Below are 144,179 nucleotides of genomic sequence, written 5' to 3'. Positions count from 1 at the left end.
GATATAGAAAGTGAGAATATTGCTCTGAGAACTTTAAAAGTAAACATTCAAGTCTGCTGATAATGGGGCGTTTTAAGTTAGTGGAAATCATACTGAGGGAAACAAACCAGCGCAGTTAGAAAGCCAAATGAGTTTATTAAGTGTCTTGGAAGGGTGTATAAAAGGCATTATTGTAAATGAGCTCAGATGAAAACCTGGCAGATGGGGAGTATATGCCACTGCATGCTATCCCTTTGTTTCTCTACAGGGAGATCACATTATAAATCCCATCTAATGAGCAAATCAGCAAAAGAAAAGATAAAGTCCTTCCCTCAAAATAGAGCTTAAAAATTATATTAAACCATTAAAATAAAGGATATACTAGTGCATTTTAATCAATTATTTGCAATTAGCTTATATCTATCATCATATTGTAAAAACTGATTTCTGGTATTAATAAAGTGGATGCCTATGCATTTTTCCCCCCAGGAAAGTAAAAACAGATGGCCATAATGATAAGTACTATAAAATTACCAAGAGCTTTCTGTATCATCAAGGAGATTATTTTAAATGAGTAGAGGATGTTAAAATGGGTCTCTTCCTTCTTTAAACTGAGGCAACAATATGATAGACATTAGTCCCCAAAATGAGTGTGAAACACCTTGTCATATGCAGACTTTACAAAAGTAATATCCAAGAAGCAATTCTACAATTCTTGAAACTCTTCAGCACCCTAATTTACTTTGGGAAATAATAGGGTAGATAGAGAAGAGATAGGGGAGGGAAGGTTTTATCAGCAGATAAAGCCTGGGAGAGCATTGTTGCTCTTTGTGAGTTCCCATCTGTCTTCCTCACAGGAGAGATGGAAGTTGGAGGAACTATCTCCTAATCCGAGGTCTCAGGAGGGGAGACATCAGAGGGGCATTTGGAGAGTTTGTTGTACGTTGCTTGAGGGGAACGACAGTTAGACTAATGACCCAATGCCTGGCTCAAACTTATAGAAGCTAAGGAGCCCAGTGGCAGATACATAGAGGTGGTGGCTCTATTGCGGCATTTGTCAGGGTGGAGGAGGCATGAAGGTTGCCATGTGTAGGTCAGGCAGAGAGATGAACTGAAACTGTTTTAAGTCGGTGATAAGGCAGCTTTCAAAAATGGCCCTCAACTCCACTCCCTGGAATTCGTGCCCTTATGTAATCTCTTCCCCTTGAGTGTAGGTGAGACCTAGTGAACAGAGTATGACAAAAGTGATTAGATGTCTTTTCTGGCATTAGGTGACAGAAGACTGTGACTTCTGTCATGCTGGACTCCTGTTGCACTCTCAGGTTGTGTGCTTTGATGCAGTAAGCTGCCATGTTGGACAGGCCCACATGGCAAAGCTCTGAGGCAACCTCCAGCCAAAAGCCAGTGAAGAACGAAGGCCCTCTGAGGGAAACAGTCCAAGGAGTAGGTAGAAAGAGGAGAGCTTGTAGACCAGAATTTGCAACCTGCTACTAGATAACTGAAACAAAATATCAAACTGAGAGGTTCTGAAGGAGGACCCCAGAGTGAGCGAAGGGGTCATCAAGGAAGACACTTCCCTTCTTTTCCTTCCTCCATCTCTCACATCAGACTCCAGGCAATGATTTATTATTATTTTTGTTCTGTTTATGTGCCAAGAATATATTAAATTTTTTAAAGTTCAGGATATAATCTCATGAGATCTCTGATTATAATATTTAAAAATTAAAATATTAATAGGAAAAGGAAAGAGGATTTTTTGGGCAGTGAAAATACTCTGTATGATATTATAATGATGGATACATGTCATTACACATTTGTTCAGATCCACAGAATGTGCACCACCAAGAGTGAACCCTGTTGTAAGCTATGGACTCTGCATGACTATGATGTTTCAATGTAGGTTTACTCTCTGGCACAGGGTTTTGATAGTGGGGGAGGTTGTGACATGTAGAGCCAGGGGTGTATGGGAAATCTCTGTACCTTCTCAATTTTATTGTGAATCTAAAACTGCTGTAAAAATAAAGCCTATTTAAAAAATATTTTGTTTATTTGAGAGAGAAAGAGAGGGAGCATGCTCAAGATATATAGAGAAAACATGGGGGAGGGGTGTGGGGGAGAGGCCGAGGGAGAGACAGAAGCAGACTCCCCACTGAGCAGGATGAGGTCAAATGCCAGGACCCTGAGATCATGACCTGAGCCAAATGGAGATGCTTAACCAACTGAGCCACCCAGGTGCCCCAAGCCTATTTTTAAAAAAATTAAAGTAAAATAAAAATCTCTCCCTTCCTGGCCATATATGTGATGAATTGGTAAATATATAATAAGTTTGTAATATCCCCAGTTAACAGAGGGAAGCATTTGCTTATTTATATTTTAATTAGTAAATTGGCTTCTATTATCGAGCTCTTTTGTATTCAACAATGAAAGTAAAGAAAACTGAAGTCTCTTGAGAGAAAGAGAATGCTCAGAAGATAAACAGAACATAACTAGTCTGGCCAAATAGAGAAAAAAGAGAAAACATTTGCATACAAGGTACAGACAGTACTGTTTAATTAGGTGAGATGGTAAGCCAGCCAAATCCATTCTCTGCCCTGCTCTGTGCTCCAAGAGACTGGCCTCAGTGAACTGTATGTCCCAGAATTCCTTGCCTTCTGGTTTGTAGTGGGGTTTGGCCACTGGGGAAAAGTGTTACGAGGTTGAAGATTAGAGGACAGGAAGAGATAGGTTGAGGTATGTTCCTCTTGCCTTGGCACCAGTTCTGACAGTGGCCACTGTCTTCCATGGCCACAGATCTTACTGGGCTGCCTCCTCTTCTCGCTGCAGCTCTCACCACATTCTGGTAACAGTATTGTCCCCATTGTTCAGGTGCAGGGATGGTAACAGGTAACAGCTTCCTGTTATTGCTCATCTCTGGGTTCTCCAACAAACATCATGGTTCCTAAAGAATTCAATCAGTAAAACTGTCTTTCAAAATATCAGCAGAATGTACTGTTTGTTTCCTGCAAGAATCCTGTCCCAGGTAGGAGCGAACTACCTGCCTTAGAGGTCCAGAAACTTCAATGTAATCATTTGAACTTTCATCTGGGTCATTGTCCTTTTGCTTTCTACATTGTAGAATTATACAATCTGCTTAATTTTGCTACAGAATCATTTAACAAGGTAAGTGTCCACCTGACCTTCTTTCAGCACTTTGTGATTAGAGGAGCTTGTTTTCAGGTTTGGTCACCAGAGTGGATTCTGAGCTCTCCTCTTGAGCTGACATTTGCTATGCACAATACACCAAGGCCTTGAACCTGGCCTCTGACCTCCTAGGAATTGTTGGCAGTGGCTCCTTTTAATCTGTATATACCTAATTCTGCTGTGTTCAGGGACTTTTATGCTTTGAAGTCTGGATTCAGCAACCCTAAGCTGGTTGTAGAAATTAATAACAAGGAAAGAAAGTTGAAACCACAAAATCACCCTAGCCCAAATTTGCTAATGAAATTTCCTCAAAACACCAGTGTTAATTCAATCCTCACATGAAGGCCAGGGTGACAAATGAATCCTCTGTGTTGTGGAGTTGACAGGTTCAGACCTTATGGAAAAAGGAACTAGAGCCAGTCTCAAACCTGAGCCCTTTCCAAAAAGAAAGCTGTGTCTCCTGGCACAAAACCAAATTACTCAACCAGGATTTTGTCTTATTCGTTTCTATGGCATTTTGCCTAAGGTGAATGGCATACACACACACACACACACACGCACACACACACACACACACACACACACAATCTGTATTTGGTTAAAGTTTCAGATGAACAAAGGTTTAAATAGATAGAACAAAATCTATACTTATTCTAATCTGATAAATATGTAGCTGTTTGGGGCCCCTAGGTGGCTCAGTTGCTTAGGAGTCTGACTCTTGATTTTGGCTCAAATCATGATCTCAGGGTCCTGGGATTGAGCCTTACATTGGGCTCCCCACTCAGCAGGGAGTCTGCTTGTCCCTCTCCCTCTGCCCTTCCTCCAGCCTGTGCTCCCTCTCTATCAAATAAATAAAATCTTAAAAAAAAAAGAAGAATAAAAGTTTTTTTTAAAAATGAGAGACCCTACTTCCAAAACAATTTTGGTAGGTACTGGGCTTAGTCACCAATATTCTCTCTCCTCTTTAGAATTGCATTTCCTTCCTGTCTCTTTAAGGTTAAGCATTGCCACATGGCTTGTTTTGTCCCGTGAAATATGAAGGAAAGTGGCATGTGTCACTCTTGGGTGGAAGCTCTATGTATATGTGCCACATTCTATTTTCTTCTGCCATGACACCCAGCAAGGTTCTGATAATGGCTCCTCCACTGGCCCCAGTCCTAAGTGAGGAGGCGGGGGGACAGAGCCCCCAGCAGCCCAAGGTGTTATATAGAATGAATGAGCAACGCAACTTTGTTGTTTTAAGCTACTAACTTTCTGGAGTTTTTGTCTACTGTAACTGACCCCACCCTGATAGGGAAGTAGCAAGTTCTGAAAACTTTACTCCAAAGCATAAAAAATACAGTCCCACAGAAATACTAGATGGAGAATAGTATAATTGGAAGTCCCATTTCTAATCAAGGATTAAGCAGCAAATAAATATAACAATAATGCATACAACTTGCAGATGTTGTAGATATAAGCAATTTTATACGAGATATAGATGTAGATGTTTATAAAAATAAAAATGCAATAATTATTAACTTTAATTATAATTTAAAATAGTCCATCTAATGCAATGTGCACTGATTCTGTAAGATACCCACACTCTTATGTCATCAATTTTACCTAGCAGAAATGACTTCATTTTTGAAACCTGATTTCAGTGATGTTTTGCTTGCTTCCTCAAGCTTTGAATGGCTGTTTTGGAGATCAGGGGATGGTGATGGCAGGGAATGGAATTGATTCAGATGGTCCACATCTTTTTAAAAAGTTGATGACTTCTTTATTTGATGATAAATATGTATTCTATGATACATCATATGATAAATATGATGATAAATATGAATTCTAAAATCATTCAACCTTTGGGGCACCTGGGTGGCTCAGCAGTTGAGCATCTGCCTTCGGCTCAGAGCATGATCCCACGGTCCCAGGATGGAGGCGCCACATCAGGCTCCCTGCATGGAGCCTGCTTCTTCCTCTGCCTCTGTCTCTGCTTCTCTCTCTGTGTGTGTGTTTCTCATGAATAGATAAATAAAATCTTTAAAATTAAAAAAAAAATCATTCAACCTTGGAAATATGCTCAAAATTGCTTTGTCTTTTTCAAAAAAAAAAAAAGAAGAAAGAAAGAAAGAAAGAAAGAAGAAGAAGAAAAGAAAGAAAGAAAGAAAGAAAGAAAGAAAGAAAGAAAGAAAGAAAGAAAGAAAGAAAGAAGAAATCATAGCATCCAAATAGTTGCAGGCTTGCTGGAGCACTTTAGTTCTTTAGGCATTTACGGCAGGGGTTCTTGGCGTGAATTTGTCTGGCCCATTTGCTCATCAGGTTTGCTTTCCTCTTCTCTTGTTCCCATTAATGTAACTGGATTATATTTAAGGTGAAGAAATTGGACCAAGGAGTGAAGGCTGCATGGAAGCAGGGAGAGTGATAATTGTACCTCTTAGCTTGAAAGATAGCTGTGGACATTTGCTTCTTGATAAACATTTCTGGATCTTTTTAAAACTGTTTTTTAGAGCAATTTTAAGTTCACAACAGAATTAAGAGAAACATACAAGGATTTCCCACATACCTCTCCCGATGAGCACCCTTCCCACCATCAAAACCCTGCACTGGAGCGGCACGTTTGTTACAAACTGGTGAGCTTGCATTGACACGTCATAATCACGCAGAGACTAGAGTTTACATCAGGGCCCCCCTGGTGCTGTACATTCCGTGGTTTGGGACAAATGTATAAGGACATGTATCTATCACTATAGTGTCACATGGAGTATTTTCCCAGCCAGAAACAGCCTCTGCACTGTACCTACTCATTCTCTTACAAACTCTTGGCAACCACTGATCTTTTACTGTCTCTCTAGTTTTGCCTTTTAAACACTAGGTGACAGAGACTTTGCTCCTACAGCCTTTCAGGGTCCGTTCATTGTTCCAGCACCAGAGAGCTTTCAGAAAGTTACCAGTAACTTCAAAGGAGCCAAAAGGGAGTCCTGAGTGTTTTCCATGAAGTACTGGCTTTAACTTTCTATGGGTGGCCTATTCTAAACCTCTATGGGGACAAAGGTTAACTTTGGATCTTTTCCAAAAGAGCTGCCAAAAATGTTCCTGTCTAATGGAAAAGATAACCCAAGAGGTCTCTAGCCCCATAAGACACTGACTAGCTGTTTGTTTGTTTTTGTTTTTTTACATATAGCTAGCCTGTCAAATGTTTTTTGAACCAGTTCTAATGTCTTTCTGTTTACCTCATTAATTAACTAGTTAAATAAAACAGTTGACAAGTATTCTTTTTACATTTGCCCAAGAGCCATGATTTTACCTTTTTGAAAATTATGTTTTAACAGATCCTATTTCTGTTACAGGCACAAGGAGGGAAAGCATTGATAGGGCTCTGTGAATGGAAAGGTGGCTGAGCACAGACACTCAGCTCTTACTCGTATACTTTATTCTTCTGATGGGACCATGGACTGTTGTGTTATGAAAGCGGACAGCTCTCTCTAAAGGTGGCAGCTTTAATTGAAAAAGATGGGCTTTGGAAAGACACCAATAAATGGATTTTATAATCAGAGAAGGGTTATGGTCAGCAACCTGCTCAGCCCCAGCTCTTGTGGCTCTGTTAGATAGGAGTAACTGTAAATGAGTGAGCCCAAGTCAAATAAGGGGACCATGGCTTTGCACATCTGCTCTGTGTCCCCCCCTCACTGTGCTGGACGTGTATGCATGTTACGTACGTTACCCACATTTATGTGTGCTACTTGATAAAGTTTCCTTGTTCTACCTGGAGGGACCAACGGCTTTAAAGCCCTGAGAAAATAGGTCAAAGGAATATTAACTTGTAGGGTAGAAAGAAGGCAGAAGACAGACCTAAAAGTTCTATAAAGCCGGTAGATGCAAAAGGCCTGTGGTTTAGAGTCAGAAGTCAGCAGGGTCTGAGCATCTGAAGGAGTGGGAGACACATTTCTCTGTACCTGCCTAGCACAGTGTTTGGTACTTTGAAACATAACCATTCTTTTTTGATGAATAATTGGCTAGTTGCCCATGTGAAAGAGAAGGCTAGAAATGAGGACGAGCAGAGGTTTTCAAAGGAAAAATAATAGGAAAAATGTGGCTAAGGAAGTCTTCGGAGGCTGAGCAGAAGACAGGGAAGTGCTGGAAGGGAAGTGCTCAGAAGACTTGTCACCCGACCCAAGCTAAACCCGGTGTCCTTTTCGGGCTCTTGAAAGACCTTGGTGCTGAGAAGCGTCTGAGCTCCCGTCCATGACTCCGTTGATATGAACAGAATCTCGGAACTTCTCCCCAAGATGGAAACTGGAAATAACTCCACCTGCTTTAACTCCATCACAGAGAGGTTGAGGCCTAAGGAAACTGTGTGAAAGCGCTCCATGAGCTCCCAGCACTGCTTAGCTGGCATCACTTAGCTCGGGTCTAAGTATTTGTACACTCAGGCGGGGCAGCAAAGGTGGGGAGCCCGGCACCCCCAGCCCATCTTCATGTTGGACCATGCATGGCAGAAATGGAAAGCCCAAACCCTCGAGTCTCTTAGGACTGGAAGCAGTTTTCAAAGGATCAAATACATTCTAGTAACAGGGAAACTGAATTCCTTAAGAGCAGTTTGGGTGTCCCCCGATGGCAGCAGCTCCCCTAGGTTTCTGACTATTGTTGGATCAAGAAAGGTGTTTGTGAAGGGAATGTCAGCAGGGTTCTCCCCTCACCCAGGGGCTGTATCCACTCTCTGGGATCTGTTTTATTTGGATGGAGTTTGCTGATATTCTGTGACAACCAGTTCCGGATGTTTTATAAACAATTATCCCGACAGTTTGATGGACGAAGGTAACATTTGGGTATCATCTGCACAGGCAATGAAAGACAGATGATTGTTTTTGACAGAAAAAAAAAAAAGCCACTGGCAATGGAAATGGAGAAGCCAGAGCCCTGAGGCTCACACTGCCTTAAGATATGTGGCCAGATCCAAACCCACTGGAGATGGCCCTACAGCCCGGGTGACAGTCCTGGTCTGGACACTGAACGGAGCCTCGGGGCACACAGCTTGTTTTAGAAAAGACTATGTTTATAGTAACTCATCTGAGAAATAAGGAGAAAGGAAAGCAAGTTCAGTTGAGGCAATAGTAGAAATCAACAGGCCAGCCTGGGACCTGGGATTCACTTGGACTCACTTTTTTTTTTTTTTAAGTTTTAAGTCCTATTTAATTCCATAGTCAATGTTTTGTTTTAGTTTTTTGTTTAGTTTCAGAGGTAGAATTTACTGATTCATCAATTGCATGTAAGACCCAGTTCTCATTACATCAAGTGCCCTCCTTAAATACCCATCATGCAGTTACCCTGTCCCCCCCACCTCCCCTCCAGCAACCCTCAGTTTATTTCCTAGGTATCAGCATCTCTTATGGTTTGCCTCCCTCTCAATTTTCATCTTATTTTATTTTTCCTTCCCCTTCCTGATGTTCATCTGTTTTGTGTTTTAAATTCCACATATGAGTGAGATCATATGGTATTTGTCTTCCTCTGATTGATTTATTTCACTTCGTGTAATACCCTCTAGTTCTATCCACGACATTGCAAATGGCAAGATTTCATTCTTTTTGATGGTTGAGTAATATTCTATTGTGTATATAATTCGATAGTCAATTTAAAAATTCATATGTTATTCACATAACATAAACCTCACCTATCAAAAATGTACAATTCAGTGGTTTTTAGTATATTCACAGAATTGTGCAACCATCACTACTATCAAGCTCTGGAACACCTTTTTCATTCCCAAAGAAAACCTTGTACACATGAACAGTCATTCCCTATTCCTCCTTCTGCTCCAGCTTTTGGCATCCATGAATCTATTTGTTCTCTATGGATTTGCCTATTTTGGACATCTCATATTAACATAATCATGTAATATGTGGGCTTTTGTGTCTAGATTATTTTACTTAGTATCATATTTTTGAGGTTCATCCATGCTGTAGCATGTATCAATACTTCTTTGTTTTATGGCCAAATAATATTTTGTCATACGGATATACTGCATGTCAGTTATCCAAAGCAACATTATGACATTTGGGTTGTTTTTACTTTTTGGCTGTTATGAATAATGCCACTGTGAATTATCCATGTGCAGTTTTTTTGTGTAGATGTATGTGTTCAATTCTCTGAGGTATATACCTGGGAGGGACTTGTTGTATATGTGGTGACTCTATGTGTAACTTTTGGAGGAATCATACCTTATATTTTTAAATGAACCATGTAAATGTCTGTGTGTCTCCTCATCCTCTGTAAACTCTGAATTCTCTGGGAAGAGGGTAGTGCTAGTAGAGAAACATGTAAGTCAGGTGATTTGAGGAATGACATGAATGGGAGCTGCCCATTCAGAGGTCTGAGTCTCTGAAGGCAGCAGAAATGCTGGTTTCTCTTTAGAAGAAAAGCATATCCATGCTGTGGTTGAGGAGCAGGCACTCCTGATATTAGCCAGGACTGCCAGTGGGGATGGAGCTGATGATTTGACAGCTGGAGTGACTGGTTTCCCTATTTTCTTGTTCATATCAGGCCATCCAGTAAAATAAATTCACACCTACAGTGTACCCAGTACATTGTGAGATTGCTCTGAAGGGCACACATGGCCTTGGCTTGCTAGGACTTAATAGGTTAAACCAAGGGCCATGTCAAGTAAAAGCTTTTGAACAAATACCATATTATGTGGTATAGATTATAACTTACCAGGGAACAGAGCATTCAGTGTGGGCTGTGAATATATGTGGGGGCCCAAATTCATAGACTCCCCAGGGAAACTGACAAGAGAGTAAGTTGACTCCAGTTGTACATATGTAATTTATCTTGGGATGGAAGAGGCACCTACTTTGCTCCCTTTTCTGTCCCTAGACGTGGTCTGCCACAAAAGTTGTTAAGATCATGAACTCCGCTGCAGTAATGATAGTATTTGTTTTGATCACATGATAATCCTGAGCAAAAGGGCCTGGAAGACATATGGGCCTTGTTCTAATGTTCTACAAAGAGCAATGAGTCACCTGGGCAAGTCACCCAACTTTCTAGATTCTGGTCATAGTAAAGAGTGAGTCTTTCTGGACACCAGATGCCTTCATGATGTGATTTCTTTCTGGTATATGACTCAAGTGGAATGATTTTTAAAATTGCTGTGGACTGAACAGTCTTTCTGTTCTTGTCTGTAGCTAAATCTGGGTATATGGAACTGAAGCTGAATCAGTATTTTTTTCCACACTTAATGCAATTCAGCACAGCAGGATCTGGATGAAGTAAGAAATCAGGAAGCAAAGGAACCCAGGCTGAAAGTGAGAAAGGAAAGTTCTGGCTCAGTTTAAAGTTAAAGCAACACCAGGGGTAGACAAGGCAGTATGCTAATCAACATTTTGTTTGTGAATCAGAAACATAGATGTTTGGAGTAACAGCAATAGGAGGCATTTGAGCTGCTTCCGGGAGTTTGTTCCAAAGGTCAAATTTGAATTTCCTAGAAATCGCTGTTCCTATCATTTCCCTAAAGAACAAAGACAGTGAGGGTTTGACCTTCTAGTAACCAGTGATCAATTTAATCGTAGGTTAACAGGAGGGCAGCAGTTTTGTAAGAGGTGAAGAAAAAATACCAGAGTCTTTTGGATTTAATAACATAGTAACTTAGAGCAGATACAGTCTATATCAGTATTCAAGGGCAGATACATATGGTATAGAATATATTTTGGGGGTCAGTCAAATCCCACACACTTGAAAAATAAGTGAATTTGGCATAAATTTTTGAGAGGTGCAGAGTCATAGGGATGAGACTGCAGCATGGTGGAGATTGTGCTTGGGGCAGCTAGCAATCACTAGAATTTCAGATGCCTGTAAAATGAACCCACAGGTCTAGAAAGGCCTTTATTTATTTTTTAAAAAGATTTTATTTAAATATGGGGCTTCACATCAATCAGGCAGAAGAAGAGAGAGAAGCAAACTCACCACTGAGCAGAGAGCTTGACATGGGGCTCGATCCCAGGACCCTGAGATCATGATCCGAGCTGGAGGCAGCTGCTTAACTGACTGAGCCACATAGGCACCTCTAGAAAGGCCTTTAAAAATCAAACATAAGAGTTAGTATTTGATGAGAGTATATTATGTTATACCAGGCACTATTTTGAGTATTTCATATGTATGAATTCCTGTAATCCTCAGAAACAATCCCGTGGGCAAGATGGCAGCAAGTTACTCTCAGATATTTCAGAAAAAAAAAAAATAAATAAAGCAGAGGGTAAGAAAGAGAATGGAAGAGAAAATGGGGGAAATCCTCCAAGGGATAATCTGAATAAAAAATAATATGGGAGTGCCTGGGTGGCTCAGTCCATTAAGCCTCCAACTCTTGGTTTCTACTCCAGTCATGATCTCAGGGTCATGAGATTGAGGCCCTGTCAGGCTCTGTGCTCAGTGTGGAGTGTGCTTGTTTTTCTTTTCCTATCTCACTTCCTCCTTCTTCCTCCCCCCTCAACCCCCTTAAGTAAGTAAATGAATGAATGAATGAATGAATGAATGAATGAATAAAATCTTAAAAAAAAGAGAGTAATAGGATTTTTTTTGTTTGATTCCAGCAACTTTTCTGTAGGCTTTAAATGATCACAAAATACACATGTAGCAAGAACACCCCTCTGAAGAAAAGATATTATTATTATGAGATGAGAAAACAGAGGCACACAGAGGTTAAGTAATTTGCTCCTGGTCACCTGATACTACATAATGAAAAAACCAGGATTCCAGATTGTTAGGGAGACTGACAAAGTGAGGGACATAGAGAGATAGAAACATTGTTAGTTGTTCAAGTGCTTGTTTGGGTCTTTGTTACTCCAGAAGCATAATAATGTTGACCTGGCAACCAAGCTCAGCATTGGGCGCTGGGGCCACCCAAGCAGAGATGAAGGCAGGAGTTGAGAGGAAACTTCCATATTTTCAAGTCCAATCCCCCCCAAAGTGTGGAGGAGCTCCTTTGGTTAGGGTACTGTTACCTGAGCAAGAGGAGATAAATATGGCAAGTGAGGGTAGGTATGGAGAAACATTTATAGCAACTTGACATTGCTGCTGTATCCAAACATTATCATTTTTCTGTAAATTCTTTGTTTTTTTTTCTCATTAATTCAAACATTTATTAAGTGCCTACTGCAGGCTCAATATTGAATGAGACTTAGGTTTGTTAAAGACTAATTTAGGGCAGCAATGATATAATGTCCTGTGTCAAATATGATAGCAATTTCAAATATATGAAGGTTTTTCTTTTCTACATTTTCTAATGTGTGTTTTTTTCACCAAGATATGCTTGAAATATAACATTATATTAGGTGTACAGCAGATTGATTCAATATATGTATATATTGCAAAATGATAGTTAACATCCATCACCATCAATAGTTACAGGTTTTGTTTTGTTTTTTTCCTTGTGATGAGAACTCTTTAGATCTACTCTCATTATCAGGCTTTGTTGAATTCAGGCTCTAGGCTTAGGGAGAGAGATCTTTCTAGAAGCATTGCTTTGAAACCTCCCTGCCTTCTCTGCTCACTCGCTTGTTGTAGCTTAGAACAGACTGATCACTGGTGAGAGTAAATAGGGATCCAAGTTATTAGGATTGTTTCCCAAGGATATAACACCTTTTTAATTCCAAAGTAGGTCATAAATTGTCCAGCTGTGCCTGAGGCACGTGGTTGCAAAGGGTGGAAGCCAACTGGCATTCTAAGTGGAACAAACGGAAAATTTTGGCTGTGGAAGCCAAAGGGAATTCTTCACCTTAATTAAGGGAAAAAAACCTCTGCAATACTGAAAGTCTAGATGGAGAAGGCAAGACCTGGCTTCTGACTTCATTAAAACGAACCCTGCTTAATTAGAACCTAGCTAACACAAATTGGAAAGAACCAAGGCCTGAAGCCCATTGAAGTTGGTCCAGTTTGGGAATTAAAACCCCATAGTTCCAATCCTGCCCTTGAATATAGTCCTCCACTTTCTTGGGTTATAGGTAACAAATCTGAACCCCTTCCTAAAGGAGCAGGAGTAAGTTACCTGCTTCCTTCTGAGAATGAACTCTGGTGCCTTTGAAATATTACAGATAAAGGACAATTTTTATGGCAACTTCTCTAATTCAATAAATATAAGGCTTCACATCAACCACGAGCTTATTGAGAACGATTTTTGCTGTCTGCCTGCTTGCAAAAGTCAAATTAGTAAACTATGCAGGACAAAATGTTACTCAGGTCGGGTAACTTCATATTAATGAAATGTAAATAAATCCAGAGAAAGGGAGATTTTAGAAATGCAAATAAACATCCTTCATGTGATTTGTCTTCCCAAACAGTTTCTCAGATTCTCTTTTCTCTGTGGTCATGTCTCAAGTGCCTTTTAGTGATAACCCTGGACGCTCCACATTTCAGCACAATACAAATATCTCTCTTGTGTTCTTGTTTGCTATTTCTGTCAGAAACATGAAAGCCACATCAGCTAGATGGAAATCCTGGAGGGATTTAGGAAGAAAAGATCAATTGTTTGACAATAAACATGGCAAATCCCATGTGATTAAATAAATGCTTATAAACGAAAAGCAAGAAGATTGTACTTTGAGTTGTTAACCGTGAAGCGAGGACCAGAAATGACTGGGCAGGCGACCTGCCGGTGGGGGGACTCGTATTCCAACACAGAATCCAAAAAATCTGGACAAAGCAGAGATCAAGAGACATGTGAGAGCTGACTTTCTATTACCGAAGTTGTTTTGTTCTTGGCTTAAGAAAATATATCTGGGATAATCTAGTTTTTATAAACTCCCACAAATGAAGTGGCTTTGGTTGTGTTGCCATTGTTGAAAGGGAATGACCCTTCTGTGTAACTTTGATGTGCAGTGCGAATTTGGGAAATGGAACTTAGATTTGTCTTTCAGCGCTGACAGGCTGGAGATGCCACTGGCCGGGCCCAGGTATCTGTCAGAAAAATCAGTTCTCTCTTGGTAGAGCACTCTCTGTCTCAGGATCATGTGAAATTCACCATATGAAGCTCAGAAAACATGAGATCATCTTTACACAGTGAGAGGAGAGCTGGGACCTGATTTCATAGGTTTTCCCACAGATTTTGTTTTCCACTCCTGTCAGTCATATCTGAAAGGCTGACAGTTACCAGGGGCTGTGGCCAAGCATGAGGGAGAGCGTGTCATTGCTGGCTGTGCTGGCCATGGCAACGTGTCTGCCTCAGGGAAGATCCCGTGTGGACAAACAGAAAAATGTGTCAGAGGGTATGCAACTGAAGTAACCAAAGGCGAACGCTGGGGCCATCCATCAGAAGCTTCCAATGACCAATGATAGAGTATTTTCCCCGTCAACTTCCTCTTCGATAAGTTATTAAGTTGGCCAAGAAATAATTGATGGTGGCTTATCACTAGTTGCAATTTCTCAAAGTGTCTATGAAAAAGAACCCCCATTTCTGTGCTGAATTATATCTGGAAGTATGTCAATAACCAAGAGGAGTGTGCTAGTGGCAGCAGAGGCATCAAATACAAATGAGACATGTTTCTTATTTGCAAGAGAAGCTCAGCTAGTGGGAAAGATACGTAAACAAGTTCTTCCAATGCAGTAAGATGAGAGCTATAGTGAGCATATGGAGAAGGCGCCACAGGAACACAGAGTGTCAAATTGATTGTGTTTGGGAAAGTCTGAGGAAGTATCACAACAGAAGAGAATTTAGTTTCCTGGAAGGAGGAATAGAATTTACCAAAAAAGAAGGATCTAAGTAAAGAAATATATGAAGTGTGAAGCAGGAAGTCAAGGGTGTGCTGAGCATTTTCAGTGTATAAGTGCAGAGCAGTTTCATTACCATGATTTCTGTGTGTCAAGTGGTCTATTCTTCCAATAAATTCAAGTTTAAAGACCACTGTCTCACTTTGGACTCAAAAATCTTTTTCTTAAAAAAGATGTTTATTTATTTATTCATTAGAGAGACAAAGGCAGAGGGAGAAGCAGGCTCTCCACAGGGAACCTGAAGCAATACTCAATCCCAGGACCCCAGGATCACAACCTGAGCCAAAGGCAGACACTCAACCACTGAGCCACCAGGCGCCCCTGGACTCAAAAATCTAACTTGAAATGCAGTGGCCTCTTTGTTCTGTCTCAGACTGCCCCTTGGAAATGATGGACCCATTGTCCCACAAGTGGCATTATTGCTGGGGAGATGTCAAACCTCACAGAGGAGCCCCCAGAGCACTGTGCCCAGTCTTGAATAGGAGCAGAGAGAAGTGCCTCCTCCAGTGTAGCATCACATACAGGGAAAGATGGAGAGTGGCGGGGTGGTTGGTCAGCCAGGCCCAGGTCAACACAGAGAGGTAGGGTCTTGCGAGAAGCCAGATCCATGGTCATCAGCATCAGGGGCCAGCACACGAGACCAGGGCGGACTTCACTCCGGTAGATATCAGAGGAAGAGTCCCTCTGTGGGCCTCAGATTCCTCTTTTTGTAAAATGAGCTAGATTGACTAAATCAGTCATTGGCAAACTTTGTTTCTTCATGCGCTAGGATTCCATAAAGGTACCTCAGTGGCTGAAGATGAGAAAGAGCAAAGCCAAGTCAGAATGTCTGACCCTCCGCACCCTTACTCCAATGGGAGTATTTTGATTCCATTTGATTTCATATTGGCAATCCACAGAGGACATAATTTGAAAAGAGTATATATTACTGTGCAAAAAAATATTCAGTATCTTGGACTAGAGAGTCAAGTTCTGACTCTATAGCTCTAAGTCTCCCTTATTTCCTCTGCAATCCCATAAAACTTGATTTATGTCCCTCTGTAACACTTACCCAATTTTATTTTGAATTATTCTTTGAGTTCCAAAGAGGTGCACTTCTTTTTCTCTTATGAATTTTTTTGCTCCATAAAAACAAGTTCAGGGCTACTGGACTCTCCCTAGCCATACAGGCCTCCTTCCTGTGCCTCAAATTTGCCAAACTCATACCTTAGGGCTTTTGCACTTCTGGTTCCTTCTATGTGGAGTTGTTTCCCCGAATTCTCCCTAAAACTTGCTCTTTTGCTTCCTTTGGGTCCCTTCTCAAATGTGACCTTATCTGATGGCCTTTTCTGAACCCTTAATATTTAAAACAGAACCATATTCCCACACATACACACACACATGCACACACACATGCATTCCAGGGGTTCTGTATTCTGTTTAATTTTTCTCCATAGCACTTTCCATCGCTTGCATATTATGTATTTCATGAGCTGTTTCAATTCTGTCTCATCCCACTAGAATGTAAATTCCAGGGGGTGGGGACTTTTTTCTGTTTTGGTCATTGCTCTGTCCCTGGAAGAGAGCCTGGCATGGAGTAACCACCCATTCACTGGAGGCATTTAACAGTTCCTGTGCAGCCAAGACCTCCTGTTTTATGAAGATAAGATCCCACCTGTAGTGATTTACAGTTTAGCTGGGTTTCTTTTTGCCACCTAACAAGACCCATCTAACAGTAACTAAGCAGAATGGGCAAAAAAAAAAAAAAAAAAAAAAAGAGAGAGAGAGAGAGAGAGAGAGAGCGCATGGGGTATGGAGCTGAAAGTTGGATTTGGATCTGAACTGTGACACATGCTAGTGGGTTGCCTTTGGGTAACTGTTCAGAGGTTCAGTTTCCCTATTTGTAAAAAGAGGTAGTCATTTACCTGTCCTATGAGGTTGCTATGAGGATCACATCAAGTCCGATGTGTGAAAAGTGCTTTGTCATCTGTAAAGGACCATGTTAGGTGTGGCTTCAGAGGAGACAGTAGGCGACCTGAGCCCTGCATGGCCCTTGAGCCAAAACGAACACTGTGATTGCTGGTGCTCACATACGTTCTCTGGAAATGGAGTGAAGAGTATCTCTTTCTGTTTGAAGGTAATTAAAATTATCTATTTGAAACACCTTTTGACTTTATCACCCACCCTATAATTTTGGTGAAATGAATAAGAAAATACTCAGCAAAGAAAGTGTTTTTATTGACACTATATGGTTTTCAAATTAATAGTTTCTGCAAACAATCCCATTCAACCAGGAGAGTCTGTTAGTTTTTGGAAAGTCCCCTTTATTTTGGAATGTATGCTAATTTCTGCCTCTCCACATTTATACCATGTGCCTCAGCCTCTCAGATTCAAAGAAAAAAAAAAAGAATTCCATGTATTTGTGGAATGTATCTGACACTTAGCTTGAATTGCCTCCCCCAAGAAAGTATATTTATTACCATTGATACAAAATGCTTGAACATGAGGGAGGCAGTGTGTTAGGAGGTATGGGACACTGAAGAGAGAGTTAAGAACTGGAGATCCTGTCCAGTTCTATCACTGACTGGTTAAGTGGCCTTAGGCAGATTGCCATTTCCGTGGGTCTCAGTCTGTGTGTGTGCGTGTGTGCGTGTGCGTGTGTGTGTGTGTGTGTGTGTGTAACAGGGATGGGAGAATCACATGAAGCAACTACAGACTCTCAGGAAAGAGCTGTCCCTGCTTAGGAACAACCTTCCATGGGTGGGTTTGATTATGAGAAGGAGACCCACTGGGCACAGCTTCCCGGGACTAGGACTGCAGCACATAGGATTCCACTTCTCAACGTTAAAGAAGAGGGAGACATTGGTGAGGTGACCTGGAAGATAGAGATGCTAGAAGAGGAGTGGTGAGCAGTAGGAGGGAGCAGGAGAGAAGGCCCAGCAGAGTGGCCAGAGGCAGGGACTGAAAGAGAGGAGCACCCCTCAGAGGCTCTGAGTGTCAGGAAACACTAATGGACACTTAGCAGAGACACCGGGTAGATGCCCAGTGAGGAGACATTTTCTGGAAGGAGGGGAGCAGAACTACTGGCTTCCAGACACATGGGTCCTCGGAGCTCTCCGCTTTACACATGCACAGCCTCCCTTTTCTCCGCCCTGTGTCTGCTGGGTCTCTTCTTTCCTTAGCCTTCCTATGGCCCTCTCCTTACCACGGCCTTTTTATGAACACTTTTCAAGGGGAGGAGTGAATAATATTGGTCCTCCTGCCCAGATACCCCAGCTTCCTTTTGGTTTTCCTTGACCATCTTTTTTTAAAAATTTGTTTTTAAATATTTTATTTATTTATTCATGAGACACACACACACACACACACACACACACAGAGGCAGAGACATAGGCAGAGGGAGAAGCAGGCTCCCCACAAGGAGCCCGATGCCGGACTTAATCCTAGATTCTGGGTTCAGGACCTGAGCCTAGGGCAGACGCTCTACCGCTGAGCCACTCAGGTGTCCCGCTTGACCATTTTCATGCACATTCCCTCCTTGTTTTGTTATGCCTTTGATTCTACTTGACAGCATTTGAAGCTCTTTGGAAATCTACCCTTGGTTCCACCAGAGCCAGTGCAGAGAGCCCTCAGCCCAAAGTGCCTGGAAATTTCTTCCCCACAGCCCTGCCCATGGCCCTTGAGCAAAGTGAGCAGGTGTGAAAGCCCAGCTCCCTTACCTCGGCTGGTCCTACTCAGAAGTGTAACTCACCCCCCAGAGGTCTCCTGGGGGATGGAAGCCCCCTCTGCAGAGCTTTCCCTGATACTGCAGCCTTGCTTGGCTTCCTCTCCTCCCTTCTCTGCCTCTCACTTTCTTGTCAGTCTCCTCTGGAAGCACTTTCTTAATAAGTCACTTGCTCACAAACCGTGAATCCTCATCTCAGGGAGCCCAGCCTAAAAACCCTGCCTATCTCCTAAAGTTAAGGTTTCTTTGAAAATTGGAGGAAAGTTTTGGGCACTTTTCCTAAAAGAAGGTGTACATATGCATGTAATCGGCTTGTCTTTGCTCCGTGATCTTGGAAGTGTAAGAAATGCCTCATCCTTAATTTTTCCAAATCCCATCTGACTCAGCCTTCCACCCACCAGGTGGTTGAGAAATCCAAGTTCAATTATTTGTGGGAGGGCGTTCTCATTCTTCCTCACTATTCACTTGAGACCATACAGGAAACCTGGACCAGAATATTGGGGGGAGCCTCAACATTTCAGCCCAATATTCTTGGGGTTTTTGCCCTCCACTCAGAGGTGCAGGTGATATTGTCTGGTTCTCCTCAGGGACCTGTGCTGAGCTCCTAGTCTGCAGCACTCATGTCCAGACTTTCTGGGTGCTTCTCCAGGAAACATGTTTCCAACCATTCTCATGTGAGATCCTGATGCCTCTGGTCTGCTCTTGTGAGCTTTGTCAGAAGAGCTTATATTGACAGCTGCTCCCCCAGTTCTATTCCCAGGTACTATCTCTTACTATCACTACTGATCCATCCCACCCCCATCCACCTACCAGACTCTCCTTGCTTTTTCTCTTCCAGGTAATTCCCAGCTCTGTCTTCGGCCCTCAGCCAAGAAGTGGGTGGAAGTGATCTTTAGAGCAAAACTAGGTCCTAGGAATACTGAAAAAGGAAACTGGTCTATCTCTTTAGGAGAGGCAAGGGAGAAATCATCCTTTTATTCATTTCCATCAGACCAAAACTGATTAAGGCAGACTTTAATGACTCAGTTAAATATCCCCATTCACACACAATATTGCATACAACTTTAGGAGGTTCATAGTTCCCAGGACTCAGGGGTATAGACACCTGACCTAAAGGAAGCGTTGTATGAAAGCAAACTGTCCTCTGACAGTTTGACAGATCTGACAAATCTGACCTCTACCAGTCAGTGATGAGGATACTCTTGAATGAAACTCTTTCTCTTTGATCTAGAATCTCTATCTTATGGCGGTGACTTCTTGAACATCAAATGCCAAAGCTGCTTTAGCTGAAAGACAAAGTGAGGCAAGAATATCAGCAAATAGAATCTTTGGTTTCACCAAAGGACCCAATTAAGAAGCAAACACGGGAATGTTGAAATCAGGGTGTAGATGCTGGATTGGGGAGATTTGAGGGTCAATGCTCCCCCAAATCACTGGGCTCAGTGTCTAGAACATGATGTTGTGACTTTTTCTTTCTTTTTTTTTTTTTAAGATTTTATTTGATTATTTGACAGAGAGAAAGAGAGCAAGCATAAGCAGGGGGAGCAGGAGAGGAAGAAGCAAGTTCACCTCTGGGCAGGGAGCCCAAAGCAGGGCTCAGTGCCAGGACCCCTGAATCATGACCTGAGCTGAAGGCAGATGCTTACCCGACTGAGCCACCCAGGTGCCCTTGGTGCCATTTTCTTACCATAGTTGGCATCATATTGCTATTGTCAAATCTATGTCAAAATGGTTGTCATTCAGAATTTTGGCTTATGAGACAATGACAAGCCTTGGGCAAAATATTTTGGCCAGGTGATGCCAATGGCAAAGGTTCCCAGTGGTCAGATAGAGGTTCAGGGACCATTACCTTCTCATGGATAGGGATCATATATATTTAGTCTTTATATACCTAGCAAATAGCATAAGTGGCACATTATTAATAAATAAATGTTAAGTTGATTTAGTTCATCCTGTATAAACTCTGTTCATTGGTTGCCATGAAGGATTACATTGATAAATTCTATACCTATCTCCCTTTGGAATGGGGGTATATCTTTACATTTGCACTTGATATGCACCATCTTGAGGAAAATATATAAGGTCACATCTTCTTAAATATTCAAACTAAAATGACTTGAGTGCCTGTCCCATTATTACACAAATGTTTTTCATTACTTGAGTCCTTCCTGTATAAGATCTCCTCAGCTTACTTAATCCAGCCACAAGGCAGCTCCTCCCACCTTGTGCTGCTGCTGGAGGGGGAAGCAGAAACGAATGTCTCTGAGGGGATAGAAGACTCAGTCTGGGGGACCAGATACTCCAGAAAGAGCCACTGTTGCTGCTACTAGATTTTGTTTTTGTTTTTCAAAGATTTTATTTATTTCTTCATGAAAGACAGAGAGAGAGAGAGGCAGAGACATAAGCAGAGGGAGAAACAGGCTTCCCATGGGGACCCCGATGCAGAACTCAATCCCAGGACCTTGGGATCAAGCCCTGAGCCGAAGGCAGATGCTCAACCACTGAGCCACCCAGGCATCCTGCTGCTACCAGATTTGGAGACTTGTTATGTTGGAGGCTGAAATTGGGCAGTGTGCTGGGTTGCCTCCAGCCCCCTGGCTGCAGAGTACAATGTGAACATATCCCTCTCATGCTGTTGGTCCATCCAGAGTCTTACTCTTACTGTTCTTGAGTCCTTCCCAGGGTAAGAACTCAGATGTGCCCCTTGGGGCTGGACGACTTCATAACCACTCCTTGACCTTTAAAGTAAAGCAGCCATGGCATTAAAGGAGGAAGGGAAATATACGTCTATCTGGGAGTATGTGTTTATGACTCCTTTCATAGTGTGAAAACAGCCCATACCAGGCAGGTGAACCAAGCTTGCACGTGTTCTTTGTTGTCCTTCTTCTTTTGTGAGGCTGGGGTTTTTATTAGAAGCTACTCTTCCACAAGTGGGAGCAGAACTTGCTATAGAACAGCTTTTTTTCATTCAATCAACCAGAAAGGAAGAATAGCATATTAATATTCTTGTAGAAACCCTTACAAAATAAAATAATAGTAGTGATTGCTGCAAAAAGATGTCCTATTAGTCTTGGCATCAGGGGAACAGTTACAGGGGATTTTTTAGGTTTTGATAGAAAACAAAGTTATTTGAACTGAAATATATTTTTAAAATCTGACTCCAATTTTGATGAAATAGAAATGTATTTGCCACTCATGCTCTTCATATATCTGGGGCATGTAAAGAAATGATTGCAATCTGTTCAAGCATTGGTCATTGACTAATGTGAGGCCAAAGGTTATGCCTGAGTTCCTCCACCACAGGGAGGGTGCTTTGTAAATAACTATGTTGTACAAAACTTCTCCATTTAATTGTGATGTAACATCCACTTAAATAGGCACAGTGGTTGGGAAACTTTTAATATCATGCAAGCGAAATGTTGCTTTAAAAGAGATTTCCAAACATTTATTACATTTTGTTTGCTAGTGTCATTTCTCTTGAAGGATTTACTTGTTTATAGAAAACCTTTGCCAAAATAGACCAAGTGGTTCAAACAATAAAAAACAACAAACTGTTAAGAAAGACAGAAAACCAAACCAATGTAAGGAAATCAGTGGCATATATGCTAACCAAGAGGGCTAAGCCAATTATTGTGATTAAACATTAATTCTGACCCAAGGTTTCTGGTACATAGGGCAAAAAGGGTGGCATGATAAATTACATAATTTTTATCTGCTTAGATAATGTGTGCCAGTTCATGAAAGAGAACCTTTTTCTAGTAATACATTTAAAAAGGAATCTATGGTATGGAGGAAACTCAGACTGAAATTAGCTCTCTTAACACAATTTAAAAATTCTTCTTAAGGAAATTAAATATATTTTAGAGTCCATATCTTCTGTATCTTCTCACTCTGGTAACAAACCTTCAAATCTCAGTGGCCTAACCCATGAACGTATTTCTTGCTCACACTATGCTGTGATGCTACCAACATAGGTTTCCTGAGTCAGTCTCATATAGAAAAGAAACTCAAGGGCTAGACAGAAACTACTTCTATTTCGTAGCTACCAACTAGCTGTCCATCCTTTCCAGTGTACAGACAAGAGAGATAGAGGAGGAGAGCATAGAAGAGTGCATGAGAACTTTTAGAAACAAGGCCTAAAAGAGATACATCTTATTTTCAATTATATTCCATTGACCAGAACTCAGTCACATGATCCTAAGTTATTTGCAAGGGCAGCTGGAATATGTGCTACTCCCCTGTTCCCAGGAGGAGGGAATGGGATAGATGAGCATCTGGCCGATATCTGCCAAATTCATCTTAGGGCTTTTCTTCCTTTCATCTCTAAGTGTTTTGAAACACTTTAGTCCCTAGGGTTCCCAGGGACAAGGAAGTCTACCAATTACACAAATGTAAAGTAAGATTATTTATTAACATAATTTATAATGAAAAATGTATTTATCTGTTTCAATTAAATAAATACTATACATTAGGGCAATTTTTAAACACCATTCCTATAAATGATGTGGTTTTTATATACATGAAATAAACACAAACTTGACCTTTGAACAACATGTGTTTGAACTGTAAGGGTCCACTTACACATGAACTTTTTTTGATAAATACAGTAAGTATTATAAATGTATTTTCTCTTCCTTATGATTTTCTGAATAACATTTTGTTTTTTCTAGCTCACTTTATTGTAAGAACATTGTATACAGTACATATAACATACAAAATAAGTGTTAATAGACTGTTTATGTCATTGGTAAGTGTTCTAGTCAACAGTAGTTAAGTTTCGAGGAGCCAAAAGTTATATGCAAATTTTCAGCTGCATAGGATGGGGAGAGTAGGTACCTCCACCGTATACATAATATAATCATTAAATGAGGTGGCTCTGTGTCCTCTCCTCCTTCTCATCCGGAGTAGCTCTGATTTTAATTGATTATATATTAGGGTTCCAGATAAGACTGTTTCATACAAGAATTTCCCTTCTGAAAAAGAGGTTTGAAAAGTACTAAATTTGGACAGTTATTCCCATGGCTCAGAACACTTAAAGATCAGAACCTTCTTCCATTAGGATACAGAAGCCAGAAAGGATCTTCTCACAAAGAAGGAATGACCTGAGGCCAATAGATACAAGAGTTTTTCATAATATCCATATTACTCCTGCTGTGAGCCTGGAGTCAATAGCAGTTTGTGCTTCAGCTGATCTGAAACAACATGCTCAATGGAGCTTTGGAAAATTAATCAGCTTCCATTCGTGAACACTTGCATTTCCATGCTTCCATTTTATGAAGTTTCACACCCATACGTTTGGCTTTGAGGTTGACTTCATTCAGATCCATATTGAAAAGGCCTGACTTCCTACCACTGCCAGGATTTTCTTCAGCTCCAGGGATTTGTTTGGTTCTGTGCCATTTTATCCCAAGTTTTATTCCTTCCATCTGATTCAAATGTTTCATTACCAACTCATGGTTGTTCTTAACAAGAAGTAAAAGAAAAAAAAAAGATAAAAAAGAAGAAGCAAAAATGGCACCTCAAAACAGGAAACATTCTGGTTTGAATTTCCTGTCAGATTTTGGGCAGGTTAGTTGGCAACTGGTGTTTGGACATATTTAAGATTTCAGACTAAATTTTACAGCTTTATTGCCTCCCTCTGGACCCCTGTTTGAGAACAATAAGAGGTTAGGTTTAGTTTGCTAACCCCACTTTCATTAGTCAGCTGCTTTTCTGGTGCACATGGAACATGCTTTACCTTCCTCATCTTGGGGCTCTGTAGTGGGACTGTGGCTGGGAAAGGACTCTGAATCTGCAGTAGCATTCTACTGTGGGGGCCAGATAGGGCTTGAGAAGAGAGAGCCTGATGTTCCAGCACACCGCCCCCATCCCCACCCACCTGGCAACCACTGCTTTTCTGTTGTCGGTGTTGTCTTCCTAAGCTTTTTATTTTAGAAGAGTTGCCAAGGGAGTGCAGAAACTCCTATATGCTCCACACACAGTTGCCCCCAGTGTTAGCAGCTTACATTATTATGGTACATTTTTCACCCTAATGAGCTGATAACAGATACATTATTATTATCTGAAGTTCAGACTTTATTTGAATTTCCTTCACTGTGACCTAATGTCCTTTTTCTGTTCCAGGATATGTCCTTCTGAATCCCATATGTTTTGTTGTCATGTCTTCTGTCTTCAGGATCCTCTTCGGTTTTGTGCCTGTGTGTGTGTGTGTGTGTGTGTGTGTGTGTGTGTGTGTGTTGGTGTTCTAGGTACACTAGATGTAATATGTAGGTCATAGTCCCCCAAATCAAAAACCACTGGTATAGAGCAAATTCTAGTTAGTGACTCCTGGAAACTCCTAACAATAATTGAAAGGACAATGTTAAAAAAATGACAAATACTAGAAGTATTTCTGATGCTGTTATGGTGAAATAAACAAAAAAAGACAAGAGATTGTTATATTTATAGAAAATGGAATAGTAAATAGAAGCTATCCTAGAGAGAGAGAGAATTCAAGTCTAATACTGTTCTGGTCTGTAGGGACCTATAGAGTTTTCAAAGCAAGCATTAATACGTTTCTGCTAGTGATGTTGATTCCTTTCAGGAATGCTGTTTGTCCTTAGTGACTCATAGCAGCCACTTTTACAGATTTTTTTTGAAGTGTCAGATGTGGTGAGTTGCCTGGGTCGAGAAAGAGTTTGGTACGTATATTTGGGCTTCACTGGCTGTTTCCCATGGGAAAGTGAGTTGATTAGATGAAAGATGAAAACCGTCCCGGTCAGCTGTTTTAGGCCATACACAAATGAAAGGAAGCCAGGGAGGCTGGGTGTGTACATTTGTTTTAATACTGAGTCCAGAGAATTTCATATGGATTTCCCGCCTTATCATCAGTGGAAGGCAAGGAGTGGGAAGAGTGAAGGTGATGAGAAATCTTAAAGTATTTCTTAGTGCTGATCATGTCATCCCAACAAATTTACTGCACTGAGGCTGTCCTTACAGGCTTTGGAAAAGTGGCAGAAGAAATAGAAGCAGAGACGGAGATGGGACGGATTCAGTGTTTCTGGTTACCTGGGAATGAAATCTCTATGGAGAAATCTCTCTGGAGAAATAGGACTTGACCAGGTGACTTGTCTTTTATGTTTTAAGCCAAAATGAACAGAATCCATACACTCACTTATTGCATGCAAATAAATAGGATTTCAGGGAGTGTTTTAGTTTTTAAAAATTAATTTCCTGCCTTTAGAATCATTGTTGGAAGGAATTTTCAGAGACTTTTAATCATTTTTTAAAAAGATTTATTTATTTATTTAAGAGAGAGAGAGAGAAAGAGTGTGAGCAGGGAGAGGAGCAAAGGGAGAGAGAATCTCAAGCAGGCTCCCAGCTGAGCACAGAGCCCTAGGTCAGATTCAATCCCACAATCCCCCCCACCCTAGATCATGACCTGAGCCAAAACCAAGAGTCAGAATCTTGACCGGCTGAGCAACCCAGGCACCCTAATCTTTCTTTCTACCTCCAGGTAGGTAACTCGGTGACAACCAGCTGTAGTGAGAAGTGATTTTTTACTTTGATTTCCTGGGTCTTTTTCCTAGGTCTTTTTAGTAACTAAAGTGAAGTCATACACATTACTTGGAAAAATTAAAACAGGGTAGCAATCACACCAAATTGTAGCAATTGCTTGACTAAATATTGATTGAAGAGTCTGTGGTTCCTTCAACTCATTTGTATTTATTTTCCCTGGCTTTTTCTCCACCTCACCCCTCATCTTTTGACTATTTCCATGAGTTATGAAAATTGAGAAAAATACAGTAAAATAGAAGGAAATTCACTCTACTACTTGCCAAGTGATCTGGTAGTTTGGTGGTCAGCAAGGGAAGGTGAAGGAATGCATCTATATTTGTTGGTTCTCTCTTGTTAAAATTATGAGGAGAAAGTTATTTCTGAGTTTGAGATATTTACCACCTCCTCCTATGAGTAAGAATGAACACACACACACACACACACACACACACACACATCTCCAGTGGGGACGGACTTTGCCCTAACATCTCAGCATCTTAGCACCTCCTTGGCTTTTCATACTTTCCACTCATTAGAGATACTTTGCTAGTTCCAATCTGCTTAGGCTTGGTGTTTCTGTAGGGAAAGTAAATGGCAAAAGACCACATGACTGCCACGGGCAAGCACTGCTGATGGCCACAGCTGCTGCTTAAGGGGGAAAGCATGGGCTGGCTGGAAAGACAAGGCAGTGTGTGGGAGGAGAAGCTGGAGATGGGGAAAGGGAGAAAAAGCTCTGTCCTTTCCCCATAGCCTCTGTTTAGATCCTCCAGGAAGCAGAGGCCAAGAGGGGATTAGAAATATAATTTGCTTCTTGGAGAAAAATGCTTGCAAAGGAGAAAGGGGACAGGGAGCAGGAGGTGTTGGGGAAAGGTTAGGATCATGATGCAAGTCTGACATCCATGAAGGGAGAGCAGGAAGAAGAATTGGGGAAGTAGAGGAGCTCTGAGAAAGTCTTGGCGAGGCAGATGGGAAGCCCCAGTGTAGCAATTCCCACTACAGAAATTTCTCCACTGGGCAGGAATGCCTGCCACCCTGCCCTACCCCATGCTCAGTCATTGGCTAGGAGCCGCTCTGGAAAAGCATGGCTTTGGGTCCCTGCAGCGGGTTCCTCTCAGAGCTTCAGGAGCTGCAGGTGAGCAGATAAACACACTTGTTACTGAGGAGTCTCTCTCTCTCTCTCTTTTTAAAGATTTTTATTTATTTATTCATAAGAGATAGAGAGAGATAGAGGCAGAGACTTAGGCAGAGGGAGAAGAAGGCTTCCTGTGGGGAGTCTGATGTGGGACTCAATCCCAGGACCCTGGGATCACGACCGGAACCAAAGGCAGATGCTCAACCACTGAGCCACCCAGGTGCCCCTGAGGAATCTGTCTAAAAGGGAGATCTGAGCAGGATCGTTCCGTAGCTACCACCTCATAGATCACATCAATATTGGAACTCAAATCAGGGAAGAATGGGTGAATTCCATCTGAAATATCTAGTCACCCTGCTATGTTGTGTGTTTGTGTGTGTGTGTGTGTGAGTGTGTTTTATTTTGTTTTGTTTTTGCTCCCAAGCATAGATGATTACAAGAATCATAAAACTGAGTTACAATGCCAAGAGTCTTCCTTTATCTGCTAAAATCCTCAGGCACTTTGCAAAAGTGAGCCTGACCCAATGCAGTTCCTCTCAGCTACCAGATGTGGTCCAAAAACCACCTCGAACAATTTGCAGCATGCTGACTCAACTTATGAGAGCCGGAAGCCTCTTGGCAGAATCGAGAACTATCTCACCTCTCAGATCTATACGGAAAGGGAAATCGATCCACGGATGTTTTCATTCTTTTTTTTTTTTTTTCTTTCTTTTTGCGGTATTGCTTCTAAGTGCTGGAGGGTGTTGGCTTTTCTATGACTCAGAAGCATAAATGCTTTTCGAAAGTGAAGGATTGATTTTCAGTGTGGAAGAGAGTTAGTCTCTTTTTGCTTTACATTTTGAGAATTGCTTATGTGGAAGGAGTTGATCCAAAATATTACAGTGGGGGAACGAGGACAGGAACATATCTGAGCTGTAAGCCAGAGGGCAGTTCTGAACACCACTCTGTAGGTCAATTCAACTCTGCAAGGAGCTTTCCCAAGTCATTGGGCCTCTGAAGTGGCCCTATCACACAATCATCTGCTCATTCACTTTGACCAACATGTTCACAGCTCCTCTTCATGCTCTGGATCTCTGAATCCAGGTAATAAAATTATCTTCATGTGAGAGATACACTGGAGCCTGACAAGTCAAAGGGTCTAGGTGACATGAAATACCACCTTTGGATTAACAACAATTGGTCTCTCCAAGTTTCGATATATCCAGATACAAACTCCAGACATATTCCACAGTCGACCTCTCTGGGTGCAGCCCATGCAGGCACCCAAGGGATGTACGTGATGCCATGCTTAAGTGGAGAAGGGATGGTGCATGTGGGTTTGGTGAAGGCTAGAAATCTCTGTGGAGAACCTATTCTATATGTTAGGCCTCCTGATACCCCTCTAAATTGAGCTTCCTGGGAAAATCATACCCAGCAGAAAAGAAAGAAGAGCCAAGATCTACTTAATTTACTTCAAACCCACTCCTTGACTTTTCATATGCTGTTCTTATTTCCTTAGGATCAAGGTATATGGTCCTGTCCTTTGCTTGCTCCTGATTTAATGACAGTATGGTGGAATTCAATGGTTTACAATGGTTTTCAAAGTTACTTTTAGTAGTGGTGCTCTTGCTTCAAACAAAATATAAAATGAAAGTCAGGATCAAAGCTGAGAACTCTGAGACAGCCTGGCTTCTCCTTTAGGCATTTCCTCAAACCCTGAGTCTCTTTGGGAACATAGTTTGAAAGTCACTGTTAAAGTGGGAAGAGGTTTTGAGTAAGAGTTTTAGGTTTGGAGCAGAGATGATTCTAGTTTAAGTCCAGTGACTATCTCGTTTCCGTGACTTTGAGTAAATAGCAACAATAAGCAGTAATGGTAGGAAGGTAGCACTCTGTGAATGTCTATTAGTAGAATTAGAAAAGTTTGTTATTATAATGATGAATAATAATTATAAAGATCATTTATGTGCCAAGCATTGAGCTAAATTACTTAGCATGCATTATTTTCTTTCAATACAACAAACCTGAAAGGTTTAGGTAAAGCTACTAGAATGGAGAGGTTAAGTTGTTTGCCCAAAGCTAGATAGCGAGTGACAGGTAGAGAGTGGCCACAAACCCAGATATGTTTGATTTCAGAAGCAGGGCTCCAAGCCCCAGATATGTGCAGCTTCACAGACTCAAGAGTCCTAATCCGTAAAATATAAAGATTAGATTAAGTGATAATTAAGAGTTAAAAAAAAAACCCCACAAAAATGTCATCTCCATTACAGCTGTGAGCTGAGCTTTAAAAACAATAGAATTATAACCTCTACTGATTATAAAAATCTACTAGACTCCACCCTTACTCCTTTGTTTTTTTTAAAAAAGATTTTATTTATTCATGAGAGACACAGGAGAGAGAGAGAGAGAGAGAGAGAGAGAGAGGCAGACACAGGCAGAGGGAGAAGCAGGCTCCATGCAGGGAGCCTAACGTGAGACTTGATCCCAGGATCCTGGGATCACAACCTGAGTCAAAGGCAGACACTCAACCACTGAGTCAGTAAGGTAGGGGGTAAGGTGCCCCCCTACCTTACTACTTATCCTTCTTTATAGGATGATGGCATACTTCATCTTCCGTTATAAAGCCCCCTGGTGTGAAACCCACTACAATTCAGTTTACAAATTTTAACTGGCATCTCTGGGTACTTTACTCTCTCATCAGCACTCCTCCTGTTTTTCTTTATTTGCTTTGGCAGAGAATTTGGCATTTTCAGGACCTAACTGAAAGTCATGAGGTCATTATTCACATAATATTAGCTCAACGCAAGGGGTATATGGTGTTGTGGTTACTTTCCCAGCTTTGTCAACCGTAAGTCTCTAGAACTCATGGCATCCTTCTAGCAATGAATGAAGCCTAGGGCTAGATCTTGGTTTCTAGAGACCATGCTCCACCAAATGAGTACGTGGATGTAGTTATGACTTTGATATGTGCCGTCCAGTCCTGAGTATGTGGGGAAGGCATTGTGGCTAGTGGACAGAGCACACTGGGCATGGAGTTTAGCAGAATGATTTCATGTCTCATTAGCTCAGTGGACCTGGACTAGTCAGATCATTTATGGGTGTGGGAGGGTGGTCAGTATTTTTTATTGTGAAATGAGAGGGTTGAGCTTGCTTTTTGCGATCCATTCTTCATTCTGTAGCCAGAGAGATCTTACTGGAAGATGCATTTGAACCCTATCACTTCTTTGCTTCCCCCTGTTCACTAGCTTCCCATCGTTCCCAGAATAAAGCCCACCCTCTGTGACATGATAGAAAATGGTCCTTGGCCAACATTTTAGAGCAGTTTTTCTTCTGCTCTTGTGCTGTCTTCACTATGCATACCCTCTCCATTGGCCCCATGATACAAACTTCTTGACTAGTTGGGAGACCTTCTATGTGTTTTGCTCTCATATCTCTACATTTTGCTCAAACCATTCCTTATAATATGTACAATTGTTCCCCCTTCTCTTCTGAGCTAGATGTCATTTCCTCCACAATCCTTTCCTTGAGCAATCAAACTGAATTAAATGCTTCGCTCTGTGTCTCTCTAGCCTGGGTTCTGTGTTGTAATTTCTTGGGCTGTCCTGGTCTGCCCCACTAGTCCCTAAGCAACTAGAAACCATGCCTTTGTCATTGCTATATCCATAGGGCCCAACACAAGCCTAGCACCTCATAATAGACTCAGTATTTGTTTACTGAATGACTGATCACACTTATCTTCTCTGAACCTCATGTATCTCACAGATTGCAGTGAGGACTGTCCGAGGCAGGGGATAAGGAAGCGCTTTGTTGGCGGAATGGCTACTTCATGTGGGATGCCGTGGGAAGACCTGTCTTCTCTTTGGCAGGCAGCTCCCTCTATACCTAGCTTGGCAAACGGACCCACAGGCCAATCTAGCCCACCTCCTATTTTTGTGTCACTCGGGAGTTCAGAATGACTTTTAAATTTTTAAGTGGTTAGATGGAATCAAAAGAAGGATATTAGTCATGACACGTGGAAATTGTAGGAAATACAGATGTCAGGTCCATGAATAGTTTTATTGAGACACGGCCATGCTCCTTTGCTGAATACCATGGCCACGTTTGTGCTACAGCAGCAGAGCTGGTTAGCCAGGACACAGGCCTCGTGGCCACAAAGCCTAAAAGGTTTACCCTCCAGACTTTCATAGAAAAGGTGGGCCAGTCTTTACTCTGAACCTCAAACTTCTTCTGTCCCCTCATGACCCCACCCCTGCATTTCCCTTTGATGCCTTACCCTTAGAGACATTTGATATTTCCTCATGGATGTAGAGAGAAAGAGTTATTTCTTTATTTTTTAATAGTAAATTTATTTTTCATTGGTGTTCAATTTGCCAACATACAGAATAACACCCAGTGCGCATCCCATCAAGTGCCTCAGTGCCCGTCACCCATTCACCCCCACCCCCCGCCCTCCTCCCCTTCCACCACCCCTAGTTCGTTTTCCAGAGTTAGGAATCTTTATGTTCTGTCTACCTTTCTGATATTTCCCACACATTTCTTCTCCCTTCCCTTCTATTCCCTTTCACTATTATTTATATTCCCCAAATGAATGAGAACATATAATGTTTGTCCTTCTCCGATTGACTTACTTCACTCAGCATAATACCCTCCAGTTCCATCCACGTTGAAGCAAATGGTGGGTATTTGTCATTTCTAATAGCTGAGTAATATTCCATTGTGTACATAAACCACATCTTCTTTATCCATTCATCTTTCAATGGACACCGAGGCTCCTTCCACAGTTTGGCTATTGTGGCCATTGCTGCTATAAACATCGGGGTGCAGGTGTCCCTGCGTTTCATTGCATCTGTATCTTTGGGGTAAATCCCCAACAGTGCAATTGCTGGGTCGTAGGGCAGGTCTATTTTTAACTCTTTGAGGAACCTCCACACAGTTTTCCAGAGTGGCTGCACCAGTTCACATTCCCACCAACAGTGTAAGAGGGTTCCCTTTTCTCCGCATCCTCTCCAACATTTGTGGTTTCCTGCCTTGTTAATTTTCCCCATTCTCACTGGTGTGAGGTGGTATCTCATTGTGGTTTTGATTTGTATTTCCCTGATGGCAAGTGATGCAGAGCATTTTCTCATGTGTGTGTTGGCCATGTCTATGTCTTCCTCTGTGAGTTTTCTGTTCATGTCTTTCGCCCATTTCATGATTGGATTGTTTGTTTCTTTGGTGTTGAGTTTAATAAGTTCTTTATAGATCTTGGAAACTAGCCCTTTATCTGATATGTCATTTGCAAATATCTTCTCCCATTCTGTAGGTTGTCTTTGAGTTTTGTTGACTGTATCCTTTGCTGTGCAAAAGCTTCTTATCTTGATGAAGTCCCAATAGTTCATTTTTGCTTTTGTTTCTTTTGCCTTCGTGGAAGAATCTTGCAAGAAGTTACTGTGGCCGAGTTCAAAAAGGGTGTTGCCTGTGTTCTCCTCTAGGATTTTGATAGAATCTTGTCTCACATTTAGATCTTTCATCCATTTCAGTTTATCTTTGTGTATGGTGAAAGAGAGTGGTCTAGTTTCATTCTTCTGCATGTGGATGTCCAATTTTCCCAGCACCATTTATTGAAGAGATGGTCTTTGTTCCAGTGGATAGTCTTTCCTCCTTTATCGAATATTAGTTGACCATAAAGTTGAGGGTCCACTTCTGGATTCTCTATTCTGTTCCATTGATCTATGTGTCTGTTTTTGTGCCAGTAGCACACTGTCTTGATGACCACAGCTTTGTAGTACAACCTGAAATCTGGCATTGTGATGCCCCCAGCTATGGTTTTCTTTTTTAAAATTCCCCTGGCTATTCGGGGTCTTTTCTGATTCCACACAAATCTTAAAATAATTTGTTCTAACTCTCTGAAGAAAGTCCATAGAAAGAGTTATTTCTTACTTATCCCCCAAAAAACCCTAAGAATATCTACACAAAACATGGCAGATCATTTCCCCAAAGATATTTTATACTTGGGCATGTACAATGTGCCAAATTTAGGAGTAAAAATCACTGGGTCCCCCTGCAAACTATTTCATTACTCAGGTTATTTGTTAAAGGAAGGGCTACTTCTATTTTGCTCAGATTAAGATCGGAGTTTGAAATTTGTTCAATGTATATGTTTTTTTTTTTTTCCCCCTGCATGGGGCTTCCTTTTTATTTCACTTTGTAAGAGAAATCAATGGACAGAAAATATAAGCCAGAAGAATTCCCACTTGAAAAATGAGGGGCTGGGGGACTGCAGGGAGTGAGCTCTTAGATTCAGTTACATGGTTGGAAGTAAAAGGAGAGAGAAACGGAGACAGGGAAAGCAGCTAAGCAGTGCACTGGTCATCTAATGAGAAGTCAGGCAAGCTAGAAATCCTGTTTAGGAAACTGGGAGCTCAGGGAGATGAAAGGAGAATACCTCAGGAGTCAGTCGGGCTCTGTGAGGACATTTTTGTGGTAGTTAAATTGCTTCCTGCAGAATCTCCGAAACTGTTTGGCATCTGAGTCTCTCCTGTTCTGTCTCCCATCTGTGTGGTATAGCTGTGGTTGTACGTGAAAGAGAAAACTTAAAACACCCTGTTACTCAGAGGAACGTGGTGTACCACCTTCCAGAAAAGAATCCAGTGACTGCCTGGACTCCAAGCTGCATTCCTGAGCTCCTCTGAGGATGTAGTAAACAAGTTGCTGGGATCCAAAGATTCATGAAGAGAAGCTTCAACATTGTGAAATACTTTTGACATCTTGGTTGCTCCATTTGGCACCATACCATGTTTTGTGAGAAAACAAGTATTTTGACAATGTTAGGGACTGATCTAACCACTAAATCCACCACCTCCTCCTCTGTCTTTTAAACTACTCCAACAAAATAAGAAACCCCAACTAACACAATATTCTAGGATGGAAAACCAACTACTAAGGGTTAGAGGGGATGATATAAAGTGCTTATGTGAGCTTTTGGGTTCAGTGAATTCATAACATACCCCATGTGTGTAAATTCACAATTTGAACCTATAAACTGGACTTCTGACATTCTGAGTTGGTTTTGGGAAATAACTTCCACGAACCAATGTCTGCTACCAAGTATTTTTTTTAACTCTTCAATTTTGAGGGTTTTTACTTAATTTTGAGGATTAGCTTAACTTGCTTTGGATAATTCTATTATTATTATTCCTCCATTTTTGGGGTAATGCTTTTAAAGAAAAGTTTAAGTTATATCAACAAGAAACATGTGCTTCAATTTTGATCTGATATTGGTATTTCTCTTTATACTGACATGGTAACTTTTTGGTGCCCATAAACATTTTCCTTTTTGTGGGGAAGGGACTGGATTTATGGTGCAGAATTCCATTAACCCATTTTGGCACAAAGTATCTGGGAGATGCTTATTACATAGTACGCCTGTTCACTGGAAGAATTTCCTTGTGTTTATGTGCCCAGTTACAATGTAGTTTAATAAAATGGTCTTCCTCACATCAACTTTCCAGAACCTACTTTCTTCTTCCTGAAAATTTAAGTGAAGCAGCATGCATTTGGCTGATTATTAACTTGAAGTTTGTAGGCATTGCTTCTTTTTCCTCCTAAACTAGGGAAGGGCAAGCTTTTTTTTTTTTTTTTTTTTTTTTAATCAAGAACCACAAAACCATGGAGGAAATATCAAATAAGACCTCAAAAAAGTAATAATGAAAAAAAAGTAAAAAGTAGCTTATCAATGTAATTTTTCTAATTTAAAAAATATAAAATGTACAAAAAATAACAGTCACTTATATTTTCACTTCCCTGTGATAAATATTTATCATCTTGGTGCATTTGAATGCTTTCTTTAAAATGCTATTATATTAATTTCTTTTTAAAAAGAAACTCATTATAAAGAAGTTGACATTTGAGAAAAGTATAAAGATGAAAATATTCACTCTAAATCCTACCAGCCCCACAAAATCATTATTAACATTGGACAAACATTATTTTAGAGTCTGTCTTTTTATGCATATATCTAGACAGACCAACTAGAAATTTTTATTATGATGAAGTCTTATTATAGGGGATACTTTAATGAAAAAAGTATATTACTTGAATTTAGTAGGAGAAAAACTGAAGGGATGGTTGAATTCAAATAAATGTTTCTATAGACAAGATACATTATTCCCTGAAAGTTCCCTCTCAGATTAAAACAAAGAAATTTAGTAAAACAATCAATTTAGTAAAACAATCATCAGAACAATGTTAAAGCATTTTTTCAAATTTAGCATTCTTGAACTATCTCCCATTGTTTCCCAAATGTTGTATTTTTATATTTTCTAGCAATACATTTACTTTTTTTCTGTAACCAGAGTTCTCTTAATTAAATTAGTTCCATATTTAGCTCAATATTTAAATGGACTTAATGCCTATCAGATTCTTTTAAAATATGGATTTATTATTTCTATGCTCTCTCTTTATTTTGATTTGTGTGGGATATCCCCCCACACACTCCTGGAAGTGCTTATGAATGCTGTATTCCCTGAATTCAGTAATGTTTGAGGAAGTGTGCTCACTGCTCTTTAGTCAAATAATGTCTCGGCTAGGTACTGTGTTCTTGAATCACACCTTCTTTTCTTCAAAACATTGTGAATATTATTCCATTGTCTTTGGCATTTACTGTTGTTACGGAGAAGTCTGATTTTTTTCCCCCAGTGTACATGATTTACTTTCCTGGCTGGTCACTTCAAGGGTTATTTCTTTGTATTTTAATTTTAATGATGCAATTGGGCTATATTCAGTGTATGGTGTTCTATATCAAAATTTTCTGGAAAATAGAGGATCCTCTCAAGCTACAGATTTAGGGTTTTTTCCCTCTTGGATTCAAGGAAGTTTTCTTGCATCATATATTTGAGTTCACTTTCTGTTTATTTGTTGGTTTTGCTACTCCAGGGACACCACTTATCCTTATGTTGGTTCATATTTGTCTGTCTTACATACATATTGTTAATTTCCAATTTTTTAAAAGATTTTATTTATTTATTCATGAGAGACACAGAGAGAGAGAGAGAGAGAGGCAGAGACATAGGCAGAGGGAGAGGCAGGCTTCCTGCAGGAAGCCTGATGTAGGACTCCATTCCAGGACCTTAGGATCATGCCCTGAGCCAAAGGCAGATGCTCAACTACTAAGCCACCTAGGCATTCCAATTTCCGAATATTTTGATCTCTTTTTTAAAACTTCATCATGAGTTGCTCATCTTTCTTCTCTGTCAGTATTTGATCTATAGTGTGAACTACTGTGCTTCTTCTTGTTTCTAAATTATTTGTCAATTCCTTAATGCTGTTGTTGGAAGACTAGTTATTTCCTTGGGCCTGTAGTCACTCTTTTCATCTTGGTAGGGTTATTGTTATTATCAAGACTTTGAGTCCCTCTTTTATCCAGACCACATACTTATCAAGTTATTCTATAGTGTAAGACAATTTTCCTTCTGATCCTTTATGTTCTTATTTGTCTTTATTTTGCTTTCTTTTTTCCATACCATATAATACTGAAATAATTGCCATGCCATTTCTTTTTACCATGTTCATATTTGGTATGGTATTGTATCATCTAGTCACTGAAGATGCCTTCCTGATTTTTTTCACATTATTTATAACTAATTTGTTTGTTCTTCCCAGCAGTAGCTTGATGGATGAGTTTTCTTGTGTTCTACACAGTCTTTTATAACTCAAGAGAATAACAACAGGAGAGAGCCCAGCTGGGATATTTACAGTCTTTGTTAGATAACCTAGCCCCTGCTCATTGTGTTGGGATTTTGTTAATGGTCCTGTGTCGAGGTCTACTTGATGGGTGTGCTACTTTCCAGTGGGAATGTAGCCTTGGCCCTTAGACTGGACAGCCAGTACCTATTCCACTTCCTTTTCCCCTAATAGCCTCCCTATGCCCAGAACTCAGATTGAAAAGGGAAAAGATAATGACTGAGTTGGATTCTTTCCATGTTTGATTTGATCAATTCAGCAGTACAAGTTGTGGGAATTTGGGCCAGGGTAAAAGCAGAGCTGTGCTACCTCTCTGTCTCACTTTGTAATCATCTGTCTTTCCTTATTTACCAGTTTTTAAAATTAATAATATCAACTTAACCCCTTTTTCTTGCTTTGTGGCTGTTAGTAATTTTCCCCTTAGTTTTTAATATTTTGTTTTTGTTTTTTCTTTCTCTCATTTTGTTAGATACTGGAAGGGAAATACTATGATTTAATTGTAATCTATATCCTTAAAGCTAAAATAGGATATAGAAAAATTATATTCTAGAAATAGAACAGATGATTCAATGTAAATTGCATATCATACGCAGTTAAAATGGAGGAAGTTGGGAAGAGATATATGATGAGAATTAAGAACTATAGTGGAGGGAACCCAAAAGAATAGAAGAATAATAGAAAAGAGGGGTGAGGGAATAAAGGAAGAGAGAAATTGAGTTGGTTCTGATGATGGTAAAGCAGTGATATACTGCATTGGTGGGTGATATTGTCTTTTTGGACTGAGGGCATTGGGAAGGTATTATTACTCTGCTTTGAAATTTTGGTATACTTTTCAACTTCTGAAAAATGGTCCTCTCTGTTCTGGGAAACAGCTTCGCTGTTTTTATTCTCAAACTCTAAAGTTTGTGTTTAAAATAAAGTCTCATTTTCCTAAGTAACTTTGAAATCTTAACAGATAAAAAAAAAGAAATCTTAACAGATGTTTGAAGCAATAACTGGGGTTTTTTAATTTATGTAATCTGACCACTGTTGACCAATGTGCAAACTATCCCGAGAGCCCCAGTCATCCTGTGTCACAGACCGTAGCATAGTACCGTATGGTACTAAGAAAGCAGAGAAATCTGAACAATGGGATGGAGAAAAGAGTTATAGGGATAAAAATCAGAATCAGGGACAGAATAGCCTGGGTCCAGACACTGGATGAAGGCAAGGTTGAGGATGGAAACACAAAGTCTTCACAAACATCTACTAAGGGATGTTGTAGAAACTGCATAAAGTAGGAAGTCAAGTGTCCAGGTAAAAGTCAGCAATCAGGAGAGCCACAGAGAGGAGGAGCAAAGTAGACAGGAAGTTAGGGTTCATTAACCAGTATTGGAAGCTGAGGTGATTGTTATTCTGTCTTGACTGTGGGAGGAGCTCATTGTGAGACTAGAAACCTGCAATGCTAAGAAGTGATAATTCTGGCTCAGGAGACAGAAACAGAGAGGGAGAGAGAGAGAGAGAGAGAGAGAGAGAGAGAGAGAGAGAGAGAACATGCATATCTTGTCCCTTTGACAACACCAAACTGTCTAGTTGACATATTTCTCTTTTGACATTGTAGGTCTGCCTCAAGATTGCATTAATTTTGAGTCAGCAATTGCTACTATTTGATTTTTTTAATTTGTCTTTTTCAAATTTAACTTTTGAATTGATTTTAAAATTTGATTGAAGTAAAAATAACATAAATAATTCTTTTTAAAATATGCAATTTGATGGATCTCAATAGATGTATACCTATGAAACCACCAACATGATCAAGATACTGTACTTTCTGTCAAGATAAGCAACACATTTCCACTTCCTTGGCAATCCCTCTCTCTGCATCCTTCTTAACTCATTTTATTCAGCTTTACTGAGGTACAATTGACAAATAACATTTTAAGATATTTAAAGTGTGCAACATGGTGATTTGATAATACTACGGTATGTCTTGTGGAAGGAATTCCACCAACGAATTAACACTTTAATCACTCCACATATTTACCACTTTTCTTGGTCAATTTTTTCTGTCAGTGGACTCTCAGGTTGTTTCCATACCTTAGGTATTATACATAGTGTTATGATGAATGTAGAAGAAATACAGACATCTCTGACACTTCATCGTTTTTGAGAGAGAAGCTGGCTGAGGGGGAGCAAAAAAGAAAAAGAACAAGAACAAGAAAAAAAAAAAAAGCATAAGCCCTCCAGTCTTAGATCTTCAGAAAGGATGCAGAGCTAGGGTTGCCAGATAAAATATATGCAATATTTGGGATATACTTATTCTAAAAATGTGTTAATTGCATACCTGAAATTCAAAAATAACTGGGTATCCTGTATTTTACTTGCCAAATCTGTCAACTCAATGCTAGGTTGAAAGGATTAAGGAACTAGAGTATGGAATATGTAAAGACAGAGTATCTTTATAGATTTAGATGCAGTTATAAATATAGATATAGATAGAGAAGAGTTTGTTTTTCAGGAACTGCACTTATAGACCAAGGTTGTGCATAGAGATGACTCAAACTGAGTCTTCGGGGGCTATCTTGTAAATTTTGAATTTGTGTGGGCATCTTGCCATCCCTTTTTTATGAAGTTATGCTGTTATCTATTAAAAATTTCCCCACATCATCTGTAGCAGATTTATGCTAGAAAAGAACATTAGCGTGAGTTTGGAAAACAAGCTAGAGGACTGATCTCCACTGCCACAGGCTGATGAGTGCAAATCGTTTTACCAGCTCAGGACTCTTTCGTGAAGACTAATGATTGAGTAACTTGGAGTAGACTTTCCCCATCAAAATTCACTATCACCTGAGTTCTTCTGTTGTGTCCATATCTGTTTTGGTAACAGAAGGCTGGGAAAACAGCTCCAGGATTTCTGAAGCTCTTATCACTCGCCACAACTTTCTGCAAGCAGATGTAACCAAGGAACCCAATGGGGTGTTCCGAGCAGAACTTACAGTGGGAGCAAACGGATGTTTTGAAAGGCACTTCTGCCTTTATCAGGGACTGTAGAAGCCACCAGCCCTGCAAAGGTCCAGATCTTAATTTAAGTGTTACTGCAAATCAGATAATATTTTTAAGTGCACTTTTAAGAAAACGTTCCAGGAATTCTTTTGTGAAGCAGAGAATCCTTTTGTAAGGATTCTTATTGCTCCAAATTTGGGAGAATACAAAGAGATAGAATTTCAATGGTCTGCCAAAATCAAGTTAGTGTCTGAATCAGGAATAAATAGTGTAATTGGCCCATTAGTGAGGGAACTGACTTGATTAGGAAAAAAAATTGGTGCCCTGAGTAGAAACATTTACTAGAAGGCAGTTTCTAATATCAGCAGATTATCTCCAGCCTGGGCTAACTTTATCATCATATTTCACTGAGGACCAGTGAAGACCTTTGAGGACCCAGAGAATTGGGCATCAGCAAATTGATGGCTTCTGTAAGCGACAAGAATTTAGAGCAGTGATTTTCGACCTGTTGCTGCACATTGGAATCACTTGTAGAGTCTTTAAAAACTCGATGCCCTGGGGCTTTTATTTTTTTTAAGATTTATTCATTTATCAGAGAGAGAGAGAGAGAATGCAGATGATTGAGCAGGGTGGATGATTGAGCAGGGGAGGGGCGGAGAGGGAGAGAGAGTCTTATGCAGACTCCATGCTTAGTGCAGAGCCCGATCAGGGCTTGATCTCTCAACCCACAAGATGCTCTTTCATGGGGAAAAATATTAAATATTTAGGTAGGTAATTTCACAGTCTGTAGGGCATGTTTCCTATTTATAAGTGATTTTTAAATGAGAACTCAGGGTAGGGATGGGAAGGTACTAATTCAGGTCATAGGTAGAGGCAGGTTGGCTCTTGCTGACTTTCTGAGAAGGTGGCAGGAGCTGCTTTTCTCAGCGGTAGCTGGATCTCATGGAATTAGTAGATGGAGCAGCTTCTCATGCAAGTATATTCCCCAGAATTCCCTGGATTGGATAAGAGACCAGCTGGACTGACATTGGACTGTGTCGGGTCCTGATGGAAATGTAAAATCTAGCAGCTATTCTGGAATTGATGCTTCTAAAGAAAGAGTGCATTTGGCTGTGATGCTACCTTTGTACTCCTAAAGAACACTCCTTGAAAAGATCAAAATTGATCCTGAGCATTCAACAAACTGTTTTCCAGAAGGCTCCTGAGGATGGACACTTCCTGGAGGCACTCCACTAATCTGTTGAAAGAAGGACTCATCATAATCCTCCCTCCCTCACTTCATAAACTGGATTTTCCCCAAAGCCTGTTTGAAATATTTTTCATGAATTTCAAATGAGACTTCAAGGCTATCTCTTTCTGTATCCATGCAGTACCATTGAAACTTCCATTTATAGCATGGAACAGGAGCCCCATCACAGACCCCTGCCCTTGCCTTTAGCCTCTGAAGGTCTTTTTTTTCTTCCTTAAGGAGAAGGACCATGTTTTACGTATCCTCTGTATCCTCCGCGGGTCTTAGAAAACCAAACACCTAGTTCTCCATAATCGGTTGCTTTTCTTGATGTTTCTCTGTTTATCTTAGCTGCCAGGAAGCTCAGACTTAAATATGAGTTTAATTATAGTAACAATCTGTTTGCTGATATAATTAATTCTGCAGATCTTATATATGGTTTCCTTTATTTTTATTATTTGCATTTCAATTTTTAAAGAATATAGGATATAAATTTCTTAAAAATAATAGGTTTTGTTTATTCAATTGAGATTTCTCTTTTGTACCAAACTACATTTGATGTTCTATATATTTCTAAAACTCTGTATGGTTGAAAGTAGGGGTTCTTATTCTGGGATATATAAATATAAATATAAACATGCTTCCAAGGAGTCTATATACTTTACATATATACAATATAATTCTTCATATATATAACACATAAATATATAATACCTTATATATAATACTATATATACACATATACATATACATCATATGTATGTGCACATTTTTGGATGAAGAGTGTCTCTAAGCTTTTGATAATTTATCCAAAGGATTTGTGACTCTTCTTGCCCACTCTTCCACTTTCAAATTAAAAATTATGGATTTTAAGTGACCTGGAAATAAATATCCAGTAATAAAAATCCACACAGCTCTACCCTCAAGTCTTTCTTCCCAGTCCATAAACACCATCATTCATTCTTGGCTTCTCCCAGGAACTGTTCTTCTGAACAAGCAAATAAATGAATATTATAGATCCAGTTCAAAGAAAGATACAACCAGCTGCTTTTAGACCCCAAAGGAAGCCTACAGTTGGATTTTTACCAGAGAGGGGTCAGGGAAGGCAGGAGAACCCTATTGAGTGAGGCCATGCAGAGAGTGGATTTGCCTCACTCCTCCTTCCCTTCTAGGCTTCCCTGGGCACAGAGGTGCCTTCTGACTGTGCCAGATTGCACACAGGGGCAGATGGGCAGCAATAGGCCAGTGGTGGCAAAGGGCTCCTAAGGCTCAAGAAGCTGAGCATCCAGTTTCAGGAATCAAATCTACCAAAGAATCAAGGAGCCACAGTAGCAGTGTTTTTTCCATCCTGGCTAGGAGGCTGTTCAAGGGCCCAGATGGCATTTTCCATACCAAGTCTCCTTGCTTCTCCAGCTCCCCCATGGGGATAGAAGGGAGCGTGGGTTCCTCTTCCACCAGAGAAGCCTGGCTCTGCTCTAATAGTAGGACTTAGGTAGGGCAGCAGGTACACACTGACTCCTGTTCACTGTAGGAGGAACTGGGCTCTTCTACCACTTTTGCTCCCTCCATTTCTCCTGCCAAGGAGGAAGGGTAATTTGTCTGGTTAGGGAACTTGAGAGCAACCCCTGAGAATTAGGGGCTCAACCCTCTCCTTTCCCCACTAGCTTAGAGACCACCTACCCTAGAGGTTACCACGGCAGATTCCTTCATGGGAGCCTTGGGGGTAGTCCAGAGCTGCTGTGGATGGCTTAAGTTGGAGGTGTGATACTGGCACAGTTATTTGGTCCCCACCTCTAAGCCACGGTCTCCAACAGCTTTATGAGGAAGAAAAGTGATATTTTGAACTCCATCTGCCTGCCTTTAATGTTTATCTCTCTCTACTGGTTCTATATGAGCAGTTAAGAGAGGGATGCTTTGTAGTAATTCTCTAAAGTTCCAATAGTAACTTTTAAAACAATTCTTTATTTATTCATGAGAGACACAAAAGCAGAGACATAGGCAGAGGGAGAAGCAGACTCTGCGAGGAGCCTGATGTGGGACTCAATCCCAAGACCCCGGAATCCCAACCTAAGCCCAAGGCAGATGCTCAACCACTGAGCCACCTAGGTGCCCCTATAGCTACTTTTGAAGGAAGGCTTTAGAAAAGCTTGAAACTTTCTGATCTCAGGTGGTTAGCAGTCCAGGGGGGTCAACCAGATGGCCTTATGGTCAGTAAGCAAGAGAACCTGGAGAAATGAGGGAATAGAGGTGAAGCAGGTAAAGCACTGGTCACCCTACTCTGCAACCATGCCATGGGACCTTGCCAACTTGGTCTTCTCATTGAGGTGCCTCTCCATTCCACTCTCCCAAGCTAGACTGATTCTGAGAGATGCTAACCAAAGGCTGGCTGTATCAATGAACACAGAATTGATGCATCAAACACATGGAATTTGATCTGGTGTGATCACATATTTTTTCATGGCTGCTCTAGCAAACTTGTTGGGTCCTTTCTCCTGACTCCCACCTTTGGGTGAAATGTCACATAGATGTATCATCTGTTTTGGTTATTATTAGATAGTAATTAAAAACTTAAAACATATCTTATTAGTAATATAAATGTGTCCAGGACATAGAACACTCACAACTAGGGCAGAAGCTCTACCATCCTCTGCACGGGTTGCTTTAGCCTGGAAACATGCATGAGATGGGGGAGGGAGGCATGCCTGCCTTCTTCTGTGTTTCCTGCAGAGCATGTCTATGATTCCCCTCCAAGTCACTGTGCTGCCTCGGATTTAGGGACGAGGAAGAGGAGAAATGGAGGAAAGTTTTGGTTTGGTGACCCATGTGTGATCTGACCCCAGTCTCCTGTGCTCTCCTCCAGCCAATGCTCCTCAAGAGATTTTCCTGTGGGTTCCCTCGAACTACAGCTTCTTGCCTTTTTCCACTGTGGTCACCCTGCCCTCTCCTGAAAGTACTCCTGGGTTGGATCATTTCTTAAATGATCCAAATTGACATTCCCACCACGAATTCTACATCTGGGAACCGTATACCTGCAGCTTGGCATTTTATCTGCGAGAGCTTCAGCTAACATTCTCTTCCAGGTGGTAGCAGAGGCTCAGTGGCCCAGGTGCAGATGCAGGGAGTGGGGCTTAGAGGAGGTTGGAGGTATGGGGGTGCACAGAAACCTTGCTCCCTTTCAGCCTGTGGCAGCCTCTCCTTCCTACTTCTGTTGCCTGGTCATCGGCTGGCCGCTTATCACTTGCTTCCCTTAGGCCTTTGCCCTGTCACATTGTCTGTTCCCTTTCCATAGAATCTTGGCTTCTTGGTGGCACCAGCCTTTCTGGCTTGTTTCCTCCCCCACCCTCCCCCCACCCCCGTTCCAACTCCACCTCCTGTCTTTCCCTTGCTATGTTGAAAGCATCTGGAGCACCTCGTAATATGAATTAAGCTGAGGTTCTCTGGACAATCTGCATCTGAGGACATTGACTTGAGCTTCAGGAAGTTCCCCTGAGCTAATCTGCAGACAGGAGAAGGGGTCTGTTTGGAGGAGTGAGCAAGGCCAGGAGAACAGATGGTACCAGGCTGATAGGAGGAGGGGGAGCTGCCCTGGAGAAATGCAATGGGCCTGCCAGGAACCCACAGGAACCAGCAAAGTGCCCGATTGCCTTAAGGTGGGACAGAATGACAGAGTGGGGGAAACTGGCCCCGATCTACTTCAAAAGCAGTAAAAGATTCAGAACCAAATGACACTGCTGTGCATATGAGCTCAATAGTCCCTCCCAGTCCTGGGACCCGTTTCCAGCAACCACCTCTGAAGTTTCTAAATTGCTCAGAAAATAGTACTCACCTGAAACACATTCCATCTTTGCTTATCAGCAGACCTGTGCTGCCAGCAAAAGTAACACTATGTTCTCCTCTAAAACTGTGCAGGGTGATGGGCCGTGGCACAGATGTTTGAGGTTTATGGCTGCTCCTGGTCAAGCCCGATTTCCTTTAAAATAACATCTTTTAGGCGCCTTCTGATACGCATTTGCTAGAGGCCTTTCTCCTTTAACACAGACTCAGGCCCCCTTCCTGTTGGTGAGGTGGTTCTAGGAAATCTTGGATTTTTGTAAAGTCCCGGCTTTTGGTTGAGGCTGAAACTAGGCCGACTGCTGTCGTGGTACAAGGAGTGGTGAAGCCCCCCTGAACCTGGTGTTGCTGTGTTTCCTCTGATGAACTCCTCACTCCTGGTAAAAAGGCAATGCCTGTGCTTTCTCCCATGGCTTGGATTCCTGGAGCCAAATCAGGTTTGCTGGGCTTAGCATTATCTCTTCTACCCCGAGTAAAAGAAAAACAAGGACAGGTGGTTGCATAAAGGCCCCGGTGAGTAAATCTAAAGCACCTGTGAAAACTCAGCATCAATATTTTCTTTAAAGGAAAAGAGTGTACACAAGAGCAGGTCATTTGACTCAGTTGCCATAGCAGGGATGCCCCAGATAGCAATGGCTGGCTTCTGCAGCCACACTGTGTCCTTAGGGTCCCCAAGCTGGGCAGTGCCCTTTGCCAACTCGTTATTACCAAGACATCTCAGTATTTCAAACAAAATTGCTATGTTTCTGTTTGCACCTCAAGGAAAACAACGATGATATCACTAACATATTTTTAAATGCTTGCTGTGCTGCTCGCACCAAACTAAATATTTTACATAGATGATTTTGTTCAATCCTTGCAACAGCCGTAAGGAATAACCCCTATTATTTTCATGCAGAGATAAGGAAACAGGCTTAGAGAGAATTAATTTGCCCACAGTCAGAGTTTGTAATTGATTCAACCTCTGGCTGTTGATTCAACCTCATGACACCACAATCCATGTCATGCCATCTTCGTGAGTTGAGTAAAACTCAACTCCTAAATTTGTTTTCTTTTTACTTCCTGGGTGTTTCAGTTATTTGTCAATAATGATTTATTCTCTCTCACAATGCTAGGGACAGTTCTGCTCTCAATGGCAGTGGGTGCTCAGTGGGGGCACCTCCATTCCACTCTATATGGTGTCTGCAGGTGGTGTCTCTGCCTCCAGGGCATGTCCGTGTGGTGTCTCTCCATCAGGACAGCCTAGGCTTCTCATGATTCGGCTAGTGGGATCCCAGGGAGCTTTCCAAGAAAACACACCTCATCCCCTAAAAGTTTATCAGACCTCTGCTCTACCATACTTGTTAAGGCCTCATTGGCCCAATCAAGTCACATGATCAAGCTAAGTTTTTTATGTAGGAGGAGACTCTACAAGGGGATGAATACCACTGGGTGTCCTTTCTTGAGGATGCCACAATGTGACATCCTACCACACCAGGAATAATAGTAATAGTAGCTCTGTGTTATTTACTGAGCACTTATCACGTGCCAGTCAATGTGATATCTTTCATCATCGTGGTAGCACAACCTTATCAACCTGGTACATTTATTGTCAGGTGACAGGAAAGGAAACTGAGGCTCAGAGACTCTAAGTGACCTGACCAATGACAAGAGTGAATTTAAACACTGGCCATTCTATTTATAAGGTCCTAACACAAGAGAGAGGAGGGTGGTGTATAGAAAATGAAAAAAGAAAAAAAGGGAAGGGAGTATATTGAATATAACAATAGGCCTTGGAATTTGGAAAGAAAAAATAAAAGTGCTGGGTGCTCTCGTGTGTATGGGGCTTCTTGTCCCCAGGCAGCCATTCTACCATTGGCAATCATTCTTTCTAATTCTGGCATTTGGGATGGAGAAGTCAGCTTGAGTGGGTATAATTAGGCTAACCAAAATGTGAAAGAATATAATGCAACTTTTCTTTTCATCAGCCTCTTGTTTTAGTCCTTGGCAAAAAGAGTCCGTCTTTCCTCTGGCTGTGTTTTCCAAAAGTTCTCCCCCGAACAATTTGGGAAGCAGAGGGCTGGAGAAAGAATGGGGAGTGGAGGGAGCTATACCCTGTAATAATGCAGATTTCAAAACATAGCTTAGATTTTTGGAAAATCCCTTCATGAGCATGAAAAGTGCAACGACTCATGTTCGGTTGCTTCTGCCAGCTGAAAACCACCATGACACTTGAGTGTGGTTGCAAATGTTCTCTCCTTCCCCACCAGCGTCCAGGGCTGTGTTCCAGGCGATGAACACAGTGTTTGGCCTGTCTCAGGGCTGAGGGTGTATGAAGCATGGGTATTGTTGGGTGAGCCTGGTTGGAAGGGCCATACTTAAAAGCAAGAGAATCATGTGGAAAGATTAATGGAAACTTATATTAAAATATGATACCTCCAAAAATAATTTCTTGCAAGCAGCAAGAATTAATACATTATGAAACAAACAGAACTTTCACTATTAACCTCAGGGAAGAAAAAAAGAGAGAGAGTGGCTGGCTCAGTGGAAAATACCGCCTGTGATTTTTTTTTTTTTTTTTTTTTTGGCCTTTTCCATGCTAGATGGCACTAATTGATTGAAGGGCTTGGTTGTTTGGAGGGAGGTGGGGTGCCCTAAAGGGAAAGAATAAAATTAGACCGTGTGATTTTTGATCTATTGTTGGGGGGCGTGTCTTTATTTCATTTTCAACCCTAAGTCTCATTACTTAGCTATTGTTTTGATCTTAGAGGTAATTTTTAATTTTAGGTCGATTGCTTGGTTTTTCTGCCTGTTGGCACTTGGAGGAAAAGCTGACTAATGGTCTGCCAAATCCCTGGGATGGGTGTTGACAGATCTGAGTGACATTTGCATGGCATTTCCTTATGTCCTCTCCCCCCACCCTGCGCCCTAGTGGCAGTAGTTTACTGGTACAAAAATCCTAGAAAATAGCATCTCTTAACCAATTTCTTTCAAAGGGAAGCCCATAGAGAAAGGACTCATTTTATCTGAGCAAATAACAAATTCCTACAGAAGCTTGTAATCGCTATCAACTCTCCCCCTCCAGTCCCCAAAAATAGACCTTGTGGTGTGACATGAGGACAGCAAATGATTCATACGTGAGTTTGTAATTCATTTTAGAAATAAAGCTAAGCCCATAAAGTACAGTCCAGGAAAAATAGGAAGACTGAATAGCTTTAAGGACACATCAGATACTTGGGCCAAAATTAAAATATTTGGTATAACTTAAAATAGATCTATATTTATTTTTTGAAACATAATGTGCAATTAAAGTTTCCTCTGTCTATTGAATAATTGCTTAAAAATAGTTTTGTGGTATTGATGGAGCGACTTCTAATTTATGTCAGGGCTGGATGCTCTGATCTCATCAGTGGTTCTGTGAAGAAAGTTTTTCACATAATACTGTTGACAGATGTCAAAACAGAGGCTGGGAGGTTTTGTCATTTTCCTTAGGTTACATGGGTCGTAAGTGATAGAGCTAGGACTTGAACTTGGGTATTATGGCTGTAAAGCTTATTCTCTTCCCATTAAATTGCTCTGAGTTTTGCTCTACAAGGCTTTGTAGCAACAGTAAGCATGGACCCGCTCACCTGCTATCTGGATGGTGGAAAGAGTTTTGGGGCCCAGAATTAAGAGCTAGATTAGATGGATGCCTGGATGGCTCAGTAGTTTACCGTCTGCCTTCAGTTCAAGGCATGATTCCTGGGTCCTGGGATTGATTCCCACATCCCACATCCGGCTCCTCGCAGGGAGCCTGCTTCTCTCTCTGCCTATGTCTCTGCCTCTCTCTGTGTGTCTCTCATGAATAAAAAAATAAACAAACAAACAAAATCTTTTTAAAAATAAATAAAATCTTTTTTAAAAAAGAGCTAGATTGGAGTCTCACCAGATAGGACTTAGCTGAGGGACTTGAAGCACATCACTAAACCTCTCCCAAACCTCAGTTTGATCATCTGTAAATTGAGGGGAGATCTTCATCTACAGGGCTGTTGTGAGAACAAGGATCATGAATGTAAAAATTCTTGGTAGATGGTAAAGTGTTGTATAAAAGCACACCATTGTTATTTATTTATTAAGCACAGACTATATCTGGTAAGGCCAGAGCTATGAGAAATTCAGAAGACTTTTTTTATGGTCCATCCTGACATCTGCTCCTTACTTACTTCTTTCCCATCTGTTCTAGAAGCTCCATGCCCTAGTCACATTGAACTTTAGTTTTTCATACATAACTTCCTCTCTCTGTGCTTTTATATATTTTAATCTTCCTGCCTACAATGCCCTTCCTCTAGGAGCTCTTACACATCCTGCAGAGGCCCTTTCTAACTCTTCTGGGTAGAGTTCATTTTTACTCTTCTGGGTTCCCATAAACTGTGTTCACATCTCTATTAGAATACTTCCTGCAGCATATTGTAAGTCATCTGGTGGTATATCTGCTTCTGTCCCTTCCTAAGCCATAAGCTCCTCAAGGGCAGGTGCTGCCATGTGGATTAGGTGTGCTTGGCACATAGGACACACCCAAAGGCTTGCTTGCTGAATGAATGGTTAGAGATGTAAGAATTACTGCCCTCACCCGCACAAACATCGCAGTCTCACTGAGGGACAAATACACAAGAAAATTGAGTGAAGCATGCTGGACAATGGATTATATGATACAGTATGTACAACCCTTAGCAGTGCTTAAATTCTGATGAACAGGAGATTATTTAAACCTAAGGTAACTAGGGAAAGTTTCAACAGCGTGTGGAATTAGTTAATGATATGAAATGAGTGGAGAAACATTAAATCCACCAGAATTTCTGTAGGGAGGAATTGGTTTGGAAGCCAAGCTGTCATAGACACTAAGTACTGCTGGGTATCTAAGGGATCTGCTTGGGGGCAGGACTGTCCTGCAAGAGAAAGGGGGTTTACCTGAAGTCCCAGGGAGATTAGGGATGACAAAGGGGAGGGGAGGATGGAGGTGAAATGAGGACTACAGCTGAAGACCACATGCCAACAAATCTCCATAAGATTGCCTAAATCCTAAAGAGCTCAAACAGAATAGATGATTCTTTTATCATGGAAACGATGGATAGATTTGAACCAGAGACTTTCCATCTGAATATTGGGACAGGGAGGCAAAGAGAAAAGCAAAGCATAGGCACTTCTAGAAGCATGACAAGGACTTCTGAGGGTCCAAGGAAATAGATTTGGGATTTGGGCCAGGTTCAACCAAATCTCTAAGAAATAGAGCCAGGGAGGTGCAGAGGGAGGGGAAAGTTGACATCCAGATGATCATATAAAATGAATTGTTCCTCCAAAGCAAAGAATGGGCCATAAAGTGTTGCAAGGAATCATGCATGTTAAAGCAAAATGATACTTCAATCTTCTTTATAGACATTGCTGTAGCCACTGGTCCTTAGACCCGTAGTGCATAAGTGTCAGTCCTCCAACCATGCTGATGATAGAGGAAGAATTTTCATCTGTCTGGCTAAGTGAGGAAAAATGGCAATGGGAGTCAGTCACTTGTAACATAAATTCATTTAATTTCAAGATGTCCTTACATGGCAAAATTAAAATGTGTCAACTTTATGCCCATCTCCTACATTTCTTTTTTATTTTTTAAAGATTTTACCTATTTCTGTGAGAGAGAATGAGCATGAGTCAGGAGAAGGACAGACAGAGAAGCAGACTCCCCACTTAGAAGGGAGCCTGATGCAGGACTCAATACCAGGACCCTGAGATCATGACCTGAGCCAAAGGCAGATGCTTAACCAGTTGAGCCACCCAGGTGCCCCATCTCTTACATTTCTGGGAAAATTAACTGGTGTAGAAAATCCAAAAGTGTAGGTACCACTTCTCTTAATGTGACTGACTCTTAGTGTAATTTTAATTAACTAGTGTGTCCTGAATAAAATGGTAGGAAGGAGACTGATTTTCATCTCCAAAATCCACTACTCCTGATCTTGATTGATGCTGTTTAAGATGATGCTTTTTTTTGAGTCACAACATCCAGAAACTCTTCAAAGTAAAACGTGTGAGCAGAGGAATGGCCATGAGGTGAAGGCTGTCTGCATATTAACAGGGTTTAATTCTCCAAAAGTAAATCCTGCACCTAGTAAAAACAATACCTGGCATTGTATTATTCCAAGGCAGTGTTTATGTAATGATTACATATTTTTACTTACATAATTATGAAATGCACCGTTATTATGCTGCACAGTAATTGACCACAAATGGCACACATTTCATGTATATGGTTATAATTCCTGTAACTTTCATAACAGGTCCACCTTCACAGGCATACAGGTTGTGCAGTCCCACAGGACCCCATTCTTAGGAGGGCCTGCACTTGATTTAATGATCTGAGGGCGCTGTCTCAAAATTGCTAATAATTTCTGAACAAGAGGCCCCACATTTTCCCTTTACACTGACTGCAAATTATGGAGCCCTCTGGCACTGGCCTCTGCCTTATTCTCGAGGCTAAGCTCAGATGGCTTTAAGTCTTATTAAGGCTATATGTACTAGAGGGATGGGCACAACAATCTGGGTTATCTGATCTTTTGCAGAAAGATTGTCATTGCAGAAAGATATTATGCCCTAAATATCTCCCCATGGTCTAAAATCCCATATGATAGAGACTATTGAGGTTAATACAGACCAATTCCCCTAGAAGGGTTCAGGGGTAGGATGGGGAACCCCTCTTCTATGCCTGCTCTGGTGTTACCCTTGTGCGGGAGGTGGGCTCTGCTGGGAGAAAAACAGAGAGGGTAATTCACAGTAGTCTAGTGGCCAACAAAGGGCATTTGGCAGATCAAAAATAATTGGTGGGCGTCAATTGTTGCTGTGAGATATGTACTGTAACCCATCTGGCTCCCTCCAACTCTTCTATAACACCTTTAGTAGAGGGGTCATTGCTCCTTATAGTTTTGTGTTAGTGGCTTTCTTTGGAGAACTCAGAAAAAGGTAAGTTCTGAATCCAAGTTGATTCAACATAAAAATAAGGATTGTTCATGTGGGCTCAGGTACCAGAAGACAGAGACAGTGGGCAACTAGCTTCTGGGTGGGTGGCCTTAGTGAGAATTTTAGTTCTGCCATAACCTTCCCCATGAGGTCAGGAGAATAAGTGTCCTGAATAAGGTGTCCTGAATAAGTGTCCTGAATAAGTGTCCTGAATAAGGAGAATAAGGTCCTGAATTTGTGGGGAGGGGAACAGAGGGCATTCTTTGCACTTACGAGCAGAGTGAAGCCCAGGTGAATCTGTCAGCTTTGGGGATTGTCTTTGCCCAGGCTCTTTATAAGATTTTTGTGTTTAAAGGTAAAATGTTTTGTTTAATTCATATGGTAGATGTCAGACATCATCGGAAATAGTACTTTTGTCATTCATTATGTTATCACTTTAATTATTTTTTCAAAATTCCTTCTTTTTTTTTTTTCTCTCTCTCTCTGTCTTTATTCCTCTACACTACCCAAAAGTACACTCACAGCTTGACCATTGCTATGAAGTTAACTTAAGACAGAAGGTACATTGCCAGCCACAGGCCAGAACACTGGGCAGGCATGAAGGAAAGAAATATTTTGGCAGCAATAGAGCTTGAGAAGCCAATATTTTTTACCATAACTTACAGTAAATATTTACAAATTCAGGCTCATGTGGGTGTTCAGGGTTTTAGTGAAAAGCGATCTCATGCACTGATATTTACTTTGAATGTGTTCTCCTCTTTTCAGTAACCATGACTAATTCCCCTTTTCACAGACAGTAGAGAGTAAGTTGGCTCTCATTCTAGCAAAACACACACATGCATCCCAAACAATTTATTATGCATATTCTGGTAGCCGGTACATAGAATGCAGGCGTAAGAAAACAAAGGCAACCCCTAAGATCCTAGTACCAATCAGTAAAGGAACTGAGGAAGCACTGTTGCTACAGGGCCTGAATCACTGTTCCACTGATTTTTACTTGGATTTTGCTAGGAAAGAAAAGAATCTGTAAATTCTGAGTGTGATGCAGCCAAAGAACTAAGTCCAGTAAAGATCCTTACTGCATATTATTGTTGAAGCTGTGAGAGAGGTGAGGGTAATATGACAAGATCCTTGCCTTCAAGAAAATTATGTTTGTAAAGAAAACACACCAACAATGCAAAGTTACGTGACTGTAAAAGACATGAATGACACCTGAAGATAACCACACAAGACAGGGGTGATTACTTTATAAGTGGTATTCATGGAGTTGTTTCTGAGGGGAAGAGATTATTTGGGATTGGCAAGAAAGGAAAGCCTCTCAGGAGGAGGTAGATTTGAGGTGAGTATTGAAAAGGGACATTCCAGCATGAGGCCTGAGTAGAACAACAGAGGTGGCCAAAGATCCGGGCCTAGGAAAGAAGGACAAATAAGCCAATCTGGCTGAGAGACTTTCAGCTGGTGAATAATCTGAGAGAGCACTGGAAATAGCCTGTGTGTTGGGCTATTGAGGGCCTTGACCTTTGGGGTAGGAGACTCACGATGCACCACGAAAACCTTGCTCTGAAATGGTAACCATCTCTGGAATCCACATTTCCCTCAGGTCTTCAGGGCCTTCTTTCCCTTTTTGCTTTTCCCTTGAAGCCAAGAGTCCATTCCCATGGGCTAGGCCTATCCCTCCTGACCCCACTGGTCCGAGTCTGATGCAAGTCTAGGCATGGCAGGTGAGTGTGCTAGGCCATGTGAGAGCTCCTTAAAACTCATTGCTATTGCAACCAGGGAGGTCACTTTAGAAAATGGAGCGAATATTGTTGAAGCCCCAGAGGAAACGTCCTCTGTGTGCACAGTAGACACGGAGAGGGCTTCTCCTCCTCATGACCCCTAGAACCCACTCACCTGGGCCCTGATCCAAGAGCCTGAGAAGTAGGTGTACAATTGGGAATTTACTCAAAGGACAGGTAATGCATAAAGTTCCAGCACAGTCCCTGAAAAAGGCTTATGAATGCAGACCTGATAATGCATTGTTATAAGACAAGGAAAAGCATAGACTTTGTGGCGATGTCTTCAGACCTAAGTGATTCTGGCGAGTAATTATGAAGCAGGAGAATGACTGTATAAACTGCAGACTAAACATTTAAGCCCTGTGTGTGGGGCCAACTGACAAGCGGAGGTAATTAATAGGCAGTTACAATGTGGAAGATTCCAGAAAATAGTTTTGTCATTTGAAATTCATGGTCTCTGACAGAGGAATATTAGTAAGAAGAATGTTGTTGGATCAAGTAATCTTGAGAGGAGGGGCATTCTCTGATCACTTTTGGAAAGAATCCCTGGTGGTGTTTGGTTTCGTCTGTCCCTTGGTGAAAGACTGTTCTCCTGGAGCATTCCGGTTGGTGAGCGCGCGGCTCAAGGAGATGTCACAAGCAACAGGTACAGCTGTACAAGCAAGCCGCTGGGAGGATTAGACACTTGTTAGTTTTTATGAAGTTAGGTGTCTGGTCTCTGTTTCTTTGCCTTCCAGAGGCGCTTCCTGGCAGAGAGTTACAATGATGCCTCACAGCAAAGCGCAGGCCGGCAGCATCTGCTCTGGAGCTCTGCAGACTACAGCTGGCCCTGAGCGCGGCTGGCTTATTCTCTGGCTCAGGAGCTGCTGTGGTGATGGTGGGTGGGCCTCAGCCAAACGGGACCCTCCAACCTCTATTCCCCTCTTCTGCTTCAGATGCGCTGATTGTTAGGCGTGACAGGGATTCCTGCCTGCATTTGTGTCACAGGGGAAGGGAAGGGAGCTTTTTGGAGAGCGGGGAACTCAGTCTCCAGAACTGAGTTTTGCAAAACCATGAAGCTGACTACTTCTTTTTCTCCTGTATCCTTTTGGGACCCTTTCCTGCTGACCAGCCTAACCTCACTGCTCACGGATACTTTGTCCTAGTCTCTAGATATCCAATTTAATCTTCTTTTGCAATACCATCAAAGTTTTCTTTTACTGTTATGTACCCCACCTTCCAGAAGGACCCCCAGCCCCATCTCTTCAGGGCTAATCCTAGAAGAAGCAAACGGATTGATTAATTCACACTAATGACTGATGCCTTGGAGGGTTGAAAAATTAAGGTGATTATTCACCATAGATCTTTTAAAGCCAGGTGGTTAAGAATATTTCGTAACTATCCTTTCACATGTATTATCCTGTTTATCCATGTAAAGCAGATATTTACTATCTCACTTTTACAGAAGGGGAAACTGAGGCTCAAAATAGTCAAGTAACCTAATTAAATATAGAGTCTAGGCAAAGCTTGAACTGAGATTTCTGGCTCTAAGAGAACTGTTCATTCCCTCACACTTCCCTGGCTGAACAACAGATGAAAATATATTTTGATAGTTAATTCTTTTGAACTCTTAGGATGACTAATAGGTTAATCTCTAAAAACCAGCAATCTAAGGGGGCACAATGAGTTGAATCATGTCTCCATCAGATTCATATGTTAAAGCCCCTAACTTCCAATCTGTTAGTACTTAGATATGGGAGCTTTGGGAGGTGGCCAGTTTTAGATGAGGTCATGAAGGTGGGGTGCTTAGGACAGGATTAGTGCCCTTTTAGGAAGAGCCATCAGGAAGCTTACTCTTTTTTTCTCTCTCAGTCTCATGATAGTCTCATGAGAACCCAGTGCTGCTGGCACCCTGATCTCAGACTTCTAGCCCCCAGAACTATGATAAAATAAATTCCTGTTGTTCAAGTCACACATTCAATGGTATCTTGTTAAGGCAGCCCAAACTGACACTGGGATTGTCATGCCAACACGTAGCCATGTGCCCATATCTGCTGTTTGTTTAGCAAATGTCTACGTGATGAACCCAAGAAACCAGAGAAGAATGAGGAGGAAAACAAAAAAGCAAGAAACTAAAAAAGCCTGAGAAATTGGTTTCTTTTTTACTAGGTTTTCCTAAAATTGTGTTTTGCTACAAAGCCCTGAGTACAGACCACTTACTATAAAATAATCCATAATTTCTCTCAGCCCAGTGATATCAGCTTGGACGTTTCCTTTAGAAAAGCTTTCCCTGATTGGGCTTAATATTCCCAATTGTATTAGTTATAAAAAATAATTGCAAAGACCAAGCCCAGTCATTTAAAGTAATTATCCAAAAAAAAAAAAAAAATAATAAATAAATAAATAAATAAATAAAGTAATTATCCCTCTCTCTCTGTCCCATTGCTCATGCTCTCTCTCTCTCTCAAATTAAATAAATAAATAAATAAATAATAGATAAATAAATAAATAAATAAATAAATAAATAAATAAATAAAGTCATTCTCTTCTTGACCTAGTTGATTCCATTTGGCCCTCTAGATGAAAGAAGTGCCCTCAAATGAGCTTTATTCTTTGGAAGTTACTTTCAATGATGCCAAAGCCACACATCTGGTGAATGGCAGATGGGAAAGTTTCCCTTGGTATGAGTCAAATGGGGATGATTCACATCACCCAAGGGTGATGTCATCACAGTTCAAGATCAGCTGAAACTTGCTTGGGCAAAGGGATATTCATTGTCTCTCTTAACCAAACCAGGAGAGGACAGGTTTGTGGCTTGACTTTGGAGGTGACTGGGTGAAGACTCCATCATAGGAAGCCTCTGTCCTTCGAACCCTGGCTCCTGCTATTTGCTACTCAGTGATTCCATTCTTTCTGACAAATGTCCTCCTGGCAGCTGGAAATAAGACCAGCAGAAGCAGTTCACTGCTTGGATCCAGAGCTCACCTCCAAACTCAGCTGGCATTGATGGTAGCTATTTTAAAACATATGACTAGAATAGAGGAAGGGATCATTTCCCAAAGTTAAGAAATGCTGTTTACAAAAAAAAGTACAGGAAGGGGGCTGTGTAGATTCCAAATAGATGATCCTATAAATGGTGATAAAGCTGATTATGCATTACATGTGTCCCTCCTTCCGTCTCTTTCTCTCTCCCTTCCTTCCTTCCTTCCTTCCTTCCTTCCTTCCTTCCTTCCTTCCTTCTTTCCTTCCTTCCTTCCACCCTCCACCTTCCTTCCTTCCTCCCTTCCTTTCTTCCTCTCTTCCTCCCTTACTAGCTCTTCCTTCCTTTTGTCATTGACCATTAACGATTGAACTGAATCTCCTGTCCAGCCCCAGTCCTCTCCCTGGAGGTCTGGTTGGGACTGAAAATTCCAATCCTCTAATTACTCAGTTGTTTCTCCTGACTACCAGACTCCATCCTTAGGTGTGGTCCCAATGTCATTTCATTAACATAACAAAAGACATATTTATTGCTCTCACTACTTAAGAAATTCCAAGGGGTTTAGGAGCTGGGAGCCAGGAACTACGGACAAAGATCAAATATATAAGAAATACATATTTCATTTTATTATTTGAGAATAATTGACATACAGTGTTACATTAGTTTCAGGTGTACAACATAGTGATTCAGCAAGTTTATACATTGTACTGTGCTCATCATCTGTCACCATATAGCATTACTACAGTATCATTGACTATATTCCCTATGCTGTATCTCTTATTCCTGTGACTTATTCATTCAATAACTGGAAGCCTATATCTCCCTCCCCTTCACCCATTTTGCTCAAAACCTACCCCCTCCCATCTGGCAATTATCAGTTTGTTCTCTGTATTTGTATGTCTGATTGTGCTTTCTGTTTGTTTATTCATTTGTTGTTGTTGTTTTAGATTCCACTTGTGAGTGAAATCATATGGTATTTGTCTTTCTCTAACTTATTTTACCTAGCAAGATAGCCTCTAGGTCTATTCATCTTGTCTCAATGCATGATCTCATTCCTTTTGATGGCTGCATAATATTCCATTGTATGTATGTGCCATATCTTCCTTATCCATTTGTTTATCAATGGAAACTTAGTTTGCTTCCATATCCTGTCTACTGTAAATAATGCTGTTATGAACATAGGAGTGCCTATATCTTTTTGAATTCGGATTTTTGTTGTCTTTGAGTAAATATCCAATAATGGAATAACTGGATCATATGGTATTTCTATTTTTAATTTCCCAAGAAACTTCCATACTATTTTCTACAGTGGCTATACCAATTTATATTCCCAATGGTGCACAAGAGTTCCTTTCTCTCCACATCCTCACCAACACTTGTAATGTCTTGTCTTTTTGAGTTTAGCCATTCTAATAGGCATAATGTGATGTTTCATTGTGGTTTGATATGCATTTCTCTGATTATTATTGGCTGAGCATCTTTTCATATGTCTGTTGGCCAACTGTAGGTAGGTCTTTGAAAAAATGTCTACTTGAATCCTCTGCCAATTTTTAAATAGGATTCTTTCTTTATTTTTTTGGTGTTCAATTATAGAAGTTCTTTATATATTTTGGGTATTAATTAATCCCTTATCAGATATATCATTTGCAAACATCTCCCATTCAGTAAGTTGTCTTTTCATTTTGTTGATGCATTCCATGTGTTTTTAAATTGTAGGTTTCAAGGAAAAATTTGATTTGTAGTATCTAAAATTCCCAGTTTTATGTTACTGAAGAAAAATGGATGAAAAAAATTTATTTTAAATACATAATAAATCCACACTTAAGAGATATCAACTCATTTTTGTAATTATTGCAGCATAGTTAGGATACAATGTTATATTGGTTTCAAGTGTGTGCAACATAGTGATTAGATAACTATATACATTAGTCAGTGCTCACATGATAAGTATACTCACCATCTGTCACCATACAATGTTATTACAATATCATTGACTATATTCCCTGTGCTGTACTTTTCATCTCTGTGACTTATTTATTTTGTAACTGGAAATTTGCACCTCTTTAATCTCTTTCACCTATATTACCCAACGCACCCCTCCCAATCTCTTCTTGGGCAACCACCAGTTTGTTCTCTGTATTTAAGAGTCTGGTTTTTTGTTTGTTTGTTTGTTTGGATTCCATATATAAGTGAAATCATATGGTACCAGCTCATTTTGACTCACACATTTCAAAGACAATGTCAGTTTTCAGATGGCAAATAACTCTAGAAAGTTTTTAAAAATAATAGTAATGAAGAGGAATTAAAAAAATTAATTATATACTCACCTATTATTTTCCCCAAGTATATACAATATAACTGTAAAATAATGAGACAAAAAAAAGTGACAGGCATACTAAAACCTTACACTAACAAGTTTAGAATGTAGTCATTCTGTTGGTATAATAATAACAGTTAATATTTATTGATTGTTTTTTAAGTGTGGGCAACTTTTATAAAACTTTTATTGGCATTATCTGAATTAATACTCAGAGCAAGTAGTTGGCAAAGTAAGCCCTATGTGGGCCAAAGCCAGACTACCGTCTGTGTTTGTATAGTCTTATTGAGACCCTGTAATGTCCATTCACTTATGCATTGTCTACAACTACTTTCACACTAGAAAACAAATAATTTCAACAGAGACTGTATGAACTGCCTAAGGAATTATAATCTGTTCCTTTATAGAACAAGTCAGCTGATCCTTGGAAAACAACCCTGTGAAGTAAATACTATTATCCCCATTTTTTTTTTTTTTTTTTTTTTTTTTTTTTTTTTTTTTTTTTTTAATTTATGATAGTCACAGAGAGAGAAAGAGAGAAAGGCAGAGACACAGGCAGAGGGAGAAGCAGGCTCCATGCACCGGGAGCCCGACGTGGGATTCGATCCCGGGTCTCCAGGATCGCGCCCTGGGCCAAAGGCAGGCGCCAAACCGCTGCGCCACCCAGGGATCCCCCCATTTTTTTTTTTTAAATTTATGATAGTCACAGAGAGAGAGAGAGAGAGGCAGAGACATAGGCAGAGGGAGAAGCAGGCTCCATGCACTGGGAGCCCAACGTGGGATTTGATCCCGGGTCTCCAGGATCGTGCCCTGGGCCAAAGGCAGGCGCCAAACTGCTGCGCCATGCAGGGATTCCCCTATTATCCCCATTTGACTCCAAGGTCACATACTGGTATTTTCAGGGTGGTGAGTCAAACCCAAATCTGTCTGAATATTACGTTATAATCTTTTTAGATATTTCTACAGCAGAGAACACAGGCCCTAGAGCCAGACTATTTGGATTCAAATGAGACTCCACCACTTAGAAGCTGCAAATTGGTCATTTTGTTTAACTGCCCTGTGTTTTAGATTTCTCCACAACTCTTCAGGTTGTTAATAGATGTTGCCGGTCATCATTGACATCAGCACAGCCCTTGGACCCCAGCATGCGTGTTCCAGGCCCTGTACTTCAGGGCCTCCCATGCTTTGGAGTGACTTTCTCAACATTTTCAAAGTTTTCCTCAGGTATCTGGGAAAAACTGGGATGGCTATATTATCTGGTCAGGATCCTAGGATCAATATCCTTATGGATTCTTGTTCCCATTTCTCCCTCTTGGGGGGTTCTTTGATCTTTACTCCCTATACACCATGTGGAATCAACCAGATGCCCCAAAGAGCTCCAGGACTCTTATCTATGGGATCATTCTGGGAGGGTGGCCTGACAAGCAATTGCTACCAGCATAGCCCAGTCTGTCTTTGTTGAGACTTCACGAGATTGAACCACCATACAAGGGCAGACACACTGATTTTGATAACTTTCAAGTAGGAGACACCAGTTCAGGGCTCCAGAGTACCCATGGCATACTGCCAACTCTTGGGCTGCCACATGTTGCGTGTATGTGTCAGCTCTCACTCCCCATGTTCCAATATATAGCAGCCTCTGGTCTGTAGCACCCCAGGATAGTAAACATGGCAGCATACATCCTTAATTTTGCTCACCTCTCATCATAGGCACCAGAATGGTCAAATCTCCTCCCTGAGTGGTCCTCCAGAGGTGGCTATGTCATTCTCTTCTGACAGCTTTTAAGCCATTGCTCTGTAATGGCAGCAGACTCTTCTGATGGATGCCCTCTCTAGGTGCCAATCAATGTGTTGACAATGAAATCTTGTTTTAGCCGTTTTGGTGAGAGACAGATATTCCTTGCACAAATGGGACTACTCTTCTTTGTCTACTCACAACTCCTTCTCCCCCCCTCCCCTCCCACTGGTGGTGGAAAGCAGAGGTGGTGTCAGCATTAAAAGAAATCACATTCTAGGAATTCAGTGATTACCCAAAGGAGTTCAGGAGAAGATAAGGTTAGAAAAATGTGCTGTTCTATGTCTATTGTATACAGTTTTAAATAGTGAATTTCACATGATGAGAAAGTAAATTAACATTTGATATTTCCCTTCATACTCCGGGTGAGACTGCCAGAGTACAGTCATTATTCTCAAAGCCAGTTGAGAGTCACTGGGAACTGAGATTCATGTGTGGCAAGATAGATGGGGCATCATGAGTGATGATAGATCAGCATTAAATAAAGGGTCCTAGGGAAATGCAAAGGCAAGAAGATCTATGTTGTTTCAATACAAACATATTCTGAAGAACCATGGTGTGAGTGATAACGATGCTGTTACCCTTTCCTCCCAGTGGGAAAAGTGAAATTAGCACATCTAATGCTAAAGAACAGAAATAGATGGTTCTGGCATCTGCACAGGAAACACTGGTACTTAGGCACTATAAATAATCCTCACACACGCTGACTGGACAAGAAACAAATATGAATAATAATCTGTTATTCTAAATCTCCATTGATAAACCTTATGTGTCACATAGGTCCACCATTTTGTATACATTTTAAAAATCAAATTGTTTGTATACACAGGAGCCCCACAAAAATATATTTATCCAGGGACCCATAGTCTAGGGACAGTCCTGCCTACGATCACCTTATTTTCTTTCCAATTAAGTCACTCTTGATTCCATTTGTAGTTTCTCTTACATCTTTTCAGGTTTGTGCTTTCCTGTATATATTCTGCTCATTTAAGCTGCTCTTTCTTGTCTCCCTTGGAAAAATCAACTTAGGCTTTGTAGTATTGTGTACTCCTTGCTTTCTTTTCAAGCAATTTGCCACCCTGTCCCTCTGTCTCTTTGATCATCTGCCTTCGCCTGTCAGCCGTTCTCTGTCTCTCTTTGTCACACACACTCGCACGCACGCTCTACCCGTACACACCACATCATGCAGGCATGCACACAACTAATGAACATAATGCTTTGATGTGTAGGCAGTGCCATGAACTTACAGTGGTTAGTACTCTGCATTGTGATGTGCAGGCAGCATATTTTTATGGGATTTGTTCTTGCTTTAGGAACTGTGAAACTCATGAAATAAAGGGCTTCTATTTGATACAGGAGAGTCCAGGGTTACTTACCCTCATCCTCAGCTCTAGCGTTGGGACAATGAGGTCATCCATAGCATGCTAAGAATGCCAAGATGTCAGGATGGCACAAATGGGAATTCTTTTAGATGCCCTGTTGTGTGCTTCAGTCTGTGGTTAGAAGTTGGCTCTGTAAATCTTTACTGGCCTGTGGATCAAGTGTCCTGTGACTTGTGACAGCTGCAGTGTTGGGGGAGATAAGGGATGCTATGTGTAATTCATGGCTGTGTCTACATTTTCACTATAGAAAGCTAGTGAACTAAAATCACATTTCGTGGCATTTAAAGATATTTGGATAGTCCAAGATCCAAATTTTGCTTCTTACCAGGAGACAATACAATCAATTTTACACATTGTTTCTCTTTGTTATTATGGATAATTTATATGTCTTTATTCCTAGCACTCTCTGGCTGTCCTAGAAACAGCCAATGCCACCAATTAGGACATAAAATCAGTTGCTGCTGACTCCCTGTCCTATTATGTGTTCATGCATCAGCAGGGAAGGGCACTTGAAATGCATTTGCTTCAGCACATTTAGATAATGTATGGTAAAGGTGACAGCTTTTTTTTTTTCTTTTTTGCCAACTTGCACATTAGTGTCTCTTAAGTGGCAGATTAAAATTTTCATAAAGCACTAACGCTGATTAAAAATGTTTGTTTAGGCTTGTTCCGGACTGTAAGTGCCCACAGGCTCCAAATCACATTCTTGTCCTTCTTTAAACCAACAACATTTTAAAACCTTGCTATAATGGTTCTGTCTTATTGTAGCAAACAATAATACGTTTTTATAGGGCTATATCCCTTTATACGATAGATAACAAAAATGTGTAAATATGAAAAAACAATCCATTTTTCCACTTGCGGAAACATTTGCAAGTATATATATTCTTTTAAAAGTCTTAGTTCTGCTAATCTATAGCTCATTTTAATACAATAGAGACATGCATCATACCTTGTTTTCTTTTTCTCAGAAACTCTTTTTTTTTTTTTTTTTTTTTTTTTTCTCAGAAACTCTTTTTCAGAATTTATGGCATGGCTCTCATCTAGTTAAGGTTCCTGATAAGTCTTAACTTTCTGTGGAATAATAATAAAAAAATTCTTTGTCAAGCATTGATTTTAGTTGTCTACTTCTTATCCATTTATTCATTCTTTCATCTTTTCCTTCATTGAACAATAGCTCCTGCACCTGGCCAGGGGTCAAGTGTGAGGATGGTATCATCTCTTCACAAAGATGGACTCAGCTAGAATATTGTGGAAGTCCTGCAGAAAGAGGCCTGTCCAAAGTGCGATGGGTCAAGAAGGAGAGAGTGGCTGACCAGCAGGGTTTCTCACTCAGGCATCACAGAAAAGGTGCCAGTGGGTTTGGAATAGAGGAGGAGCTCCTGCCAAGGCACAGAGGCTGAGAGTTTTGGTATTTGGGGAGGTCTGTGGTAGTTGATATGACAGAAGCCAGGAGTATAAGTGAGGTTGGTTCATCACATCTTCAAAGAGAAGATAGGTGGGTGCCTAAGACCTCAAATCCTGTGCTAGACCCTGTTACCAGTCCCCAGCAAAGGGATATGCTGTTACCTACCATCCAGGGCTTTAGCCCTCACACCAATCTGGCCCCCCATACCTGTGGGATGAGCCTTGTGGGACATGTAAGGACCCCCTGCCTCCTCTAATCTCAAGACCAGTAGCCGGTGAGAGATGTCCCTGGCTTCTTTCTACTGGACTCGACCTGGTTCCTGATTGACTCTCTAGGACAGGGAAGAAAGATGATGCTTCTCTACAATCATGAGACCCCAGACACGTTTATCCCACCAGCATCTAGGAAGGAAAGAGAAGTGATCTAAATTTTAAGAAAGTTGAACTTCAAAGATATTTATTTATTTACTTATTTATTTATTTATTTATTTATTTGAAAGAGAAAGAGTACATGAGCAGGGGGGAGGGGCAAAGGGGGAGGAGACAGAAGAAATTGCAAGCAGATTCTGCGCTGAGTGCAGAGCCCACCAAGGAGCTCGATCTCATTACTCCTAGATCTTGACCTGAGCTAAAACCAAAAGTTGGAGGCTTAACTTACTGAACCACCCAGGTGCTGTAAGGAAGTTGAGCTTTAAAGGAAGAACTTCTGAATGAAGAACTACCCCTCACCCTCAGAAGCCAGGATGTTTGTCTTCTAAACTTAACCCTTAGCAGCATAGATCCAATTTTTACCTCCTTGAATATGGCTTAGGGTGTTGTGGAGGGGGGTAAGCATTAGACTTTGATTTGTGAAATTTGGGTTTTTATGTACAGGTTCGGCTACTCACACAGTGAGTTCACGGAGAGCCTTACATGCCTGCTTAGGAGTTTGGACTTTATATGGTAAGAGGGAGTCTCTGAAGGTTGTTAACTTGCAACTTTATGGGTTTAGATTTTCATTTGAAGAAGTCTAAAAGATTTTTTTTAATATTAAAAAACACTTTGAAAACTTGCCACCAGCAAAATAACATGAAACCATTGACAAGGGTCAATATGAAAACAGGGAAATCGTTAGGAGCTGTTGCTATAACAGAAGCAAGGGAAGATGAGGAACCGAACAAAGTTAGTGGCTATAAGAATGGAGAAAAGAGGTTGGATGTGAGAATTATTAAAAGGGTGGAAGGAGAGGATTGTAGGAAGGAGTCAACTCCCATATTTTTGTCTTGAGCAGCTAGATGGCTGGTGGTATCATTCACTAGGGTGGGAGAAGGGGAGGAAAGCATATTGTTAGTGATGGTGAGCTCCGTGTGTTTGCAGGACAAACAAGTGGAGGTGTGCAGTGCTCAGGTGGGTATTCAGGTATGAAGCCCAACTGGGCAGGAGATATAAACCTGGGAGTCATCAGTAAGTAGCTGGTAGTTGAAGCTATTCCATAAACAGAGGGACAAAGAGAAGGACAGGATGACCCCCAGGGGAACAGTAGCGACAGTGTGACTGATCGATCTAGCACAGCCACTAACTCAGGAAAGGAATGGTGAGCCCTGGCCCTGCTGGGGCGACCTGCTCCTCCTAGGGAATCCCAAGGAGGCTGGACAAATTGAAAGCATAGCTCCTGGCTGGACTCACTAATGCTACTGCCAAACAAACTCAGATAAACTCACTGCAAGAGAAGCCAATAACTCAAGAGGTGAGGGTTTGGAAAGGAGAAAGGGAGAAATTTATTTCAGGTGTCAGCAGCCCGGGGAGGTGGCAGGAGCAAGTTTTAACCACAAATCTCTGCCTGCAAGATGGACACTTCTCTAGAGTTTTATAGGAGAGGTTCAGGGGGGTAATTGCAAAAGAACAGGCAGAGAGTGCTCTAGAGGGCAGTAGGTGTTCAACTCATGATCTTGAGCAGAGAAGCAGACGTGTGGTGTGTGGGCTTCTAGGCATTGTGTTGCTTTCAGAACTTTACTGGTCTGGTGGTCAGAATGTTCTGGTCATTGCAAAACATTAATTGTCTCAAGAAAACTCAATGAGAAATAAGCACAGTGACTTTTAGGGCACAAGTGAAGCGGTCTTGTCTATTTCTGGTTTTGGCTGTTGAGCTCTATAGTGCTCACTGAAGACTCACTGAAGAAGGCTCACTGAAGACAGGGCAGGTCACGGAAGAGGGACCAGAAAGGACCCAGAGTGGAATGGAGGGAGTAGGGAGGAGGACAATCAGGGGTCCAGTTGAGTCAAACGCTGCAGAAAAGGAAGGGAGGTGGAAACAGGAAACACCTGTGACTTTAGGAACAGAGTTCATTGGTGACTGGGTTGAAGCCGCTTGGGTGGAGTGTGGTGGTGGAAGCCACAGGAGAGGGCTTCAGTGACCATGAAGTGAGGAATGGAGACAAGAGTGCAAACTACCCTCTTGAGGCTGTGAGAATGAATCACAGGTTTGAGGTGGGGCTGATTGGTTTTCAGAGTGAGAATTTAGCATACTCTCCAACCCACTTTCTCCAGTGGTCAATAACATCGATGAGCTGTTTCGGCCATGGGCAGTCACAGGCAGACTCCGTTCTGCTTCTCCTGTCATCAGATGGAAGGCTTTTTGCTCTTTTCTTCAACTCACTGTGCTCAACTCCTGGGCTCCCTTTCCTGATATGGCTCCCTGAACCCTGTTACAGGTGAAGGGTTTGTGTGTCCCTACTGCCCCTACCACCACATAGCAATCAGGCCTCCCTTGGTGTGGCATTCAGTTATCTCTCTAGAGCTACCTTTCTCTTTCATCTGCTTGTGCCATACATGGGTCTCAGGTCTTAGAGTCCTATGAAGAGCTCAGGGTGGTCGTATAGTCAGAGGAGCCAGTGGGATGACAAATTCTCTGGGGTGGGACTTCCCATAGTGCCACTCTTGGGTGTTCACAGGTTACCAGGGTGTGAGGCATTGAACCCATGGCACCTGTGGTAGGTGGGGCCTGCTCAGCTGTATAGTCCTTTCATTTCCCCAGGATGTCCTTTAAATGCCTCCATCTCCTTTGTGTGCCATGATGTGGGGAGCACTGCGTCGAAGGGCTCCACCTCCAGCACACCGGCTGTCTCTTTGCCAGTGGAGGGTAGTTACCATTCCCTCACGTCACCCCTCAGTTTCAGTGAGCTCTCTGGCCTCTTCCTAGATTTGGTCTCTGCAGAGAAGCAAAGGGAGGTCTATTTAAGTTTGCCTGCATCTGGGTGGGGAGGAAGGAGGAACAAGGAACACGTCTTTGGCAAAGAGCTACTGAAGAGTATGTCCCTATCAACAACTGAGTGCCCCTCTGAGGTCTTCTCTGCTTTCCTTTTGTTGTTGTCTGGATGACAGGGATAATCTGGCCCCTGCCCACATCAAATACTGCCTAGGCTGGAAACAAGCCTCAAAACATGTTTTAAATCCTTCATTTCTCTCCATCTCTCCCAGATCTGCCCACCAAGCATACACTTGACTTACATTACATAGCAACAATCAATTGTGAGTGACAGTGACCCTCCTGAAGGTAGCAGACTTGGCCCCCATGGGCCCAGGAATCACACCTGTGTCTGATTAGACACTGTGTTACCCATCTAAACATGTGGCACATGAAAGCAGCTTTCTCTCGTGCACTTGTAGGGGGATGCTTCCTGGAAATGGTAATGCAGGACCAGACTTTGTTCCTACTGATCTCCTGCCTGGAATGTTCTCTCCTCACCCTTGCTCACTGCCAGCCAGAGCACCACTAAATCAGTATAAAATCCTAGTCTTACGGTGGAGACTGAGGTCCAGGGAGGTGGGGTTATCTTGGCCTTATCCCCTTAAAGAAGCAGTCTTAAAGGCTGTCTTCTTTGTTAACTCTCTATTGGTCTGCTTGGACCACCATAACAAAATGCCATATACTGGGTGGCTTAAACAACAGGAAATAATGTTCTCACTGTTCTGGAGGCTTAAAAGTCCAAGATCAGGGTGCTGGTGGGGTTGTTTTCTCTGAAGGCCTCTCTTCTTGCCTTGCAGATGGTATCTTCTTGTTGTGTCTTCACATGGCCTTTGCCCTGTGTATGGGGTGGGGGGAGAGGTGGTGGGGGAAGAGATCTTTCTCTCATCCTCTTCTTGTAAATCTTCCAGCCCCAGCAGGCTAGTATCCATCCTTATGGCCTCATTTAACCTTAATTATCTAGCCAAGACCCTATTTTTCAAATAGTCACACGGGGATTAAGACTTCAACATATGAATTTAAGGGGAAACACAACTCAGTCCATAGCATTCTCTGTCCTTAACATACTCCATTTTTCTGTCTTCTGTCCAGTGCTTCAGTATTACATTCATTTCCTACGCTGCTTTAACAAATTACTACCAACTTGGTGGCCTAAACAACAGAAATGTTTTCTCTTACAGTTCTAGAGGCTAGGAATGAAAGTATCCCTGGGCTGAAATCAAACAGTCAGCAGGATCACACTCCTTCTGGATGCTCTAAGGTCTAAGGGAGACTCTGTTCCATGACTCTTCCAGCTTGTGCTGCCAACTAGCATTTCTTGACTTGTGGTCATACCACCCCAATCTCTGTCTCTGTAGTCACATTGTTTCTTCTTCTTCTGTATGTCAAATTTTCATCTCTTTCTTATAAGGACAATTTTGATTGCATTTAGGGACCACCTGGATAATCCAGGCTAACTCCCCATCTCAAGACCCTTAACTTAATCATATCTGTAAAGATCCCTTTTCCAAATAAGGTAACATTTTCAGTGATTAGGGTTCCAGGGATTAGGACTGGATATCTTTGTGGTAATTATTCAGCCTACCTCAGATATAGGAACATTTGGTGTTTTCATAGGGGAGTCCATCTAGAGATGAGCCCTTGTTGGAAGGGCAAGAGACCCAATCATGTCTTTCTTGAGCATGTCCAGGCGAGGTCACACCCTACAAAGCATCCTCCAGACAGCTGGCTCTGTCGTCTCCCACGGCATTCTCATAGGATCGAAGGGAGGGCTGGGAACTGGGATCCGGGGGCTGGGGAGTCTCCCTGGAGAGGAAACACTCAGATGATCAGGTGTAGGAAGGAGGGTGTCTTCTCTGAAACCTCATTTCACAACTGCTTAGAAGGGTGGGCTATTTCACTTGTTGCACTTTGTTTACCTCTGGTTCAAGTAATCTCTGAGAGTGAGGTCTCCATCAGGAAGACCCTGCTTCCTCTCCTCTTACACAATAGAGTCTGCCCCCCAACCCCCCCCCCCGCCCCGCCTCAGTTCTCCTTTCAGGACACAATTTTCCCTCTCAATTACCTAAAACACCTGATCAGTTTTCAATGTGCTTATGAAGTCCAGAGAGCCAACTGTGTTGAAAATTAGCAATTTTAATAACAGTGAAGCCACCACTTTATTATTATTTTAAAGAAGGGGATTACTGCAGAGTGAATCTTCACAAACAGTGCTTTATTTGGTCACAGGACCAAATGGTCCGCTATGAGGGTGGGAGAACTTTATTGGTTGCTAATCTAATACCTCAGCTTGTGTTTGTCTGCTTTTCCTCCTGGCCATTTATGGAAAAAAAAATCTGAGACCAGAACACTATAAATGTTTTCCTTCTTGTTTCTAGTCCCATCCCAATTTCATTTTCATGCAATGAGAGTAGGGGTTAGAAGATAATTAGCAATTTTCTTATCCTACTTTTAACAACGCCTCTGCTTACTTTACAAAGAGATGTTTGAACGTTACTGCTTACTCTGAAAAATTCAATATGTAATTTTAATGTTTCAGGCTTTTCAAAATTTCATTGTGTTTCTGGAGCATTGCTAATGGTTTACCTCAGAATGCAGAAAAACTATTATGAAGGAGAGTTTACGAGAAAATCATAATCTCCTTAAGGAAGCCATGCTAAAATGCCAGTGTTTAGGGCAAGAGGGGAAAGGCAGAGGGAAGATCAGACAGTGATTCAGAAATATCAACTCTTGGCATCAAGACATTAATGTCTTGTATCCTGTAGGGTGAATGGAAACATGTAACTCACTGAGAGCTTTACTTTAATCTCTTCCTGTACTATCTAATTTTGTGTTGATTCAAAATTAGATTTAATTGCAGTGGTTGCATTTACTCCTCTGGCACCAGGGAGACCAGCCAACTATAACCTTTATTATCTCTTCTGGTGAAGGCCACATTTGGTGAAAGGTAAGTATCTTGGAAAAGCTTATCTCCCCAACCCCCTTTTATTAGATTTCAGGCAAAATTCTGCATTAAGTGAACTCATTCTTCATGCTTTACCAGGTTTCTCTTAACTCTTTGTCTCCCTTGCCCCAGCCCATTTGCTAGAGGCTTGTGTTCCTGGGGTAGATGTCTGATAAGCAAGTTCACATCCCATTGTTAAAGGGTTTAAGCTGCTGATTCTCCAGGGAATATTCTAAGGGGACCCCATGCCTAGCATAATGTCTTATCCAAAAGAACCCATCTCCATTGGTGGATTTTCTGGCGTGGGGTAGCTACATAAAGGAGAAATTGTTTTGATCAGGATTATCTTTCTGGGGCCACTCAAGTTCTTCCTACTTGACTTACAAACAACTCTGGTCATGGGTACAGAGACAACACATCCTTTGGGGATTTGAATTCACATTTCTTGTGACTCAAATTAAAGACAGAATTTTCCATGGAAACACTACCTCAAGGGTGTCTTTGTTCAAGACCCAAATGTAATGGAAAGATCTTCCCACTTCCCACTGGTGGTTATTTGTGGTGTAAATGTTGGGGACTTGATGCTGTGCTTAGATGACGCTTTTCTTGATGTGCCTTGTAGGATAAGGGCTAATCCAATGAGTGGATGCCATCATTCCTGAGGGGGGAGTGGCCCAGAAGTCACCACTGGGAAGAGACACATACTCAGGCAGGAAGGCGGAGTCTGGAAGTCCAGGACTCCTGCCTGTTTCTGAACCTCATTTTGTGAATGTGGACTTCAAGGAATTTGTGAGAACGTCAAGGGCTATTTGCTTCTGCTCCATTGAGCTTGTTTTCCTTTCAGCTGAGACTCTTCAATGGCATTTAGACTTTTCTTTCTATTTTCCAAGGACCTTTATCCCTTAATCTTGGGGATGTTCAATCAGAAATTGCAACCCAGCTGGGAAAAGATGGTTGAGGGGGGGCTTGAAGAAGCAACCCGGAGGTTCTGCTGGTGGGAGAGCTGCCTAAGTTGGTTCAGTCCAGGGAGTGTCCTTGCTTCATCTGGTGCTGTTTCAGGAGATTCTTTGCGCCTCTTGCTTTTTCTATCATCATGAGTGACTTTAACTGAATACTCATTGGCTTCACAATTGAAGTGTCCCCAGGCTGGCCTTTGGGTTAACTGGACATGAACTTTCATCTTTCATAAGATGGTGGCTTATTGTAGATAAATTTTTAACCTTAGGAGCCAACTGTTCAGTAATCTCAAAGTCTTCTTACTGCACTGGGAGACCATTCTCAGGCATGGATGCAATTCTTTCAGGCACACGAGCATTTTCTACTTCAATCCCTGTTCCTGGACTGTTTTGAGTAGAAAACTTCCTAGGATGTTAATGTATTCTTCCTCCTGAGTATTCTTCACCTCCTGAAAAACAAATCTCACTATTTGGGGCCTTTTCTTCCATGAAGCCATCCAGGTCTTTCCCTCCCCAGAACTCAGAGGTCTTTTTTTCCCAATGATCTTTTGGCAGTGAATCACATATGCCTTATTGACTTACTCCAGTAATTGTTTTATGGCAAGCATAATACTCACTTTACTTATTTTGATGTATGGCAGGCATCTCTGTCTGTGCAAGGAGACTCTGGAATATTAACTGTATTCAGCAAAGTGGCTTCAATTTGGGCAGATGTTTTCATGTATCTATCACCAGTATTTATCTACTTTCTATAAAAGAAATTTGGCTGAACTTCAAAGTATAATTATTGATCTCTCTTGGAAGCCAATGGAAGTGAATTCACTATCAGATTTTTTTTTAAATACAAATGGAGGACAATTAAATGCAGTACATTACAGTTGTCCCACTTTATCCACAGGGGATACATTTCAAGAACCCCTGCGGATGCCTAAAACCACAGATAGTACCAAACTCTATGTATACTGTTTTCCTGTACATCCATACTTTAGTTTGTAAATTAAGCAGAGTACAATTAACAACAACAATAATAAAAGAGAGCAATTATAACAATATACTGTAATAAAAGTTATGTGAATGTGGTCTCTCTCAAAATACCTTGTGTTATAGTTACTCTTCTTGGGATGTTTGGTGATAAAATGCCTACATAATGAGATGAAGTAAGGTGAGTAGGCATTGTGACACATGGCATTAGGCTACTATTGACCTTCTGGCAATTGGTCAGGAGGATCATCTGCTTCCAGTCCGGATGGCTGTGAGTAACTGAAACCACAGATAACGGGGACTATTGTAGTGAAACAGACTTCCCTGTGTTATACATCTCTTCAGAGAACAAGCATGGTTCCCATTCTTCCACGTGACTTTCTTTGCAGCATTTTACCACAAAATGATGACTCTCTTACAACTCAAGTAAGAAATGTTTAGGCCTATTTCTTAATAATCACTTGCTCCAAGAATAAGAATTCCACATTCTCAGATGAAAGACTGGATGGATGAAATCGTGTGCTATCCCAACAAAGCATGCAGCTTTCCAGGTATCATCAGATGAAACAAATATGTCAATCAAGCAACCAATGAGGGAGATCATCTTCTTCCCTAGAAAATAATTATATTGCTTAGCCATATGTAAGTTAATGTCTGAATATCATTCTGGGTATTGTGACATTTTCAAGTCCCATACAGCCAAATAAACCAGAAGGCTACCTATCTGAGTCAATGCTGGCGTATCATTTAGCATATGGAAACTTATTTTGCTGGATCTGGCCCTAAAGTATGGGTGGAGACACAGGGCGACGGCCAATAACCTAATTATGTATATGGTTTATTGACTTGTCCAAAAGAAAATAAGTCAATCATTCATATTAGTCCGGTAAACTAATTCTGAAGTCTGAGGATTTTATTAGAACTGATAAATTAGGTACTAGGTTGGCAATGGTTTCCCAAAGAGAAACTCTTATTGGGGAGAAACCATCACGTCAACTTGTTTTATTGTTTGTATGTTTCACGGCAAAATGATTCAGTCTCACTAGGTTTCACATTAAGAGGAGTGGAGCCATCCCAGAATGTATATTTAGTTGTCTGTTTAAGAACACTTATCAAGTTAATGGATTCATGACTTCCTCCATTCCATGACTTCAAGTATTTCGTGGGTCAGGAGACTTGAAAAATTTAACTTTGAATAATATAAAAAAGACTGTGATTCTGGAGATCTGAGTTTCTGTTTTACCGGTTTAGTCTACTGTGTTTGTTGACAGTGAGCTAACTCACTAAAATGTGCTAAGTAATGACTTTATATCCATGAAGAGCTAAGTTACCCTGATGTTTTGATTTTTTTAACCAAATAATTTGAGGCAAAAATAATATATTGTGTCCTTTGTTAGGTCTCATTGCCCAAGGAAAAGATTACCTTCAAGAATCTTGCCTACAACATAAAGGGTCTTACTTTGACTAACTGCAAGATCTCCTTTCTGGTTGTTGGATCACAGATGGCTCCCCATTCTGAGTTTGCAAATAAAGTGCATCTTGATAAGTTAGGTTAAAAGTGGTAGAATGTTCGTAGATGAGAACATCAATTCAGCTCTCAGCAGGTGCAAGTTCAAAGTGCCTTTTTGCCGAAAGCCACCACCAGCTCTGCACCTGCTCCTTGGAGAAGGAACCAAGTATTAGGAGGGTTGCCATGGGAGAAATGACTTAACAAAATCATAAGCCGGATATGGCTGTTTCCTCTCTAGTAGGCGCATGTGTGCCCTCTCTGTTACACCCAACCCAGGAGACTGCATGTGAAAGTTGTCACAGAAAGAATAAAGGCTAAATATCTGCGAGGATGCACTGTTACTTTGAGTCTATCAGACAAACCCAAGCAGAGGAAATGTGCACAAATTCTGCTTCACCTAATAATCTTTTCCTTGAGGTCATGCTGCAGGTGAAGAGTAAACAGAATAAATCTGACTGATAATGAAATGAGGAAAGTGTTGAAAGGGTCTGGCTGACAGAAAATGAGCACTGGAAAATCACAGGATAGAATTGCAGCTGGGAAGTCAAGGCAGGTACTCTGGTGCTCCAGGGAAACTGGTTTCCTCTTCTACTTGGTCCTGTGTTTCTCTCCAAGTTCAGAGGTTGTTCCAGATGATTGGATGATACAATTGTCCCAAATCAGGTGGGACAATCACTGACGTGTTTGGGTGAGGAAGTAACTTCAGGGATACAGAATTCTAGGAGAAGCGAAAGTTATTATGTCCAAGTGTTTGACTTTGAAGGGGGCAGGGGTTGTTGACAGCAGGACAGGAAGTGCTGTGTACATTTCCTGTTCTTGTTTCCTTAGCCGACATCCTTGGGCATCTCTCCTCCTTGGCGAGGCGGTGGGGGAGGGGGAAGTGTTCTCTACTGCCCTGTTTTTAGTTTTCTTAATCTTGTTTAGGACACCCGCAGCAAGGAAACATCTGTCCAACAGGGATGGGTCTAGGGTTGCAAGAGTGCTATACAGTGTGTTAAAGTAAGGTTAAGAGATTCACAGAAATGAGTTTTGAGAGGCTGGCATCAGTGTTGACTTCAAACAGAAATCTGACCTCACATGTCATGTTTATTCTTCCTAACACTGAAGGGCTTCAGGAATCTCACACCTTTGGGAAATAATCAAAATTACAGAGTGGATGGCAATCACCTCTTATTATAAAGGCTCACGTACACTTTAGAAAAGCAATTTTTCTAGTCGTGGACTTAAGGAAAATATTACTATTCTCTTATGTTTTTATTACTATAAACAAGCAATTTCATTTCAACATTTACTCTTTATTGTGTTGCATGAAGTACCTATGTAATGCAAGTATGTACTGTACTAAAATACCTATATTTCCAAATAACATTATATGGTGTAGCCCACAGTCTCTGCAGAAGCATCATGAGTAGCCTGTGCCTTTATACTTTACAATCCATTGCTGGGTGCTGTGAAAAGTATGCTGACAGATGAAGAAAAAGAAATAAAGCTAAGTATGAATACACTTTTCCAAACATATACATACACAGCTTACAATGGAGCCCCAATGGTAACAAGTCATATGACAACATTGGATGTAATATCTATAAAATGTAGACTCTGCAATAAAAAGCCAAAGGCACATAAAAATATATTTTAACTTTAAAAATAACTTAGTTACAGTAATACTTTGCTTGTGTCTTACCAACATGTAGCTGACAGTCAAAATTTCGCGATATAGATATAATATATAGGGATATATAAGAGCTACAAGAAAATCCCCCAAACCCATAAGGTTGTTCAAATGTGAAAACAGAGAACAGTTTTAACACGGAAGAATTTGCTACTGTGAGCCCAAATAATGTAATATAGAAAAGAGTCTAGAAAAAAAGGCCTAGGCGTTAAATAAATGGACTTCTTCTTGCTCAGAAAATGCTGGAGTACTGCCAAGTTCTTTAATGTGATTTGTGCAGCCCTTCATAGCTAGTGCCAAATCCTGGCCAAGCCAGAGTTCTCACATGTCTGGAAACAAACAACAAAAGAAGTGAGCTGAACATATGCAAAACCTGCCGAAAGTGGGTTCTGACCCACTCCCTTCCTTTCTGCCAGGATAGTTTGTTTTTGCAAACAGGGCATTAACAGGTACAAAAAATACTTCATTGGAACATTATTTTAGAAAACCCATCACACACAACTGCAAACATAGCCGGGGAAGCTCTTGTCTTCGACTGCGGTTAGTTTTGTTTTTATTTTTTGATACCTTTTTACCCCACAGGCCAAGAGTTGGCGCTGTTACTTATTTTTATCCATGACATTCAGCACCTCATCCAAAAACGAGGGCCCCAGGTCGAGCTGCAGGGAGAGGAGGGAACCTGTGAGATCAGAGAGGGACTCCTCTGACTTGGTCTTCTTGACGAGCTCGCACGCGGCCGAATGCTCAAACATGTCCTCGGCCGACCAGTCGGGGTACTGTTCCGAGAGGCTGGAGGAGTGGCTGTCCCTGCCCTGGCTGGACTGTGACGCCGACCCGCTGGAACCCCACGAGACGTCGCCCTGGTGGCCCGTCCCATTCTCCAACAGGCTGCTTTTCTCCGGAGCCTTTTCCTCCACGACGGGCTCACAGCTAAGCCGGGGCAGCTTTGCTGGCCCAAAGGACTCCTGTTTGGAATTAAATGTCACTGGCGACAGCAGGGGCAACATGAGTGCTTGGGACCCCCCAATGGTAGGTAGGGAGATGGCGTTTTTGAGCACTGGGGAGGGCGTTTCCGTGAACATGGAGTCGGACGTGCTGTTGGCCCGGAAGAACTCGCTGTGCCCCGGAAACTGACCTGCGCGCGCTTTCTCCTGGTTTCCGGGCAACAGCTCGTAGTTCCCTTGCAGGAAGGAGATGTCACCAAAGACGTCGTGCTGGCCCTCTTTGCCGATGTGGATGGTGTGGCGGAAGTCTCCAAGCGGGGGGCTAATCATATCGGGGGACAAAATGTCCCTCAGTTTAAATTTCTTGCCTTTTTTGTTATTGGCAGCTTTTAGGTAAATTGGGGTCTTGGCTGGCATTTTGAAATTTGAGGACGTCTACTGTGCCAAAGGGAGAAGGGCCACTTTCTTCACGAATGCTGCGTTTCCAGAATTCCTTTTTTGATAAAATCTGTCACATCATTTTTCTCAAGTAGCTTCCAGAAGTGGCTCTGCAAGGACACTGGGGTTTAAGACGCCTTCCTGACGCTATAGCCAAGTGGGGCGTCCTGGAGAGCCAGGTACATCATCCAACCCCTTCCACGTTGGGGAGAAATCTGGAAAGGAAACCAAAGTGGGTTATAGTTAGCTGGCCAGTCAGGGTTTACCGGGGCCACCTTCTTCACAAGAGCGTGCAAAAATGGCATGACCAGTTCTATCTAGAGCCAAGCTTTATTATTATCTTTTCCCTCTATTGAGTAGGATAAAAACTTTCATTGTAGGGTCTTTTTTTTTTTTTTTTTCATTGTAGGGTCTTTTATGAAGGGTCCACTAATCTTAGTCTTATTTAGGGGGAGAAAAGAAAAAAAAGGAAAGAAAGAGATTTAAAAACCTCCTACCTATGACGTCAGCACTGTCTAAACATGGCCATGGACACAATTTCCTGCACGTGTCTGAGACTTTTGATTTTTCCTCTATTAGAAGAACTGCTGTCAGCACGTGACCAGATTGATTTCAGCTCCTTACATGCAAGTGGATTTGCTTTAAAAATGTGTTTTCGCTTTCGTTTGGCGTTCACACCAGCAAAACTGATAATATTTTGTTGTTGAGTTCCGTGTCTAAGTAAAATTAATGCAACAGAGTAAACAGTCCTATGGAAAGGGGCTGGAAATATTTACTAAGTGACAGGGGTCAACAAAGTCTTAGCGAACTGCATTCTTACAAATGAGAAAAGAGGGATTCGTGATTCAGAAAATCACCCTTTCTCAATCACCTGTGGCCAGTAAATAGAAGGGCTGCAGCTGGAATCAAGTTGTGGCACAGAGAACTGGGCTGTAAAGGGTTTCAGGACTTGAGGCATTCTGAGATGGAAAGAAAGGAACAAAACGGTTTCTTTGCAAAGAAAACAAAACAAAACAAAACAGTGTGATCATCTGTAACAGGTTGGGCTTCACTTGGGAACTTTGGAACTTTTACTGATAAAGCTTGTATCCTCTCCCTGGTCGTATGCCTCTCCCCTGGGGGAGGCAGAAGCTCAAGGTAACCTCCATGATGTAGCTCCTGAAGTTAACGCCTTTGGAAGCACAACCTGGGACCCGCTTCTAAGGTACAGAATATGGCAAAGGATGGGATACCCCCCACCCCTGCCCCGACTCCTGCCATGGTCAGGTTACATTACAAAAGAAGCCATCTTAGCAGACTGGAGAAAGACTCCTTTTACTGGCCTTGAAAAGGTAAGCTGCCATGCTGAGGGAGGGCCAACAGAGAGGATTCTGCCAACAACCTGAGGGACCCGGAAGTGGATTTTCCCCCCAGCTGAGCCTCTGATGAGACTGCAGCCCTGACAGCTGGCTCACAGCCCAATGAGATCCTGGTGCTAAGCCCTGCCTGGACTCCCACCCCACAGAAACTGGAGGACAGTAACTAGGTGGTTTTATAAGCCACGAAGTTTGTGGTAATGTGTTACCAGCATGGAAAACTTGCACGTGCTACTTATACCATCAGAAGTGCTAAGCTAGGCAGCGTGGGGCTCCAGGTTCTCATCTTACAGATGAGAAACTCTTCTCTTAAAAATAAGCTTCTAGGGGATCCCTGGGTGGCTCAGCGGTTTGGCGCCTGCCCTTGGCCCAGGGTGCAATCCTGGAGTCCCGGGATCGGGTCCCACGTCGGGCTCCCGGCATGGAGCCTGCTTCTCCCTCCTCCTGTGTGTCTCTCTCTCTCTATCACAAATAAATAAATAAATTAAAAAAAAAAAAAAAAAGCTTCTAACGCTTCAGTCACATCAGCTGACGTGGGGAAGTTAAAACCTTTCCCGCTGCGGGAATTCCTGAGGTGGCTTGACGGAGACCTCTCCCATCGGGCTCTCTCCCACTGGCAGCCGAGCAAATAAATAAATAAATGCTCTGAGGGCTGAGTCGGGTGGCGGCTTGAAGAGAGTCAACCACGTTGGCTCTGTAGCAGCTGGAGGCTGTATGTATTTGTTCCATACTTCTCTCCTTCTGGCGAGAGTTTTAAATTCATCTCCCCATGGCAGGTGGGAAGAACTGTGCCCCGGCACCCACCAACCAGGTACCAACTAGCTCTGTTTGAGAAGTGGCTTGCACCCAGGCCCGACAAGGAAGAGAACAATGAGCCGGAGGAGAGCTAGAGCTTCGTGTGTGGGGAGGAGGCCCAGGCCGCCTGAGGGAGTTTGCACCCAGAGGGAGCTAACTTTGAAGCTGCCACCCAGGACCACACACTTGCCATCTCTCTTTCTCTTTGGTCCCAGCTAAGGCCCTGGCTCAAACAGGCTCCTTGAGGTGCTGCTGCTGTGGCCGCATAAAGGTGCCCTGAAGTTTTGCTTCCTATGTGAAGTTAGGATCCCATGGCGACATTGTGTTACTAACAGAGATGCTTGATAACGAAGAAGGGGAAATCCTGGTGTAAAGAGCCAGGCCAGTAGGTCCGGATGTTCTCTCAATTTTAACTCAAATTTGGGTCTGGTGGCAGTCACAAGTGTTACAAATCCAAAACCTAGGAGCCCAACATCAGAACTTCCTGTTAAGTGTATAACAGCCAGTTACACCCTTAACCAGCTACTCAGGGTGGCAGGTGCCGCCTTCCTGCGCCTCTGGGCACAGCACAGTGGAGGACAGCCTGCAGGAGACATCAAGACACGGAGCCCACATAAGGAGGGACAGCTGCCTTCTGGACTGGTGTCCACAGCACACTCAGCCAGGAGGACAGCTGCCATGGAAAGATACAGTGTGCCCACAGCAGCTCAGGGGCAGGGGAGGGCTGCTCGTGCTCAGCTGGTGGAGCCAGGGTTAGAGGAGGCCAGAAACTGAGGCAGGACACTTCAAACTATGCAGAAAAAGAAAAATGTCATGAAGATGCAGCCAGAGGCCGGTTCTCTGCCCTGCTGGCTGGATCACTCACACACATAGCCCTTCACTTGAACACTGGGTGAGCTGGAGAGAAGGGAGAGGAAGCACTTGCACCCGGAAGGCTCAGGGGAGGAACACCCAGCCCCTCCTCCCTGCCTGCCTGGCCACGGCCACTGCAGGCCCTTCGCCAGAGGCTGGCTTGGCCTGGTCACCTGGTCAAAGCTGGGTTTTAGGTCAGTGGCATGGACACAAAGGTGGAAAGGAAGTGTCAAAAAGGAATGAAAAGGGCTAGTGAGTGAAAGCTCCATAAGCTGCAGGCAGGGAGTCTGGAGTGCAAGAAGGGAGAAGATACCGTAAAAGGCATTTTTCTTTCTCTAAATATTTACATAGTGTTTACTGCCTGACAGGGATGTAGGCTTCTAGGACTTTGCAAATAATAATTTGTATTGAATTTCTACTATGTGCCAGTGCTATGAGCTCCCAAATACTCTAGAAATTTGTTTTTTTAAAAGGAATTTTGGACAAAAATGTCAGTTTTACAACTTTAGATGAATTGCTATTTGCGATGTAATGCTGGGGAGTGGAGCTCTGACCCCAGGCCTCTATCCTATCTATCCTCTTCCAGCTCAGGGGCAACTGTGCTTGATCCCACAAATAATCTAATAGGGAGGATTTCTTACATTGGCTGCTTCCTCCCCTCCTTTTTAGATATTTTGGGCTCCTGGGCTCATGAGCTGATGTACATCAGTGCCCCTTTCCCTTTCTGGCCTATTTTTTCCACATCTTCTCTCCCATTGTCAGTGCAGAGACCTAATGGGCAGTTTCTCCACTGGTGACGATGTGGTGTGTCCTGGGGAGGGGACATGCATGCTCCTGGGAACCACCAACACTGAATATTACTGAGAGCATCTCTGCCTTCTGGGCCCTGTTCCCACCTTGGATGCACACTAGCTCATGCATGAGAACCCACGAGGCTGCTACTATTAAAATCTCCATTTTACAAATGAGTCACTGAGGTACACAAGATGAGCCCTGAGTCACTTTGCCAAGGCTACATGGCTATAAAACACTAAGCTAAGTGGCCGGTCTCCAGAGTCTAAGGTCCCAACACTTAATGAGCACACTGGCTGGAAGTTCAGTCAGCTCCCAAATTAAGAAGGGGGTACATTCCAAAGCCTGTTCGAGATACAAATGTGTGATAACACATGGGGCTGATAAGGGTGGGGTCAGGCTTTGCACATACCAATGGTGGGAGCCCCAACAGACCCCACCCAGGTAGAAGGTGGCTTGGTAAGATCTATCAAAGCTGCAGGGCACCTGCATGCCTCAACTGATTAAGTGTCTGCCTTTGACTCATGATCCTGGGATCCTGGGATCGAGTCCTGCCTGCACTGAGCTCTTTCTTCTCCTTCAGTGGGGAGCCTTCTTCTCCCTCTCCCTCTGACTGCTGCTCCCCCTGCTTGTGCTCTGTCAAATAAAATCTTTAATTAAAAAAAAAAAACAACCCAAACTGCAAATCCTAGGCCTTCAACACCGGAATTCCACTTTCAGATTTATCTAACTTACATAGATGGGAAAGAATACATGTACGAGATTGTCAATCTAGGAACTTAAAATAGTCTGGAGTTGGAAACAACCTAATTGTCCACTGACAGAGGACTGGTTACACCAAATTAAGGTGCATCCAATACAAATGAATATTATACAGGTCTTCAAAAGGATGAAGCAGCTTTTTGTATGCTGATATAGAAAGAACTCAAGATATCTACCTTTAAAGGAAAACCAGAGAGCTGCTGAAGTACATAGATATACTTGTCTCGGCTTGTATGTCTGTAAAATCTCTCTGGAAGCATACACAGGAAACTAATAATGGTGTGGCCCACAGGGAAGAGTGATGGAATACGACAGGCAAGGGCGGGAGAGAAACTTCTCGCTATTATGATTTTGGGTTTTTGAACCATGTGAATGAATTAGCAATTAGCTATTTAAAAAAATGTGCTGCTTAGGGCTCAGGCTGCACCTTGGAGCTAATCTTATATATATAGGTCCCAAAATGCCTACTGAATCTGAGTTATTGGATCATAATGCAAACACTTCTGTGGAGGTTGTGTCCAAAAGCCAAAATCTAGGGTGGCAGCGTGTGGATGTGACCTCATAAAAGGCCTGACCTTATCTCACCGGAGCGTGGCCAAAGGACAGATCACCTCTTCCTGCAGGGACCAGGCATTCATGTAAGAGGCAGCACACTGGTGTTATCTTGCAGAATGAACAAGATCTCACAAAAGAAGGATTTTTCATCAGAAATGAGAAAAAGCAAGAGGCAAGAGACATAAGGATGCAGCAAGTGTCCATGTGGAAGGAAGCAAGGGCAAGAAGAGGTACTGGGGCGTACAGCTCCTGTTCAATGGTGGCTAGTGATGCACTGCTCTATGATGGGACGGTCCTACATGCCCAACACGAAATCCTGTTCCTGCTCACCATTTTCGGAAAAGGAGACCTGGGCTCTAGGAGGCTGCTGGCAGCTGACCCATGTGGCAGTAGACGGAGCAAGGATGAATCCCAGTGGGAAAGCCCGAGTTAGGGTGACACCTGAGAGGCTTTGCCTTCTGCCTCAAAGGAAGCGGGGATTGCTTGTTGTAGGATGGGGTGGGAGAGAGGAAGGAAGGGCTAATCGGCCAGCTGTGAACTCCTCAACCAGAATCAGTGAGCTGGCCCTCTAGGGTGTCCCACAGGCCAAATGAAGAGAATTGCTAGCCTTTCCCTATCAGTCCCGACCCTCCCAACCACCATGAACACTTAGTACAGAACCACCCACAGGATGCTGCCCACCCACACCTGGGGATTCTCCTGGGATTGCCATCATTCCTCAACTCCCACTGTCTTCCTCAAATCCAAAGACAGAAAGTGAGAGAAAAGGCAGAAAGGCAAGAAGGAAAAAGAGAGGAAGATGGAAAGAAATCTTCCCATGTGTAGCCTTTTCACAAAAACCCTCCTCTGGACCCTGAAATCTGAATGTTCAATGATTGATAATCCCTTTCTCTGAGTTCTTGGATCACTCTTTACTCCTCCCTCCCCCCCCCCTTTAGATGACACTTGAGATAATATTCATCTGGGAAATTAGAGCCCTTAGAAAACAAAGGTCCTAGTCCCTGGGCACTGGAAGAGGACAGATTTGCCAACAAAAGAGGTCAAACTTGTCACCTCTATCAAGGTGAGAGAGAATGTCTGGCAGATGTGGAGGCATGGAGTCCAGCTGCAAATGCACAGGCCCCCACTTAAATGGATTTATGAGAGCTCCAAGGGTGCCAGGATACAAAAGGACTTGAGGCGAAGTTGAAGTCATGGTCTTGATAAGAATAGCAGAGTGTCAGCCCGTCCTTCCGGCACTAGACTAGCCCATTCCATTTTCTGGTAACTGAATGAAACATAAGTGATAGTGATAATAGAAATCATCCCAGCAGTGATAATTCAATGAAAAAAAAACCCCCAAACCTGAAGCGGCCCTTTGATTCATTTCCTTACCATCCTTTTGGTAAACAGAATGATGCCCAAAAAACCAAAGCAGGGCAGGGGCCAGGAGATGGGGAAAAACAGGGTTTGTTAAGAAGTGACACATGAAAAAATCAGTTCCTGAATCACTTAAGAGTTGACTGGACTGGCAACTCATCTGAAAAGAACAAAGAGGTTTAGATTTTTAAAATTCCATTTATTTTAAGAAAGGAATGTTTGGTTTGTCTACTAATTGTTTTTAGAGTAATTCTTAGTGGAGAGAGAGGGTAAAAAAGTTCTTGCATCCTGCAAAAAAGGTTGCAGTGCTGATTTGAAACACACATGTACAAAAACAGGGACAGGTAGGGGGGTGGGGAAGGAAGCTATCCCAAGGGACCTTTGGGCTTTTTCCTTTCTTCTACTTTCGGGAAGTGATTATGTGTGCAGACTTCCCCTTTCTTGCTTAGCTGTCACATCCTTTAAGGACATTCTAGCTTCTGATCACTTTTCGCTTTGCCTCCCGTCTTCCTAGCATTCAGACACAGCACTGCCACACCACCTGGGCCCCAAGCAAAAATATGAAATGGGTCCTCCTTCAAGTCTGAACCATCAGCCCCAGTGACGGATGGTGATTCAGTTAAGAACCTCCCTGCTCCCAACCATCTTTGGGGTATTTCTCTCTGCTGCCAACAAGAAGATAACTCTACTGTAATAAGCCCTGGAAAACTGTATTTGACCTTGGACTCCACACAATATTTATTCATTGATTTTTTAAAAGATTTCTTATTTTAGAGAAAGCTGGGGGGAGGGGCAGAAGGCGAGGGAGAGAAGGTCCCAAGCAGACTCCGCACTGAGTGAGAAGCCCAACACGGGGTTGGGTCTCAGAACCCTGAGATCTCGACCTGAGATGAAACCAAGAGTCAGACACTCAACTGAATGAGCCACTCAGGAGCCCCTGAACTCCACACTTTAGAAGGAAGAAAGGTTACTTGAAACATGTTTCTGTATGTTCTGAGGAGTCCAACATGGAGACAAAGAACTTGATCATGACATGTGAGAAGCTGAAGGAGGGGAGCAGCTGAAAGAAAACTCAGATGGAGGGAAAACAAATCTTTAGGAATCTGAAGGATTAATTTAACTTGTTCTCTGAGGCCCTAGGATTACTGGGCAGAAGCTATAAGGATGTAAATTTTGGCTTCTCCAAAGGAGAAGTGGCTCCACAGTGGCTGTGGGATGTGTGACCAAGTCTGAGGACGTGGCAGGGAGCAGCCCTGATCCTAAGCTGCCTCTGGGGGCACGGCGGTCGGTGTTTTGTCCCTGCTCATTCTCAGTCTCCGAACCGGGAAAACTATCACCGCTCATTTCTTCATGGACTCCTGTCACATTCACCTGTGAAAACGCTTACACACTTTACCTAGAAGACTTTCCATTTGAAGATGGCCATGTTATTACTAATTGAGGGACAACGAGCCAACCTTCTGGATCAGAAACAGTAAAGTTACCACAGTGTAGGCACTCATGCCAGTCCTTTTGCAAACCTCTGTAAGACAGCTTCTCTGAATCAGACAAAGAATTTGAAATTCATGGAAAAAAATAAAGTCATAGCGTTAAGAAGTTTCACATTGAACTTCAATCAATATCTATGATGGAAAAAAATGTTACCAGAGAACACCCAATAAACAGCATCCTGAGGGGATGCTTTTCATATTTTTAGTCCATTTACTCCACCCAGGAGAAGATAAGAAGATGCCATTTCTATTTTTAGATTCTTATCCTCTCCCCTATCATCCAAACTGAGGAGGACATAGCTAGATGCTACAGACTGTGAAACTCTATGAGCTCCACCCCCAGCTGCTCAACTTTCATGAAAATGAACTTATAGCCAGACTGAGCAGGCTCTATTTTGTGGACCCACTCAAAAAGTCTAATGCATCTCACCTTCGCTTATTTATAAATGGACTTCTCGTTTATGATTCAGCAACAGCTTGTATTTATTTTGCTTTTACGACCTGCTTTGTAGAAACCCACAAAATACCATATGGGAGACTCACTACTAATTTGTGTACACACCTCACATTTATAGGATCTAATTGAACTGGTTGAAAGATTTTTTAGAAGCAAAATTGGAAGACGGCACATCAACCTCACAAGTCTGCACTTTTGAAGATAGGCCATCAAACACCCTTTCTCCCTATTAAACTTGGTTATTGGGGAGGACTCGATATGGGAATGGATTCCTGGCAGTTGGAGCAAGGCAGGAGGACAGGTTCTCTCAAGATGCCTAGCTCACTTATCACTAGTTTTACATGGAGCACAGTGTCAGGCTTCATCCGATGGACCAAGGTAGACACTGTAGTTTGGTGGATGTGAATCAAATGACCCCATTACCATGAACTGCCTGCATGGTTCCATAACTAATGCATCCCACCTGATCTGCGAAGCTCAACGACATTATCAATACTGAAAGAGAACTTGACCCCAGAGTTTCGGCCTCTTGATTACTCTATTTCCCTAACAGGGTGAAAGGACAGATATAGGATTTTCCATGTCATTCTCTCAGCCTGCTTGGACCCTTGATAATCATTCATTTTCACCGGATGGGCTGAAACATGGCTTCTCCACATCATACCAGCACTGGGTGTATTTGGAAGCTGGCAGTGGCCATTCCCTTCTCCACCCACTTCCAAGGCAGGCTCTCCTGTGTTATTTGTACATAAATAGCTGTACACAAATATTTGTTCAATAAATGAATGAACATTCCCCTCCCCCCACCACACCAGATTGAGTGCTCTTCTATGGACACTAATTGGTTCTTCTCTTTTTGCCTCCCACTACACAGAGCACACGGTAAACATTAAGTCAAGAAGTTTTAAAATCCATAACCCCTGCTACCCTTCCCTCATGAATGATGAGGTGGTCTGCTCCCAGGTGCCAACAACCAGTCCAAGCCTATAGGGGATCCTCTAGGAAGCAGCAAGTTTGAAATGCCTGTTTCTCAAAGGAATTTATACTTGTGATAGGAGTGGCTAACCTCTGAGTGTTTGCCATGGACCAGGTAGGTATCAGAACACATCTCTTAGGAAGCAATCTTAGACTATGCCCATATAACAGCTAAAGCCGTGGAGGAGCTAGAATTTTTGCCACCATCGGGCTCCAAAGTCTGTGCTCTTCATTGCTGCTGGTTGGCTAATGTGACGATTTGCATGCAAGTGAGTTTATTTTATTTTATTTTTTAAATTTTTATTTATTTATGATAGTCACACAGAGAGAGAGAAGGGCAGAGACACAGGCAGAGAGAGAAGCAGGCTCCATGCACCGGGAGCCTGACGTGGGATTCGATCCCGGATCTCCAGGATCACGCCCTGGGCCAAAGGCAGGCGCCAAACCGCTGCGCCACCCAGGGATCCCTGCAAGTGAGTTTAGAATGGGATGGCCACTGCAGGTTACCTGCCTTGAGGTCTGACAGGATGAAGAAGAAATGATACACTGTGATCTCAACACTAACAAGAGGCAGGGATAATAACTTCTTCACCTTGTCGGGAGCCAAGAATGAATAAAATGGTCCTAGACAGCAGCCAATAGAATTTTGTCAAAAAGAATCTCAAAAGGAATTTGACTTGATGTAAAAAAACAAACAAACAAAAGATTAAAATTTTGCAGTAATAAAAGCCCCCTGAGGCTCAGGGAAAAAAAACAAACATCCTGTTCTAGAAAATAGTGTTCAGTGCTGTTAATTCTTTTCCCAGAGGAAGCACGTGCACCGGGCCGCACAAAACCACCATGTGGCTTTCACTGGGGACAATGGCTCCCTTCCCTCACTGGGGACACTTCACTTCCCCCGTAGCTTTCTGAAACTAAGAACCCTGTGTTCCTTACATGGAATGTCCTCCCACCTTCTTACCATCAACCCCTACTCATAACATCCCCCAAGGTCCGCTTTTAGTCACTTCCTTCCCAGAGAAATTCTCTAACTCCCCTCACGCAATCCAGGCTCAGTACTGCACTGGCCAAGGTTTTCTTAGGACTCCTATGTTATTATTTTTTTGTTTTCTGGTTTTGTGATTTTATATCTGTTATCTCCAAGTAGGTGCTAAGCTCAGTAAGAATAATATAGACAAAGGTACTATGAGTAAAAGCTACTGTTGATAAAAATCTCCTCTTTACGACAGATCCCCTACAGAGCCTCCTCCTGGCCTATGAATACCAGAAGGCCTCATATTTTATTGAATAAAAGCCCTTTGAGTACTCCCTCCATCCATCCGCTAGACCCCAGGTCTGCAAATTATAGTCAACGTGCCAAATCCAGACCTTGGCCTGTTTGTGTAAATAAAGTTTTATTAGAACACATGCATGCCGATTCATTTATACATTGTCTATAGTTCAGTAGTTCTCAACTGAGGGTGCTATAACATCCCCCACCCAGGTGTCATTTGGCAATGTACAGAGATATTTTTGATTCTCATGACTGGGGGGTGCTGGTGCTATTGACATATAATGGGTGGGGCTAGCGGTGATGCTAAACATTCTACAATGCACAGGACAGCCCTCCAAACAAACAATTGTATGGCTCTAATTCTCAGTAGTGCTGGGGTTGGGAAACCCTAGCAGAGATGCTTTCAAATGACAAGGTCAGAGTTGAGTAGTTATGACAGACTATGTGACCTTCTAGGTCTAAAATATGAACTTACCCCTCAGCGAAAGTCTGAGCCCCTATCTTAGATATGGCATTTCCACAGGGTTGGATGGTTGTTGTCGATCCCCCCAACCCTCAACAATTCCCCCTGTAATCACAACCATGCATGTGGCTTCAACTTTCCCCTCTAACAATAACTTCCACATCAGTGTCTTTAGCCCACATAACTTAACTCTCAAGTTAACTACTCAAGGTAGCTCTGTAGACCAGGGCCAGCCGATGACAAGATTTTAAAGAAATCAAAAGTGAGCTACTGGAAACCTTTGACAATGCTGTAACAATCAACACGGCCAGTGGATTTTTCTCCTTGGATAGGCTCCCGACAAGTTTGGGAGCTGTGTAGCATTTGGCTCACAGGGGAGCTGGTTGTGTGCCCAAGGGCTTACTGTGCACACTAGTATCAGTAGACAGTGGACTGGAAATTAGAAAATACATACTAAAAAAAACCCTGCTCCTTCACAAATAGCATCAGGCTTTTCTCCCCTAGTTTTTTTAGACTTCACCTGGCTCCCCCCAGGCACTTCCTGTTCAACCCAGCCCACAGGCTGTACCATCTTTCCTCCTGCCTACCCTGGTATAGGCCTCCTGTACTGTCCTCTCAGTAAAGGGCAGGAAGTCACCCAACTCCAAAACCCGGTTGTCACCCCTACTTCTTCCCCTGCCGTGTTCTTCACATCAAGGCCCACTGATATCTCCCATCGCCAATCCCACTGTCTCAGCCTTTTCTAGCCCTCGAGATCACTCTCCAGCATAAGGGTATTGGCCTCCCCATCTGTCTCCTGCCTCCAACCTTGTCTCCTAGAGTTAGCCAGCTACTGTGCCCAAGTGACCTAATCACTCTCAGTCTTCAACCCAGGCCCACCCAACAGCCTGGTTATAAAATGACTCCTGTGAGGCTGGGTTTTGCAGTCTGGGTCCTGCCCACCCCTGCAGCTCATATTTCCCACTAGCTCCCCATGGCCTCTCTTATACCTTGCTTATACCTCAAACCCACCAAATGTCACATTATACTGTAATCACTACTGAGTCTCCTACGAGGCTGCCTTCTTTGGGAGAGAGACAACTAGATTTAATTCAGAGTTGGCACTGAACAAATGTTTGTTGAATGAACAAATAGGAGAGTTTGAAAGAGACTGCCTTGCACTTCCTTCCCTGCCCAGCCTGCTGAAAATGCATGATGGAGTCTTTCTATGAGTCCTACGGGAAAATAAATAAATAAAATCATTAAACAATGGAGCAGTGGCCTCTTGTGCAAAGGCTTTCTTTCCTTGTTTCCACCTGTAAGACATTTTAACCTTTCTCTATCCATGTAGGCTAAGAATCTCACAGCCTATCACTGCAAGCCCCAGTAATTCTGCAGGCTTTTAGAGATCTTTGGGATTAAGGCAAAGAATATTTGTTATCATGCTGTTTGAGAGGGAAAGGGCTTCTATCCTTGACTGCAATGTGCAAATAGCGTCTCAGAGAAACGGGCAAGACTCAAGAATAAATTGACAATATGTTTCCCTGAATGCAGACTCGCTAGTTATATGGAGGCCCTGGAGAAACTATGAGCTCGCTCTCCTGACCTTTCTTTTCAAAAGGAAATGGGTTAAGGGGGAAAATTTGGATCATTTGGCCCAAGAGGTACAAAGAAACCTGACAAAACTATGATGGACATTTTATAGGAAAGGATTGCTTTAAGTATTAATTGGGACTAGCACAGAGAGCACATAAGAAAAATACTTATTGAATGAATGAATATCCTGGCAAACAAAACAGCAGACAGGGCTCTCTCACTGTGGTTCTAGCCTGAGGGGAGAAGACAGCTGGCCTAAAACTTGCTGCCAAGCTTGCATGATCCTTCTAGAACTCCAGACACACATGGGTGCCAGCTATCTGCTCTGGAAATTGAGACAATTACTCCAAGCCTGCTTCTCTTACAGGTGCCTACCAGAGCTGAGTGCTGCACAACACAAACCATCATCTTCATACCAAATGAAAAGCCAGAGCATCCCCTGAAATTCAAATGAAGTAGGCGAAGCATGCTATTGACAAAAAACCAACTTTCATTTTCTCCTTAAATGCTATCTGCAGCAGTCAGCAATAAAATGGTTTGTGTGTCCACCCTGTGAACCATCTCCACCACTGGAAGGGGTCCCCACCACCAGCCTGCTCCGAGGATCATTTCTTCCTCTGATGTGGGGCTGGCCTCTCCTATAAGCGTACAAGCAAGCGTCCTTTCCTCTCCAGAGGCAACTCTCTCTGTCTTGAGAACAAGTGGGGACTTCCTGGAGTTGGGAAAATGGATCAAGCGTTACTGATCAGATAAAGAAAACTGCTCAGGGCCTCTAGCTATTTTCTTTAAATGTCTGGTAAACTGTCAGGTGAGAGGGAATCTGGAGGGTCCCAAGGAAAGAACAAGGCATGTGATGCAAGTTCATAGCGAGGCCAGGTGGGGCTGTGTCTGAGGAAGGAGTCTAAAACAACTCGAGTTAATCAGCTTGAAGAAAGGGAGAGGCTTTCCCCGCTGAGTCTGAGATCTGGAGTCAGGATTCCAGGGGTGGGGGGCGGGGGGAGGACGCATTCCTGCCCCGGGGAAGTTAGGGTAGCTGGCCCGGAGGCCACACTCCTAACTTAAAGGAGCCGTCCCTGGCCAGGGTGTGCCAGCTACGCTGACATACAGGCTGACATACAGGCTGAGACAATCAGAGACTTGTGTGTGAGATTTATCTGTCCTCAGTATTACAGATGAGGTACTTTATGACAGGGGTTCTTCACGGCGTAGGGCCAACTTCTACCCCTCCCTTCCTCCTCTTTCACAAAAAAAAAAAAAAAAAAAAAAAAAAAAAAAAAAAAAAAAGAAAGAAAGAAAGAAAAAAGAAAGATCTAAAATCTGTTAATATACCAGGTTTATATTTTCTTTCTTTGCTTTGGGTAGAAAAAAGAAGTTTGAGGGAGACTGGGCCAAGAAGGAGGACTCGTGTTTTCTGTCATTCAACTCTTGGGGCCTGAGTTTCATCTTGTCAGAACGAGAGGGTGGCCTGAAACAAGGACCCCTTCCATCTATGAGATGTTGTTAGGGTCTGTGATTCTATGTCTGCAGAAACATCTGGTGTCCAGGGAATTTTAAGGAAAAAAAAAATACTTTTTAAGAAAGTTCACTAAGACTGCCCTTAGAGTCAAAATACTGGTTACCAGCTTATAAAATGTTCATCATCTATTCCCATCCTTCTCGGTACCAAATTAAGGGTGCAAAGCAATGCCAGTAATTTTCTCTGGGAGCCTCAGCGTACTTATCCACACAGTGGGGACAGTAGTAATGTCTTCTCGGGAGGAGAAAACACACGTACCGCTTGACAAAGTTCCTTTAGGCTGTGAGCTGGCAAATCAGCAACTATTACTAATTATTCCAAGAAACTAGAGCAAGACAGGCTGCAGGTTCACTGTTGGGATGTTTCTCCAATCTTATTTCCTTGGGATCTGGTCATGTACGTAACCTGATTGTTTAAGTAGTGTGAAAGCCCCCCAGATGTGTTGGTTCCAAGCATAATTCCTCATTCTGAGAAAAAACTGGACTTGGAAAGAAGTCCCGGACCGTTTCCCTCCCCACGCTGCCCCAGGGACTTGCCAGGCAGCATCCACCTGGCTGGCAAGGGAAGCCCCACCTGCCCCCTCAGGGCAGGCCACGGCCAGAGGTTTCCCCACCAGGAAGACAGAACAAAATCCACCCGTGAACAGAAACTTCATATTAAACTTACAGGAAGCCAAAAAAATCAACATTACTGTGGAAGACACTGCACTCTGAAGCCATCTGAGGGCAAGAAAACACTTTGCAATTTGGTGCTATGACACGCACACACTGGCACAGGTGGCTCGAGCTGACGGACGCAGTGAGAAGTGGGCTTCGGAGAGAGAGGCTGCCTTTGTCCAGCCCCTGGTTGGGATCAGAGGCTCCCACACAAGGACCTTACTCGCCTCAGTCCTGGGCTGACACAGGGCACGAGCAGCCACCATGGCACCTGGGCGCGAGAGAGCTCTGGCACAGGTGGAGCTCCCCCGCCAAGAAGACTCACAGGAAGATCTGGTGCCAGCCTGCTTCTCAGAGCACCTTGCATCATCCTCACCACCAGACCGAAGGACCCGAGGTGCCTCCCTGGGGATGTGAACAGTCTGTAGCCTGGGAAAGGGTAACTTGACTAGAGCAGGATTTGAATGTGCTGCTAAGTGAAAATGACTTCTGGCCTGACAACACGAAGAGAAGACCATGCCATAGGCAGAATCATGTCACAGGCTAGGACGAGACTGTCTGCTTTTCCGTTAGGTCTGCTGGAAGAAGATGAAAGCTGATATAAAAAAAATAATAATAAAAAAATAAAAAAAAATAAAAATAAAATAAAGTAAAGTAAAGTAAAAGAAAAGAAAAGAAAAGAAAAGAAAAGAAAAGAAAAGAAAAGAAAAGAAAAGAAAAGAAAGCTGATATAAACTAAGCTCAGTCCCTACTTTCAAGGAGCCGGCAATAAATGATCTTTTACATGCAGTTAAGTATTAGAATTCAAAATATAAGACACTGTGGAAATGCCTCTGCTACAAGGGGAGAAGGAGTAAGAGACTGACAGCAGTCCAGAGCTAGAGAAGAGTCTGGAAAAAGTCCATCTGCTTCCTCTGCACCCACATCCCTCCCCTTCCCCTGCTTCACAGATGAAGGGGCACAGCCAACCCAGAGAAGGGTCGGGGTGTGCCTTGTGACACAGCCGCTCAGTCAAGGGCTTAGAGCCTTGTCTCCTGCTGTGTTAAAATCAATGTTATGTGTCTGAACTGACCCTTGGCAAAAAAAAAAAAAAAAAAAAAAAGTTAAGAAAGTAAATTAATTAAAAGGGAAAGAAATCAAATATGTTCTAAATAGCAAAGCCACATTAAGCCAAAAAAGCCTTGTTTAAAAAATGTGTGTAGCCAAAATGATTATAATGAATTTGAACAGAACAGGTCTTTTTCAACTAAACACACAGTGATTTATCATTGGTGTGATGTGTCCACAAATATGACCTTCGAGCTGTCACCAGAACATGACAGATTCCCGAACGTGTAAGCTGTCTAAATAGAGACTTGACTTTGAAGTTCTCTGCCTTGCACACTGGCTCAGGTTGCTTTGCTGCAGATCTGCACTGGTCTGTTTTTTAACCCAGAGTTTTATACTATTAGTAGTTAAGAGTGCTATGCTGATAGATGTCACTGATCTGGGCTCCCTGGATGCTACAGCTAGAGGTGATCCAGCACCAAACGCCTCACTGAAGAGATGAGAGAAAGACCCTAAAGTCCATTACACCTGGATCAGTGCTAAGACCAGAACCTATTGTCTCACATCCAGGACCTTTGTGATGGTTTCCTTCGGTTTTGCATTAATTTAATCAAATACCAAAATGACAGGGGTGCTTACATCTTCTAGTGTGTTTTTGTGGCTGGCTCTAACCCTATGGTTCTCTAATCTCTTCATCCTTGGGTTTCTTCTGCTCTGGAGGGCAGGCTGCAGTGTGTGGCTTCTGTCTCTGGCTCAATTACTCCCAGAGTGTGTTTCCTGCCAGACTAACCCCACCAGCTGCTCTGTGGGCTAATGATTTGAGAGACTCTGGACATCGTCTCCCTGTGGAGATTCACCGAACACAGTGACATATTAAATGGTCTGGAAAGTCCTGCAGAAAGGGACCTTAATCAAACTAGTTTCCCATAGAATCCTTTTCTGATGCTATTCCTACCTCAGGGTAGAGTTAGGTGGTGCTATACTAGCTCACTGCAGATGTATTACCACTGCAACAGGGTTTAACAAAGAACCAAAAGCTAGAAGGTGAATAATGACTTTTTCATATGCAAACAAAACCCAAATCACTGAAAGCAAGTTCTTCTGATCTCAAATTTGAGACTCAAGGATTCTACTATTAATCCATGACGTGGGTGAACAATAAGGATTCATCAAATACTAATTTGGAACTCACTAGCTTTCAAATTCATCAGTTTGCTTGGCTATTCAGAAACAGAACTATTAAACTATCAAGATTCATATTATAAAACTGTGGTTTCATTTTAAAAATGGCTTTTCCACCAGAGGTACTGTCGAACTCAGCCCATCATCATGAGACACTGGTGAACTTGGCATTGAAGAAGTGTATCAAGGCCAAGGAAGGCATTCTTTTCTTTTCTTTTTTTTTTTTTTAAAGAAAAGAAACATACCAGACTATTGCTGTAAAACTATTTGGCTATTTATATTATTTATTCTGGTTTGTGGGGGTACTGTTTTGTTTTGTAACCTTTAAACGGGGCAGGAGAAGGGCAGATTCCAAATGGAGGCAGACAGCTCAAAGGCTACTGCTCTTGGTTTTGAGTTAACCTGAGTTATTCTGGGCCACACTTTCCAGAACCCCTACTTCGGTCTGAGCAGCCTCCCCCAGCTAATCACAATCCCACAAGTCCAAGACAGCGGAGGCCAGGCCAGCCCCCACGGGTTATCCAGGGCACCTCTGGTAGGTTTCCCAGGCCTCCTTGCTCTATCTGTCATACCAGAAGCTTATCTGGCAGGACCCTGGGCATGTGCAGTGGAACTGTAATGAGGCCTGACTTCCACCAAGGAGAGAACCTTCCTGCCCAGCTTATTGGCGGCTCCTGCCACTTGCTTAGCACCTCCTGAAGCAGTGTCTTTATGAAACACGAATTAAAGTCCACTAGTGCCAGGGGATGACAGGACCAGGCCCTGTGGATGTGGTCACTGGCCTGAAGGAGGTGAGCATCCAGCCTGGTTACGGGACACCTGCAAGCCCTGGTTCTTCAAAACTTGAATGCAAGGATGTGGTCCACACTGCACTCCACTTCATCCCTGGCCCCGGAAATTCTCTGCTCCTGGATGTTGCAGGGTTCTTTTTTTCCTCTTCATTTCTTAGTCCTACGTTTTCATGTAGCAAATCTCTTCATTTATGGTATAAATGAAACGCTCAGGTTAATTCTAGCAGTTTGAAGCTGGATCCACTGCAGAAGAAGACTGTTGCTATACCTGTGAGATTAAACTATTTTCAAAAATGAAACCATTCATATGGTATTCCCCTGGGCTGGCAATTACTGCCATCTTCCTTTGGATAGAGAGTACTACGAAATGAGTTCTCTGCCAAAAGCCAAAAACCCTCAGAAGAGTCAGATTTAAGAGCCTCCTTGCCCCTTCTCCCTAGTGGTGGGGGTGTGGTATTTAGTACAAGGTCAATTAGACCTGAATTCAAACCTAATTCTGCTACTTACTCAGCTGTGTGGCCTTGGCCGAGTCACTAAACATTTCTGAGGCTGCGTTCTCATCCTGAACATAACAATACTATCTACCTCAAAGAGTAGTTATGGATATTAAGCAAGAGAGCCAGTATTAAGCACCTAGGAAAAAAAATGAAAGCATCAACCTTTTTTGTGCTTATTCTGGACCGGGTACTTGTCAGTGCATTACATTTTTTTTTTAATTCATTTCACTCTCATTGTAATATTATTACCTCTATTTTATAATTGTTAAACTGAGGTATGCAATAAGTAATTTGCTCCAAGTCGCACAGGTATTAAGTGCCAGAGACAGGCTATAAGCCCAGGGCAGCCTGACTCAGTGAGGCTTCTTAACCTCAGGGTTTTCTCCTCATCTCCCTACCCTAAAGAGGTGCTGACATTCACGCAGGATTAGCCACTCCTGCATGCCAATTAAATTGCATATGCATATTTAGGTAGGTTCCTTTTACTGTAATTTTGGTCAAGTACAGAACAGGTCTGCCCTCAGCTTCCACATCTATAAAAAGAGGATATTAACAGTTTTCCTTCACAGCATGATTGCTAGAAATAGATGAGTTAAATCGAGGTAAAGGGCTGAACAGAGTGCTTGGCATTTACAACAGGCCCCATGTAGGAAGTGCCTTTATCATCCAAAGTCCTGAACAATGCGATGTAATAGCAGAATTCACTTGGTAAAGGAGATTTTGTACCTGGCTATCCTTGTTCTCTGGCAAATGTATGGCATTTAAAAATAGACCGAAGTTCTTATTTAATCAATAAGTAATCAGGTCCACAGGATTCTGGTTAGAAAGAAATTAGGCCAGGCTGAAATGAAATTAGACCAAAAATAAGAATTTTAGTAATTAAAAGGAAAACATCAGAGCAGTCTTTCTGGAGGGTGCCTTCAGATTATGAATTGTACTGTACCCATTGGACAAATGCTATGGCTACTGGGCACGGAGCTTGTGAAAAATTTATGGCCTGGTAAAAATCTTTGGGTGATATAGGTTAAAACAACTTTATCCCCACTGCCATTGAATACCATGAATTCTAGAAGCAAAAAAGGGCAGCTTTTGTGAACATGTTGGACATAAAACAATACACCACATTAAAGGAAAAGCTGGACAGCAGATAGACAAACTAGCTCATGTGAGCACTCCAGCAATAATTTTTAGGGCTTTGTATTTACTTCTCTTGCACATTTAGATTTGCAATGAAAAGCAAAAGAAAGAAAGAAAGAGCAACACTCCTTACTTTAGCTGTCTTTACATGTTACATTCAGATAGAAAACAGAATTTCACTGCTCAGATTTGGAGGGAAGGGGGAGCTCATCTTATTTCACGTCTGTAGCTGCTGCCACAGCCACAGCACCATGTTCCAATCATGGAATTCATAATGTAAATCTCTTGCAGATGATACCACTGGAAAACAGAAACTGCCATGGATCCAGAAACACATCCAAATTTCTGTAAAGTTCTTATCTGAGAGCCCAGAGGCTGGTACTCAGTGTTTTTCGTTCAGTGAGTGAGGCCCATTGGGAAATCTACATTCTTTGGGAGACTTAAGAAGAACTTTCAACCATTCTTTGACTATACAAATACCTGCTATCCCTTCTTCCACATGTGACAATGCTGAACGTTTCACAACTGCCCCAACTTATCTCTTGAACGTTTAAATCTATACTGAAAAGGGTTTGTGTCACACACATACAGTCTAGCTTATTCTTTAACTGTCAATCAGAGCCCATACAAATTACAGGTGGTGTCAAAGAGAAGACCTCTAGAACCGTCCAGAAAAAAAAGGAGAAGTTGCATTTCTTGGTTGTTAGACACAAGATCTTTCCTAAGTTAGAACATTATAGGGAATCTTTTAAATCACCTTAGGGATACCCCTGGGGCATCATCACAGCTTCACGTTGAGCCTTTTGTCTCCCTGTGATGTGGGGGGGGGGGGGGGGGGAGTCTCCAAGACTGGCTTTGCTATTCAAATACAGACATCTGCTGCACTCCTAATTCCTCCTTCTCTTTAAAAGGCAGCACCCCCAAGAAACTCTTGAATATTGTGAGGCCTAAAAGTTGGGGGTGGGGAGGAAATCTTTGTCTCCCTAACACATTCATCAATTCCCTCCTCCTTCCCAGCACCTCCCTCCCCAGAACCCCCTACACCCTCAGGACACATAAGCAGCGACTCCCCCAAATACACAAGGGCTGGAAAGATTCATGTTGCAATACCCTCCTGACATTCCTCTTCCCGCCCTCATTTTAATTCACTCACTTTTCTTTTTTTTTTTTTTTCTTTTTAAACAAAATGTAATTACTTGACTGTCAGCCTGGGCTGCACTCTGGGGCTTTTACTCTTTTCAACACAGCTGCGCTTCGGGCTTTGATGCTGCTGTCCACGCAGCTTGTCCCAGCCACAGCCTGGCTCTCGGTAATTCAACATTCAAGTGCATATTTATTTTTAAACTGACCTCTCCTAGACTGTACAGTATAAAGGAGGTCCTGCCAAAAAATATGCTACTTTCTATTTATAAGATGAAACACATGCCTCCCAAAGTCGAGAGGAGGATGGAGTACAATAATTCATAACAAAAAAATGACTGGCCAGATCCATTCGTCCTCACATGTCTGATACTTGTCTGTGTCAAGACAGTTTCAAGGAGAAAGAAAAAAAAAATCTTGAAAACGGTTCAGCTGTTCAGAAACCACAAAAAAAAAAAAAAAAAAATTAAACAGCCAGACCTGCAGGTTGGATGGAGCTGCAGCCAGTGCCCCCGTGTCAAGGGGGGCGAGGGCACCCGGCGGGCACTGCCCCGGCAGAGCGGCACGGGGCACCCATGTGCGGCCCTGGTGCCCACCCACGACGGGAGCGGAGCGGCGGCCATGTGCGGTTTGTTCTCCGATGGAAAAACGCAATCCGCGCCCAGAATGGCTGTCAATAGCTCGGCGGGTGCAGTGCAGCCGTGCAGCCCCGCCCTGGAAAGCGGTGGCCGCGGACGGAGGGGCCCCGCGTCTCGGCCGCGCCGCCCGAACCCCTCCCGGTTTGCTTTAGGTCCCCTGGGGTCCCTGAGACACCAGCCGGGAAGGCGACGCGCTCGGAGCGCCCCGCGCACGCCGGAAGCGGCCACCACCGCGGATCCGAGCCGCTCTCGGGCAAGGAGGAAGGCGCCCCGGGCAGGCAGCAACTCACCGGCCACCCCGACGATCCCAGCCGCGGCCCCAGAGCGGGACCCGCGCAGCCCCGGCCCGCGGACCCGGCCGCACCTCGCAGCGCCGGGCACGGGGAGTGGGCGAGAGGGCGCCCGAGGCGGCGGGCGTCCAGGCTCTGCCCCCGCTGCAGCCCCGCCGCCCGCCTCCGAGCCCACGCCGGGGCCGCCGCCGCCGCCGCCGCCGCCGCCGCCGCCAGGGAAGGTGCGAGCCCGACTGTGCGCGCGGCGACCGGCCGCGGAGCTGAACCTGCGAAGGGCGGGGCGCTCGGGGCGGGGCCGGCGGCGCGGGGGGCGGGCCGGGGCGGGCCGGGCCGGAGGGCGCGCGCGGCCGCGGTACCTGCGCGGGGGCCGGGCGGGGCGCGCGGGGGTCGGTCGCCGCACGCCCGCGCGCCCCCGAGTACAAGGGGCGCCCATTGTTACCGCGCTGGCGCCGCCCGCAGGGGGGCCGCTTGGGCCCGAGCAGCGGCGCCCCGCTCCCTTGGCACAAAGGGAGGTCGCGGGACGCTTGCTGCAAAGAGCGCCCCCGGGGTGCTGGCTCCCCGGTGCCCGAGGACAAAGGGGCCCCGCCCGCGCCCGGACACCTGCACTACACCTCGCGCCCACCCCTCCCGGTCCGCACGGGCCAGTCGGGCGCGGCGGGCGGGGGACCCTGGAGGAGGCGCGGCCACCCGACCGCGCGGACCCTGCCCAGCCCCGGGGCCCCCGGCCACCCGGGCCCCCGGCTCCAGGGGCAGGTCGTGTTTTGTCGGTTTCTCGCTCGCTCCCTTTGGAGCTGCTGCCAAAACCCGGAGAGCGGATTGGGCGTCCCGGCGACGCCCGGGGCTGCCCGCTGAGCCAGGGGGCCCGCGAACCGCCGACGCCGCAGGTTTTTCCAGCCCGGGGGAGGGGCTTCCTCTCCCGCGGGGTCCCCAAAGAGACCGGCCTGAAGCCGGGGCCGGCGGGTGGCGGCTGTCCCCGACGCGCGGCGCAAGTGGCGCAGCTGCCGGCCCGGGAGCCTAGAATTGGGCCCCGGGAGGCACCTGCGCCCGCCGGTCATCCCGGCGCCCGCCGCGGCGCGCCCCGCCCCTCCGCCCGCAGGCTTGCCCTGGACCCGGTTAATTAATTTTCTTAATCCGTCTCCGTCTTCCTTCTCGAGTCCTCCGCCTGGGTTAACGAGTAGGCGACAGGAAAGGGCGGTGTTTTCCGGCTGCGAGGTCCCAGCCCGCACGGGCGGCCCGGGGAGGCGGCTGGAGCCCCCCGGGGTGGAGGGGGGTTGGAGGGGAGCCGGAGGGGAGTCGGGCGCTCCGGGCCTGGCCCGGGCCCTGGGACTCTCGGGTTGGACGGAAATCCTGGCACAAAGCAGATACCCTGCAGAGGCCCTTGACTTTCCCCGAGCGCGGTCAGCTTCAGGTCCTCGCCGCGACGCGCACCCCCGCCCCCCGCCCCGCGCACCCCACCCCCTCGGGTCTGCAACCTTAGAGGATGCACGGTGAGCCGCGTTGGAAGCCCTGGGCTGCGTTAAGGTGAAGGGAAAAGGGAAAAGGAAAGGCAAACTGCTCTGGAAAGCAGAAGGCTTGGGTGGAGTGGTAAAACCCTCAAAGAAAATAATAGTTGGCAGGTCAGATGGCCGTGAGGCTGGAAGTCAAATACAAAACTCAGCTGAAGAGATGTTAGAAATCTGACCAGCAAAACAGTCGTGGAAGATAAGAGACCCAGCGTTGTTTCTTTTCTTCAAATGACAACTACTCCAAAGTTTCCTTTGGCAGATACCTGGATTTTACTCCAGATTCCTCGGAGTTTTACTTGGTTCATATTTCAAAATATATGTTCCATTTGGCACTAATGTATATATTTTATGTATGGATTTATTGAAAAATATTAAATGTTACTGGCCTACTTAGATAAAGGGATTTTTATAAATATTTATGCATAGCTTTCATTGCATGTGGTATTTTTATAAGTACAAATAATATGTGTATATATTTATTAAGTACCACATGAAAAATTCCTTTTGCACACACAAAGGCATTCTTTACACATATGTCTTACGTGTAAAATTTCTTTTTCATTCGCTCTATAGTTGGCTGCTGGTAAAAACACTTTATTTCCACATGACTAAGTAAATAGCTTCTTTTACAGCTTGTGCAAATATAGAACGGCAGGTTGTTTGGGATAGCTATTTCATTCCAAAACCCCATTTTCACTTTTCTACATCATTCCTCACCTTCTAGAAACTTTCCCTCTCTGCTCTTCCTAAGATGTCATTTCTGAGCTCTAAACAATTTATCCAGAACCTGCCCCTTCTAGGGCTGCTGGTGCTGATTTGATTTATCTTGGTCTCTTTGATGCTTCTCATTATTTATTTGTACCAGCCGTCTTCCTGATACTGAACATCCTCAGGGTGAGTCCCCTTAGATATACAGTGAATTATTCTTCCAAATGAGTGCATTTCATATACTAACTCTGAAGGCTTTTAGGTTTGGCGGATTTTTATTTCATTTATGGGGAGAGAAGAAGTTTGAGGAAGATTTTAGAGGTTCTAGAATTCTGCTCTGCATTACGGAAAAGTTTAGCCTTGAAAACTTGAGGGAATAACCTTAGAAGCCTAAGAGACTAAGAAAGTGGACATACAGAAGATGTTCTAATCAGGCTAAATTAATGCACTCATATCTGTAGAGCAAGCATCTGGCAGGCCCGATGGTGGGTATTTTTCTTAGTCCCAACCGTAGGAGAAGAGCCAAGAACTGTCAGCAGTACCCTTGCTGTCCAGAAACCTGCAGTCTACTTGAGGGGCAGAGCAACATGCCATTGTATGCAGGCAAGTGCTGGCTAGAATTATTCTAGCATTTTGCCACCTAGTGTGGCCGTGGGACCCTGGGAAGAGCAGCACCAAGCCTCAGTCCAGGGCTACTGAATTGTAGTCTTCATCGTAATGAAACGTAGAGGGTTCGTGTGCACATTTGATGTTTGAGAAGCACTGGGCAAGAGTAGTGGTTCTCAATCTTTTTAAATCAGAGATCCATTTAAAAATCTCATGGGACTTAGGAATACCCTTGTCCAAGAAACACATGCACTTCCCTACACACCGGTGCTTCAGCATTCAACTTCCTAGTTCCTCTGAACATCAGTCTATGGGTGGTGAGCAAGCCCTCCGTAAAAGCCTCCAGTCACAGACCCAGAAGAGCCTGTCACCATCGGCATCCTTACAGGAAGCAGAGCTTAAATTATGCTTTGGAATATGGGAGAAATTAAATAGGGAGAGGAATCACGAAGGGCATTTCAGGCAGGAGAAACGTAGAGAGAAATGGGCCCAAGACATAAAAGACTAAACATGCATTTTTTTTTTTCTATGCAATAAGGTGAAATTTAATGAGACTGTTTGGTAGCCATCTCTCCTTGCAATTTATTTTCATTGTTTGAACCTCCAGAAAATGAAACTGGCCTCAGTGGCCCTTTCACTTCGGGAACACCAGGAACGCTATGACATATGGTTTCCTGTAAGACCTCATTTCCGATTACTAGCCATCCCTCTCACTCACTGCACATGGCCTTCAGGCTTTTACAGGAACTCCAGCAGTGCCTGGGGCACTCCATCTGCTTGGACACTTCTTCCCCAGATAACCAAATGATCCATTAAGGTCTTTATTCAAATGAGACTTCAGGGGAGAGATTTTTTCACTAAAACAGCATCTCTACCACATTCTCATCCTGGGCTTAAAGCAAGAAGAATTTCATTACCTGACATTACATTATATTTATTTATAGAGTCATTTATGGCCTGTGTCCTCTGATGTGTGGACTTTGTTCTTGCATCTCTTATACCTAAAACGGGACCTGGCACATAGTAGGTACTCAACAAATATTTACTGAATAAATGAGTACAACCAGTAATGAATGTAAAAGCCATGTTCACAAACTCCATAGCTCCAGAAATAACAATATATTAAACATTCCTGAAATATGCCACACATATGTTGAGACCAAATTTTTGACCACTTTTCTTTAGTATAGCTGAACAAGAAATTCTAAACACATGGAACATTTTAAGATCTAAAATTCAAACACTGAAAAGTAAGGCTTACAAAAAATGTCTTTATAGTCCATGTATAATGCATAACTATTTCTCTTCTAGCAAAGCTGAAACACACTCTTGTGTACTCAGCTGGGGCTTTCCTCCAAAATGCCACATTCAGACTGAATTTGTGTGTGTATGTTCTCGATTATCCCCCTAAGTTCGAGTTAAGGCAAAACGTAAGAGAAGTTGGAAGGTTAGAACATTCTGAACAAGAATGTCCCTGTGGCTGAAGGATTCCCCTCCTTGTTCCCCAATTAGAATTTCACCCGTCCTGGAAATAAAGCTAACCAAGGCTAATGAATTTGGTTGAACAATTGGTGAAAGTTAAGGGATTTGCAAGCCAGTGATTTCCTTGTAAATAAAGAACCTCAGGTCACATCATTTCGCCTAATCAAATGCAGCAGGAAATGGTATATGGGGAGACTACATCAGCATGCAGACCGCAGGCCTAGTATGTAGCTCTGGGCAGGTTAGACAGTCACTCGCAGACCCTGCCAAATCCTAGGACTGTCTTGGCATTTGAATTAGTTTTTAAACTCAGACAGCACCAATTTTATTTGTGGATAAGGCCTTCAAATATAGATGCATATTTGATTGTTGCCTGGAAACCCGTGGCCAATAAACAGCCTTAACCTTACATTAATATCGCCTTCCTCGCTTTACAAAACCCTTTATGTTCATCTGGTTTCTTCCTCTTCTTCGGTTGTTTTGTTCACGTCTGGTAGGGAAAGGCCCTTATGGTTAACTCACATTTAGCCTGGTCCCAGAAGGGACTAGAGGCAATTTAAAAGGCTCATGTATATAATGAGTCATTCCTGTTGTACTCTTTGGGATGTTCTCTTTCTCCAGATAGCTGTATGCCTCCCTCCTTAGCTTTTATCAGGCCTCTGCTCAGATGGCAGCTTCCTGGACATTCTATATCAAATGTCACCTGTGGGCCTTTTTATCTCTTTACTGCCTTTATTCTTCACTTATCATTTAACATATTGTGTATTTATTTGTGGGTTGTCTCCTTCGCCCCATGCCCAACATACCATATATTTATTTGTTAATTACCTCCTCCACCCCACACCACTCTACTATCAGCTCCATGAGGGCAGTAAGTTTGCCTAATTTACTCACTGCTTCATCCCAACAATCTGATTAGTGCTTGGCACATGGTAGAGACTTACTCAATATTTGTTGAACAAATGAATGATTGACTCCTCAGTGCTTAGTACAGATACGTGGCACACAATATTGGATAAAACAGTATTTTCATGAATGAATTTGAGGAAGGTCTGTGATTCATTCAAGGTCATGCAAATAGTGATACTTTGATTTATAAAGATTTCAATCCCAACTAATTCTTTATCTGCAGCTTCCTCATTTGCATACCTGCTAGCAAGTCCTAACTCTGTATTGTCAAAGTTTCTTTGTTCATCCAATTTCTACTTGCCCAAATGAACATTACAGAGCTATTTCAGTAATTATAAGATGAGCAGGAAATGCAGTTGATCATTTAAGTTAATGTTCTGGGTTAGCGAGAAACAAGATGAAAACACACAGGGGAAGAGAGAGGTCACAGTGACATCCCCCCATTTCTCCTGCTCCCCCAAGTGATTCATACATGGGCATGGAACCACATGTACCCATGTACCCCTCCCCAACCCATGAATCAAACTTACACCTACCTGACAGGTGCAAAATGTCTTCACTGTCTCTCCTTGTCTCACGTTACTCAGTGTTACAAGTCCCTGTGCACAACAGATAGACTATCTTCTGAGGGGCTTACCACAGGTCACTGAATTTGGAGTCTCACAACGAAAACCAGGAAATGTGCAGTGGGGGAAACACCTGGGATTGTCCTTACATTTACTTCACAGAGAATGTTCCACAGGGCTGTTTGAAAACCAAATCTGACAATAGTCTCCTACTCTCAGGTCCTCAAAGTCACTTGGGCTCAGGGCTGCAGCCCACCCTGCTGAGGAGTATATCAGACTCTCGAGGACACCTCTCCCTCCTCCTCCGGGGCTGCTCTCCTTAGCCTATGTCATCAACTCTCTAGAAACAATGGTTGCGGTATTTTCCTCAAGAAAGATAAGAGATAGGCAGGCACTGGCCTTGAGAGTGCTTTAAGTAGCCTGAATTCTGACTGAACAGGTTGCAGCAGGAGGGGAGGGGGGCCATTTCACACATTCAACACATTTATTAGGTACCCCTCTGTGCCAAGGAATCAGGCCAATAATGCTGGCACTCCTCTCAGGCTGACCTATATTTCTCTCTTCTTTCCAAACCTGCTTGACTAATGTGGAAACTGTATTCCAGAGTCCTTCATCATAATCCTCCAGGGACATCTAGGGGGCCCTGACTGTGGTCAGGTCATTTGTCTGAGCAGAAGGCCATATTAGGTAAATTAGGCACCCACCTCAGAGTTAACACTTGGTGATACCATGCTTTGCACCTTAACCCAGAAACACTGAGATTTACGTAAACAAGAGCCCAAAGGTAGGTATCCCATTCATGGCACAATATTAATATCTGTGTTCCTGCCGTGGCCTAAGACTTCTTTTTAGGCTTGTAAGGTTTTTTAAGGTCCTATCTTCAAGTTGCTTCTGTGTGTCTGTCTAGAAAGCAAAGTTTTTAGCACATTCATTCCATAAATCTGCTTGCTAGTAAATATGATCTGACATTCTTATTGTCATTCAACTTGTATTTGTTGAACACCAGAGTGTAAGGCACTGGGACATGTTGTAAAGGATGCAAAGAAGAATATGCTTCCTTCATGTAAGCTGTTTAAAATTTATAGGGATGATAAAACAAGTGCACAAGTAACTATAATACAGACAAGATATGATAAATTTCATCAACTCCCTGATATTTTCCAAATGCCAAAGGAGGACACATACTCTGATATGTTATCTGAAATAGGACAACATGTATCTCAAGTGAGACCATCTGGGTTATCTGGGATGGATGACCAAGTAAGATTGATTTCACTGTACATATGTGGTTTCAAAGTTTCTCCCTTTTTAAAAGGACGCTGATGTTTCTGACAGGCGAAAATGCAGCTGTTCTGGAACCCTTCTTCTCTGGGCCTTCCACCCTCTCATCAAGGAACTTCTTGAAATTCCTTCCCAACTCTCCTGGGCTCCAAAAAACACATTAGAAACCATGGAAAGATGATCAGTAAGTAGAGAGATTGCTTCTGGTCGGAGTGATTAGGATGGCCTGGTGGAGGAGGCATTTGAAATAGGCGTTAGGATAGGGTGATCATTGGACTTTCCATTATGTAGGGCTCAGGCATGAGGTCTGACTACAGCTGTATGGGTACTGAGATCTTTACCACCCAGTAAATGACCACTGCAGAGGTTGTCAGTGAGGATCCAACACTTGATTTGTGAGTTTCGTGGTGGTGAAGTGTCTGAGGTTCACCTCTGGCCTCCTCTGGCCTTCTGTTCTTCATTCTTTGTCATCCTTCTTTCTAACCCACTATAAGAGACTTTCTGTTGTTCCTTTGTAAGCTTAGAGCCCCAGCTCTTCTGGATATTTATTTTTTGCCAGCAGGAGCACTGACAGTAGATTCTAGCATTTTTTCCTTTAGCAACGGACTCCAGCAGCACATACCCAGGTCACTGTAATGACGGGTGAACACTGACATCCTTAGAGAGTGCAACACTTTCTTCCAAGGAGGGCAGGCTTGGGAGGGAGAATTTTCTCAGAAGCCATAGAACCAATGAACTAGAATCCTAATCCTTTAGCGCGGCATTTTGGCTAATCAAAGTTTTAAACCACCTTGGAGTATAGTTAACATTGCTTGGGAGGTGAGCTGCTTCCTGTGAGATTCATGCTGTCCTGAAATACCTAAAAATTAGGATTAACATGGAGGAATGACCAAGTCAGAGACATCATTCTCTTCCTTCATTGCTTTATTATTCCTTGTCAGGTGAATGACCTGGTTAGTGGTGAAAGAAAACAGAGTTTATGGAAGACCCAAAGATGGAGCTCACATTCAGATTTACAAATGTGTGAGGGTTGCACTAGAAATTCAATTCAATTAAGACATGTATTTGTTATTTCCTTTATTTTCTAGTCTTAGTGGAACAGCAAAATTGAGCAGAAAGTACAGAGTTTCCATATACTCTCTGCCTCCACACACACAACAGCCTCCCCCACTACGAACATCCTGGATCAGAGTGCTACGTTTGTTACAACCAAAGAACCTATATTGACAGTTATTATCACCCAAAGCTCATAGTTTATATTAGGGTTCATCCCTGATGTTGTATATCCTATGAGCGTGGACAAATGCATTGCCTTGCTTCTGTTTTACCCCTGGTGTGAGCACACAATGCTTTCAATACACTGAGTCTGCAACACTGAAAGACATGTTTGTTTGTTTTTTTAAGATTTTATGTATTTATTCATGAGAGACACACAGAGAGAGGCAGAGACACAGGCAGAGGAAGAAGCTGGCTCCCTGCGAGGAATCTGATATGGAACTTGATCCCAGAACCCAGGGATCACGACCTGAACCAAAGGCAGATGCTAAGACACTGAGCCACCCAGGTGCCCCTAAAAGACCTATTTTGACAGAAAGCCACCTAAGAAGATTTTGAAACATTTCCTGTTACCAGGTGACCAGGAAAAGCTTTCCTTCTCCCATTTGTCTCAACCTCAAAGCAAACAGTTCTCCAAAAGGGTGCTGCAGATGTGTCTGGTTGATTAAAAGAACATCAGAATTTCATGAGACTTTAGACAATCACTAGTTCTGCCCTCCCATTTTATAGCAGAGGAAATGGAAGACAAGAAAAAGTTAGTGATTTTCTCAAGATCATCCAGTTAGTTAGTGGCAGAGATTGCTAGTCTAGAAAGGTTTTTGTTTGTTTGTTTACTTGTTTCTAAATAATTTTGCTTCTTTTTTGAAAAAGATGCTCATCCCTGCACAGATTAGAATGGGAAAGTGCCCTGAATTATGTCTCTGGGAGGGAGGGCCATGGCATCAAGGTGAAAAGCATGTGTTCTGAAGTCAGACAACTAGGTCCCCCGCTGTCCATTAGCTAGCTGTGGGACCTTGGGGCCAAGGCTTACACTTTCTAAGTCTTTGTTCTTAATCTGTAAGAATGGTGGGTGGGTGGGGAGGTCATCCTAGAGCACATTTTGAGAGTAGGTATGAAGATTAATTGAAATAGTTCTTACGAATGTGATTGGCACATTCTCAAATCTCAAAAATGTGTTCAGATCTATTCTACCTATCAGGTAGGAGGATTGTCTCTGTGTCCCTGGGACCTGGCACAATTCCTATCACAGAATCTGGGTGCAACAAGTGTGTGTTGAGTGAATGAAGCATCAGCAGTGGCCTAGGATAAACAATAGCACAAAAAGCTGGGAAAAGAAAAAGAAACATAGGAGTAAATATATGGATTAGGGAGATCTGTAAATGTTTAGATTCTTAGGCAAGTGGAAAGATTTGAGAAATGTTAAATGGCAGTAAAAGAGCCAGAAGAATTCCCCACCTCCAGGGTCACATGCACCCACACAACAGGTGTACTTGACATGCCTTGCAAAGCATGAAGTTTGAAACAGGTGTGCAGGGATCATCACTGCCAAAAGCAACCTCATCTTACTAGGATCTGAAGAGGGAAAGGCTGCCCTAAACATTCAGAGAGGCTCAGCCCTCAGGAACCAGGGAGGTCAAGGGGGAGGGGGTGGGAGTCTCAGGCAGTGGGGGTGAAAATAGACCTAACAATAAAGACTCTGCAAGATGGGGTGTATTAAGCATGCCTTTTTATTCTTGTCAACACTTTTCAGCACACAGAGTGAACCTTAATTATGCAAATTTAAAAATCATTTAGGAGGTTATAGGATCCCAGGATGGAATGCAAAATATGACAAAAGAATGTAACTGTGTTATAAATGCATGGACCATCAGGAAAGAGAGGGTGGGGAAAGTGCTGACCTAAGTAACTTTGGAAATAAATGGAGTTAGAAAAAAAAAAGGCAAAAGGAATTGCACATAAACGCTCCGGTTTATAAAATTATGTTCTACTGAAGTTAAGGGCTAATAATGATGTAAACATAGTACACTAGAATTGAGCAATTAGGTAATGGATAGTTGATGGTGAGAGCCAGGTTTCTCATTGGAAGGGAGAGGATGCAGATGAGCAAGGGAAGAAGGCTAGAAATCCATGTGGTACTAGGTTACAGTTGGAGACATCAGTATGACCCATATTTAGCTTAATATAGATATAGAGAGTTACCTTTAGAAATATTTACAGGTATATACGTGTATATATACACGCATATTCTTCAGTCAGCCAGGAGGGCCTAAAAGCAATAACACATCCAGCACATCCAGATCATGGATCTCCAACACCATTCTCCAATAAAAGAACCAGAGCTCCTTGGAGCCATGCCTGAGTCTAGGATGGGAGCAGGAAATATACAAGATAAGCCTGGAGCACCTAGTAGTTCTAAAAGTAAAGAAGTACACGGTAGAACACAGGGACCCAGGAGTCGACCAAAAGAACTCTCAATGGCCAAAGCTGGAACAATCTGAGCAACAACAACATCAAAAAAGGTAATACTGGGTTTTAATTCAAAGGGTAAAATAAACATCCATGAATCCATACTGATGTAGATAAATGATTGAATAAATAAATGGGGTACAATAGATAGATGGCCCCTGCAGAATTCCAAATAATTTATATAAATTTTTTTCTGTCGATGAGGTAGAGCATTAACTCTCCACTCCTTAATTGTGGGCTGCACAGAGTGATTTCTTTTAAAGAATACAATACACAAGGGTCGGGGGAAAGTAACTACGATGGAGAAACCTGACAAACACTACCTTAGCCAGGAGGTCAAGGTCAACATCAACAGTCACAGAATCATGTTGACAGTATGCAGCCTTGATATGATGTGATGAGAACGGTACTTCATCTCTGTGGTCTTCCTCCCCAAAAACTCATAGTCAGAGTCAAATTATGAGAAAAACGTAAGACAATTCCTAATTGAGGGATATTCTACAAAATATCTGGCCAGTATTTCTTGAAAATGTCAAGGTCAAAAACAAGGAATGATTTAGAAACTGTAAAAAGAGCCTAGGAAACATGACAACTAAATGCAATGTGTTGTGCTGGATGGAATCCTAGAACAGGAAAAAAAAAAAAAAACTAGGTAAAAAGTAAAGAAATCTGAGTATTTTATTCAGACTTGAGTTAAAAATATTATGTATAGATATTGGTTCATGGACTGCCACAAATGTCCCATATTCATGGAAGACATTAACAGGGAAATGGTATATGGAAACTCTGTATGATCTTTGCAATTTCTCTGTAAGTCTAGAACTATTTTAAAATTAAAAGGTTTATTTTTTAAAAAGTTCTAAGAGGAGGATCTGGGCATAATCATTTTGCTTAAAGTTGGTTTCCGTCTTTCACTTATTATTCTTTAATTTAGAGCTTAGAAATTTAACTTTTGAAATAATAAAATGAATAAATTTTAATTCATTATACGGAGCTGAAGATCTTTCAGAAAATTGGAAGTAAACAAACCAGTATAAACAGGAGTTTATATGTGTAAAAAAGTATAAAACTGTATTTTTTCTGGACTGTATAAGTTCATCATTGCACTATTGATGTGCATTATTGAAATGAATATATAAAAGTTAATTTTACATTCAGCTATACTCCATATTGGTATCGCCTTAGGTATACAAAATACTGCTGACTTTGGAACACGGCTTAGAAATGGATGTCTTGAGAGAATCCTGGTGAACATGAATACTTAGGTATCAATAAATAGGTGAGTGGATATCTTGAAACTTTGACAAGAAACTCCTGTTCACTTTTGAACACTGGCAAATGTATCTCTGCCAGTTTTTGGAATTTCCTAGAAATTGTATAGACTCTAGTGCCCATCATGTCTAAGATGGGCAGCTCAGACATTCTGAAGTCTTTGAAGGTCTCTGGTGGCCCTAACTGTCTGAAAGAAGGGCAGAATGGCAGAGAAATTAACCTCTCCGCACAGCAAGTAGCTGAAGGATTTCTCTTGTAAGTACTAACCCTAGCACCACCTCTTTCCCTCGCCATTCCCAAACGCAAATTCTGTGTTTTCTGTTAATTCAACATACATTTAGAGAACAGTATGTGTGAGGACAGTGCCAGAAAGTGTGAATAGCACAAAGTTGCTTTAAACATGAATCTCTCTGGTCTTCCCTCAAGGAACAGAAAATCCAATAGAGGAGATAACATTTGCATAAATAGTGAAATAAGAGGGGTGCCCAGGTGGCTCAGTTGGTTAAGCGTCTGCCTTCGGCTCACATCATAATTTCCAGGTCCTGGGATTTAGCCCTGCATCAGGCTTCCTGCTCAGCAGGGTGTCTACTCTCTCTCTGTCTCTCTCCTCCCTCCCCCTCCCACCCCTCATTCTCTCTTTCTCTCTCCAATAAATAAAAATCTTTAAAAAAATGAAACAAGATAGACAGTGAGCATTGCAAAATATTATTACTGAATAGATAGAATTATTCCATTTTTTTCCCTCCTGCCTAGTAAAACCTGTGGAATCCTATAAGACTATTTACTTCTCAGCTATACTTCTGGTTTAAGCCCTCATCACATCTCACTTGGAGCTTTCATCCGAGCCCTGTCTCCAGATTCAATTAGTCTCCAGGTCAAATAGATTGGACCACCTCATGCAGCTTCTCATAGTCATAAGGATAAAATACAAAGTACTTAGATGGCTAAAAAACCCTTCTGTCATGCACTGGTCCTTGCCTTCTTCTCCAACCTCCTCTTCGAAACTAATAGTTTCGAAGGTTCCAAACATACTGACTTACTTGTATTCAGAACTGCTGTCTTCCTTCACCTCTCTGGGCTGTTGCTTCTTTCTGGAATGCCCTTCCCTCTGCCTTCCATCTGAAGAGCACCTCTATAGTCTTGGAGGCTCACTTCCTCTGTCAAATGCTCTCGAGTCCTATCGTCTGGACTATTGTCCCTCCTCTGTGTTACTATATATCCTTGCCCATGGCTCTGTCTCATTTCTAATCTCCTGCAATATTCCTCCCTACCCATATACTCTTACTCATTCTTCTAAACTCTTCTTTGGTAGCCCTTCTCCCAGAACTAATCTCCCCTTGCTCCAGTGACTCATTCAGGTTTTATCCCTCTATTATGATACTGAGTTTCATCTGATATGCATTTCAACAGACGTTCCCTTATCAATGGGGTATACATACCAAGACCCCTAGTGGATGCCTGAAACCATGCATAGTATTAAGCCCTATCTATACTATATTTTTTTCCTGTACATACATATCTATGATAAAGTTTAATTTACAGATTAGACATAGTAGGAGATTAGCAACAATAATAATAATAAATAGAACAACTACAACAATATACTATAATAAAAGTTGTGCAAATATGGTCTCTCTCAAAATATGTCACGTACTGTATCCACCCTTCTTCTTGTGATGATGTGAGATGATAACATGCCCACATGGTGAAATAAAGTGAGGTGAATGGCGTAGGCATTGTGATGTAGCATTAGGCTACTGTTGACCTTCTGACCATATGTCAGAAGGAGGATCATCTGCTCCCAAAGTGCGGTTAACCAAGAGTATTTAGATTCAGAAAGTGGACCCTCAACTAAGAGGGACTACTGTAGTCACTGGCATGTTTGGTCTGGCTTCTCCACCTGATTGCTAACCATTTCAGAATAGGCAGTTCTTCATCTTTTAGTTTAGCACAATGCCTGGCACAACACCTATTTATTAAGTTAATCACCCTTTCTGTGGTTACTGGGGCCTCTAGGCAACCAAGCATCTCAAGGCTGATGCAGAGGCTACCCTAGTTGGCCACATTTCTGGATATTCTGAGAGGTAGGCTATGCCAGTTTTTATACAACTTAACGAGCCTCCAACAACCTGGAAATGGAAATTACAGCCTGTTTATGTGTCTTCTCTAGATACCTGTTCTGCAGCCATGACCAAACAGGAATAAATCCAAACCAGAGTCTGAAACGTAAAAAGGCTACTTGTCAACTCCAGCATTGTTTTCTGCTGGAGCTAGCAGAGCAGCCTCGGCTGCACATTCCTGGGACATGAATAATATCAGTTGTGATTACACTTCAGTATCTCATCCATCACCAGCCTCTGAATGCTGAATATAACCTAATTAGGAAATGTGAAGGTCCCTTTGCTGGGGATGAGTGCTGGGGAAACACAGGTCCACATACCTCTCCCAAAGATGGGGCTCCTCAAGGCTTACACATAGGTTTTGATCCTGCAGGGCTCAAGGGCCGACCTCACCCATACATCCACATTCCTCACATAATTACCAGTAAGCTAAGATCGTGACACCTTGGATTTCACCCTCTATTACACTCCTCCTTAAATGCATTGCAAAGGGCATATATCAGGACTGATAAATCAGTCACCTTCAAGTGGATAGTAAGATGTTAACTAAGTAATTAACTCTCTCTGCCTAACAAATTTTTTTGTTTATTACTTTTGCCTGGGCTCCAATAGGAGCTCTGAATTTGTTGACCATTGACTTCTCATCTTTTTTTTTTTAAAGATTTTATTTATTCATGAGAGATACACAAAGAGAGGCAGAGACATAGGCAAAGGGAGAAGCAGACTCCCAGCAGGGAGCCTGATGCCAGACTCGATCCCAGGATCCCTGGATCAGGACCAACTGCTAAGCCACCCAGGTGCCCCCCAACTTCTTGTCTTTAATTGGATTCTTTGAAGTGGGTCTGTCTTCCTCTACACAGCTTTTAAAATGCATGCAGAGGACTGCCTTCTCTCTTCCAAAGTTCCAAGAGCAGAGGACTGAGGATGTCTGCAGGCTTAATTGTGAAGGATGAGACACCATCCTTAAAATTCCTTTGCATATGAGAAAAAGCACAGGCTCTTCTTTGCACAAAAAGCGGCAGCATCTGAATTCCCACTTGGTATGCGTAGACTTTAACTTGTATTCAGTATTCAATCCTCTGTCCACACACTCATCTGCTACTCATTGAGCATCTGCTGTGGTGCCAATCTGCCTCACCCCCATGGTGCCCTGGCACTCAGCATTTACAAGGTAACTGACAGGAGCAAAGGAAAGGCCTGTGGCCACAAGGCAGTGAGATGGATTCACCTGCTCTGAGAGTGAGTGCCCAGCCAAACACACAGAACCTCAGCTGACTCAACTATGGGATAAGTCAGCCTTCATTCTACTGGAAAATGTTTTTTCCTCTGCCAACTCAATGCACATTCCTATAGCCAATACCTAGCCCTGGTAATGTGTGAGCTTCAATGTCATGCACCAAGGTTCTTTTGTTGCTGGGCATGGGGTCTCAGAGATGACCTCTAGAATTCTTTATTTGCCTTGAATCATGGTTAAGCCACTCTAGAATGTCATGATAGTTTGCTACCTCTTTCCAAGTGTCCCCTGGCTCCCCTCATTTCATATAACTGGACTTCTCTTGGATTCCTGTTCTGGGTTTCTAGTCTACCTTCATATAAGGTTGAATACTAGGTTCTCTTCCCAAAGGATTTAACCTGGCTTTGGTAAAGACCTCCAGGAAATACTGAGATGGTGATTACCACACACTCAATTTTGCTCACCAGGCTTTGACCACAAGGCAGGACAGCCTGTTCCTTTCGCCTTCTGACCAGACGGTTGCCTGAATCATGTCTGGGCATTGCTTAATTCCCTTGGTTGCCATGTCCTACTGACTTGTTTGAATTTCTGTAGTCACCATAGTCCCCACTTGTCTCAGCAACTCCACTCTTGCTCACAACTTGTCCTGTTGCCATACCTTCTGAAGAATCATGAAATTCGATAGGCAAGATATTGTTATTGTTACTGCTCTTGCTTTAATGTTAGGGAAACCAGGGCTCACATGGATTAAGTGACTTAGCCAACTAGATGTCTAATACATAGTAATCTTCACCTAGTCCTCTGTCTCTAAATAGTTTGCTCTTTGCCCAAATCTGCGCTATTTGCTCTAAAATCTTGAGTTATTTTGAAAATTAGATGTGATAAAAAGGTACAGATATATAGAAATAAATATTTTATTGTTCCTTTCATCAGCAAATGGGCTTCCTCCAGTTTTAGCAATGCATTTTTGGAAGGGAGGGTCTTTAAAACAGAAAAGATGCTGCTTCCTGGATCAGATATAGTGCAAGTAGAAGGGAAATCACCATAATGTTTATAGATGCCAGGTGTGTGCCAGTCACATTCCAAAAATTCATTTGTGGTTATTTAGAATGGAGGCCTCATTTTCTCAAACTGATAACATTATAAATGGTGGTTAGATTCTTGGGTTATCCCACAAAGGCTGTTTCATTAGTAATGCAGCTGGGGTACATTTCTAGTTCATAAGGTAGCTGAAGTAATGCATATATTATGCCATTGCAACACTATCGACAAAGCCCTGATTAATCAAGTCATGTTTATTTTGAGCCCTGTAGAACTGTCTACTGACAGCAGTACTGATTCTGTCACCATTGGCTCTGCAGTGGTTGGGAAATTTCCTGAATTTTAATAGCTGAGAGAGCTGGTGTGTCAGGTGAGGAGTGAGAAGGTATTCTAGAGAGGTCGGGTGGCTTGAAAAAAATGTGCAGCTATGGAAGAGAGAAAGGGCAGGAAAAGAGGAAGTCTAGGAACAAAAAAAGATGTGAGCAGAGTAGTTGGAAGAAATCAGAGTTATGTGAGGATGGGAAGTAAAATCTGACACAGAAATGGGAATTTATAAAAGGACTCAGAATGTGGATTTAGGAAGTGAAGGATTTATTTATTTAAAGAGATTTTATTTGTTTACTTGACAGAGAGAGAGGGAAAGAGAGAGAGAGAGAGAGCACAAGCAGGGGGAGCAGCATGCAGGCAGAGAGAGAGAAGCAAGCTCCCTGCTGAACAGGAAACCTACCAGCAGGACCCTGGGATCATGACCTGAGCCAAAGGCAGACACTTAACCTACTGAACCACCCAGGCACCCCAGGAGGTGAGGGATTTAAAATGTGAGAAACAGAAGATGTTTGGGCAGAAGATGGTTCTAAATGGCTTTGGATAGCGTCAGCTCAGATTTAGAGAAATGTTTTAAAGAGAAGCTATACTGACAAAACTCACTTAACTTGACTCTAACTAGGCATCACTAGTGGGTTACCAGATTAGCCATGGATTGTCACTGTGGGGGGACAGGGTACAACCCAGGAAGGACATGAGGTCTGAGAACTGATGGGAAAGAGCCTTGCAGTGAAGCTAAATGTTACTCTACACCAGTAAATAGGAAAAAAAAAAAAAAAAAGCAATCCTGTAGAGAGGAAGCAGATGGTTTTGGTGGAATATGCATCTCTATGTTCATTTTTTCCCTATTTCCAATACTAGCATGGGAAGAAATCTTGACTAGAATAGGATTTGGTACAAGGTAAAGAAAAACTATGGAGTAGCTATTAGGTTGATGACTTGCTTATTCTCAAAGATGCTATAATGGGCTCCTTGGTTGGTTGGTTGGTTGGTTGGTTGGTTGGTTAGTTGGTTTGCAAAGGGAAAAGCCTAGAAAAGGTCTGGAAGCAGGAGAATAGAAACAGGGGATTGACAACTCTTTATCAATAATGTAAAAATGCACTTCCTTTGTGACCTAGGGCAAGTGGTTCAGATCCTGTTGCCTTTATAGAAATTTTTTTCTCCTTTAAAATGGGTTTTGACAACATTTATTCTGTCAGTGTGCATGTTGTTTGACTGGAGGTGGAAAGTGTTGCTCCACATTGAATAACTCAACCTTTGGGGGCAGAGACTGATGTGACTATGATGTCTCATGGATTGCCCTTATTGGACTGGAAGAACATATTCTAGGATGAAACTGACCTTCTTCTTCTTCTTTTTTTTATTTATTCATGAGAGACACAGAAAGAAGGCAGTGACATAGGTAGAGGGAGAAGCAGGCTCCTCACAGGGAGCCCGATGTGAGACTCAGTCCTGGAACTCCGGGATCATACCCTGGGCCCAAGGCAGACGCTCAACTAATGAGCCACCCAGGCATCCCAGGACTGACCTTCTAAAGTAGAGGGATAAGTTTTCATAGAGGAAGGTAGAGGTTTGCAACATGATGGGTTTAAGAATTTTCTTTCTCAAATAAAAAATCTTAAAAAAAAAAGGCGGGGGGGGGGGCAGCTCATATGGCTCAGTGGTTTAGCACTGCCTTCAGCCCAGGATGTGATCCTGGAGACCCAAGATCGAGTCCCACCTCGGGCTCCCTGCGTGGAGCCTGCTTCTCCCTCTGCCTGTGTCTCTGCTTCTTTCTCTCTCTGTGTCTCCCATGAATAAGTAAATTAAAAATCTTAAAAAAAAAAAAAAAGAATTTTCTATTTCTGGGGGAAGAAAAGGGAACCAAGGCTAGGAATCAGGGAACCCAAGGAGAGGATCTGTGTAAAGGATTTAATTTGAGTTTTTTTTTTTCCATAGACCATGGGAACAATGATGTTCCTGGTCATTTTTAATATAAAAATGATAATTATCTCCATCTCCAAACCCCTGATCAAGTCCAACAGCCTTGTGTTGTTAATGGAATGGCATGAATCAAAGAATGTGATTGTAGAGGAAATTGCAACATTTTGCTGAGGTCAATGTAATGGCATCAGAGTTCTAGGGAGGAGACAGTGCCTCAGAGATCTAAGTGGTGAACTATCAGTGAGTATGTAGAGGCTCAAGGTGTAGCTGACAGAGGCAGCTAGACTATTTCAAGAGCAGGTAAAAATTCGAATGAACTTTAATGGGGGCAGTGCCCGCTGGGAATTACACAAATCAAAAAATGGAGGGTTTTCCATCTCCCCTTCCATTAAGATGTTGATAGGGCAGATTCCTCAGGATCTCAGATGACTGAATGCCTATGCAGCTGAGGATTTCCCAGAAATACTCTGCGTGTATTCTAGAAGGGTTAAAGATGAATGGAGAAAATAGTATCCAAGCGGGATCCACCAGAGGAAACCTAACAGAAGCCAGTGGGGAAGCCAAGTCAGGAAATTGTTCCACCTCATTGGTCACTGGGATGAGATAGAAAAATGCAGTCATAAAGATGTAGGATTTTGGTAGGACTAGGAATTGCCATTCCTATCTGCTATTTAGGGATACTATTTATTGCTTCCTATTAATTAAACTTGTATTAAAATAATCTTGTGATGACACTGTTGGAAAGAGAAACACCTGTTCTTTAAGCCAATACTAAGCAGATTGGGGTTATTGGTAGAATATTCCAGTAAAAGCAGTATTCTGTGAAACTAGAGAACATGTGGGAGAATGTCTGTGGTGGGTGTTACACTTAGATGAGGAATTTTTCAGGAGCCTGGAGGTCCCAAAGGATTTATTTTTGAGATAGGATAGCTGCAGAAATAATAGTTAACAGTTTCGGGTGTGGGAAGAGGAAACAGAGCCTGAGGTAATGTTGTCACTGCAAAATTAGAACGAGGTTTTGGCAGTGCTTCCAGCCATATCACATCATCAGGCAGGAGGAGACCTGGGGAAGGGAACAACTGAGAATTGTGCCTCAATTGTATCACATTTGAAACGTTGATTTCAATTCCTGTTTGCATTTTGCTCCATTTGTTCTTCCAGCCTTTGAAAATGGAGTAATTTATCTACACCCAGGACTTCAGCCCCATCAAAATCTCTTCTTGTTCTGTCTGGGGACTGGAACCTAATCCAGTCCCGGAGGCCTTAGTTGAGATGCTGGTTCATTGCCTTGGGGGGCTTTTCCTCATCTCTAGCTCCCACAAATGCCACTGTTTAAAGGGCTCTTATTTCATGTTCCTTCTAGAATCCCACATCCCAATTTTTCTGCAAAATGCTGTCATTTAAAGTCTTTACACAATGTATTTAATGTATTAAATAAACTCCTATAGTTTTGTTCTAATACTCACCTTTCATAGTTTGTCTTCATTATTGTCAAGAGAACCACTTGGCTTTTCCTGGTACCCTAAACAAAAACTTGGAGCTTATTGATGTCTAATATCCAATCCCTTATCAATTTTGTTAATTCCTTTTTACATAAAGTTCTACAGATTTAGCCCCTTTAATTAGACTTTAACAAAGACCTAGATACTTTGTATGTTTCCTGTCTCAGTCTTGTATATTATATCTTACAATCAGCAGTTAGCTGAACCTTGAAACAAGATGTTCCAGTTTCCAGTTTCTACATGCCTCTGGATTCAGTTCATTCATCCATTCCATTTTTTTCCCCAATATTGTTGACCTACTTATGCCAGCCTGGTCACTTGGAAATAAAGAAATATGATCTCTTATAACAACGTGTGTCTGTAAAGCAAATCATCTAATACGTGACCAGTAAATAGAAGAATAATATCAGAATAAGGCAGAACTCATGTTGGTTTATGTGCTTTCCATAGAGTAACATTTGGCCATTCATTGATTGTCTTTACACGAAGGAGAAACATTACCTTCTGCAGCCAGCTCTCATCAAATTCACCCCGTTCTGACTCTTTTCCCTGCTCTTTCCACATTCTCTAGACATGTAGGTATTTGGTTTGTATCTTATTAATTTACATTTGTAGAAAGGTTTTCTTTTACAAACTATGTATTGCCAAATATTGCAGATGTGTATCATCAGATCAGATTGTAAACCCATGGGGACACAGGCTCATAGGCTATCTTAGTTTTGCCTCTTCCCAGATCACCTAGGCCAGTTATTTTGTATAAGCCAGAGTAGTCACGTGAGAGAGTGATTCTACATGAAAGTGAATTTGAGGCATTTCAAGAAGTTGCAGCATATCTAAACAGCAGAGGTCAAGAATGCTAGGTAAATAGGATATAAATATTTAGTAGGCATTTTATTGCTGAATGAGTAAGTGAATGCCTACATGCATGAAGGCCACTGGGACTTGGCAAATTCTTTTTCAGTGGAAATTATTTTGGTGCATCAAATATTTATTAAGCACCTAATATGTTCCTGTCACTTTGCTAGATCCACAGATGGAAACGTAAAAATAAAATGTATTAAAAAATGTAAAAAATGCAGAGCTTTGACCTGCAGGAAAATAGATACAGGAGAAAGATGCATGCACACTCACATGGCTAATACAAACCAGGCAGAGGATGCTGGGAGAGCACAGGGAGGGTTACTGAGCCTGGCATGATCTCTCAGGAAATGGTTCCTGGGTAAGATGAAACCAATCAAAGCTTAGTGTGTAAGAGACAACGAGGCAAAGTAGAGGGTAGAGTGAGGAAGGGCATTTGAAGCTAGGGGAACCACAGGAAGAAAAGCACAGGATTATATTAGCATGGTAAGTGCAGCAAAGCACAAGTCATTTAGAGCACAAAACAGGAGGGAGCAATTTAGGGGAGGTAAGAATGAAGAGGTAGGCAGGGACAGATCAAGGAGGGCCTATTTTCCCTGAGAGGTAGCTCAGCTTGGGAGAGTCACTGCACCAGTATAGACAAAGAAGTAACATGGTCAGCTCTCTGGCCGCTGGGGTGGAGGATGGTCTTGGGTGAAATAAAAACAGGAAAGAAATATGACCATCTAGGCGGGAGATGATGCCTTAAACTAGACTTTAGAGTAAATAAAAACAAGGAATAGGTTAGAAAACTAGTTAGCAGGAAAAGTGGTCAGGGTTTGGTGAACAATAGAATGTGGAAGATAAAAGAGAACAGTGAGTCTGGTGGATCCCCAGGTTCCTGGCTTGGGTGACGGGGTAACTGCTGTGTCATTGTGTCATGGAGGTGTGGGGAAGAGAATGAATAATACAGGGAAAATGACAGGTTCAACTTTGTCTTTGTTGAGTTTGAGGTATCCAATGGGATATTCAGGAGGATATAGGGCTCTTTCAATTGGAGAAAGCTACTTGGGAGAGCTATGTCCTCAAGGGAGAGCCCAGTTTCAGTTAAGATCAGGAAGTGGAGGAGCATCTGTGAAGAGTCTGAAGACACAGGATGGTTGAGTTATCATGAAATGGAATTCCAGAGGGCACTGTTGAAAGCTATAGGGCAGGAGGCAGAGAGGAGTGGTGGGACAGACACAGGAGGCTTAGAGTTCCATGAGATGAGTGTGTGAGAAGGTTAAGGGAGCATCCATGGCATTTTGTTTGGTGACCAAAGATGACATAATATTCAGGCTTGGTGGAGTCAGCTGGCCTTAGGAATCCTCCATGGAATTTGGGATTTAAGGCAGGGCAATGTTTGGGTTTGGCCTTGGGCAGCCCCAATCAGGGGTGATGAATAGTGGTGGTGATTTTAGCTTCATGTAACAGTGATGCCACTGTAGTCTGCGATGGTGGCCTCCAGAGTACAGCCTTCATGAACTTTACAAGCCCTGTGATGAGTAGAAGCCAGACTGGTAAAAGATGACTCCAGCATATCTATTTATGCAATTTTATCTAGAAGTATACATCAACCAGGAATTTAGCCAGAAGATACTCATTTAATAGTCAGAATATTTCAAATTTTCTTCTATGTCAGTAATGGGGAAAAGTGGGGAAAAATAAAAGAGGTTAAAAAAACATATAATACTAAGAACCATGTAAGTTAAATCATCTCAACTCCTGCTTTGTTACTCAGAAATGTTTTCAGTTATTTGCAAGAGTAAAATGAGTTTCCTCATACATTCCAACTTCTAGTGACCTCTCAGGCCTTCTGATTTTTGCATGTGTGCTCCTAATATGGATATTGCGGATGGATATTTGACTAACTACAAGCTACAACAACAGATAAATGTTCCAAAATAGACATTTTAGCACAGGAGTAACATGTTAGTAGGGGCCACAGCATCAGGAATTTAAGAGGTGAATCTTCTGGAATGTTCCACGGCTTTGTCCTGCATGTAATGTCTTTCAATGGCCTCCCATAGTCCCCTGTATCAAAGTCTTAGCATTTCTTCCAGTCTTTCAGGGCCTGCGATAATCTGGCTTTAATCTCATCCATCAAGTGGGAATAATAACAGCTGCCCTATTTATCCCACAGGTTTTTGATCAAAATAAAGGAAACAATACATGTGAAAGTGATTTGAAAGATATAAAAGCTGTATGTGTTTAAAAGGTAGTTTCTTTATGACTATGTTTTTTGCGTTATTCTCCTTCCTTTAGTACCAGGATTTCCTGTCCTTAAACCACAGGCTCCCCAATACCTGGCGCAATATTTCTCTAATGCACAACCTCACTCAACCTCTACTGCTGACCAGCACCACCACCGCTTGAATATTCACCTTCTATCTTGGACTTCAAAACAACGGTTTTTAATGACCAGCATATCCTTGCCCTCAAGGACTGGCTTGTCTACTTCAGACTCATCTTCAGTCTCCTTCCCCATGTTTCTGAACCTACAGTAATAAATCTTCAACTTCCTAAAACAAACAAACAAACAAACAAACAAACAAACAAACAAAAAAACCCAAAACCAAAACCAAACAAACCAAACAAGCAATGATCTCCTCTGGCCTCTGCTATCTCAGCATATTCTGCTTCCACCCAAGTTGTGAATCTGAATTATTCTGTTTTGTGAAACAAGCGTTGTTAGTGTGAATATTGGGGGTCTGAATCTAACAAAGAAACCATCTCCCCCAAAGGTACTGGAATCATCAAGTCCTGCGTAAGAGTTAAAGTCTAAGAAGAAGCAGGGACCAGTGAAAGGCAGCCATCTCAATAGATGAAGAGAATCAACATCTATTGAGAGCTGGGCTATGGAGGCTAGATTCAGAAGGCTCTGGAGGCCAGGGTGAGGAACAGAGGGTGGACCACTGCCTGGGACAGGCATTGTTGGTGAGCTGGCTCTGGCATATTCTTTGACGTGGTGCTAGGGTACACTGCTGGCTGCATGACAAAGGCCAGGGCTGGGCACACACCTGGCTTGAGAATCACTGTCCCCTAGTCAGCAACAGCTTCACTGTCTATGGAGAAAGTCAACCTGGTGTGAGTGTTGTTTCAGGTATCACGAGCTTGGGGATTGAAATGTTCACATTTCCTTTAATGGCTGATTTTTATGACGATATGGTTGATGGCAGGCAGTTGCGCTGGCCCCCAAGTCCTCTGCCCCTTGGAGCCAAGCGCCTCCTTCTCAACCTCAGCCCTACTCTTCAAATTCTTTTCTGTCTCTCATCTTCTCAGAGGGAATCATGGGAGAATGGCCTCAAAAGATACAGTCATGCTTTCTCCTGGATTCAGTTTCATTCCAGGGATGCTTTACATTACAGTTTAGCTTCAATTTGGCCACGGAGTGAAACATGTTATGGCCATAGTTTCTGGCTCTCTCAGCCATTTCTTTAAACCTGCTCATAATCATAGACCCTTAGACTGGAAAGCACCTTAGAGATCATTGAGTCAGACTTCCCTGGTATTTTTAAATAAAGAGAAAGGTTCAGTGACTCTCCTAAATGACACTGACTTAGGGATAGTTAGTATTGGTGTTCAGGTTTCCTGGTTTCCAGCTCAAAATGCCTTCCCTATACCACCCAGTGTCTTCTTAATTAGGTAGCAGGTAATTTAAAAGAATTTTTTGAAAAATGCAAGATTTAGTTTTATGAAGTAACAGTCCTTTCATTTGTCCGTTTTGTAAGATTTCATTTTCATATATTAGGCTCCTAATGATAAGATACCTACATATCTGATTGAGATAAAATGTTTTGCTTTTGAATGATCTCAAAGGAATATAGTTCTTTTGGCTCTGCTCTCTACTGTCTAAGTATGAGTCTCAGAGACTACGAGAGCAGACTTTAGAGTTACTCCAGAGTAGAATTGTGGGGTCACAGGCTGGGAGGCAAGAGCTGTGAGTGAGAAGGTTTACTTTCTTACAAAGTGCCCCCTCCACTGACCTAAGGGTCACACGAAGCAGGTGCTCTGTCCCGGTCTCCCCCATGTTGCCCACGGCTCACACAGTGCCCAGGTCAGAACAACGGCTTGAGAAGTGCATGCTGGACAAAGAGGAATGAGGGAAAGAAAGTTTCTTTTTCCTCAACCAATGATGTTTCTGAAAATGAACATAAAAGATGGTCAGGGATAACTGAGTTGGTGAGTGGAGAGATGAGGGTGAAGAAAGGAGATACTTCTGTTTTAGTTCTCTGTTACTGGGTAACAAACTACCTCAAAACTTAGTAGCTCCATACAAGAATAATTTATTATTTCTTATTATGCTGTGGTTTGATTGGGCTCAGTTGGGAGGTCCTTCTGCTACATACGGCATCGGCTAGGGTCACTCACAAGGTTGCACTCAGTGGGGAGTTCTACCCAAGATGGCCTTTCATCCTCTGGGAGCATCCCATCCTCTTTTGGTGGAGCCTTGTATTATTCAATACTCAAGTCTGAGTTTCTTAAGTAGTGGCTGGAACCAGGAGGGCAAGGGTAGAACTGCCAGCTCTTGAGGCCCAAGCCTAGAAATGGCAAGGTGTCACTTCCAGTACATGGTATGGATCAAAGCAGGTCACAAGGTCAGCCCAGCTCAGCAGGAGGGAAAACAGAGTCCATTCCTTAATTGAAGTGGTGGCATGCACAGACAGGAACAGAATTGTTGCAGCAAACTACACCAGGAAAGGAGAAAAGCTGTCAATACTCAGTGCCTTGGCTGGCTAAGGCACCCGGAGATGTGTGTAATACACACCCCCAGACAATAGTCCATCTTGAAGGCAAATGTAGCTGTCCAAGGCTATGAAAGAGGCACAAAAATTGAAATAGGATTTGCTCAGATTACCGATAAGGCTGCTATGTATGCTTTATCACCTGAAGTCTCTGACTTAAGAAATGCCTTACCCTGAACACTGTTGTCTACACCCAATGGGTTTTTTTTTTTCAAGATGTGAGCTCTGAGGGCAAGAGTCTAATAAAGATATTCGGCTACTGCAACTTTTCTTCAGAGCGTGCTTAGGGCTTTAAATGAAAGCAGTAAATTTTCTTCTTCAGCAATAATAAGAAAAGCCTCGAACCATTTATGTAACATAATTCAGAAGTTATAGGATGGTTTACAGTGAAGCATTTTTATGAGCAATCAAACGCAACAGTCAAACGATTTTTCCTTATTCCAGCTTGAAAATGCTAAGACTTCCAGCCACACTGTGAACCAAGGTCAAAAGGAAAGGAAACAGAACACACAGGGAGGGAATCGAGAGGCAAACTCTGCTCTTCACTAGCTTGTGGCCAGGGCCACTTACCCGTCTGCTCCCTGCCTCTGTTTCTATATTTTTCAAGTGGGGATGATAAAGTGGACTTTGCCTTGGCTGGTCCTGCCCCTGTTGGCCACAGCCCTGCCATCATAATAGATGTGAATAGTCTGAGTACTGAGAAGTGTTCTGAATGTTGCTATTTGGTCTCAGGGAAAGACTGGATAGATACAGAGTATCCGTCAATATCTAAGGTGAATATTGTTGGGTTTTTTTGTAGAGGCTTTATTACTATTATCATCTCTAATTATGAAAGTTATCCATGAACGTGGGCTAATTGCAAGAAGTTCAGACCCATATAAGGCAAAAACAAAGACAAAACCAAAACCAAAACCAAACAATAACCCAAAACACCTTTTCTTTACAGCCCACCTTTCACCCCACCCTGTCTCCCCAGAGCTAACCACAGTTATACTTGATGTGTATCTTCTAGATTTTTGCATACTTAAAAAAAATCCATAAAGAGGTATGCAATTTGACGTAAATAGTATTAATTATTACGAACTCCCATACCATTTGCACACAGCTTCTTCAGAAGTCAATGAAATCTTTTCCATCTTTCCTAATTAAAATCTTGACCAAAACCTTCACACCGAGTCACTACAGACTCTTTGTAAACCTCATGCATACACATTGCGTTTCTCACTTTCATTACTTCCTGGAATACATTTTATTTTACTGTATCCTATGCCTCTTTGTAAGAGTGCTTAAAAACCTCAGGTAATAAGATTTGAAATACAAAAAGAACTTGTCAAATGTTGGTTACTTCTGCTTCTTCTTCCTTATCCTTGATCACTTTGCCTTTTTTCTAAACAAACCCTCAAGCTGATAGGAACAAGAGACTTCCCTCTCCGCTTGCGTCCACTGTTTCCCTGGGTCATTCCAAGTTCAGGGAGAGACTTTTACCTCAGATAACCCCTTTCTCACACACAGATCCACATCTACCTTTGCATTCCTCCAGCATTCTTTCAGAGTTACCTCAGGAAAATCTCCACTCTTCGCCCCTCCCTGATTCACTCGGGCTGAAACTGAAAAACGCAGCCCTGCATTGGGGTTGTACTAGTGATTCGTCTACAGGGATACAAACATGTGTTTGCTCATTTACTTGTGCTAAAATATTTCTCACGTGCCTACAGATAGGATCACCCATGTATGCAAACATGGACCTAAGGGCCTGACCCGGTTTAAGGGATCATAGGTGGCTTCTCTGAAAGAAGAAGGGGGCCTCAACCGGGAATCTGAGAGATGAAGTGTAGGAGGAGGTAACTAGGCCACAGTGTGTGGGGGGAATGGGGGTGGGGTGGGGTGGGAGTGTAGGGGGTACATTTGCATTTTGAAACAATACCTCTGACTTGTGGGGAAAACAAGTTGAAGACCTGCAAACGTGTTTCATGGAAAACAGTTTCAAAAGACTCAAGTAAGAATAGTGTTTTATGAGGATTAGCAAGATTCTGGTAATCTTGAAACAACACAGATGTTCCCTTTAAAATCTTAAAAAATGTTCATTTATCACCTAATCCTCTGACGATTAAATCCATTTCAAGTATTTAAGTGTTATTTAAGATAAAAATTGGAAGAACTTTCTTCTCAATGATGACGATTCATATTATACCCAGAAAGTTTCTACTGTATTGTGTGTAACTTCTGATGGTCCTGCCACCGTCCTTGCTCTGGAAGGTGGAGGGAAAGAAGGTCCAGGTGAGGCCTGGCAAGGAGGAGGTTCCCAGAGGACCTCCAGGAGGCACCCAGTGCAGCTTACCTCGGCATACCTACCTGGGCCAGGATGTAATTTAGGTCTTCAAGTCCCCAAACTTGATTCATTACCTTCCTGCCCTTACTGCTCTAGTTTCTCCCAATTTTGTTTGAAATAATTTATTCATGATCCAGATTTTCACATGATCATACTTAATCAATAATTTCTCAGGAACCATTTGTTGAGGAGGCAGTAATCAAAATATATCAATGTGGTATGAGCCAGAATCCTCAAAGCACCCGCTTTGGCAGTGTCAGAGGCATAAAAAATCAGGAACATATTTCATTCTTGTCCTCAACAAAAGGCTCGACAGAGCAATATTAACAATCATGGAGACAAACAGACGCTTGCAAACATAGATCAGCTCTTGGCATTTAAGGATTGTCTCTGAGGACAGGATTCTGCATTCTAAAAATTTCATGATTCTGATTTAATCCACACATTTAAAAATATTTTAAACCCCACTGAAGAATATTGAGAATGGGTGCTGTCCAGGTAGCTTCGTTAAAATATATCTTCACTCATCTTTGTTTTATTGGATATTGATTTCTATTTTATTCAAGTTTTAAACTATGGCTTAATGTATTTCTACCCCTTTTTTTCCTTTGCTGTGGTATTTCTGGACTTCACCTTCCAGGATGCTTGGATAATTTGTGATGGGTTATTTGAAAATTTCAAAAATAAAGGAAAGAGTTTAGGTGAGTGAATTGTTCTGCTTGGAAATGCATTCTTGGTTGAATTTGGAAAACGATAAGGAAAAAGAAAAACAGTGAAGATGGTAAAGCAAGAAAGGAAACAAGACACTATGGATAAGCAACAAACAGTTTCATTTACAGAGAGAAACAGATAACTTATGTCCTTTCTGTAGAAGGCCACCAACTGGAAATTAATCCATTTCTAGTTTTTTTTTTTAAGATTTTATTTATTTATTCATGAGAGACCAGAGAGAGAGAGAGAGAGAGGCAGAGACACAGGGAGAGGGAGAAGAGGGCTCCATGCAGGGAGCCCAATATGGGACTTGGCCCCGGGTCTCCAGGATCACACCCTGGACTGAAGGCAGGACTAAACCGCTGAGCCACCCAGGCTGCCTATTTCTAGTCTTTCCAACCACTGATATGGCTAGTCCAAACTGGAGACAAAAATTAGATTGAAGCCATTACACACAAGAAATCATAGTCTGAGTGTCTCATTGAAACATGGAACAGGGGATCCCTGGGTGGCTCAGCAGTTTAGCGCCTGCCTTCTGCCCAGGGCATGATCCTGGGGTGCGAGGATCGAGTCCTACATTGGGTTCCCTGCATGGAGCCTGCTTCTCCCTCTGCCTGTGTGTGTCTCTGCCTCACTCTCTTTCTGTGTTTCTCGTAAATAAATAAATAAAATCTTTAAAAAAATAAAAAAAGAAAGGAACATGGAACAGAAATGAGAGACAGTGGGGTTAAGCAACATTGGCTTAGGAGATTTAGATCAATAGATGATTATATAATACACCTATAGATGTGCGCATATATATATGAATATGTATATATGTACATACAATCATCAGTCTAAATGTATACATATATATGTATGTAAAATTATCTCTGTCTCCACATCTATACTTACATCACATAGTAAACATTCAATGGCTAGATCCTTTTGTTATTCCCATGGTTCTTGAGGTAAGATTGTATTGGAGTTGTTGAGAACTGTTGAATAATGATCCCTCAAAGATGCACATGTCCTAGTCCTTGGAGCCTGTGCATGTTACATTTTATGGCCAAAGAGGCTTTGCAGACATGATCAAATTAAAGATGTTGAGATATGGAGATGATCTTGAATTACCAAGAGGTTTGATATAAACACAAGGGTCTTTATAAGAGGGTTGTAGAAGGGGTCAGTGTCAGAGAGAAGGTGATATGACTGAAGCTAAAGGACAGAGAGAGATTTGAAGATGCCAGCTTCAAAGTTGGAGAAAGGGGGCCATGAGCCAAAAGATGTTGGCCGCCTTTGAAAACTGGAAGGACCAGGAAACAGATTCTCTCCTGGGGCCTTCAGAAGGAACATAGCCTTGTGGATCCATTGTAGGCTTATTACCTCCAGAACTGTAAGATAATATGTGTTTTAAACCACTAAGTTTGTGATAATTTGTTATGTCAGCAATAGAAAACAAATGCAGTTGTGGTTGGAAAGGACCTACTGGAGCTTCCCCCAGTCCCATCTGTGGTGAGTCACTGCCCCAGTTCTACAGGAGCTAGAGCTTTGAGGGGACACCTGAAGGCAGTCAGAGACAGGTTCCCCAGGTCTGTTCTCAGAGATTTCAGACAAGTATTTTGTCCTCTACATCACCTGCATACAAACTGTACCTGGTCCTAAACTCCCTTTTCAGCAGACCTGGGCTTTGGTAGGAGCTCAGGGGAGCCAAAGAAGAGAAGGAGAAGCAAGAGTCCGCCCACACACATTGCAAATGGTGAATTGCTGGCTGTGGTTTTCCTGGAAGGCTCTTAAATGGCTTTCAGAGCATTCTTTGTTGAGCCCCTACATTCTTTGGCAGCACTTTCGTGACCCATGGGGTGTGGCCAACAAGCCACATCCTCTCGGGTGTTTTGCGGGCTGCTTTGCTGCGTGGCATAGGGACCCTGGCTTGACAGACCTGCTTCCCCCTAAACCTATTTCTCAAGAAATGTTTGGCCCTTTTCTGTTTATCCTTGAGATGAACAAATCTCTCCAATCTTCCACTATGAAAAGGAGTTTGTCTTAAGTTTTAGGAAATGTTATTTTGATGTCTTACACCTGCTAAATATCACCCCAAGCCCCAAAGACCAAAAGTAAAAGGCAACATCCCTCTCTCCTCAAGCAATGATTCAGCCACTGTGTTCAGACAAGAGACCATTATCCTATTCCATAATGTCTTGCTCACTCCTATCCACAGCCTTAGTCAGTGCGTTATTAAAGCACTTGTTCCAACATTCTGGAATCTTTGACTCCCTCTCCTCCAAATCCATGTGTTCTTCAGTGCTGGGAGCATGTCTAACAGTATCTGTTATGCCTAAAGATTAGCATGATACTTGGCACATAATAAGTTGTTGATAATGTTTGTTGGATGGATGAACTTCATCCTGTGTAGTTATTTATGTACGTGTTACCCACCAGATGTAGTCACTTTTTAAAAAATTAAGGTATAGTTTTTATATGTAATCCACCAAAAAATATTAAATATTCTCTTCAGTGATTTTGACAATTGAGTACATCATGACAATTGAACTCACCAAACAAAACATAATGATTGTTTAGGTATTTTTTTTTCCCACTGTGGATGAATTTTGCTTATTTTGGACTTCATATAAATGGAATCATACAATATATATATATCTTTTTGGTTAGCTTCTTTTGCTTAGCATAGCCAGAAGTCTTAAGATTTGTCAACCTGTTGTATCATCAGTGTTTGTTGTTATTTTATTCTGGTTACAATTCCAGGTTATGAAATTATCACATTATGTTTATCTATTTCCCTATTTTTAAAAAAATTTATTTATTTATTCATGAGAGAGAGAGAGAGAGGCAGAGACACAGACAGAGGGAGAAGCAGGCTCCATGCAGGGAGGCTGATGTGGGACTCGATCCCGGGTCTCCAGGATCACGCCCTGGGCAGAAGGCAGGCGCTAAACCGCTGAGCCACCCGGGGATCCCTATCTATTTCCCTATTGATGAACATTTGGTCTATTTCTAATTTAGGGCTATTGTGAGTAAAGCTTCTCTGAATGTTGTTCTACAGATCATTTTGTAGACATATGTTTTCATTTCTTTTGAGAAATATTGAGTATGGAATTTCTAAGTCATAGTATAGTTGTGGAAGATAATTTTTGTTTGTTTGTTTGTTCATCTAAATTTATCAAAGTAGATTTTATAAGAAACTGAGAAACTGTTTTCCTGAGTTGTACCACTCTCCATTCCTACTAACAATGTGTGAGGGTTCCAGTTTCTCCACAACCCTGTCAACCTTTGGTATTGTCATACTTTATATTTTAGCTATTTTAATGAGTATAAAATGACAGCTCATTGTGGTTTTAATTTGCATATTAGTGATGATTAATGATGTTGAAAACATTTCATAAGCTTATTGGTCTACTTATATCTTCTTTTGTGAAATGGCTGCTCAAATCTTTTGCCCATACTAAATAATTACAATTGTCTTGTTACTGGTTTAGAGGAGTTCTTTATATAAACTGAGTATAAACCTTTTGTCAGGTATATGGACTGGCTTTCCTATTCATTTTCTTAATGGTGTTTTGATAGGCAGAAGTTTTTATTACTTAGTGCTTTTTGTGTACTTTCTAAGTATTCTTCACCTACCCCAACATGGCAAAGATATTATGTTTTCTTATTTTTTAAAGATTTATTTATTTATTTATTTATTTATTTATTTATTTATTTTTTAAAGATTTTATTTTTTGAATTTTTATTTATTTATGATAGTCACAGAGAGAGAGAGAGAGGCAGAGACACAGGCAGAGGGAGAAGCAGGCTCCATGCACCGGGAGCCCGACGTGGGATTCGATCCTGCGTCTCCAGGATCGCTCCCTGGGCCAAAGGCAGGCGCCAAACCACTGCGCCACCCAGGGTTCCCTATTTATTTATTATTTTTTTTTTTGAGAGAGAGAGAGAGAGAGAGAAAGTACACACATGAGCAAGGGGTGGGGGACAAAGGGAGAAAGAGAGAGAGAATCTCAAGCAGACGTCCCTCTGAGTGAGGAGCCTAATGCAGGACTTGGTCTCACAACTCTGAGATATCATGACCAGAGGTGAAATCAAGAGTCTGATGCTTAACCAACTGAGCTACCCGGACACCTTTATTTTATGTTTTCTATTAGAAACTTTATTGCTCAAGGTTATATTTTGTTCTATGATTCATTTCAAACTAATCTCATTGTATGGGGTGACATTAAAGTCAGGTTTATTTTTGTTTTTCATATGGCTATACAGTTTCCAGCAGCATTTGTTAACAAGTCTTCCTTTCTTTATTGCATTACCTAGTCATTTTTACCACACATATAGAGTCAAAAATCAATTGACTCTATATGTGTAGTTTATTTCTGCATTCTGTTCTTTTGGTATTTGCCTATCCTCATGTCAGTACCACAATGTCTTGATTCATATAGTGTTATGTTCAGTACTGAAGCCCCAGGTATTATCAGTCTTTTTTTTTTAAAGGTTTTATTTATTTATTCATGAGAGATATATATAGAGAGAAGCAGAGACACAGGCAGAGGGAGAAGCAGGCTTCACGCAGGGAGTCTGACGTGGGACTCGATCCCGGGACTCCAGGATCACGCCGCCGAAGGCAGGCACCAAACCGCTGAGCCACCCAGGGATCCCTATTATCAGTCTTTGAACTGTGTTCTATTTTGAAATTATTTTGGCATTTCCATAAAGGTTTTAGACCCAACTTGTCAATTTCTCTTTAAAAAGTCTCTTGTAATTTTGATAAAGATTGTATTAAATCCATAAATCTTGGAGAATCAATGTTTTAACATTAAGTCTTCCAATCCATAAACATATTATGTCTCTCCATTTTGTCTAATCTTTTTTTTTAACAACAGTGTTTTTATAGTTTCTTTTGTAAAGGAATTGTGTATCTTTTATTATATTTTTTCTAAGTATTTCATATTTTTGATATTGTTGCAAATGGTATTTTTTATTTCACTTAAATTTTGTTGTTTATTTTTTAAAAATTGTTTATTGCTGGTATATTGAAATAGACTTGAGTTTAAAAATGAATCGAGTTACTTGAATCAACAGAGGACTATTTATTTATTTATTTATTTATTTATTTATTTATTTATTTTGTATATATTCTGATATCTATTTTGGTAAATTATATCATTCAAATTACTCTTCTATTTTATCTAATATTAACCTAAAGTTGTTTATAATGGTCTCTTATTTTCTTTTGCATAATTGTAGGATCTGTAGGCATGCCCTCTTTTTTCATTCCAAATGCTGGGGATAATATTTTATCTGTTTTACTTGATTAGTCTTGCCTGGAGTTTTATTACTGTTCTGAAAAAGAATCATTGACCTTATTATTTGTTGATTTTCTATTTCATTGATTGCCCTTCTCACCTTCAATTTTTTTTTTTCTACTTTGCTCTTTATTTGTTCTTTCCAGCTTCTTAATGTGGAGGCTTAGATCATTTTTTCTATATCTTCCTTTTCTTCTGAGAAATTTAAAAGCATAATTTCCCTCTAAATACTTCTTTAGCTATATTACACAACTTTTGATATGTTGTGTGTTCATTATCATTCAATTCAAAATATTTTCTAATTTTCTCTATGATTTCTCCTTTGACCATAGGTTATTTAAACATGTATTATTTAACTTTCAAATATTTGGAACTTTTTCAAATAGCTTATTAATTTTTATATTAATAACACTATTGTCATAAAATGTACCTGTGATTTCAATCCTTTTAATTTTAACAAATCTTGTTCTATGGCTCAGCATATTTTGTCTATCTTGTTTACTGGCTCATGTGCAGTTCAACAGCAATCCTGCTATTGTTGGGAGAAGTGTTCTATAAATGTCAATTAGGTCGAGTTTGCTCATAGTGTTGTTCAAACCTTTAAAAACTTTGCTCTTTTTTTTTTTTCCTATTTTTTCAATCAGTTACTGAAAAAATGATGCTAAAATATTTAAACATGATTTTAGACTTATCTTTTCCTCCCATTTCCCCCATCTTCTCTATCTGGTTTTGCTTCACATATTTTGAAGCTATTTCTTTTTCCTCTCTGTCTCATCATTTTTCTTTCCTTGTTTTCTGCCACCTTCTGGGTGATTTACTTATTTTTAAATACTCCACTTAAACTTCTGTGTTGACCTCTAAGTTCTGCCTCTTTGTAATACCTTAGTGATTTTTTAAAAGTTATTGTAGATCTTACAATACATATCTTTGAATTATCATAATCTATCTTCAATAATACCTTCATAGTGTAAGAAACTTTCAACTGCATAATTTTGTTTAGACTCCTTCCTACCCTTTGTGATATTGTTTTATTATTTTACTTCTACTTATGTGATAAACTTCATAATAAATAGTTTTGCTTTGGTCAATAATCTTTTACATATATTTATGATGTATCATAAATATATATATCTCACCTACATATCTATATAAATATATATCACTAAGGGGCACCTGGGTGGCTCAGTTGGTTGGGTGTCTGTCTTTGGCTCAGGTCGTGATCCCGGGGTCCTAGGATTGGGCTCCATGTTGGGCTCCCTGCTCAGCAGAATCTGCTTCTCCCTCTGCCTCTGTCCCTCTCCTTGCTCATGTTTTCTCTCTCGATATATCTCTGTCTCAAATGAATAAATAAAATCTTTTGAAATATATATTTTAATATATTTATATATTATATATACTAATTTATATATAATATATAATTATATATCATATATATCTTATATATCTTTTATATATGATATATCTTATATATAATATATCTTATATATAAGATAAATATATAATATTATATATTATATAATATTATTAGCAAAACCATATAATAAATATATTATATATTATATATATAAGATTCTTTTGTGTTTACCTGGGTATTTACCCTGTCTGTGTTCCTCATTCTTTTGTTTTCTTCTTCTTAATTATTTCTTGTAGTGTAAGTCTGATTAGAGATGAATCCTCTCAATTTATGCCTTTCTGAAAATGTCTTTTATCTTACTGTAATTTGTGAAAGATGTTTTTATGAAATTCAAGGCTGACAGTTTTCTCCTTTCAACACTAAAATGCCATTCCATACTCTCTGGGGTCTACTATGTCTCTGAGAAGTCAGCCTTCACTTATATTGCTTCTCTCCAACATGTAATGTGTCTTTTATTCTCTGGTTGCTTTTAGAATTTGCATTTCATCTTTGTTTTTCAGCAATTTGACTATGATATGCCTAGGTTTGGTTCAGTGCTCTCACCACTTCCCAGCAAACAGCATTTTCTGAAGATGGCAAACCTGGCCCATTCCTGCAAGAGGGCAGTGAAACAGCCATCTGTGTCTTTGATCTTGGGATACTAGTTTAACTGGGATATTTTCAATTTAATGGGTTCCTTGGCCATTATCACTCTTGATTTGTTTTGTCATTGTTAGCATAGGAGAAGAGAGGTCAGAAGTACTGGCATTGGTTTATGATTATTCTACCAATCAATCATGTTATGTCTCATAATTCATCTTTTATTGCAAGTGAGAAACTCTAGCTTTTTTAAATACATTTTTTATTTAATAAATATTTATTGAGTGCTATTCAGAAACCTTTCTAGAGCTGGGCCTACAGTCATGAGCAAAACCAGATATAAACTCTAACCTTGTGGAACTTTTACTCCAGAGAGGGAGACTGGCTTCAGTAGTTACCAAAAATGAATTTGAAAATGACTTCTTTCATTTTCTGATGTCACTGGCCGGACTGAACTAATCTTATATTCTATGGATACCATATGAGGCCCTAAAGACGATTTACTCTATTGCCATTATAAAAATTAAGGGCCACAATTGAATGCATGTGTTCTCTAGAATCAGTATTGGTCTAAATTTTTAAACAGTTCATTGTTATGCTTTATAATGTGAATTCAAATCTGTAACAGGAAACTTACCACATTTCATTTAATCTAAGACACTGCCTATTGTAAACCCATTATTTTATATACTGCTATGAAAGCAAAAATTTGTCAATTAAACTGACATGTTAACACATTTAAGACATAACCTGATACCAGAGATACTGAAATGTGAACAAGATAATTCAGTGTCCCCAAAAAGAGACCTCTGGACAAAAATCACAAGCATCACTTGGGAAATTGTAAGGAATACAAATTATTCAGCTTCACCCCAGATTTGGGATGGACACAATCTGAGCTTAACAAACTCTCAAAGTTATTCTGAAGCGTGATAAAGTTTCAAAATCACCAGAAGAGCACATCTTGGCATCTTTGAAATATGACATTTCAAAAAGCTTTTGTAGATTCATTCATTCAGCAAACACTCCCTCTAAACCTATTACATGCAAGGCATCACTCTGGATACACGATACAGATACAAATTTGAACTAGACCATTGCCAACCAGAGATTATAGCCTCGAAGCAGGTTCACCATTCAAGAACTAAGAGATCAGAACCAATATGATGAGTACTGTGGCTGAAGTGCCCTCAATAGGCTGGGGAGGCCCAGGGGAGGAAGAGGAACTTCTGACTTAAATTCTGGGGAAGATTTTATGATGGAGGTGGCATTTGAAACTGGACCTTGAAGGAGGTGCAGGATTTTACATTTCAGAATGGAAGTAAATGAGAAGTTATGTTCCACAGATGGTTTTTTTTCTTCCCAATGTCCTTACTCTTATGCATATTCTTGAAAAAGTTACAAATTAATTAGAAAGGCATATTCTGAAGAAATATGCGTGATGATGATCATGCCAATCCCCTCTCTGGACTCTCTGGAGACATGTTCACCACCAGCACTCTGGTGCCAACAGAAATTCCAGTAAATGCCAAGGGAAAAGGCAGGCCTGAGCAGTTCCTTTTGGCAGCTTATAATGCCCATGATGGAAATGTTGTTGATAAGTAGACAAGGTCCCAGAGCAAGCAGTTTTTATGGAAGCACAAGAAACCAAGCAGTGGCAATAGAAGTATTGCCTGATTTTGCTGTCATGGAGGCTCTTGAGCTAAGCTCACTTATACTGTACCCACCAATTTTTTGAACATATAAAATTTAAAAGCACAAAACATTTGTGCTGAAGAAACAAGTTTAAAGTTACAAAGATAGGGATGCCTGGGTGGCTCAGCAGTTGAGCTTTGGCTCAGGGTGTGATCCTGAGTCCAAGGATCGAGTCCCACAACAGGCTCCCTAAGTGGAGCCTGCTTCTCTCTCAGCCTATGCCACTGCCTCTTTCTGTGTGTTTCTCATGAATAAATAAATACAATCTTTAAAAAAATAAAGTAACAAAGATAAAGGAAAACTATTTTTTTAAAACCCCAGCAGCAGGGTGATGGCCAACCTGGGCTGTTGTGCACTCTGTAAATTAATTTAATGCCTTCCATTGTTTTCAGCAGCAGAGCACTGTGTATCATGGTTGTGCTCCTCACATCTTTGTGTGGAAGAGGGACAGACAGCCTTTGCACTCACTAGGGCCAACAAACAGCCCTAAACCACACAAATACTCACCCAAGAAGTGTTTCAGCCACTTCTCTTCAACAGGAAGAGGATTGTTAGTGTGAGAACTGCAAAAGGTGTCCAGAGTTAGAGCAGTTTCCCAAGGGTTCCCAAGAACAGTCCCACACACAGACCCATTTCCAGCTCCTGAGTTTTGGAGACAAAAGGAATCATTCCTTTGGCCACAAACACTTCTTGTTTTTTCATTTCAGTTGGGCATTAGGCCCTGATTCTCCATCTCTCATTTCTTTTGCCAGTGTGATAGACGTATGTGATATATTCTTTCCTTGACAGGCATAGGATTCAAAATGCACAGGTAGGCTCTAAGGGCTGCTAGAGGCTCTTGGAAGATCAGTTGCCATCTTGTGTCTCTTGGTAAACCCTCCTGATGCATCACTGAGATACAGTCAGCCTCTTCTACCCGCTATTCCAACGTGTTGGGAACTCTAAAGAGTCCTTATGTTGGATAACAGAGTCACCAGGGACCCAGAACAGTAGGAGGGGCAAACTGAACACAAGCCTTCTTGTCTGAAACTAGATCATAATTTGAAAAGTCACAGATTTTATGTTTCTCAGCTTGTGCTGTCATTCTCAACTCACTAAGAATAACTGTCCGAAGGCCAGTTGATGTTTTTGAGCTATAGGCGCCACAGAAATTACCATAAGATGTTCTCACATTGCTTGCTTCTGCCTGCTAAAATGCACTGGATAAGATAGCATGAGATATCAGCATGGGCATACTATTGTCATCTTGGGGGAAATAGAGGCAAGCAAGGGTCTGTAATCACAGTTTTGGATATTCATGGAAAAGTATATGTTCATAAAATATCCCAGCCAAATTGAGTGCATTGCTTTTTTAAAAAAAAAATCATTGAGACAACAGATATTTCACAAAAAAGAAATCAAATGTCTTATAAGGAAGGCATTATTAACTAGTATTACATTGATTTGAGGTTGGACTGAGGCCTTACTTGTAAGGCCTCTCTAGGTTTCCATGGGGGTAGTAGAAGATGCTTGCCATAATTGGTTAAAAGCTTGGAATTTGCATTCAGATAGGGTTGGGCTTGAATCCCAGCCCTTCTCTTTACTTGGAACTTGGAAAAGCTGCTTCACTTCATCTGTAAAATGCAGATGATAATGTCTAGCTTGACATTATCAAGGGTTGTTAGACTTGTTCCCAAGGAATGAGTATGTTAATGTTCGTAAGCACAGTACCTGGATGTAGTACATTCTCACAGAAGAATATTTTAGAAATTTCCTACACCTATAACATGGGTTCCCTAATAGGCAGAAGACCTCTTTTCCTAGTTGGCAGACAGTAGGCTATCAAATCATCCTCCATGTAAAATTTACAGTGAGGAAGGAGTGGGAGAAGTAGGGTAGACAGTCAAAAGCAGAGTAGATATCACAGGGCATTCTCTGTCTACCAAAGGAAGTCATTCTCCATAATGCTGATGCAGGAAACAGGACAAAGTTAATCATCACTGCCCACAGAAGGTCAGATGCGTGACCATCATTGACAAGCTCCCAGTCACAAATTCCTGTTTGTCACGAAAGCATCACTGAGTGGATGCTCTGTGAAGAAACTCCGAAGTCACTCCAAAGGCAAAAAGCAAGTTGAACAGTTGGCCACTATGAGGAGGAGGTAAAGGGGATAAGACCATGTGCTCACAAAGTAAGGACGAACACAAACTTTCTAAACCGCTCATCTGGTTTGGATTTCTAAAACTGGCATCTGAGCACATCATTTGGCACAAAATTGCATGGCATTAAAGTTTTCATATGGATCTTGAAAGTACATTTAAAAACTAATTGCAACGTGGGAAACCACTATTGGCTTTGGCTAGCTGACCATTAATTCTTCGTTACAAGAGTGACAGCTGACAATGGCACCTACCTCGCCCTTGTTTCCCACTCTCTAAGAGAGGACAATCACCATGCATTTCTCTGCCCAGAGAAGCATTTTTCTGATCAGATATATATTTTAAAATCACAAAATTTGGCAAGCCCTTGAGTTATCTTATTCTTTTTAGGCTCACCACTGGGTCAGCAAGACTTCTAGGCCAATGCATCTTTTTTCGGGTGAGAGCCCAGAATTGAGTATACAAGCAAATACACATAAATAAAACAACCATGTGCCTCTTTTGGGCATCTGATTTGGCCTATAAGAGTAGACTCAAAAATAACTAGATGCTTAATTACACATCCAAATTTAGTCTATGAATTTGCATGTGTAAGTAATCAGGGAAGTATTTGCTTAGAAATGTGTTCCATTTCCTCTGTTCTCTCTAAATCAAATTACTGAGCAGCAGATCTGATTCTGAAATATTTTTAAAAACTGTTCTAGAGCCCCACCACTTTAGGCTGTGATCCTGGGGGACCTCATAACCCAACTGGGTTAGGCATAATGAGAACTCTTTTTAAGGAGGCTACCAATGACATTCAAGGACATGGACCAAACTAGGTCAAGTGACTTAGGATGCAAGTCCTTTTTGTACTCACTGTTTACCCCAACAGGAACCAGATCTCATCTATGCTGGTTTTGCTCTCCTTTTGATGACCATAGTAAGGACATTCAGTAGGCACACAGGAAGAGCATTATGAAGGATCAGGGACAGAGCCTGGCATAGTACTACCTACCTCCATTTATTCATTCTAGAGGGAGGCTTCATGAACATGACAATACTCTGTGATAGATGTTCTTAACATTGGTGGGACAGGTTGAACTTTTGGTTCCAATTCCTCATTTTCCTGTAGCATTAGTAACATACATTCACCCTTTCCAGGGTTTTATAGGTGGAGTGTACTTTCCTGGACCTTGCTTTGGCCACTGGGATAGAGTCAGGGGCTTGAAGTGGGCTTGCTCAGTTGGGCTTGAGTTTTTGAGTTTATGCATCACCATGAGAGATGCATACTCTGGTGGACCTGTGCCCCTCAGAATGAGACATGGAGCAAGAGCTCTCCCAGCCATCCCGCAGATGGGTGAATGGTAAGTAAATACTCTTTGTTGTATTCCACTGAGATTTTGTGACTGTTTATGTACAGGGCAAAAGTTGACTGATACACTGTGTCTAATGCAGGCAAATCTACAAGAGACTTCAAAATTAGCCTTGAAGATCCTGAGGAGGCTCCTGAGAGATGGTGGTGACCAAACTGAGACCTGAGGGGGGTACATGGTCTGTATGGGAGGATGAAGATGAAGAGGGCTGGTGGGGGGAGGTAGAAGGAAAGGCAGACAGAAGGAATGGAGGTATGAAAGAGCATGGTTTGTTTTCTGGGTTACAGGTAGGTAATGTTGGCCTCAGTGGGTGAAAGAGCCCATAAACCTGCCTAGGGTTCTCCTAAAGGGATAAGAGCCTCAATTCAGCAGCCTACTTGCAGACACTTTCATGGGACACTGACAGCTCTACCATCACTGAGTATTTCTTTGCCAGGAGTTTCCTGAGAGAAAAGCTACTGGGAGGAAAGCTTCTCGTCATTTTAAACTGTAACCATTTCCTATTATCTATTTTGCAAGTTAGAGTCAAATTGATGAGGAGTCTGGTTAAAGACTAAAGTTTGGCATGTATGCTACATACAATCCCGATGTATGGTATACATGCTTTCTATGTCACATATAGTATTCTAACTGGATTTTTGGATAACACCTTCTGTTTATCAGATGGCTTTTCTTGAAGACCTATCACTTTTGTTTTCAGGATATATATTCCAGGATCATAGAATTTTAGAATTGGTACACACTGTAGGTTTTCTAATGTAATTTTCCTAGAGGTATCAGAGAGGGGAAGCAAGCAGCTAGATATCACACAGCAAATTTTTGGCAGGGCTGGATCAGGCAAGAGTTTTTACCTTAGGCTGTTGTTCACTCTCTCTTCCCTCTCTCCCTTTCTTCCTTCTCCACAACAGTGGGCCTTATCTGGAATATATTTCTTTGTTTCTCTTCATTCTTCACACTAAAGGCACAGCTTAATAACACACACACATACACCCCAACCACAGCAGTGACTATCTTCTCTTGTATATCATACTGAACCTAGTATTCTAAACACTATTGAATATTTTAGCTTATTTTGAATTGATAAAAAGACTGTTCATTACAATAGCCCATGCTAATTTGAAAGAAAAGGGATTTTAATTGGGTTCAAAGGACCTAATCTATTTTTTTAAAGAAGAATAATGCATTTTTCTGCCCAGGATTTGTCATTTTCTTTTGAATAAGGGAAACATTATAGACTTGGCAGGATTAGATCACTTTACATATGTGTTTCTATACTCTATCTGAAACCGACATCATATTAAATGGTCATAATAAGAACCATTTCCACCCATCACTCATACTGAAAATTGACTTGGTCATGACCACAAGCACACCATTAACACATAGTTAAGTATATATGCTTTTTCCTTCTTTCTTGGGTGGGGGGAGGTAAGGGCTCTTGAACCATTTTAACTTCATGTGGCATACACTTTTCTAAAATTCGACTGACTTCTTAGTTACATAGTCCTTTAATGAGTTCTATAAACTCAACATTCTGAAGGTTCTTTTTATTCTAGTAAGTACAAAATTGTAAAGATGATGTTAAAAGCCCAATGACTTAACTATATACTCTTGAGTCAGTAATTAAACAGAGAAACCATTCAGTTCTTTGCCAAAGAATTTTCCCATGCAAGGGTCCCAGAGTTAGAAGCTATCCAGATCATATAACTGGGAAGTTAAAATTAACAGCAGAAAAATGACTGGCATTACCTTTAGCATTTCTTTTGGATGAAATCTGGCTTTGGGGCAGTTTGTAATCTGGGTTCTAGTTCCTGCTCTGCCACAATTAGACATGTGACCTTGGGCAAATCACATAAGCCCCTGTGGTCTCAGGCTCCTCGTTTGTCAAATTAGAGGGTTGAACCAAGTTAGCTTGAAATTTCTGCCTATTTCTATGTCTAGCACTGAAAGTTATTATTCCAAGAGTGGTTGGTTGTCATTTATTCTCCAAATCCACTTAGATGAGAACCATAAGAAGGAGGCCAAAATTGCAGCAAGTAACACACAGGTTGAATTTAAAGAACTTTACGATAGAAATACTAACTGTGAGGCCGGATTACATAGTTAATGTGGCTGCTCTTAGAGGTCCTTGAGAATGAATTGCTAATAGAAAGCCTGATTTGGTTTACATATAGTCCTCCCAGAGCCTAGCATCCATTACAAAGGGGAAGGGGGGGACTACTCTAGAAATAAGGGCCAATTTTATCATAAGTGAGTACATTATTTCGTACCTTCATTAAGATTCTTAGGTTATTCCTCACCACCACCAACTTAAATAACTTTTGTAACACTTTACATTTTAAAGATATAGAGATTTCATAGAGCCCTAGAACAGAAGTGTAGCTGGGCCTCGGGAGGGTCTGTAGCCAGGAACAGGTGTGTCAGCTGCCTTGGTAGAGCTTCTATCTCTGGCAGCTACTTCTCTCCAATTATCACCCACATTCTTTTCCTTTTCTAGAATATGTAGCCTCAGGCAGAAGATACCCTGCTTCTCAACCAGCAAAGGGCACATGTACACAATCTGTTCTGGAAGATTAAAGGTTACTTTGTCCTTTTATAGAACAACCTAAAGTAATTGGACGTGTCTCAACCTAATTTCCAAATTCTTAAAAGAGGGAATCTGATTGCTCTGATGGGGTCAGCTTGGTCACACATTCATGCCCAGTCAGTCCTGGGCAGCTGAGAGGGCAGGGTCATACGTCATAGACAGGAAGCCCTGTGTGCCAGGGATTCTCCCTTGAAGGACTCCAGGGAAGTTTCACGTTGTGTTGTATGTGTGTGCTGCTCAGTGGAGTTGAGCAATGAGAAATCCTGCTCTTGCCTAGAGATAGTTCTTTGAGAAGGAGACGATTGTCGCTGTTACCAAAAGGCATTTACTGTAAGCAAGTAAGTCCAGTTGTTAAAAGTCAACCTCCTTCTCAGTACAACTCCCTCCTACCTTCCTGACCTCAGAAAGTTTCCTCTGTTCAGGGGCAGGTTCCACCAATCTGTCAACCTATTATATAGGTCCCATTCTTTGCAGTTCTGTACCCTTGTGCCTGAGACACTGATCTAGTGATCAACATCTAGTGGGGCTCCTGTGAAAGCCACTGAAAGCCACTCTGATGTTGCAACAGCTCTCAAGACATCCATGAGATTTGTTCCCTCCTCCTCCTCCTTCAGGATTCCAAGCGGGTGATCTCCTGAGGTGTTGTCTTCTAGAATCCCAGGATTTTCTTGGCTCCACTTCCATAATCAGCTGCACGTTCAGCTTGCACTGAGAAGAGATGGTCCTTACAGCAACACTGAGCCACGTGTTTCTCCTCTAAAACATGCAAATCCACTGGGCGTGAGCCAGTATTACACATTTGTAATTTATTTTCTTTGATTCAGAACTCCTTCAAGCAGATTTATGAACACTAGATGTGAAGATCAATTTAGCCATACTTCTGCCTTATTTAACTTGGCCATTCTGGAATGAGCTTTTACTCAAGTGGCTATAGTTATGATATCAAATCTTTGAAAAGCTGAGCTGCTTTGTTTGGTGCTTGGCATCTGTGCATGTACAATGACTTGGATCCGATATTTTCTTTCCTCTAAGTAAGAACACATCTCTTGAAAAGGTTTGGTGCAGTCTTGCCAAAGAAGGAAGCAGGAAAGTCAAGCCAGCCTAGAGTTTCGTGAGCCATGGAAAACTGGCTAAATTCACCATGAAAATAATTTGGAAACATAAAGTAAGTACGGAGCAGCCTCTTCTGAGCCCAGTCTTCATTCCAGCCTTGGGAATACTATGTGTTAATGCATATTTGCTGAAAAATGACAATCATGTTGAAATCTTTTTAATTCATATGAACCTCGTTCAGAATTGTGGTCTTCTGAGCAAGTATCATGTAGTTTCCCTTGGATCTATCTTTGAAAAAAAAAATTGTAATGGAGTCAGTGATACAAATAAATGGCAGGCTACACTTTTCTTAACGATTTGCATATGATGAATATGTACATTTTAAATGTTCCTGTGCTTTTTATTAAACAAAGTCTAAAGTGTGAAAAAGGTTAAAAACGTCCCACAAAACAAGATTTCATTAATTCAAACAGCTGTCCCAGTTTTTAATCTGAATTAGTGGGGTTCTACTATACATAAAGTAAAGGGGAAAATGCCAGTCTTATCCCTCAAAACCAGCTCACTCAGGTGCTTACAAGCTGCTGGGAGTTTCCAAAGGTGCACAGATTACAGATCTTTTGCAAAACTCTGAACTGGTTGTGTAGATTCAGTTAATCAGCTGTGCTTTGGTTTTGTTCCATCATTCCCAAATTTTCCCCCTCTTCAAAGGTTCTTTTCTGAGTAAATTGTAAGTGGATTTTTAAAATTTGATCATCTGTTCTTAAGGGTTGAATTTATTTTCTTTTATTTCTTAAAGATTTTATTTATTTTTCATGAGAGACACACAGAGAGAGACAGAGACATAGGCAGAGGGAGAAGCAGGCTCCCTGCAGGGAGCCTGATGCCAGACTAGATCCCAGAACCCCGGGATCACCACCTGAGCTAAAGGCAGACGCTCAACACTGAACCACCCAGGCGTAGCAAGGGTTGAGTTTAGAAGCTCTCCTATGCAGGCATTAATAAAAGTGAGGGAGGAAATCTGGGGTTTCCACAATACAAGGGTGTTCATGAACTTGAGAATGCCTCCCAGAGGCCAAGAAAGCTGTGCTCAGTGCCAGTGGTTCAAGGATCAACGAGACAGAGTCCCAGGAAGAAAGAGAAATGAAGCGCCAATGCAGGGGAACAGGTCACAGAGATCAAGGGCTCTAAGCTGTGGCAGTGTGAGGATGGGACTAATGAACCAGAAAGCTGGTGAAGTGCAGTGAGGAAGTAGCACTGGGGCTGAGGACTCCCCGGAAGGGCAGAGGAAGACAGAAAGGTAGTTCCAAAGAGGGATGTGAGAGCCCTGAAGTGTCAGAGGCTGTGCCCTGGATCGGGGCTTGGAGCTTCTGGGAATGGGAGAAATGGCAGGAGATGAGGCTCCTGGGTAGGACCGGACTGTCCAAAGAGGCCTCCGAAACCATGTAAGGAATTAGGCTTTATTCCATAGCCAAAGGTCCATAGGTGCGTCTGTTTGTTTCGTTTTCCTCTTCCATGAAATCTTTCATTGGAACTCCAAAAATCAAAAGACAG

At 42.0% G+C, this 144,179-nt stretch overlaps 1 protein-coding gene and 4 long non-coding RNA genes across 10 annotated transcripts; 1 reads left to right on the top strand and 4 right to left on the bottom strand.

Annotated features, from left to right (window-relative positions):
• Positions 1-2,499: 2,499 nt before the first annotated feature.
• On the bottom strand, positions 2,500-5,783 carry LOC140600700 (uncharacterized). Its single transcript, XR_012003863.1, has 2 exons — positions 5,705-5,783; positions 2,500-2,917 (listed from the first exon to the last, which is right to left on the bottom strand). It is a non-coding gene; the product is annotated as an uncharacterized lncRNA (long non-coding RNA).
• A 36,079-nt stretch (positions 5,784-41,862) lies between these two features.
• LOC140601504 (uncharacterized) lies at positions 41,863-63,170 on the bottom strand. Of its 3 annotated transcripts, XR_012004516.1 has the most exons (7): positions 63,141-63,170; positions 62,183-62,368; positions 60,710-60,843; positions 59,022-59,052; positions 44,996-45,463; positions 42,850-43,394; positions 41,863-42,743 (listed from the first exon to the last, which is right to left on the bottom strand). It is a non-coding gene; the product is annotated as an uncharacterized lncRNA (long non-coding RNA). The 3 variants fall into 3 exon arrangements; XR_012004515.1 differs by lacking the exons at positions 41,863-42,743; positions 42,850-43,394; positions 44,996-45,463 and adding an exon at positions 57,333-58,462; XR_012004514.1 differs by lacking the exons at positions 41,863-42,743; positions 42,850-43,394; positions 44,996-45,463; positions 60,710-60,843 and adding an exon at positions 57,333-58,462.
• Positions 63,171-64,109: 939 nt separating this feature from the next.
• On the bottom strand, positions 64,110-73,597 carry LOC140601503 (uncharacterized). The gene is made up of 5 exons (XR_012004512.1): positions 73,159-73,597; positions 71,814-72,311; positions 68,404-68,624; positions 67,540-67,656; positions 64,110-66,782 (listed from the first exon to the last, which is right to left on the bottom strand). It is a non-coding gene; the product is annotated as an uncharacterized lncRNA (long non-coding RNA).
• LOC140601505 (uncharacterized) lies at positions 69,596-75,507 on the top strand. Of its 2 annotated transcripts, none has more exons than XR_012004517.1 (2): positions 69,596-72,250; positions 73,097-75,507. It is a non-coding gene; the product is annotated as an uncharacterized lncRNA (long non-coding RNA). The 2 variants fall into 2 exon arrangements; XR_012004518.1 differs by having other exon boundaries at positions 69,596-72,341.
• Positions 74,484-98,014, bottom strand: CDC42EP3 (CDC42 effector protein 3). Of its 3 annotated transcripts, XM_072770500.1 has the most exons (3): positions 97,861-97,940; positions 77,135-77,222; positions 74,484-76,478 (listed from the first exon to the last, which is right to left on the bottom strand). In XM_072770500.1, the coding sequence occupies exon 3, from the start codon at positions 76,240-76,242 to the stop codon at positions 75,481-75,483; it is 762 nt and encodes a 253-aa protein (XP_072626601.1). In that variant the 5' UTR covers positions 76,243-76,478; positions 77,135-77,222; positions 97,861-97,940; the 3' UTR covers positions 74,484-75,480. The 3 variants fall into 3 exon arrangements, with proteins under 3 accessions (XP_072626601.1, XP_072626600.1, XP_072626602.1); XM_072770499.1 differs by lacking the exon at positions 77,135-77,222 and having other exon boundaries at positions 97,861-98,014; XM_072770501.1 differs by lacking the exon at positions 77,135-77,222 and having other exon boundaries at positions 97,935-97,957.
• Between the last annotated feature and the right edge of the window lie 46,165 nt (positions 98,015-144,179).

Source organism: Canis lupus, chromosome 12 (assembly GCF_048164855.1).
Source record: "Canis lupus baileyi chromosome 12, mCanLup2.hap1, whole genome shotgun sequence".
Taxonomy (NCBI): domain Eukaryota; kingdom Metazoa; phylum Chordata; class Mammalia; order Carnivora; family Canidae; genus Canis; species Canis lupus.
Note: the sequence above shows the minus strand (reverse complement) of the source record. Positions and strands in the feature narration are given on the sequence as shown.

Excerpts from the sequence above, each read along its gene's own strand:
- CDC42EP3 (XM_072770499.1), bottom strand. The coding sequence starts at position 76,242 with ATGCCAGCCAAGACCCCAATTTACCTAAAAGCTGCCAATAACAAAAAA.